At 41.7% G+C, this 121,896-nt stretch overlaps 1 protein-coding gene and 1 non-coding gene across 6 annotated transcripts; one reads left to right on the top strand and one right to left on the bottom strand.

Annotated features, from left to right (window-relative positions):
• The first annotated feature begins 10,815 nt into the window (after positions 1–10,815).
• nek3 (NIMA related kinase 3) lies at positions 10,816–55,475 on the top strand. Of its 5 annotated transcripts, XR_003293847.1 has the most exons (15): positions 10,816–11,200; positions 11,301–11,394; positions 11,478–11,575; positions 11,756–11,839; positions 19,629–19,696; positions 19,783–19,869; positions 19,952–20,006; positions 26,377–26,577; positions 29,789–29,897; positions 30,027–30,197; positions 30,472–30,606; positions 31,414–31,495; positions 31,586–31,656; positions 34,614–34,760; positions 34,926–36,058. XR_003293847.1 is itself a non-coding variant. In XM_026282685.1 (14 exons), the coding sequence occupies exons 1-13, from the start codon at positions 11,084–11,086 to the stop codon at positions 31,644–31,646; spliced, it is 1,362 nt and encodes a 453-aa protein (XP_026138470.1). In that variant the 5' UTR covers positions 10,816–11,083; the 3' UTR covers positions 31,647–31,656; positions 55,350–55,475. The 5 variants fall into 5 exon arrangements, 3 of the variants coding, with proteins under 3 accessions (XP_026138470.1, XP_026138468.1, XP_026138471.1); XR_003293848.1 differs by having other exon boundaries at positions 30,472–30,614; positions 34,614–36,059; XM_026282685.1 differs by lacking the exons at positions 34,614–34,760; positions 34,926–36,058 and adding an exon at positions 55,350–55,475.
• Positions 20,800–20,853, bottom strand: LOC113115596 (U7 small nuclear RNA). The gene has a single exon (XR_003293918.1). It is a non-coding gene; the product is annotated as a U7 small nuclear RNA (small nuclear RNA).
• Positions 55,476–121,896: the final 66,421 nt, after the last annotated feature.

The raw sequence follows: 121,896 nt of genomic DNA, 5'->3' as shown, positions 1-121,896 counted from the left end.
CAGTGTAATCAAATCAGACAATGGAAAATGCTTGGTAAGGCAGTAGAACTGGCAATACTTCGCAAATCATGTTTCGGCCTGGTCATGCTTAAATGGCTGCCAAACAGGAAGTGATAGTAGAAGCAGAGGGAGCGGCACCAGTCAATACTCAGGCGAGGGCTCCCTCTGCTGGCATGGCGTTACAGGATCCCCCCCCCTAGGAGCGCCTCCTGGCGCTCCACGGGGACGTCCCCGTAGTCGGGGTGCTGGACGATCGGGTCTGGCTTGATGGAAATCCTGGATGAGTGATGGATCCAGAATGTCGGAGGCGGCTACCCATGATCTCTCTTCAGGTCCATAGCCCTCCCAGTCCACCAGGTATTGGAGCTGACCCCCTCTGCGTCTTGAGTCCAGCAATTCCTTCACCTTGTATGCAGGTGATCCATTTATGTCCAGTGGTGGCGGTGGCTCTTGGTTCTCAGCATTGGGGTCAGCATCCGGATGGACCGGTTTGAGGAGCGAGACATGGAAGGATGGGGAGATACGGTAGTTAACGGGAAGTTGAAGCTGGTATGTGACCTCATTAATCTGTTTTATTATTTTGAAAGGTCCAACATACCTTGGGCTGAGTTTTCTGCTAGGTAGCCGCAGTTTGAGGTCTCTTGTAGAAAGCCAGACCCGTTGTCCTGGTTGGTAGGGAGGGTGTGGGCGACGTCGTCTGTTAGCCTGGAATTCTTGGGTTCTGACGGCTCTCTGTAGACGAACATGAGCACTGTCCCACACCCTCTCACTACGTCTGATCCAGTCATCAACTGCAGGTACTGTTGAGGGTTCACCAGACCACGGAAACAAGGGGGGTTGGTATCCCAAGATGCATTGGAAAGGGGTCAAGCCAGTGGAGGAGTGGGTCAGGGAGTTTTGGGCATACTCAGCCCATGGAAGAAATTCTGCCCATCGGTTCTGTTCACGGCTGCAATATGTTCTGAGATACCTGCCAATTTCCTGGTTCAACCTCTCCACTTGGCCGTTTGATTGTGGATGGTATCCTGATGTAAGGCTTATGTTGATGTCAAGTTGTTTACAAAAAGCTTTCCAAACCTGAGAGGTAAACTGAGGTCCTCTATCCGACACAATATCCTCAGGTAAGCCATAAACTCTGAAGACATGGTGAAATAGGGCTTGAGCCGTTTCCATGGCAGTGGGAAGACTTTTGAGAGGGATCAGACGGCAGGCTTTAGAGAAGCGATCAATGATTACTAGTATGGTGGTGAAACCAGTGGAGAGAGGCAGGTCTGTTACAAAGTCTATGGACAAGTGGGACCAAGGACGCTGTGGAATGGGTAACGGTTGAAGGAGGCCAGAGGGTAGTTCTTTGGGTGTCTTGGATTGAGCGCAGATTTGACAGGACTTGACATAGGTTACCACATCCTTGGTCATTGAAGGCCACCAGAAAGAGTTCTGTAGCAGATGGAGAGTGCGTGAAATTCCAGGATGTCCTGAGCTCAAAGTGGTGTGAACCCATTGCATAACTCGGAGACGCAAACCTTGAGGCACAAAGCACTTATTCAGGGGACAATTTGCGGGTGGTGGTTCTTGTTGATGGGCCCGCTGGATCTCTTCCATAATGTCCCAGGTTACTGGAGCAATGATAACAGATGGTGGAAGGATAGATTCAGGTGTGATATTGTCTACGCGAGGATCGTGACATCTAGATAGAGCATCAGCCTTACTGTTTTTGCTGCCAGGTCTGTAGGTGACTGTAAACTGGAAACGGGTGAAGAATAAAGACCAACGGGCTTGACGTGGATTCAGGCGTTTGGCACTCTTGACATATTCCAGGTTTTTGTGGTCGGTGATTACTTGGAATGGGTGGACTGCTCCCTCAAGCCAGTGTCTCCATTCTTCAATAGCTGCTTTCATGGACAACAGTTCTTTATTGCCTACATCATAGTTGCACTCAGCAGAAGTCAATTTCCTTGAGATGAATGCACAGGGGTAGAGCTTGCCAGGCTGACCATGACGTTGAGAAAGGACGGCTCCAATTCCACAATCAGATGCATCCACTTCTAACACAAAAGGTAGATTAGGATCAGGGTGCTTGAGGATTGGGGCCGTTGTGAAACTATACTTGAGTTTGGTGAATGCCTGGATAGCTTCCTGAGTCCATTTAAGTTTGGATGGTTTGCCTTTTAACAGTGATGTTAGGGGGGATGCAATCAGACTGTAATTACGAATGAACCGCCGGTAAAAGTTTGCAAAACCAAGGAAACGTTGTAGTTCCTTGACTGTAGTGGGTTGTGGCCAGTCGGTGACTGCTCTGACCTTGGAGTTATCCATCTCCACACCCTGGTAACTGATGTTGTACCCAAGAAAGGACGTTTGCTTGACATGAAACTCACATTTCTCTGCCTTGATGTATAGTTGATTATCCAGCAGGCGGGAGAGTAATGTCTTGACATGTTGGATGTGTTCAGATTCTGTCTTGGAGTAAATCAGTATGTCATCTATGTATGCTATCACATATTGGTTCAAGAGATCTCTGAATATTTCATTGATAAAAGATTGGAAGACTGCTGGGGCATTAGCAAGTCCATACGGCATGACCAAATACTCATAGTGCCCCCTAGTGGTGAGGAAGGCAGTTTTCCATTCATCACCTTCACGAATGCGGATCAAGTTGTACGCACTTCTGAGGTCCAGCTTCGTGTAAACCCTTGCTTCATGTAGTTGTTCCAGTGCAGATGGAACCAGTGGAAGGGGGTAACGGAACTTGATAGTTACATTATTTAGCCCTCTGTAGTCTATGCATGGCCGTAAGCCTCCATCTTTCTTTTCTACAAAGAAAAACCCTGCAGCCGCTGGAGAGGTGGAGGGACGGATAAATCCAGAATTCATGGCTTCTTCAATATATTCTTCCATGGCTTGAGTCTCGTTACGTGACAAAGGGTAAACCTTGCTCTTAGGAGGCATGGCATTGGGCAACAAATCAATAGCACAGTCCCATGGTCGGTGAGGTGGTAACTGTGTGGCTTTGATTTTACTGAAAACTTCAGAGAATTCTTTGTAACAGGATGGAATTTTAGTATTTTGAGTGGTGTTTGGGCTTTCAATAGTGGTCGTTAAACAGGGCTTGATTATGGTGGAGTGCATACACTGGTTTTGGCAGAATTCAGACCAATGGGTTAACTCACCATGATGCCAGGAAAAAACTGGGTCATGAACAGCTAACCAGGGGTATCCAAGGATAATATCATATCTTGGGGAGTCAATGACATAGAATGAGATGGCCTCTTGATGGAAAAGTCCAACACGGAGTTGTAGTGGTTGTGTTTGGTGGTTGATGCCATCTCCTATGAGGGTGTTGTTAACAGCACTAATCTTGATGGATGGCACACAGGGTTGCGTGGGAAGGTTGAACTTGCTAATGATGTCCTTGTGGATGAGATTTAGGGCAGCTCCAGAATCGATTAGCGCTGTTAAATCAATGGAAGTACTTTCAGTAGATAGTCGAACTGGAAAAGTCAATGATTTGGTAGGAAGGAGAGAAAATTGTTCAACACTCACCCGGGTGTTTTTCCGGGCTTTGTATGGACATGTTATGCTGTGGTGGCCTGTTTCACCACAGTAGTAGCACAGATTGAGTTGACGTCGTCGATTTCTCTCCTCTTCCGTGAGTCTTGAAAAACCCAGTTGCATGGGCTCCTGGCTAAGCATTGACATGGGTTGGGGAACATGGGAAAGCTGGGGTGTGACTGTAGCACTGGAGTGTGATATCTTCCTCTTGGGAGCATTCCTCATAAGATTATCGATCTTGATAGCAAGAGTGATATATTCATTCAAAGAACAGCTTTCCCCTTTGCAGGCCAGTTCAGTTTGTAGGTCGAGGTTCAGACTTTGTCGAAACACAGCCTTTAATGAGACATCATTCCAGCCACTTTGTGCAGCGAGGGTTCTAAACTCAATAGCATAATCTGCAGCGGTGCGATTGTCTTGAGATAGATTAAGCAATTGTGTGGAAATATCTTTGCCCCCAGCGGGATATTCAAACACATCTCGTAATTGTTGAATAAAATAGGAATAAGAGGAACGAAACAAATGATCCATCTCCCAGACTGCTGCAGCCCAATCGATTGCTTTACCAGAGAGCAGTGACATTAGAAAAGCACATTTCTTTTCACCTGAGTGAAACTGTTCTTCCTGGTTAGCAAAAAAAATATCCACTTGACGAATAAAACCCCGGCATTGTTCAGCTGAACCGTCAAACTTCTCTGGCATAGCCAGTCTTACCGTCTGTGGTGTTGGAGAGGGAAGTGATCGTATATAATGGGTTAGGTGTTCATTTGCAGCCTGAAGTTTGTTGAGTTGATCCTGGTAATTCTTGAGCATTTCACCTTGATAAACAAAAGCAGCTTGTAGCTGGGAAACTTCCGCTGGATTCATAGGAGGCGAAGTATTCTGTAATGACGCTGAAGCCGAAGCTGTGTTAGAATCCATTTGCAGAAGTTTATTTAAAAAACAGTTCAACCATCCAAATCGTGAAGCAGAAATCAGAGTCGAGGTCACAGGCAAAGGGGTCAAAATCATAGAAAACAATCCAACCAGCAAACAAGCAAAAGGGGCAATCCAAAGGCAAAAATCCAGAGAAACAGGCAAAAAGTCAAACACAGTGTAATCAAATCAGACAATGGAAAATGCTTGGTAAGGCAGTAGAACTGGCAATACTTCGCAAATCATGTTTCGGCCTGGTCATGCTTAAATGGCTGCCAAACAGGAAGTGATAGTAGAAGCAGAGGGAGCGGCACCAGTCAATACTCAGGCGAGGGCTCCCTCTGCTGGCGTGGCGTTACAAAATCTCTCAAGATCTGATTAAACAACCCCACAAACAGCATCACCAGCTCCACTTATTAATAACCAGACTGACTTTATTTCTGTCAGATGTCTACAGAAGATCTTATTGAGAATGAACTAAGGTTTAGATGTTGATTTATTGTTTCATTTGAAGTAACCATGTTAGAGATCAGTGTTTGCTTTAGTTGGGCTCTTGACCCTTGATTTCTGTCTTAGTCTTTTCTCTGGCTGTTATAACCATAACCATAACCATAGCTCACAAATACTTGCATGGATTTAAATGAAACTCAGTACACTTATAGATCTCATTGAGCTGAACAACTTTTGCACTCTATGTCATAGGCTCCGCCCAACAGGAAGTAAGCTATGCAGGGCTGTTCAAAAAAAGCATGCTCTGGAATTTGAAATACTCCTCTGAGGACTTTCAACCGTTTGATTCGAAACTCGGTGAACATGATCTCAAGACATTGGGGATGAAAAATTGCCAGGGGATTTTTGATATCTCGAACGGTTTGCCCGTGGCGTGGCGTTGAAATTAGTGCAAAAAAATTGAAACAGGAAATGCCTAATAACATCCACATACATTACCTGAGTTTGATCACACTTCATCGGTTTGTTCGATGTATGATACCGATCGTATATATGTGAATATTAAGAGTTAACGTTATAGCGCCACCAACTGGCAGCAAGAATTGAGTCATTTTCAAAATGCTTTGAATTTAGCATCTAATTTTTACTCGATTTGCTTCAAACTTCATCAGAATATTGACAAAACATGACCGATGTAAATCTGTTGTGGGGATATTGATATCTTATATATTGTTGCCATGGCAACGTGTCAAACTTGAATATTTTGTTATGGTGATTTTGAGGCAGACAACAAGCTCAGATTTACATTAAAATCAGAACACATATCAGTATTAATGATATCTAGACAATGGCAAAAGCTTTTAAAAGGACGTGAAGGAGGTACTCTATAGCGCCACCTTTTGTCAAAAGTGGTGGGGGTTAGTTTTAGCTACAGACACCAAACTTGGTACATAAATTGTTCTTTTCAAGATGGACAATTTTCTAATTCACAGTCATAAGCTACGACCAACAGGAAGTCAGCTATTTTGATTTGAATATGTATTTTTGGGCTTATTTCGGCTGTGAATGAATGCATACTCCTCACAAGGGAAATGAACTATACAAACCAAACTTTGTCTACATGTTGAAAAAACATTGAGGAACTTAAATTGCAAATGGATTTTGGATAGCTTGAACGGTTTTGCCGTGGTGATTTTTTGAAATAACATTAAAAAGGGAAACATTAATTGTCTAGTATTTTTAAATTGCAGCTTCCAAACATTTCAAAACCATTTTTCATTCTGAGAACATGCGATTCTGAGGAAATATGCATAGTTTCACGACTTTACAACACTGTATGATTAAAATAACATTATAAAACTGTCAGACATCTGATCTCACTCTCTGGCATTCTCTCTGTGTGAGGGAAAGGAGGGGGAGGGGGAGGGGTGCTTGAGGGCCTGCCTGACAGAGAGAGAGAGAGAGAGAGAGAGAGAGAGAGAGAGAGAGAGAGAGAGAGAGAGAGTTAACATCTCTTTAATCACCAGAAAAAACAGCAATTGTGTGTTGTTGATTTTTTTTTTCATCATTAAGAGAGCTTAAGAAATCTCTCTATCATTTTCTGTCAGTTTTGGGGACGAAAAAAAAAAACCTAGTACAATTTGTAGGGCTCAGACAAAATTATTTTATATGTTAATTTTAATTATGTTAATTGCAAAATAAAAAAAGATTTTAAAAATACATACACGTTGACTTGTATATTTTTTTTTTATTCTGATAATAATTTTAAACTAATTTGATACTGACCTATGACAGACATTCTGTGACATGACATGACATGACCTGAATTTACACAATCTTGCTGATTTAACAGTAAAACAGTTCAGCTCACAGATAAAGACTAAGCTGTAATGCTGGCAAAAATATTTTACAAATGCTTATAGATCAATAAAATAGTTAAAAATGCTTTTTCACAAAGTGCATAATAATAAGGCATGTTGATATTCTGATGACATTTTTTTTCCAAGCACATTTTACCAATTTCAAATCACATCAATCTTAATAAATACTATAGATTTGGTATTTCATGATTTATGAGTGATATATATAATTGTCCTCGAAGGCTGGAAGTGAAAAGCTCATATTCAGGAGTGCTGAATTTTTAGGCATGTCTTCTTGTCATGAATTGGTCATAGAGCTCATTGTAGCAATGCTTTAGGTGTTGAAATAGATTTGTTATACATTATACAGGTTCACTGTTTGCAGAGTGTATACAGTATGTGTATGTGGTGCAGACGCAGCAGCAAGAGCATGTTATTGTAAGGCAAAAACACATTAAAATAATGCGCGAGCATGAATCTCTCTGCTTGCATGCACATTTCCTTTACTTTGTCACAAAACGCATCCTCTGATACATGCTGCTTTTGCTCGGAGAGCGTGCGCGCACTTAAAACCCGTTTCCTCTGCTCAAACTGTGTCCTCTGCGCTCACAACTCTCTCTATGCTCATGCGCTAGATATTCATTCTTTTCACACCTTTCTACTTCTAACCTTTTCTGTTCACATCTTTTACCATGTGCAGTGTGAATGCTCTGATCCATTAACATGGGCTCTGAAAAAAATATGCACTACAGATAGAGCTTGTGAACCTGGCCTTGCATAGGAATATGCACAGTCTGTCCTGTTCTCGTGCTCCATTTAGGAACGCTTCATTTGGACTGATTCAGATAGAGCAACACCAAACGTGCAGTGTGTAATACCTATCCTGGCCACCACCAGATGGAGATATAGGATTACTTTTAAATAATTGTTTTAGAAACGTGTATACAGTATTTAAATCATTTATAAAAATCTTTCAAAGTAAAATAATATGTATTTTAAAAAGCTAATGAATTGTACTGGTAATATAGTTTTATATAATAATTTCAGAAATGTTTACAGATCAATAAAAGTATTTTTAAAAATGGTTATAGATCATGAAAAGTGTTTTGAAACAATTTATAATAAGCCCTCTTTGGTTTACATTAGTTAATGCATTAACTAACATGAACTAACAATGAACAATCTATTTTTCAGATCATTTATTAATCTTTTTTTTATGTTAGTTATTCCTATCATTAAAAATATTATTGTTTATGTTATTTCACAGTACATAAACTAATCTTAAAATAAAAATGTAATTAAATTTTTTTATTAATAATGTATTAAAATATTTTAACTAAGCTTTAATTAACATTTATATAAACACTTATATTGAAAGAGACTGAAATGGAAGTAATTTTTACTTTTAAAAACTGCTTGTAAGACACAGTTAACAAATGCAGTGAGCAGATGAAAGGACAGAACAACAAAGATATATAGTGCCCCCTATTGGCAACAGGAAGTGTCATATTTTACGCTGCAACAAACTACTCCTAGAAATTTTTTGACATTGATGTCTTTTTTGTGGTCAGTCTATCATGTGTTTTTGTTGAAGGTCGTGTCCATGGCGCCATGACAAAATTGATGTCTCGCCATAGGAAGATAAGTTGTTGTAACTCAGGCATAAAATATTCAAATTCTTCGGATTCTTCCCCCAAACTTCAAATGTTCGATAAGAGTCTTGACCTGAACACATCTGAAGGAAAAATATTCCATTATAATGATAGCGCCACCTGCTGGCAAAAGGAAGATTGGCACATATAAATGACTTTGGTATATTCTGCTTATATTTCCGACTTTAATTGCATATTTCTCGCCATTCGCCTTTTTTACTAAAGCAGCCTGCTGGCTGTGAGCCCGGGGGCGAGGGCCCGATCATCGCTGCCTGCAGCTTTAATTAAGATTTGTTTTTCTAATTAATGTAATATGCATCTTCCTCTTCACAATACCCCATAGCTTTTTTATGGGGTATTGTGAAGAGGAAGATGCAATATGCCAGACCCAACAATGCAGAAGAGCTGAAGGCCACTATCAGAGCAACCTGAGCAGTGCCACAGACTGATCGACTCCATGTCACACCGCGTTGCTGCAGTAATTCAGGCAAAAGGAGCCCCGACTAAGTATTGAGTGCTACATGCTCATACTTTTCATGTTCATACTTTTCAGCTGGCCAAGATTTCTGAAAATCCTTTCCTTGTATTGGTCTTAAGTAATATTCTATTTTTCTGAGATACTCAATTTGGGATTTCCTTAGTTGTTAGTTATAATCATCAAAATGAAATGAAATAAACATTTGAAATATATCAGTGTGTGTATAATCAATGAATATAATATTGAGTGAATGGATTTAGTGAAATAAAGCAATTTTTTCATGATATTCTAAATATATGACCAACATCTGTATTTGTAAAATATAAATTAAGTCATTTAAATAATTTAATGTTTGTATATTCAAAGCTTTATTTTTAAAACATTAACCTCATAAAAATTGTATCATGAAATGCATTAATGCTACCTCTGTGTCTTGTTAAAAAAAAAAGCCTAAATATTTATTAATGGCATTTGTGCTGTGCCATTATATGCCATGAAAAGATGAGTTGTTGATTCTTCCTGATTGTGGCCTATTATTTTAATTACATTTATTGATTAATAAAAAAAATGTAATAAAAGTTTAGCGATCAAAAATTTTGGCAATTTTTTTTTTTTTTTTTTTATAGCTTTGAGTCAAATATTGCCTTATTATGGGAAGGTTAATTTTTGTCATTGAGCAGATGTGTACCTATTTTATTTATTTTTTAAATATGACCACAAGTATTCATGAAAAGAAATGTTATCTTGTAGAGTCCTTAAAAATGTAATGTTACATTTTAAAAACTAACTGCAAACATTTATGCAAATTATAAACTATTAAATATATAAATCATGCGATACTGTACCATTGAACACTGAAGTGTTTTGAGGGCTAAGCTAATGAGGCCAATGAAATACAAATACTAATCATCCTCATTTTTTTATTAAATCATTCTTTCATTTCACTAATGTATATTTATTATTATTATTATTATTAATGATAATAAACACAATTTGTCATTAATAATGCTTACATTATAAGATGTGCAAATTCAAATGCAGCATATATTTAATAACTGCAGTTGCCCGATATCCAATAACATTTTCAAGACGATATGAAATACGTTTAATGTTATTACAGAATATATAGGCTAGAGTTTTAGTATTAAATACATCCGAAAGGTCATCTAAAATTACCATTATTACCCCATCACCCCCAACCCCCAGTGAATTTTGGTCATTCCCACTAGTACAAACAAGAGTAATTCTGATATGTTTCAAGAAAATTTCAAGTATCTGCTGTCAAGCGATCCTAGGATTATGCCTCATCAGAGTCTGAACCAAGAGGTTTAAAAGTGGTTTTGGTATGGCGATTTCTGAGTGTGGGGGCGCTGGTTAGAGGGGTAATCCAGTGCCAAAATGCAAACACTTGATTAGAAGTATGCAGATAAAATGTACTTTTTAGGACACTAAGTACTCTCTATTACGTATAATAAGCACCACCAACAACTGCACGAACTGTTTATATCAAACTTTACTACATACTTTTTCTGCCATCTAGTGAATAAACGTGGGCACAGTCATGGCAGAACCATTGCATAGGCAATGCAATACATCCAGAGGGAGCTTTCTGCTTCAGAAACAGAATCATTCATTTTCAAGGCGCTTTTAAATATCAGGACGGATTAATTAATTAATTAGTTATTTAATTAAATAAAATCTGTACACGATAGAATGTGTATGCGTTGAAATATACAGGTATATATAAATATATATAAAGTAATCATAGACATCTAATTGGACCATTCCGACCAGCGCTGATACAAATAGCACAGCACTTGATGCTATATTTGTCTAGCATTCGAAAATGTGTTTGGCACTGCGGTCCACGCTACACAGGTCAAAGGCGTCATCACTACGTCATATAACAATACGGAAGTAAAACTATCGCTTTATACCTGATTCAAAGTAATGGTAATACTTGGGAGGCCTATCTCCTGCCCCGAGCAAATACGTCCTTTATCTAGTTTTGCACTGGTTAAAACTATTTCGAAAATACAGAAATATATCGCCATTCAGTTGTCTGGTGTTCTGTATCTCGACCAGGTGAATAACTATAATTTGTTTCGCAGTGCTGCGCTAGAAAAGAAGAAAAACGTTTAAGCATTTAACGTTATTCTGTGTCTTTACTCGCTATTATGGATCAATATTCATTAGTGAAAGTTATTGGCCAAGGGTCTTTCGGTCGAGCTCTTTTGGTTCAGCCAATAAACGGAGAGCAAAATTATGTTATGAAGGAAATACGACTGCCAAAGGTAATGAAAGCTCAGCATTTTTTATTTATTTATTTTATATTACAGTCTATATTGATAATACTTTTAAAATGCATGAAAGAGTTCCTGTATTTATTCATAGGATGATTCTGGGATAAGAAACAGCAGAAGAGAAGCTGTGCTTCTGTCCAGAATGAAGCATTCAAACGTTGTGGCATTCATAGACTCATTTGAAGGTGTGTCAGGGTGTTTTATATGCTGTAAATGACAAATTTCATTAGATCAAAAGTCAGGAACATAATGGACCCTCTCTTTTCAGCTGATGGTCATCTGTACATTGTAATGGAGTTCTGCAGTGGTGGAGATCTTCTTTTAAAGATACGGCAGCAAAAAAATGTTCTGTTCACTGAGGATGTGGTATGACAAATATGACGGCCTGTTCTCAAAATAATTCTTAACATTTTTAAATATCATATCTTATTTTTGTAATGAGTACTTACATAAACTTGATAGTAAGTTTGGGATATCAAGAATAAGGAGTTATTATGTTGGGTTATTTTTTTGCAGTTTTTAAGGAGTGTCATTTCTTTGTTGTAGATCCTGAAGTGGTTTGCACAGATGTGTCTAGGCACCAAGCACATTCACGACAAGAGAGTACTTCACAGGGATTTAAAATCAAAGGTACTTGTTTTTGTGTTTGGTCACTTTATAAAAAAAAAAAATATATATATATATATATATATATATATATATATATATATATATATATATTTGTTATTTATGTTGCAGAGGAAACATTAGGTTGTAAAAATCAGGCCTGGTTCTACGGGGGTGTTAAGCAAAGTGTTGTGCTAGTTACTAAGAAATAGTAACTAGTTACAGTAACTAGTAACTACAGTAACTCAAAAAGTAACTCAATTACTTTGTTGATTACTCACACCAAAAAGTAATGCATTACTGTTAAAAGTAACTTTTTAGTTACTTTTTTAAAGAACATTCTTTAATGTTCCCATTAATGCCCTTTTATGCATTATGGTCTATACAAACAAACATACAATCCAAAGAAAAACATACAATGCGTGGCAACTGTGTTGCAATCCGTCCCCTCATTTTATAAACCGTGCTCATGAATTCTTAAACCGTTCCATCGGTTAAAAATTTTTCAATCAATGCGCTCAGAGAATTGAATCCGTACCCATGAATTCATTAACCGTGCGCACGCTTTCGCAATCCCATCCCTCGGATTTGTAAACTCACGGCTTTGTGGCTCCGTCCCCATTGTAATGTTTGCTCACTGGCTAAACTATATTACAGATGTAATTACTGGAACCGACACGGAGCTTTCTTCACTGTGTGCTTTTATTAGCCTTACTTTCTCTAATCTCGCGGGATGCGAGATTTGCCCGAGGGCTACGGTGTCACTTTTAGGACATACAGTATTAGTCAGGATGTTACATCTCCCTTCTCAAGAAAAAAAACTAAATAAATGGCATTACCCAAGCACACACAACATTAATACTGCGAACATAACAATTGTGCTAAATGGACATATAAACGGTCTGACAAATACAGTCTGTAGGTTAGCGTCATTGCTGTGATGTAAACAGGTACCAGGTAGCAGTTAAATGACATACGACATGTGCACCAATAAGTCATTAGTTTTAAGTCAGAAATAATGTTTTAATTTCCCATGTTATTCAAGTAACTTAAAGGTGAAATAGTTGTGTAAGAAAAACAGAACAGGCAGTTAAACTGATTGCACAGTGTTTCAGAAGTAGTATGCAAGTAACAGGTATTAATAAAACATGAAAACACCTTTCTCTTGTTTCCTTTTTTTTTTTTTTTTTTTTTTTTTTTTTTTTACAAGAGACAACAACAACAACAGCTGAAGTGCAACTTTACAATATTCAGATTTTTTTTTTTTTTTTTTTTTTTTTAGGGCAGCGATCTGCCTGCACCCTTTACATTATAGGTCAAGGATTTGTCTTGGCCTGGAGATGCGGCCAAACCTTGTTGTGTAATTGGGCTTTTGTTGGTTAGTTGGTTGTGGATGGTCCGCAGGTTCGGGGTGTGGTGGCTGTGTGTTATTGGTGTGTGTGTCTGCATGCTGTGTGTCTTTGGTGTCTTGAGCATCTCTGCTGTCACGGAGGTGCCAACGGTTGCACCGTAGAGTCTGTCCATCTTCTGTCTGGATGCATGTTGTGTTACCGCTGCAGGTCTCCAGGAGCCATCTTCCTGACGGAAACGAATGGGTGTGCCGGCAGGTAGGTGAGGCAGTGGCCTGGTGCCTCTGTTGAAGTATGCTTGTTGGCGGTGTTGACATGCCTTTCGTCTGTTTTGGACAGCTCTTTGAGATGCTACCTGTGGCTTCAGATGCCTACTGGTCGCTGGGAGTATGGAACGCAGTCGTCGGCTCATCAGAAGCTGGGCCGGTGACTGAAGGTTGTCAACTGGAGTGTTCCTGTACTCCAGCAGAGCGAGGTAGGGGTCTGTGTTTCCAGCTTTTGCTTTGTCCAGGATGTGCTTTGCTGTCTGGACGGTCTTTTCAGCAAGGCCGTTGCTCTGTGGGTGACGTGGACTTGTGGTGGTGTGGGTGAAGTCCCATGCATTTGTGAAGCGGCGGAACTCCTCAGAGCTGTAGCATGGTCCGTTTTCACTGATGACTGTCTCTGCGATGCCGTGACGAGCGAACGCTGACTTAAATTTGGCAATTACTGCAAGTGAAGTGGTATTTGTGAGCTGCTCCATTTCAAAGAATCTACTGTAGTAGTCTACAATGAAGTTTTGAGTGTTCCACGTGAAGAGGTCTGTGCCTACCACTTGCCATGGTCTCTCCGGTATGTCATGGGACCAGAGTGGTTCTTTGGGGTTAGCATCACGTCGTTCCTGGCATATACTGATTCGGATTCATTGGATTCTACAATCACTCTCTGGCCGTACATGTATTCGTGAAAACGCTTACAGCCAAATAAAACTGCATAAAGTTCCTTCTCTATCTGAGTAAAATTCACTTAGGTGCTGTTGAGTGACTTGGAAGCATAAGCAATGGGTTTTTCGTCCTGAAGCATGACAGCGCCGAGGCCACATTTTGAGGCGTCTACTTGGAGTCTCAGTTCTTTTTGTGGGTCGAAGTATGCGAGCAAAGGGTGGTCTGTTATCAATTTTTTCGTCTGCGTGAATGCTTTGTCATGGTTTTTGTCCCATAAAAATTCACTGTCCTGCTTCAGCAGTTGTCGTAGTGGTGCGTTTATCTCGGAGAGGCGTGGTGCGAATCAGGCCAGGTAGTTAACCATCCCAAGAATGGTTTCTAACTCTCCTCTACTTGTGGGTGGTTGCATGTCTTTTATCACTTTCACCTTCGCTGGGTCTGGCTTGACACCTTCTCGCAAGAGCGTGTGGCCAAAGTAGCTGACCTCTGATACACATATTTGGCATTTATCAGGATTTAACCTTACTCCTCTTTCTCTTGTGCGTTTCAGCATGGCCCTGAGGTTGTTGTCGTGTTCAAGCTTTGTCTTGCCGAAAACGAGTATGTCGTCGATGATGGCAGCTACACCTATGAGGCCTCTCATATGTCTCGACGACGCGCCTTTGGAATTCGTCTTGAGCTGAATTGATTCCGAATGGCAGCCTCAGGAACCTGTATCTGTCAAATGGGGTGTTAAATGTTGTTAATAGGGATCACATTGTACTCAGCTTTATGGCCCAATAGCCTGATCTGGCATAGAGGACACTGAAGAACTTCGCTCCGGCGAGCTTTGTGGTGACATCCTCTAAAGTCGGTAAGGGGTAGTGTGGCCTTTTAATCGCCTTGTTGAGGTCTCTGGGGTCCAGGCAGACCCTCAGCTTGCCAGTCTGGGGTTTTTCTACAACAACAAGAGCATTAACCCATTCTGTGGGCTCTGTCACTTTGCAAATTACTTGGCTCTCTTCCATCTTGTCGAGCTCTTTTTTCAGTCTGCTCGCAGAGCGATCGGTACTCTTCATGGTGGGTAAACTACTGGTGCGGCGTGTGGGTCAACATGGAGGTTGCACTCCCCTGGAAACTCTCCTATGCCCTGGAATATGTCTGTGTATTCTTTAAGGAGGCGGTTTTCTATCGGTGCATGGTTTCGCTTCTTCCTCGGCCACTGTAAGTATCAGCTTGATTAAATTAAGGTCTAAGCTAGCTCTCATCCCTAGGATGGGGGGTGCTTTGGTGTCCACTATGTAGAATTCAAGCACAATGGAGGTGTTTTTATACTTGCACTTTAGATGACAGGTGCCTTTCACTTTCAGGAACTCACTGCCATATCCTGAGATTTTTTGAGTGGTTGGTTTTATGGCAGTGCAGGGTTTCCCATACATTCATTAATTTGTGGCGGCCCGCCACAATATCAACGCTGACCGCCACGGATTGATTAAGATTTTAAAACTATTTAATATGGGTACAATTGTATTTTATTGTAGATCTGCGTGCTGCTTGCTCCCTCCCTCTCAAACTGACAACGGAGGCACGCGCGACTAGCCCCTCCTTTTCGAATACGATCTGAATCAAAACATGAGCATGCGTTAGTTAGAGGATGGATTGTTGCCGATGCTTAATGCTTATTTTTTTTCTAAATATCGATAAACAAAATGAAATGACGGCGTTTCCATTAACCGATGTTATGCGACTAAAACGTCATTTTTTTTCCTCTCGCGAAGTTTGTGAGTTTGAGTGTGTGTGTGTGTATATTATTATAGGTGCACCCTAGTGATTCAGGACAAGCTAAAAACACGGTTTGGAAAATGGATTCATGGTGTACTGGCTCATTGTATACATTTTTCTACATTTCGAACACAAACAAAGTTACGGACCGCAGCTCTGATTGGTTGATTTCTTACCGGGAGCGGTCCGTAACTGCAAATGGCAACAGGACCACTGGGAGGAGCCAGAGGAGCTTGATTTTTTTCACAGATTATCTGTCTCATATTCTACTGTCAGGACATAATGACAGGTTTAACAAATATGTAAAAAAATATATATTTACAAAAGTTACCTACTGCAGCTTTAAGGTATCTGACACTAAGTGTTGGCAATGGAAATGTGTACTTGTCAAAAAAAAAAAAAAATATATATATATATATTTAACTTAATCCCCCCCCGGTCCCCAAACACCACACCACCACAAATAGAATCTAATTCTGTGGGAAACACTGCAGTGTCTCTGAACAGTCTTTCAAATATCTTTACTGGAATTGCATTGGTTTGTGCGCCAGTGTCCCGATTTCAATATCAGCATAAGCTTGTTCGTTACATTTTCCTGTGTTTTCACTTTTGAGTCCGTCAATAAAAAGTTCTACCTGCTCATCTTCAGTGTCTTCATCCATCGTGTGAATCACTTTTCTCGTGTGGTTGTTTGTATGTAGTTTTGACTTACAGGCCTTTGCAAAGTGATTGAATTTTTTGCATTTCATGCATTGCTTGCCTTTAGCTGGACAGGCGCCGTCTTTGGTCGTGTGCAGGCCGCCGCATCTATCACATTCTCTTTGTGCAGTGGCAGGCTCTTGGCCTTGCTTTGTGACTCGTGAGCGCTGATCTGTGTCCCTGTCTACGGGCTATGGCTTGTACAGCGTCGAAATTCGTGGGCACGATTTGTTAAACCGAGGGAACAGTTTATGAATTTGTGTGTAGCCTACAGTTTATGAACTGACAGGACGGATTGCAAAACCATCGCCACGGAATGTTTTTTTTTTCTCCTAGAGGTGACGTGCGGGGCTCCGTAAATTCGAACCAGAAAGACACAGCTCACATTTGACAAAAAGGTTTTTGTCTTTATGTTCAACTAAAGTTAAATAATGAGCATAATGAGAAACTTGTGTTGCTCTTGCATCGACTCACCATGACTGCCGCCGCACATACTTGAATAAACGGAAACACGCCCACAGTGCGTCTTGTGTTTACAGTGGTTGGCATCCACCAAACCTACAATGCATCGCTGCTGCAAACAGGTTAAGCTAAGCTTCCCTTCAGCCAAAATTTATTAATTAATTAAAGTAACGGACAATGCACCATGTGGTAACGGTAAAGGAGTTAATTTATTTAAAAAGTAATGCGTTACTGTCAAAAATAACTGCGTTACAGTAATGCGTTATTAATAACGCGTTACTGCCCAACACTGGCTAAGCACCTTCAAAAGAAATCAAAAGCACCCTCAGTTAAAGTTGTATTTTATTGCAGATTTGGCAAACTATCCAGTGCGTCATAGTTGGAGTTCTGGAGATCAATTTCTATTTAAATATGTTTTTGTAGCATTGAGCAATGTAGCTAATCACAGTCATATCTGATGCTCCAGAAGGAAACAAGATGCAATAATTTGAAGATCGAGGTAAATTGTACTTAATTTGTGTACCGGGAAACATACAAGTATCTTCTGTTGCTTACGAAGGGCAGAACTAAATGGTAAAAAAATTATATTTCAACAAAATAAGACAAATTTGGCCATCTTCATCGTGTTCAAAAGTTTTCACCCCCCAGCTCTTAATGCATTTTGTTTCCTCCTGGAGCATCAGTGAATATTTGAATCTTTTTAAATAGTTGTGTTTGAGTCCCTCAAATGCCCTCAGTGTGATAAGATGTAACTCAAAACCATAAAGTCACTGCTTGAAAGGGTTCAAATATGCAAAGATGCTGGAAAACTGAAGAATCTGCAGGACCTTAAAGATTTTTCTGAAGAACGCTGCTCAGTTTAACTGTTCAGAACAAACAAGGGACTCATGCACAACCATCACAAACCAGAAAGACAGTCAAGGATCATCAGGTAACAGAACACGGTACTAAGAACCAAGGGTTCCCAAACTTTTGAGTGGGGTTATTTTAATAATTTCAGCTTTTTTTTTTTTTGTCTTGTGGACTAAATGTTAATATCCTTTATGTACAATATCTTACTTAGGACAGTACTAAATAAAATATAACATGCATTTAGTATGATCTCTCTTATTTTTTTTAAAATTACTTGGATTTTCACAGTTTCTGCAAAGGGTGCCTAAACTTTCGAGCCCCACTGTGTGTGTGTGTGTGTGTGTGTGTGTGTGTGTGTGTGTGTGTGTGTGTGTGTGTGTGTGTGTGTGTGTGTGTGTGTGTGTGTGTGTGTGTGTGTGTGTGTGTGTGTGTGTGTGTATATATATATATATATATATATATATATATATATATATATATATATATATATATATATATATATATATATATATATATATATATATATATATATATTATTATTATTATTATTATTATTATTATTATTATTATTATATTTTTTTTTTTTTTTTTTTTTTTTTTTGAGCTGTCAAACAATTTATCTCAATTAATCACATCCAAATTAAGTTTTTGTTTGCATTATATATGTGTGTGTCTACTGTTTATATTTATTTTTTATATATAAATACAATACAAGTTGTGTATATATATTTAAATTGTAAATATATTTATTTTTAAATTGAAATAATAAATATACACAGTACACATATATTACGTAAACAAAAACGTATTTTGCATGCGATTAAACTTGATTAATCATTTGCCAGCGATAAAGATAGAGCATCCTCTGTGATTTGATTCTGGAGCTGGCCTGGTAAGAAGGGAAGCCCAAAGTTATTGTTTGCACATTTTTCAGCCCAAATATTCTGCCCTTCAAAGTCAAGCTAAAACTATACCAACCAACCAATGATGAAGGGGTTCAGGAGGAAATTGTGATGAACACATTTTTTATTCATTAGATACAAAAAAATAAATATATATATATAGGATAAATTATGATTTTATTATCATATTGTTTCATAATGTCATTGTGGCCTTTGTTTTGGCTGTGGAAGCATGGTTGCAGGCCTTGTCCTGAACATTTTCCTGTTTATTTTTCCCATTTATTTAGACAAATAACTGACCAACAAAAATGCATTAAAATTAAGATACAAATCATACCAAACGAAATCCGTTCCAAAGAAAAGAATTCTTCAAACAAAACATATGAAGTGGTCAAAAAATGATGTCTGACCCACTTCCCTTCTGTACTGCCTTATGATTTATCTCCCCTTATCTCCCCTTATGACATTTACAATTTTCTTAATTGGAAAATTTAACTAAACAAAACACAAACCAATGATATGTAAACATAAATAATATTAAACAAAAAAACACTTTTTTAAATGGCTACAGCATTTATACATTAAAATTACTTTTCAATTATGTGATTTAATTTCTAACTTTTATTGTTTAATTAATTTCTTAGGGCATAAAATAAAAATTTAAGTGTGATACAACTGTCCTGGTATATGAACAGTTACAAGACCTGATACCAGATTTTGGATATCAGTCCACCACACCATCACCATTTGATTGCCTTCGAAGTAGAAAGTTGTCACAAGTAGAAGCACCATCCTGGAACTTCTTGTGAATTAATGAAAGATTTTATTTCATGCAGTGCTGGTTTCCTTCTCATTTTCATTACAGAATATTTTCTTGACAGACAGTGGAACTGTGAAGTTGGGGGATTTTGGTTCAGCATGTTCTCTTAACAGGTATTCGGCATTTTTTCCTCTTTTTGTGTATAAAATTCTCTGCACAAATATAATAATTTGAGTAATTTTATATGTATTTCTGCAAGCGCAAAAGCATACGCTCAGACCTATGTGGGTACTCCGTATTATGTGTCTCCAGAAATATGGGACAACAAACCTTACAATAATAAAAGGTACAGTTTTGTGGATATTACAGCAATTCCCTCAGCTTTACATTTCAGGTTACATTTGTACTAAAATTCTTGTATATTACAGTGACGTCTGGTCTCTTGGCTGTGTCTTGTATGAACTTTGCACACTCCAACATCCGGTATTTTCCTCTTAATATACTGAATTGTATAGCAACAGTGGTTTTTACATCAAACAATGTAAAATGTTAGGCTAATGATTAGGGGTGTGATGAGACACTTATCCCACGAGACGAGACACAAGACCTTTCATGAGAATTAGACAAGATTTTTAGACTTTTTTAATGAAATCCTCAGTGATTAACTATATTGGGGAAAATAGTATTTTATTTAACTGAAAAACACAAAATGCAAAAAAATGTAGGTGCGTTTTGAAATCAACTTGTACTTTATGAAATTAAACATCTATTTTAATAAATTTCATGCAGTAATAAACAACATGTAAACACTGCAGAAGGTTTAGCCACAAACTCAACTGACAGGCAAGTGATTGCACAAAATTCTAAATAGTATAAATACAAATAAATGATAAACAACACAAATATCGCTTTAAAGTGAAGGAGAACCAGTCAGTCAAATTTATTATTTAGTAAACTGATTTCCATTTCAGTATATTAAATATTTTTTTTTTCTGTTTAATTGTTCTGTATTATTTTTTTCTCTGTTTTTATTTATAATTTTTTACTAAATTTAACTTCTTTTTAATAGTTAAATTACATTTATTCATTTAGCTGACGCTTTTATCCAAAGCGACTTACAATTGCTATATATATGTCAGAGGTCGCACGTCTCTGGAGCAACTAGGGGTTAAGTGTCTTCCTCAGGGACACATTGGTGTCACACAGTGGATTCGAACCCGGGTCTCTCACACCAATGGCATCTTGTCTTATCCACTGTGCCAACACCACCCTAAGAAGAGGTTTCCCTTTAAAGGAAACCTACTGGACAAATACTAAAGAGCAAATATCTAAAAATTACATTTTATTAATTAAAAAGTATGTCTAATTAATTAATCATGAAACGTATAAATTTTCACATCAATTTATTAAAAGTTTAACAAAAATTACGTATTTAGGGCCCTAGGAAATATTTTAGTTTTTCTCACTATATTATTTATATTTTTATTCTTACCAAATTCTGTGTTTTAGCATGTCTTATTATTTGAATGTATAAACAACTTAATTTATTAATATATATTTTTTAAGTAGCCAATAATTTTTTTTCCACATACATTGTTTATTTTTCTGTATTTACTGTACATTTGTTGGTTATCAGATGAAGGCATAAAACATTCATTTCATTTATTTTTTAATTATTGAAAATTAAGCTAACTTTATTTTTGGCAAAAAAGGGAGTTTACTATTCAAATTAAAACATGGAAGAAGCAGAACAGTTCTGGTATTGTTGTTCATGTGTTTACGTTCTCATTTAGTGAGACAGCAAACACTGAAATCACCATGAGCGTCAGGCGCACTTCTACTGGGAAATGAAACCATGCATCTGCACCTTTCATTAACAGAGACACGCAGAACATATCGAGTACATATTTAAATCGACTTTTGTGGCTTTATATTTACAGATGCATATCGTGATTTTATTTAAGTGTAATGACCTACTTTTGATTAATTACAGAAGTTTGACAAATTAAGTGACATTCCAGATTAAACTTTGAATTCTATTTTTATGACTACCGTATTTTCTGAACTATAAGTCACACTTTTTTTCCTAGTTTGGCTGGTCCTGCGACTTATAGTCATGTGCGACTTATTTATCAAAATTAATATTACATGAACCGAGAGGAATGAACCAAGAGAAAACATTACCGTCTACAGCCGCCAAAGTGCGCTCTATGCTGCTCAGTGCTCCTGTAGTCTACACTAAGCAGCATATAGGGCCCTCTCGCGGCTGTAGACGGTAATGTTTTTTCTTGGTGCTTGGTACTAAATAAATGCGACTTATAGTCTAGTGTGACTTATATATGTTTTTTTCCTCATCATGATGTATTTTTGGACTGATGTGACTTATACTCAGGTGCGTCTAGGTTACGTATGTAAACCTGGTTCCCTGAAGGAGAGAAGGGAGTCGTTACATCAGAAAGAGGCTGATGAATGGTGTTCTCGCCCGAGAGCCCTATCACCTTCGAGTGGTAACAAAACGAGCCAATGGTACACAGAGTACCTTGGTCTGCGGAATTTGCATTGCAAGCTCCGCCCCAGTGTGTGGGTATGTAAGGAGCAGCGTGAGCAACTCGCACTCAAGTCTTCGCTGGGGAGCCGAGCCTAGTGACCTGGCCGTTCAGTGGAACAGTTATGTGGCAAAGGGATGTAACGTCTCCGTCCCCTCCTTCAGGGAACAAGGGTTACATATGTAACCTAGACGTCCCTTTCAGTCGGTCATGTTCTACGTTACATCAGAAAGAGACTGGCGAATGTGGTCCCTTACAAAACCCCACATGGCTGTCTTCCAGTGGCCCTTGTGAGTGATGGCAACCTGTCGTGAGGCCAGCACGAGTGAGGGCCTACAGCTGAGACAAAATACACTGTGCTGCATATTCCAGCTGGACATATGCTAGCAGGCTGCCTGCTTGTAGGAGGACTTACAAAGGCAGGTATCAACTGAAAGCTGGTGATACACATGAACTCTGAGGTTCCAGCCCGCAGGGTGGAAGTTTCAACGACAGAGCTGGCAAGGTGGTTGTCAAGGGAAAGACACATGCCATGAAGAGACTCACTGTGGAAATACACACGTGGGATTGCCATAAAAGGGGAATCACACCACATGGAGGCACCTAGTCCCACACAGGGCTGACTGATAGGGCATGCACGCAAGTGTTGGACATCAACAGTGCTCGAGGAACCTAGGGTTTGAACTGAGGAACTCACCTGAGAGGAATAGCGCAACCATTCCAGTCCGTGGAGTGGAATTGTGCAGCAAGTAGATTGTAGGGGTGCTCCGATCACGATCGGCCGATCGTTATGCGCATCTCGTCAGTAAAGCCGGTTTTCTAATCAGCGGTTAATTCCATCAGGTGCGTGATTTCACATAGAGCAGCTGTTACTACACAGAGCCATTGTTAACTGAGAAGATGCGCCAAAAAACGCTGAAAATTAACGTGATATGCGCATCCTCTCTATTAACAACGGCTCTGTGTAGTAACAGCTGCTCTATGTGAAATCAGCACCTGATGGAATTAACCGCTGATTAGAAAACCGGCTTTACTGACGAGATGCGCATAACGATCGGCCGATCGTGATCGGAGCACCCCTAGTAGATTGACACCAAGCAGGTCCTTATTGGCCCGAAGGGGCGAGTACCCAGGAGGACATGGGCTCTACACGGAGATTATAAAATCTCGTAAATGTGTTAGGTGTAGCCCAGCCCGCAGCTCTACAGATAACAAAGAGCTGGACTGAGGTCCTAAGGCACTGAGTTCTGTCCATGTAAGTGCGAAGCGCACGTACTGGACAGAGCAGTGCCAGGGCTGGGTCTGCCTCATCCAGGGGCAGCGCTTGCAAGTTCACCACCTGACCTCTAAAGGGAGTGGTGGGAACTTTGGGCATGTATCCAGGCTGGGGTCTCAAAATAATGTGAGAGTTGGCCGGCCCAAATTCCAGGCATGCTCCATCCACTGAAAATGCCTGCAGATCCCCGACCCTATTCACCGAAGCCAAAGCCGTTAGCGCTACTGAGAGCAAGGGTTCGAATAGAGCCCTCTGCAGTAGCGATAGAACCACTGCGAGGTCCCAAGAGGGAACTTGCTGAGGGTGAGGTGGATTGAGCTTCCTGGCCCCTCTCAGGAACCTGGTGATCAGATCATGCTTCCCAAGAGACTTACCATCAACAGAGTCATGGCGAGCCAAAATGGTGGCCACATAGACCTTCAGACCTTCACATAGACAAAGAGGTTCCACTTCAAAGCAAAGGCGTGTCTGGTAGACAAGGCTCTAGCTGAAGTGATGGTAGTTACCACCTGAGGTGGCAAGGTACCTAAACCTTCCGTGACCCATCCAGAACCCACACATGTAGGTTCCAAGACATGGGTGCCAGAGGGTGACCGTCTCTGAGAAGGAAGGTCTTTGGAATTGGCCAGGGAGGGGCTGTTGCGAGGAGTACAAGTTCGAGGAACCAGGTTGGACTGGGCCAGAAAGGCACAACGATGAGGACCTGCTCCTTGTCCTCCCTGATCTTGCACAACGTCTGTGCAAGAAGGCTCACTGGGGGAAAAGCATACTTACACAGGCCCAACTGCCAACTGTGCGTAAGAGCGTCCGTGCCAAGGGTGCCCTCGGTCAGGGAGTAAAACAGCTGGCAGTGGGAATTTTCTGGAGAGGCAAACGGGTCTACCTGAGCGTTTCCGAAGTGTTCCCAAATCAGCTGAACCGACTGGGGGAGTGAATGGCACGAAGAGACCTCAGATGCTTCTGACTCCACAAGAGGAGATGTGAGCAAGTTGCGACATGCGGTTGGAGCATAGACTTCCCCTGACAGTTGATGTACGCTATGGTCACAGTGTTGTCCGTATGGACCAGAACGGTACGGACCAAGCCGTACTGCTAGCAACTCAAGGCAATTTACGTGCCACTGAAGACAGGGTCCTGTCCAGGAACCTGATGCAGCATGCCCCTTGCACATGGCACCCCAGCCCATGGCAGAGGCATCTGTTGACACCACAACATGTCTGGACATCTGCGGCTGGGGTGAAGGCTGCTGTTGTGCCCGAGCCAGAGTGGAGGAGACCACGGGGGCGCCCTCGCAACAAGCAGGCTGAAGTGGCTGCGCCGACGACAGTGTGGAGGTAGCAGCAGGCAGCCGGGGCAGGATGTGTTTGATGGCCTCAGACTGCGTCTAGGTGGCAAAGAACTGCTGCGCATAATTCTGCACCACATCAACGCAAGGCGGAGGTGCTCTAAGGACAAGGTTGCATTGCAACAGAATGCTCCACTTGGGGAATCCCAGCATAGCGCTTAGCCGCTCTGCAATGAAGGGCAGTGAAGGCAGAGGAAGCACCAGAATTGATTCGGGCAGTTAAAGGTGCCTTCCATGAACTGGTAACTTCCTGGTGCACTTCTGGAAAGAAAGGAACCAGCGGGGGTGCTCGGTACAGGGTGGAGGATTCCACTCAAGTCCAATGCTCTCAGCTGCCTGGGAAAGCATGGCTGTCAGCTCGGGATCAGACTCTGGCAATGCTGGCACTCCTGTGGGCACTGATCATTTGGATCAGCAGCTGAATCCTCACCTCCTGAGAACTCAAGCCCGCCTTGTAATGCGGCGATTGACATTAGATCTTCCTCCCAAGCCCAGAATGAGAAACTCGTTTTTGGCATTTTGAGGGGGGTGTGGCCCGAGGAGGCTGACTCATCGGGGAAGCCCACACGGTAACCCTCAGATCATCCTGGCCACCAGCCGAAGTAGCCCTCTTATGAGAAGAGGAGCTAGAATGGGGTGTGGCAGAGGGGAACTCTATACCTTTTAAGGTATCGAGCCTCAATCTTAAACACTGAGATGGTCATGTCCCTGCAATGAGAACATGAGTCATCCACGAACGCAGTCTCAAAGTGCTGAAAGCCCAGACACGACACAGCGATCACGAGGAGCTATATATCCACTGCACCCAGAAACACAAGGGCGAAATGACATCTTTAAAAATATGCATATTCAACCCGTTTACTCTTTTAGTGAGAGAAAAAAGCTCTTTCAGTGGTGCTGAAGCGCTCAGGGGAACGCGGGAGCTGAATGAAGGAAGCCCAGACAAACCGCTAAATCGCACTGTCACATCAACACCAGCTGACTCGCTTGTAAACACTCCAGTGAAAGCAGCAAGCGATGTGCTTGGCTCTGAAGCGAAAGCTTGAGTGCGAGTTGCTCACGCTGCTCCTTATATACCTGCACACTGGGGCAGAGCTTGCGATGCAAATTCCACAGACCAAGGTGCTCTGTGTACCATTGGCTCTTTTTGTTACCACTCGAAAGTGAGTGGGCTCTCGGGCAAGAACCCCATTCGTCAGTCTCTTTCTGATGTAACGTGGAACATGACTGACTGAAAGGGAACATATCTTACATACCACCACTGATGAAAGGGCCAGTGTAATGGAAATATATTTGAAAGGACTGGGTGATATTCACATTCTCGCGAGACCAGTCAGATCTTGTGAGATCTCGTGCCACTTTTCACACCCCTACTAATACATGGAGCAACTTTTTTTTTTTTCCAGGCAACTTTTTTTTAGCAATGTTGTTTGGACACTTTCCCATTGAGAATTGGTAACAAATTTCTATATGGATACTGTAGATTGGTCATTGGCCCTGTATCTCACCTGGTTGCCTGTTGATGGCAACACTGTCCAAAGTTGCCGGCAACATTGCCCAAAAGGTTGCCCCGTGTATAATCATCACCATTTGAGTTGCACTGCCAATTACTATGTGTTTTGGATGTTAAGGACACCTGTCCTTACATTTCCTGTCTTCTTTTACTATCAACGTTCCCTTCATTAGTTTCAGTCAAGTAGCTGGAAGAGCCTGATCTTGAAGGTGTGTCGTGGGACATATGCACCTTTACCCAGTCACTTCTCCTATGAGCTCCACTACCTCATCAAAAACATGTTCAAGACTAACCCTAAAGACAGACCCTCAGTACACACAATCCTTAGCTCTCACCGTGTGTCTCGACTGCTGCATAAACACCTGGTACCAGAGGTACATCAGCTCATTCTTTAATTAAATTATATAAAAAAACATATTCTTAACCAGCTGCATCAATTATTTAATGGAGTGATACAGAAGGATCATGAAAACAGAATAATTCAGATTTACTTTAGAAAAAAAAACATACTGCACTGCTATAATTAATGTTTTACATCAAATAAAAGTCATGTAGTGCAGCCAAAAGGCAAAAATATGAAAGGGAAAGAGTATAAATTAGGAAATCATGAAGAGGACTGCCATGACTGGGTGTCAAAGTCAATATGTCTCTTTAAATATGTGACCCTCTCTGTGAAATCCAGGCTAAAGTCTCAAATCTAATGAGATAACAAGCATCAAAGTTAATTTGACATGGTCTTTTTCAGTTATAAAGATATAAATGTTAGATATTCACAGAATGTTCTTTACCTTATGAAGGATAATTTTATATAGAAAACAGTAAATCACAAAAAAAAGACTAGCTGGGTTTTGTTACGATCGATCACAGGAAACGATACATCCAGAAGCAGTGTGTTTAATGGGTAATCCAAAATCAGTATCCAAACAGGCAAGAGGTCATAACCATATAATCAGTCCAGAAACAAAACAAACAAGAAACTAGGAACTAGAAAACACGAGGGAACATGAGAAAACCAGGTGATGGGAAAACAAGGACTCTATGACACAGACATAAAACAGACCAGTTTATATAGACAGGATAACGAAGGAAGTGGAGACCACTGAATGCAATAACAGGTGTGCAATTAACCGTGATGAAGGGACAAAGCTATGTGGGAAATGTAGTGCCTGAGGTGGGGTGACTATGGGGAAGTGAGACCACTAGTGGACACCCAGGGAAACACAGACCAGACACCGTGACATTACCCTCTCCTCTACGGAGCAACTACCAGATGCTCCATCGAACACAAAACAAACCAGGAGGGAGGTGGACTGGTGGAGGATAAGGGGGAGGGACGGAGGGCCAGGTCCATAGCAGGAAACAGAGACAGGAAGTGAAAAAAAAAACAACCACAAGGAAACCAGGAGGGAGGTGAACCGGCAGAGGACCAGGGGGAGGGATGGAGGGCCTCGGGAAACCGAGACAGGAAGTGAAAAAACAAAACAACAACCACAAGGAGACCAGGAAGGAGGAGGACCGGCAGAGGAAAAGGGGGAGGGATGGAGGGCCAGGTTACTAGAGGGAAACAGAGAGAAAACAAAAAACAAAACAACAACAAAACAAGAAGGCCAGGAGGGAACAGAAAGTCCAGGGCCGACAGGGCAGGAATCCAGGGTGGAGCAGGTGGAACTGGAGGTGTGCAGTCAAGACAAAAGCCCACCAGGGCGGCGCAAAAAACCACCACAGCCGTGCGGTCGAGACAGAAGCCCACCAGGGCGGTGCAGAAGACCACCACAGCCCTGCGTCGAGACAGAAGCCCCCCAGGTCGGCGCAGAAGACCACCACAGCCGTGCGGTCAAGACAGAAGCCCCCCAGGTCGGCGCAGAAGACCACCACAGCCGTGCGGTCAAGACAGAAGCCCACCAGTGATGCGAAGAAGACCACCACAGCCGTACGGTCGAGACAGAAGCCCACCGAAGGCTGCGCCGAAGACCACCACGGTGGGCACCACTTGACTGGATTCAGGAAGATCAACTGAGACTTGACTTTTTTCAGAAAGATCAATGGTGACTTGACTCTGCTAATGAAGATCAGTGGTGATTTGACTTTGCTCATGAAGATCAACGGTGACTTGACTGGACTCAGGAAGATCAACGGTGACTTGACTTTGCTCATGAAGATCAACGGTGACTTGGCTTTGCTCATGAAGATCAACGGTGACTTGGCTTTGCTCATGAAGATCATAGGTGACTTGCCTTTGCTCATGAAGATCATCGGTGACTTGACTTTGCCTATGAAGAACACTGGTGTCTTTACTTTGCCCATGAAAAACACTGGTAACTTGGCTTTGCCCATGAAGATCAATGGTGACTTGACTTGACTCCTGAGGTCTAACTGTGGTAGTGCTTAACTCACGAGTATTAATTGTGTCTTGACCTGACTCTGGAGGGTCATCGGGGACCTGACTCGGCTCTGGAGGGTCAATGGGAAGTGGGCAGTGGTGCTGGTCTGGCGTCCATATTGTGCAGTGGCGCTGGGCTGGCGGTCCTCCTGTCTGGAGACACCAGTCTAGAGTCGTCCATCACACCTGGAGAGACAGGTGTGGTTAGGGTATCCCACTGAGACCAATGTCGTAGGTACATTATGAACCGCTCTTTATTTCCCTCTCCAGCACAGGGTTATGCAGACCGGCATTGAAAAAGTATTTCAGGGCCGCATCATTATACCCCATTCCTACCGCCATGGCCCAGAACTTTTGCGCTAAGCCACCAACCTCATTCCCCTCTTGACGGAGGGTGGTTAATCTTAGGAATCTCGCCCTCTGCTCCTCCATACTGGCTGGGGAACGGATATGAAGTCCCACAACGCTGGATCTGGACATGATGGAGTCCTTCTGTAACGATCGATCACAGGAAACGAGAGATCCAGAAGCAGTATGTTTAATGGTTAATCCAAAAATATTGTATCCAAACAGGCAAGAGGTCATTAACCATATAATCAGTCCAGAAACAAAACAAACAAGAAACTAGGAACTAGAAAACATGAGGGAACACGAGAAAACCAGGTGACTGAAAACAAGGACTCCATGACACAGACAGAAAACAGACCGGTTTATATAGACAGGATAACGAAGGAAGTGGAGACCGCTGAGTGCAATAACAGGTGTGCAATTAACCGTAATGAAGGGACAAAGCTATGTGAGAAATGTAGTGCCTGCGGTGGGGTGACTATGGGGAAATGAGACCACTAGTGGACACCCAGGGAAACACAGACCAGACACTGTGACAGGTTTTCACAGACAGAGTCACATATCCAGTCATTTTACCTATTGACAAGACTAAGTTAATTCAGGAAAAATGGCATGTGTTGCAACTTTCCCAAAAATGATAACATTTAAGAACTGGCAATTCAACATAAAATATTTACAGAGAAATATCCAAGAAAAAAATATTTACAAAATATACAAAGAGTATATTTCTAAGAATTAATAGTTAGTTAAACTATGTGACGCTTGTTGTTAGATTTTTATCATGGACTGTCTTATTCGTCACTGACTCTTAAATTATATTATGGTAGGTCTTTATTTCTCTCTGTTTTACTGGACAGAAAAAGGAACTGGTGCAAGAACGAACACACCACTGGAAGAGAGAGGAAGGAGAAAAAGTGGCTATGTTTTTAGGACAGAAGAGTTTAGTGACCACAACTTCCACTGAAGGTCAATAGTTAATTTATCTATTAAACATCACTAGTCCAGATCTGCTACACATTAACTAATTCCTAATTTTAGGTACAACCTGTAGTGAATCAACTGAACTGATCAAGTTATTTGTTCATTTGTGATCAGGAACTTTGCAAGAAGAACAGTCTACTTTTGAAAACAACTGCATTGATGACCCAGCTTCTCGTAAGAGGTGGGCAGTCGGGACTTGCAATACCGTGATGGGGGTCCTAAGAAATGCTGATATCATTTCCACTGGTAGCATGGAAAATGCAGAACAGACTGATCTTATTTCAGGTACTGAAGCACTGATATGTAGAATGGAATTACCCTGATTATTGGATATACAGTATATGTTGGTAGTTGTTTGAGCAACACTTTATAACATAAGTTACATGTACTTACTATAGTATTAACATTAAATCATGCATAATTACATGCAACAACCCAAACCCAAACCCTGATTCTAACCCTAACCCTATAGTAAGTACACGTTGTTAATTAATATTACTCAATATTTAAATGCATAATTAAACTGTAACAAGTTTTGTGTTCTCTTGCTCTGTTATAGAGGCTGAGTATGTGGAGACCCAGGAAAGACGAGTGAGGAAACAGTGGGACAAAGATCCACCTGAGAGACTCCTGAGCATTTTGGAGAAAGTGCAGCTCTGTTATGGCTTTGAGACTTACACTTTACGTAGAGATGGTCAGTCGGTCAGTCTGCACACATCAGATACACAGAGATTTCACATTCAGAACAGCAAAGTTAACAATTTATTATAAGAATTACATAGAAACAGACACCTACCATGATGCATAATCATTCTAACTATTGTATTCCACATTATCATAATATTGTAAATATATATATATATATATATATATATATATATATATTCTTAAAAATTATAAACTTCATATTGTGAACTAATTCCCACTAAACACTTATTTTGGGAAATTGGCATTTAAATCTTATTTTAAAAATCACTTATTTTAAATTTATTTCATTGCTTAATGGCAAAGCTGAATTTTAGCAGCTGAATTTCATCAAGCCTTAACTGTATCTTTTTATCCTTGAGAAATCATTCATACTACGCTGATTCAGCAAGAAATATTTCTAATTATCAATGTTTAAAACCGTTGTGCTGCTTAATATTGTTATGGTTTACCAATACCATAACTGTCATACCTTTTTCTTGCATTATTTGATGAATAGAAGGAACATGATTCCGCTGTGTACACGTTTACACTGATAATAACCACAGCAGAGCAATGTGGAGTAAACCATTTTAAGCCACGTCACTGCAGTAGATACAAAATATCAAAGCAAAATTCAGTTTTTATGAGCGATAACTAATCTATTTATATTTCTTTTTAGATTTATATATCTATATGTTAAAATGTTAGCTGGTAATGTGATCTAATGCTGTCTTCTTTAAAGTAAATGTGTAACACATGTAGTGCTTATACATAATCAATCTGATTATTTTTTCATCATGTTCTTTGATCCCAGAGCATGGAGACAAAGTGGATGGCCCTGAGATGATGATCACAGACTACAGTAGACTGGAGCCACGCTCAGATGATGAAGATACGTGAGTTTCTCTATTTTCCCTCTGTTAGTACATATATCTCCACCAAGGCCATTGTTTAATATAAACCACACATTGCTCTCCTGACTGCAGGGATTTTGAAGAGGAGTGTCCATATGACTGGATAAATGAACTGGAGGAAATGATGAGCTAGAGAAACTTAAGTGAGTTATTGTATGTGTTGTACTTGAACATACCATTTTTTTTGTATTCACTGAGTTTATATATACACATCATTTTATCTAGAGATTGGGTTTAGTTTATTTTGAAGATTAAGACACTTTATGTGTGATTAAACAGGTTCTTTTCATAATTATAAAAAAGAAGCTGGAAAAGTTGAGTGACTAAATAAACAAAACATAAAGAAATGCATATTGAATCTCACTTGTCATAAACAGGACTGGGTCATATTTCACTTGAAAATGAAAAGAAAACAATTAATCATGATTCGCCTAAAAAGACTAGATTTCATTTATGCAAATTATAATTTCTCTCTCTCTCTTTTTAAAATGTTTTATTTTAATTTTTTGGATGTAAACTTTCGATCCACTTCAAATGTTCACAACTGTATACAGTATATGTATAAATGTAATTTTTTATTTACTTTTTTAAACATTTATTTTTGTTTTGTTAAGAAGGTTGAAAAATGTGCTTCCTTGTATTACCGTTAGGTGGACTATAGAATATGCAAATTAAACTCTTGCTGGGAATTTTTTTTGCTCAAAAAAAAGTTGTCGCTTTTTGATTTTAGGTCAACTTTAATGTAAACTTTTGATTCATTTCAAATACATATATAATCATTTTTTTATTTTTATTTTTATTTTTGGTTAAGAAGGTTGCATTACCACTAGGTAGAGTATAGAATGTGCAACTGAAGATTTTGTAAAAACTTTTTTTTAAGTAGTCATTTAATATGGACTTTGTAGTGTTCCAATAAACCATGTTAAAACTATTCTAGTATTATGCATTTATTTTCCAAATTTGTGAAAGCAGCCACTAGTGGTTTCTGGCAGCTGCCAGAGTTCGTAGCAAATGCCACGGTCTTTCTCGCTGTAAAAATTACACTGTTCTGGGTGGCGTTTTAAAAAAAGATGATGCAAAGTTCCCACAAATGTATTATTATTATTATTATGAATATGTCTTATTATTATTATGACACAGTCTTTCTCGCCGTTTCTGCTGTTTCCTCAGTAAAAAAACTACACTGTGTATACTGTATCCTTATAACCTTACTGTTGTCACATTTCCCTGGTTAAATAAACATTACATTAAAAAAAGTCTAAAAAAAAATATAGTTTTTATTTTTACACTATGTAATATTCTGTTTATCAAAACAAATAAATATATTCAAGTTAGTATTTTTACGTTTATTCCAAAATATTAACAAAAGGCAGTAACAATACAAACAATATATTTTATTTGTCAACTGATGTTCAGCTGTTCTTTTCAACTTAACCATATATATATATAAATTTTAATATACATTTGTATTTTTTATTATTTAAAAAAAAAAATTACCATCGTTTTGGTGCCCCGCATGGTGCGGCGCCCCTATGCACCTCATATGGCGCATACCCACTTTTTGCGCCACTGTGTTGGTCCACTGTGTTTTTTGAAAACCAAAGTCACTGCACCCGCTTACCAAGAAGTTTTGGAGCACTTTATGCTTCCTTCTGCTTACAAGCTATTTGTAGATACTGATTTCATTTTCCGGCAGGATTTGGCACCTGCCCACACTGCCAAAAGCACCAAAAACTAATTAAATGACCGTCGTGTTGGTGTGCTTGACTGGCCAGCAAACTCACCAGAGTTGAACCCCATAGATTCTCTATGGGGTATTGTCAAGAGGTAAATGAGAAACAAGAGACCAAAAAAATGCAGATGAGATGAAGGCCACTGTCTAAGAAACCTGGGCTTCCATACCACCTTTTTAAAAAAAAAAAAAATATTGATCTTATGAAGTATTCTAATTTGTAGAGATAGTGAATTATATATATATATATATATATATATATATATATATATATATATATATATATATATATATATATATATATGGCAGTTTAAGTCATTTTAAAGGCTATTAATGGCTTAGGTCTATTTTTATAGCAACAACAACAACAAAAAAAAATTACAGTATATTAATACTTCTTTGTAAATTATTATTTGAAGTAACAAAACCATGCTTAATTTGCAGTAACTATGGCTACAAGAATGACTATTTGTCTTATTGTTAAAACCATGGGTAATTTTCGTAAGGGAACCTGAAAAAAAAAAAAAAAAACTTTCACAGGAATGTGCCTGAAAGTTATAAACGGGCCTTGTTTTTACCTAAATTATTTATAATTTATTTTAATATGTATAAAAAATTTATAAGGTTTGCATTGTAGGTAACACCCAAATGAACACATTACAATTGTTTTATGACTGCAAGTCTTTCTCAATTTTGAGCTCCTCCATTTAACTAGGCATTATAAGGGCTTGAAGTAATGTGCTGAAAATCATGGTCTCTAACAAAGTTCTTGAAAGCACTTCCACAAAACTGTGGGCCATTTCAGTAAAGAGAGCATTGGGACAGTCCCATCGTGCAAACATGTTCTTCAAGCAAGCATGTGTTGTTTCACCCGACAAGTTTTGAAGATGAGCAATGTCAATATATCTTAAAAAATAGTCCACGACTACCAAGTAATGTTGCGTATTCACCTCACAGATATCAGCACCAATTCTCTCCCATGGACAGTCTGGCAGTGGAGTGATTAAAAGTGGCTCCTTCCTTTGGGTAGATCTTCATTCCAGACAATCCTTGTAGCTGTTAACTAGCTGCTGGATTTCCTGACTTAAGCCTGACCACCATACACTACATCTGGCTCTCTCTCTCTACATTTCACAATGCCTTGGTGACCACTGTGCAATCTTTGCAGTATGTCAGACCTCATATTTTGGGGAATTAAGATCCTGTCATCATAAAGCACAAGGTCCTGAAAAATTGACAAGTGATGATGTGCACTGTAGTATAATTTCAAGACTTGAGGGACATTAGCTGCATATCTGGGCCAGCTATCAGTCACATACTGCCTCACCTTTTGTAGCTCAAAATCCATCTCTGTCTCTCTTTTCACAGAGTCCAGGTTTGTGGGAGAAATTGGCCATGTACCACTAACTGCATTCTCATAGGCTTCCACTTCTTGCACTAATTCAGAAACCACTGATGAAATGGTTGGCTGAGGGTGTCGTGAAAGTGTATCGGCGACCACCAGTTTTTTGCCAGGTACATTGTTTTGACAGGATTGTAACTCATCATCCGCAGCAACAGCCTTTGACATCTCAGTGGAACTGAATCAAGATCCTTTGATCAGAGGAATCAGTGGCTTATGGTCGGTTTACAGGATGACACTTTACAATCCATACAAATAACCGTGAGAATTTTTTACAGGACCACACGGCCACCAGGCACTCTTTTTCGATCTGGACGGACCTTTTTTCAGCATCGGTAAGCACCCTGGAACAGTAAGCCACTGGTTTCAGATTTCCATCATGGTCCTGCCTAGGACCTAGGAAGGATGTCATCAATTGTTGGCAGCACAAATTTCTCTCTTTTTACAGCTTTATTCAGTTGTTTCAGATCGACACAAATTGTTATTTTCCCTGTTTTCTTTGGGACGGCCACCATAGGGGCGCACCACTCTGTAGGCTCAGTGATCTCCTCAATAACAATGTGCCATTCTCTCTAGCTCCGCCTTGACTTTTGGAAGCAAGGGCACGGACACCCGTCTTGCAGTGTGCACACTGTATGGTACAGCATCCTCCTTCAGGAAGATTTTAATGGGTTTTGTCTTTACTAATCCCAGTTCAGAAAAATAAATGGGTTGGAGCTCTTCTAGCCTCTTAACTAAACCCATTTCACTTGCTGCGTCACGACCAAGGAGATTGTTTACATAGGGACCAGTCACCACAAATGCTTCAAAAATATACTGCTCATTTTTAAAGGTAGTCTTCGCTCTGAACTGACCTTTGCATTGCAGTGTACCTCCTGGGCTATCAAGTTTCACATTAACTTTAAGTTTTGGCTTGTACTTCAAAACTGAGCAGCTTTTCTCAGAAATGACACTTATGTCAGCGCCTGTGTCAAATTTAAAGTCTATGTCTGTGCCCTGAATTGATAGTGTGACAATCCAAGCTCCACTTTTGTCATCAATGTGTGTTAACTCACCCAGGAAATGTGCTACACTGCTGCCCTCTTGTGGTTTGATGACATCATGGACTTCTCGGGTTCTAAAAACCAGGGGCGGACTGGAGCAGGGACTTTTCCCAGTGGGCCGCTAGCCAATGTGGGCCGGTGTCCTGACATTTTATCCTACCCAGTCAGATTTTCCTACCTGGGTTTAATGCGCACGCACATATCAATATCGCGTCCTCTGTCTCATGCTAAACAACGATATTTAATGTATCTGCAGTACTGTAAGGGTAGGTTTAGGGTTGGGGTAGGTGTAAACTTTAATAAAAACGCAATTTAATTGGTAGAAAATAATATTTATTGTTGGTTTCCTGTAGCTGTATTCCTTCTAGCTACAACCGCGAATATAACACATAATTACTGTATTTGCAGTACTGTAAGGGTATGATTAGGGTTGTGGTAGGTGTAGACGTTAATAAACCATAACTTTACAGTAACATTTTTTCGTTGTGGAATTGTAATACCCACTGTTTTAGTGGGAGGTAGGAAAATCTGACAGCGTAGGACAAATCGACAGAACACCGGCCCATAAATATATATATTTTTTTTTTATGACGGAAATCATAGTATTACATCTCTTTTCTATGCAAATGGATGAGTGAGTCGATTGCACGGCCAACAAGGAGTGTGTTTTGTTTGCGTGTGAGTGTTTTGCCCTCCCTCCCTGTTTAGTTTGGTCTACTCCATTGCTTATCTTGAAAAACGTCTAAGGTTACGTATATAACCCTGGTTCCTCGAAGGAACGAGACGCTGCGTCGAGAACGATTGGGGAACGCGTCCAGCGTGACGTCTCTGAATAATATGTATAATCAGTCCAAAAGAAGGGCGAGACGTCATAGGCGGGTGACATCAGAGACCAGGAAGCATAAAAGCAGGAGAGGCACAGCCGGCCCCAGCCTCAAAGGATGAAGCAAGCGCCAGCCAGAGATGCCGGAAGTGTGGCACTGCGACGCAGCGTCTCGTTCCTTCGAGGAACCAGGGTTACATATGTAACCTTAGACGTTCCTCTTCAGGAACTCGAGCTGCGTCGAGAACGATTGGGGAACGAGAATGCCCACGCCGCCAGACTTACAAATCTCTGCCAGTGTGGGAAACTGCACAGCTAGGACGAGAGAACAGAGGGGCCTGGAGCGGCTCGTAAATCTAGACCGTAAAATCTTACGAAGGTCAAGGGCGTGGACCACCCCGCAGCCTCGCAGATGTCACGCATAGAGACACCTGCTAGGAAGGCCTTGGAGGCCGCCACACTTCTAGTGGAGTGAGCCATGACCCCCAGGAGAGGGGAGATCAGAGGACTCGAGGCTTAGGACAGCATCCTGATCACAGCTTAGCATAAGCTTCTTCTGGCCGGAGGCCTCAGCCTCAGCGCACCATGGAGGAAACATGTAACCAGAGGGTTTCTGCTCACTGACTGGCCACCGAGAGGGGCGTGGTAGGCCACCATGGCCGCCGCGTAGACCTTCACGGTGCAGTGGATCAACCCTGCGGAGAGCCTGCTGGAACTCCAGCACTGTACCATCCGGGCAGTTAACTTGGTCGAGCTGGCGGTCTCCGCACCAAGAAGTGAAAAGCTTCCACTTCAAGGCATACAGTTTCCTCATTGAGGGAGCTCTGGATTGGAGAACAGTCTTACAACCTCGGTTGAGAGACCGGAAGCTAAGAGTTGTGCCTCCTCAGAGACAACACCTACAGCCTCTAAGCTCCATGCGGGGGCGCACCCTCCGCCTGCGAGAGGAGATCTCTCCTGACGGGAACCTCCCATGGAGTGCCATCAAAAAGAGAAATCAGGCCCAGGAACCATACCCGGCCCGTCCAGAACGGGGCTACTAACAGCAGCCGGACTCCGTCCCGGCACACTCTCTCCAGAACTCCCGAGAGCAGAGCAATCGGGGGAAAATTTACAGATGAAGCCTCGGCCATGTCGTGTACCATGGCGTCCAGCCCCAGTGGAGCTGGATGAGTCAGAGGAAGCCAGAGGGGACAGTGCGATGTCTCTCGAGTCGCAAACAGATCCACCCGAGTCTGGCCAACATTTCCAACTCTGCTTCATCACCTCAGTGTGAAGCCGCCATTCCCCGGGCCTCGGCCCCTGCTCAACAGGATGTCTGCTCCCATATTACGATGCCCAGGAATGTGAACTGCTCTGAGCAAGAGGAATTCGTCCTGGGCCCACACAAGGATCTGGTACGCTAGTTGTATAAACGGGGTGAGTGCAGACCTCCTTGGTGGTTGATGTAAGAGACCACCGCTGTGTGGTCGGTGCGCACCAACACATGGTGACCTCTTAGGTCTGGGAGAAAATAACGAAGTGCACGAAGCACGGCCAGCATCTCCAGGCAGTTGATGTGTTGACCGCTGCGCCCTGGAACACCGGCAGGGTTGGCAGATCGATCTCCTGAGGGCACTGGAAGAGACGGACTCCGTGTAATGCGGTGTACACCGCTCTTCCCCAGAGGGGCCTGCCCTCCGAGGTCCTGAGCCGCAGCATCAGGACTATCATAGCTGAAGTCTCCTAAAAACGACGGTCCTCAGACCCGTATCGTCTGTCAGGAAGACTAGACCAGAGCCTGCTCGGGGCAGGACCCCATGAAGTACACTTGGCAGGGGCTCCCACACCGCCATGTGACCTCCTAAGGGAACCAGTCTCGCGAGACTTGCCTCTGGTGCGCCTAGAGCCACTAGCTCGGTGCCTTGAAGCGGTGGACCGGCAGGGGATGACCGTACTAGCTGCTCTAGAGACCTCCGTAGAGGTAGCGAGCCTCTCAGCACCGCTACGTTTCCGGGCGGTAACTGAGAGAAGCGCTCGCCGGAGATCGCTGCGCCCTGGAACAACGGCAGGGTTGGCAGAATGATCTCCTGAGGGCACTGAGGAGAGACGGGCACCGTGTAATGCGGTGTACACCACTCTTCCCCAGAGGGAGCTGGCCCTCAAAACGTCCTAGGTGTCAGGACGTTATGATGAAGGCTATCCAGCGATAACAACAGTCCGTAGAACTGCTTTCCACTAGAAGCCTTCGGCCTGGGTGCGCCACTTTGACTCTAGCGTCTGCGGAGTACAAAAGTGACACCCCCGGCACGTGGGGCTGGAACACTTTGGGACTGCTCCGCCCAGCAGCCCCTGACCGCCTCAACCTCCTCAGAGGAAGAGCGGTACACACGTGTTCTCACAAAAGAAATCACATCCCTACATCTAACTTCACATAGTCAGATAAATATGTCATTTTATTCCTTAGAATTAAATGTAGTCAGCAACCAGACTAGTCAACGTGATCTGGTGTAGAAAAAATCACATAAAAATGAAACCATGTCTTTTTTTTTTTTTTATATATATATTATTTTATGCTACTCAGTCACACAAATAACATAAATCTCCTCAGAGAAATATGGATGCTGCAGCGAGCTGTCTCAGAGGGTGAAGAAACTGCAGCGCTGGTTTCCAAGCCTCGAGAATGAGCTCTAGATCTAGTGAACACGGGTGGAGATAGGACGAGCCGTCTCCAACCCGTTCGCCAGATCATTTGCGATTCCTGCTATCGCGGTCGCCGCCGTGCATCAGCCACAGCGAGACTGCGACCGCAAGATCGCATGCACGGACACACTCCTCAGAGCGTGCCCGGCGAGAGAGCATGCAGCAGCAGCAGCGAGCTGTCTCAGAGGGCGAAAGAACCGCAGTGCTGGTTTCCAGGCCTCGAGCATGAGCTCTAGATCTAGTGAACACGGGCGGAGATAGGACGAACCGTCTCCAACCCATTCGCCAGATCATGTGCGATTCCTGCTATTGCGGTCGCCGCCGTGCATCAGCCACAGCGAGACTGCGACCGCAAGATCGCATGCACGGACACACTCCTCAGAGCGTGCCCGGCGAGAGAGCATGCAGCAGCAGCAGCGAGCTGTCTCAGAGGGCGAAAGAACCGCAGTGCTGGTTTCCAGGCCTCGAGCATGAGCTCTAGATCTAGTGAACACGGGCGGAGATAGGACGAACCGTCTCCAACCCATTCGCCAGATCATGTGCGATTCCTGCTATTGCGGTCGCCGCCGTGCCTCAGCACCAGCGACCGCAGGATCGCATGCACGGACACACTCCTCAGAGCGTGCCCGGCGAGAGCGGAGCGCTTAACAGTGATAAAAAGCACAGTCAGCCCCCCCGAGAGCTGACTGCGCGAGCTCCACTCTTCATTAAGGCTGCTTATGTTAATATTAGGCATAACATGCTTGTGTAACTGGTGCTTGTGTGACTGGCAAGCTCATCGACGCCTATCCACATCAATCTCCTCAGAGAAAGACAGGCAGCGCCGTCGCGCCCTCTCATCGGGGAGAAGTACCGCAAACGCGGGCTTCCGACCACCGAGAGCGGGCGCCGGATCTGGTGGCTAAGAAAGAAGATAGGGGCTTGCCCGTCTTACATTCCTTCAAGCAGATCCGAAAGCGAGTCCCGCGAGCACAACCACCATTTTGCCTCGGCGAAAACGGGACTGGCACCGCGAGAAACGCCAGTGAAAGCTCTCTCCTCAAAGAGAGCCTTCTGAGAGTAAAGCAAAGGCTCGCATCGCAGCCGTCAACTCCCTCGAGAGCTGACACTGCGCGCTTCACTCTCAAGCAGACAACACACGAGCTGCGTGTGTCCCTACCCTTTTTTTGTTTTGTTTTTTGGCAGGGAAAAACACACAGCCTGAGCGCTGCCTGCTCTCGCCCCAAAACTTCTCTTGATTGAAGCTTTGACAATGGAGTTTATCAGTGGACAAACGACACTAAATAAGACTCACAAACAAATAGCGGCTGACACACACACAGAGCGCTTGCTGAAGACACAAGGCTGGGGCCTGCTGTGCCTCTCCTGCTTTTATGCTTCCTGGTCTCTGACGTCACCCGCCTATGACGTCTCGCCCTTCTTTTGGACTGATTATACATATTATTCAGAGACGTCACGCTGGGCGCGTTCCCCAATCGTTCTCGACGCAGCTCGAGTTCCTGAAGAGGAACGCCCCCTTTCACGTCGTCTAATATTTACAGAGAGAGAGAGACAGATTTATCCGGTACAGCTAATTTCTCTGAGCAGCAGGCCACTGTATACGTTCACTTAAAACATAACCGACTGTATTTACGAGAATACTTGCAGAGATAATTATTTTGAGATAATTGTATGTGTATGTGTTCATTTCAGAGGTTACGATACGCGAAAGATGAATTAATTCTGTGTACGAGCATTGTCTGAAACGCTGCTCTCAGTGCGTGCTTTGAACAAGTGCACGCAAGCTTCGAACGTGCACGAATTGTTTAAAACACTCGAATCGGCAAGATTTAGAAACAAGTGCAAACGATCAACTACGATCTGTTGCATCCCTTCAAGCCAGTGAACAACGCGAATCGAGTTAAGAGTTTTACATCCCTTTTCAAGATAGCCCATCGGGCAGGACGGCAAAATATTTTGGAGCTCGATTGGAAAACAATAGGCCCGGGACGTCGGGCTCGTGATTTTTCCGAACCTTGCAGCTCAGATCTATCCAGTTTGAGAATCATTGTTTTCCACACTGGTTTTGTGCAACAAAATAAATGAATATTTTAAAAGATTTACTCAAAAGAATAATCTGTACACGAATCTAACCATGAACTTGTATTACCGAGCCAAAGATGATCTATTTTTGAACATCTCGAATAAATAAAGACTTCAAGTTCATCTGTAAAGCACATAAAGCTATCGTTTGAGTTTATAAACTTCTATTTCATGCATGATTCGTATGGATCTGTTAATTCATTTGTATAGTGCTTTTTACAATACAAATCGTTACAAAGCAACTTTACAGAAAATTGTTTCTACAATATTTAGTAATAGCTAATTAGTGGTGACTGTCAGTTTGTGCACATATGACAGGATTTTTAGACAATTTTTGTTAGTTCTATTTGTTGATTCAGGGTTAGCATCATCTCTTCTCAGGTGTTCTGGATCCAGACTGGAGCTTGTGTAAATCCTAGTTACATCCGTGGCAAAACATAGAAACAAATAGAGACATCATTAGCATAGCTGCTGATCCAACAAAGTAAAATTAATTAGTTTATCCCAAGCTAAAGAATAAGAATGTACTTTTGTTTGTTAACAGATTTAAAGAAAATTGTTTCTACAATATTTAGTAGTAGCTTATAAGTGGTGACTGTGATGACTGAAAAACATTAATACAAAACGTAGTCAGCCAAACGATTAACATTATTAACAGCAATTATTTTTCTTTATGTTAACTGAATGCAAAGTGTGAGTTCTAGGAGAATGTTTGTGTCGTGATGATGAGCATGTTTCGCTCACTAGGAGTCGACAAATGAACAGTGGCTGCAAGCAGGTTTTTTTTTTTTTTGTCTGTTTGTTTGTTTCAATGGAGGATCAGTTGCCCTATTGGTTAAAATCCCCAAACTGTATACTTAAATATTCAATTAATAAATACATTATATCAAAACAGGTGCAGATGCGTCATGATGTGGTGGGCTGCTGTGGACTGGGCCACTTTTTTGTCCCAGTCCGCCCCTGCTACAAACTGCAGCGAAATGACACTTTTTCCTGCATTTGCGACACTCAGCACCTTTTGCTGGACACATTTCACCTTTCCCATGATTTCTGCCACATCTTTTACATCTCCAATCAGAAACATGCTCTGATCTGGTTCCAATTCGATCCACGGTGCTGTCTACCTCTTTCACTTTGGTGGAATTTTTCCCTGGCACTGGCCACCTCGCTGATTTGAGCACTGACGCTGGCATTCTGTTCACATGTCCACGTGTCCACGGACCTGTTCAGACTGCCTCACAAACTCTGTGGCATTTCTGAGTGTCAATTCGGGTATTAATTCGAGCTTTTCTGACAGATTTCTGTCCTGAATCCTGATCATGAGCCTGTTGCGAATACTCTCCTCTTTAGCAGCACCAAAGTCACACATGTTTGCTAACTCGTGGAGGCTACGAATATATTCTTCGGCCATTTCACCTGGCTTTTGAGCCCTTGTGTGAAATCATACATGCTCGTGAATAGCATTACCTTTTGGTACAAAGTAGTCATCAAGCTTCCTGATCAAAGGTTCTTAGTCCTCTCTTTCTTCTTCCCCGAACGTAAATGTCTGATACACTTGTTCAGCTTATTTTTCCAGTGAATAAAGCAGTGTACAGACCTGTACTTCAGCCTCTTCTTCGTCAGGTTTAGTGGCTATCCTGTAGCGGCAAAATCTCTAACGCTATTCTGGCCATCGTTCGGGGTGACCGAAATCAAAACTGTCCGGAGGCAAACACTTTGCCATGGTGTTAACAGCGCTCCACTTCTGACACCATATGATGTTTCAATAAAGCAACTTGGTTTCCTCAAAGTCTGATCTTTATTAACATCTAACTTTTTGACTGAACATTCAAGCACAATGTGGCTACTTTTAGAAACTGGCAGACTAGAGTTCTTCTTAATAGCTGCAACTCAACTCTTAGAAAACACTAGGTCGCCACCTAATGGATTAAAGACGCATTACCTATAGCAACATTAAACTGTTTTATATCACATAGATGACCTAACTAGTCTTCTAACACGTTACAATCCATCACGCTCCCTAAGGTCACAAAACGCTGGACTTTTGGTAGTTCCTAGGATAGCAAAGTCCACTAAAGGAGGTACAGCTTTTTCACATTTGGCTCCCAAACTCCGGAATAGCCTTCCTGATAATGTTCGCGGTTCAGACACACTCTCTCTGTTTAAATCTGGATTAAAAACACATCTCTTTTACCAAGCATTCAAGTATTGCATCTCATAAATTGTGACTGCAGTTGCATCTGATCAAATGCACATTCTTATTCTTTAGCTTGGGCTAAACTAATAAATTTTACTTTGTTAGAACTGCAGATACAGTAATGATGTCTCTCTTTGTTTCTATGTTTTGCCACGGGTAACTAAGATTTACACAAGCTCCAGTCTGGAGCCAGAACACCTGAGAAGAGATGATGCTGACCCCCTCAGAGGACTCCAGATGATGCTAACCCTGAATCAACAAACAGAACTAACAAATATTGCTACAAGCGTGATTGCATCATATAATAATTGCTATTAATCGTTTGGCTAACTACGTCTTGTATTCATGTTTTTCAGAAAAATCCTGTCATATGCACATAAACTGACAGTCACCACTTATAAGCTACTACTAAATATTGTAGAAACATAATTTTCTTTAAAGTTGCTTCGTAATGAGTTGTATGATAAAAAGCGCTATACAAATAAACTTAAAGGGCTGTAATGCAATTTTTAATAGTTTTAAATTGTTTTTAGTTTGTATTATCTTTAAATGTAAAGTCATAGTTAAATAAATGTACTCAAGATATGCTTTTCTTTTTACTTTAAATGTGACTTGAAGTAATTCAAAAGTAATTAGATTACATAACTTTCATATTGTGGTACTTGGATTACATTAATGAATACTTTTTTAATTAAGTAATTTGAAAATATAACTGAATACATTTTAAAAGTACTGTAACCCTCCCAACCCTGTCTGTTTGAGTACATTGTGTTGTCGTGGTGGATTTACGGAAACCTCATGCATCAGTCAAGGTCCCTGGACCCAAGGGATTGCTACAATGACATTTACTCACTTGAACAAGCTTCTTTCTTCTATTGAAAATAAAACTTCTTTTAAAGAATGTGGGTAACCAGACAGTTTCTGTTCTTCAGTTACTTCCATAGTATATTATTTATTAATGCCTACTATCAAAATCACTACTATTTGATTACCCACATTCTTCAAAATATATTTTTCTATGTTTAACACAATAAATAAATTAATACAGGTTTGGGAAAACATAAGTGACTAAATAATGACAGAAATTACATTTTTGGGTAACCGTTCCTTTAATGACAAGCAGCAGTATGTTTCTAACTGTCACTTTAAGAGCTGCATGCATCTAATATACAAGCAGATATTTTCTCTTAACTGTTTACATTCAGTTTAGAAATAACCAATTGTGTATATGTAATCCTTCTGTATTTTTGACAGTATTAGCTCAATCAGATGCAAAACATAACTTAGTCCATAACTTAGCTTTTGACAGGCTTTTCAGTGTGTGCGTTCTTCAGGTTTACGTGCTCCGAGAAAGCACCTGTCAGAAAAGCACGCAAACAAAATGTTTAACTGACAAGGGTTTAAAGCACATGCAAATAATTAATTTTTGTGATTGCGTATAAATGCGATTGTAGTGTCCTTTATCCTCTACTGTTGAGTTACCATTTTATGTGAACGTCTGTCGCATTGTATTTTGAGTATTTTGAGATAGAGGCGTGCTGTAGCACAATAATATTTTTTCAAGTATTTTTTCACATTTATAATAAGAATAAATAACTCTTTAACACAGAGAAAAGTGTTGATATTAGTTGAGAAATAAAAGTTTAAACTAGTTGAAAACGAAATATGTTTACATCCTGGTTAATTAAAAAAAATGTGCTAAGGGCTCACATAAATTGAATGCTGCCACACTCTTGCCAAGACCGAGGACAAAGTCATTTTGCAGTTTTGCCAGCTCTGCTTGATTTACGAGTGGTTTCTGGCTGACTGTTGAGGCACTTGGTGTGCAGATAAATGCCCCCAATTGTGTTGTTAAGGAAATGCTGGGCCAGTGTTGAAGCCTTATCTGAAAGCAACATGGGGTGCCTCAGGGACCAAGTGTAAGCCCTCTAACCATTTTTAATTTTCCTCATTTACCTCAGTCAATGCTTAATGTCTTATGAGAGACGAAGATAAACATAAGGATGTGTAGCACAAGAACTGTTAAGACGATAGTAACCCATACACTCATTCTGAAAGACCCCTGTCTCTGATAATGTGGTTTTGGGCAGCTAAGATGTTAAATAAAAGTAATATTTGTTACAGTAGATAGTACTGTTCAATAAATAGTACCGGTCTTTTTTATTTTTATTTTTTCATTCAATTGCAATGGATGCAGCTTTTGGCTTCCACAGTACTTGGGTGGGAAAATTATATTTAGTCTCATTTAGATTTTGAGTTACAGTAAAACAGACAATATATAGCTGACAAATTATCCAATAAGACTGTCCTCATCTCTGAAAATAAATAACACAAACTATATCCCAGATAGCAACATATTATCTGGGCCAAAAGCAGGCCATAGCAATGCCACATGTCAGCAAAGAGCAAAGAAATAAACCACAATGGACCTGAGCCACAAAATCTTCTTATATTATTTATAGAGTCCTCTCAGCTCATCTAAGCCTATTAACAAGAAAATTCACTGAAGGAAAGAAAAGAACAGGAAAAAAACAACTACAGACAAATAGAAACTCAACAAAAACAACAATTGACCGCAGCAACAGCCTTGGATAAATTCAGCTGAAAATAAAATAAATTAAATCTCTGAAGATCTAAGCAGAGGGAGATTAAACATCTCCACAAACAGCCTTACCAGCTTTACTAACCAGACTGACTTGATTACTCTTAGAGGTCTAGAGAAGATATTATAGGAAGTATTATTAACAGAAGTTTAAATCGAATGTTTGTTTCATAATGGTGATAATCCCCACAATGGTGATTCCTGTTTGCATTAGTTGGGCTCTTAAACTTATTAAAAAACAGTTGTCTGTGCTTGCTGTTGTGTTCATTAAACACACTTGCAGTAACAAATGATGACAAAATGAGATCGAATGATGATAGTCAGCTACTGATTGTTCTACAATTATGGTTAAATAAATTGATTCACCTGTGTCATTTTACTCTAAAGATTGCATTATACCAATAATACATTTGCTAGGGATAGGTAGATCGACACCTAGTGTTGACACATTTTTAGTTTTTGACACACTAGTAGTGCTTTGAAACATTGTTCCGAAACATTGCATGAAATGAGGCCGTCACTGACCTGTGAAAACGAAGCTTCATTACCTTAATGACATGTCACCCTAGGCTCAAATACAAAGCATGTTGATTGCGCAATCCATTAAGTCCAGTGTTATAGTTATATCAGTCGGCATGCCTACATGTATGTAGTGTTTTACATGGTGTATCGTTGTTAATTATATTACTACTATTACAGAATGACGTGAATATCTGTTGACTGGATGAATATTAAAACACCTTGCGAGCTCAACCACTAGCTGTTCCCAAAAATAGCAAAAAAAAAAAGGATACTTCCTTAACCACAAATATTTTTGCTGCTTGTAAACTGCATCCTCTATTGTCAACAGCTCACATTGGCAAGAAAAAAATATTTTTGCAAAATATATTATATAATATAATATATTATTTTCTCGAAACTTTTTAAACACAAATCCAAATACTCAAAACTAAGTTCACGAAACCTCTGACTCTTCCATCTAAATAACAAAACCATTTCAGTTGGACTCAAAATCAAATGCTGCTCTCAGATCACACACACATGAGTCAATGAAATACACAGAGCATTACAGAAAAGTTATATTGTATTGCGTAAACAATTTTCAATTCTGTAAAAAAGTAATTGTAACTGAATAAAATGAATATATTGTATAGGCCTACTGTATGTATATTGCAAGAATAGTATTGTACTGAATATTGAATATTACTGAATGTTGGTATATATTCAGCACTTGGATACTGCAAAAATACTGCAGTCTAACTGCAAAGGCCAAAAAGGTCAAATCAAACTCTAAATGAGTAGTATGTTAAAGTACACTCAAGTACTGTAAGTTTAAATTGTAAAATCAGGGTCAACTACTTGTGCTCTCTGAACTTGCTCATATTTTGTACAGTTGATTTGATCACATAATTTTAAACAAGTATGAACAATTTTGAATTATTGTGTATAAATGATGCAACTGTGTTTTAATTGTGTTTAACTTTTCCCGATTGTTTAAAATTTTGTAGCACAAATGCATTGTGATAAGTGAAAGAGAATGTGTTTAGAGTTTTGCAAAAGAGTGCATGAGATTTGCAAATAGAGCCTAACTGCCTGAACGTGTTTAAGGTTTAGCAGATAGAGTGCTTTATTTAACAAATAAAGTTTAATAACTGGAATAACTGCATTTGTATTTGTGTATTTATGTTTCTTAACAATGTGCATTTATGTGTTCTTTTATAAGGAAGACAAAAATGGTGCAATGAAAAATGACAGGTATAATTTATTAGTGTAATGAACATTCTATTTATGTGAAAAGACTTGAAAAGTTTGATGCAAGTAAAAATGAAAATGTAGTCTTTATTGTCATTGTATTGTGCGAAATACAATAAAATAGACAATTAATCCTTACTGCGCCATCTAGAGATTTATGTCAGAACTTTGGATTGACATTTGTGCTTTTAAATGCCATTTATCACACTGCAAAACTATATAAACTGATTAGCCACAACATTAAAAACACCTGCCTAATATTGTGTAGGTCCCGCTTGTGCTGCCAAAACAGCCCTGATAGATCAAGGCTTCAACACCGTGTCCTTAAATATCTGGCACTAGACATTAGCAGCAGATTCTGTAAGTTTAAAGTCCTGCAAATTGCGAGGTGGTGTATCCATTGATTACATTTATTATTTAGTCCAAAACATACCATACCGTAGATACTCAATTGGAAGAGAAACAATCTTTAGGTGAGTAGTACTGTACATGTCAAAGTAACATCCACATGAATTCAATATTACCAAGATCATAACACTGTCCCCTGTCAGTCTGCCTTCTTTTTTCAACCTGTTTCTCTCTCTTTTCAAGGTAAATGGCAAACTCACAAACAGATCCATCCATCTGATCTAATGTGAATCATCATTCCAGGCAATCTTTTTCCTTTGCTCCATGGTTTAGCTCTGATGCTCATGTGCCCATTGTAGGCACTTTCATTGGTGGACAGAGGTCATCATGGGCACTATGACCAGTCTGCAGCTGTACAGCCCCATACACAGCAAACTATGATGCCCTTTGTGTTTTGATACAATTGCGTTTTTCAGCAATTTGAGCTAGAATGTGTTTAGTATAACTCTTGCTGGGAATTATACCTTCTGTTGTTTTTTGGGGCTCATTTTAAAATGAATGCAAAGAGAAGCTACAGGATATCCTTTAGCATGTGTTTAGAATAACACATTCTAAAGGATATCCTGTAGCTTCTCTTTGCATTTTTTTTTTTTTTTTACTTCTTCAAAGCAATAGTTTAAAGCGATGGTTCTGTCATCATGTACTCACTTTAAAATTAGCCAGAAAACAACAGAATGTATCATTCCCATATGAAAATTAATGGGGAATATAAAAAGCATGACGAAGGTATAATAAAAGTGATCTATTGTGATCTTTTGGGCCTCATATTCAGAACCTTTATGAGAAAATTAAAGTTGAAACTCATGGGCCTTTTTTTAGAGTCAAGTATTGTCTTTCTTTTGCAGCAAGGAAGAGATTGGTAGCAGCTACATTTTTGGCAGTGTTGGATTATTGTGATATTATATATATATATATATATATATACAGTATGCAGGCACCTAAGCAGTGTTTACAGGCATTGGACTCAGTTTATCATGGAGCATTAAGGTTAATCAGATTTTCAAAAGCCCTTAGTCATCATTGTTTATTGTACTCTCGGGTTGGAAGGCCGGGGATGGCTTAAGTAATGGTACTTATTTATATATAAAATCATTGAGCGAGATTCGCTGCCTCTTTAACCTGATCCTGCATGAGAGCAACCAAGTGGGACACAATCACAATTATCGCCTTGCCGGACTTTGGCATCCCCAGTTTCTCGATGAAGATCGGTAACAGTTGATAAATTAAACTTTTCCCAAAACCTGTCGCGATTAGGGCCACAACATCACCTCCATTCAAAATGTAAAACAAACACTCTGTGAATAGCGTCCCATTTCTCCATGCTGCTGTCGTTTCCAATTTCCCTAACCTAAACTACGATCTTACATTCAGCTCTTAGCGTCTACATCATGGTTCTCAGCACGCCCCCTGTTCGTTGATTGGCCGGCTGTTTTGAGGCTGGAGGAAAAATGGGAGATAGGTCGCTATTTCATACTGAGTACAGAAGCAAAATGAAATTGAGCATTAGTACGAAGTCTGACGTAGTCAGGCTAGCATTTATGTAGATCGGAGATGCATTCTCTTCAAAAACAAACGTAATCCACTGCATCTTCAGAGGCTCAGATTTTGGAAGTAAATGATGACTGCTATGTTAATTTTTACATTAATATAGTTCATTAAGTCATTCTTGTCTACATCTGCTCCAGCGTCAAAACAATGGTGGTGTCACAATTATCAGCTGAAGTGCCCATGAACTCCAGAAGAGGGCACTCCACTCTGGACTTTTGTATTTGGTGTCCTGTTCTTAGGGCTACTCACAGCCAGGTGTTCCCCATGATCACTCCCCTATATAAACTGTGTCTTGACTCTCTAGCTGTGTCCTAAAGTTGAGTGTGCACACTTCGGAGACCAGGTTTCCAAATTGCACAAAGGGCCCTCCGAAGTGGCTGAGATTCTCTGCCTTTGCTGGATTTCCTAATTCCGCCACCTGGTGTTCCCGATTAGCGCTCTGTCGCATAACAACGGTGCTAGAGGAGCACTGACGAGAGGATAATCCTGCCAGGATAAGTGGAGCCAGAACTGCTCTGTTGTTGTTTTGCATTGTTTTTATGTTTTACGTCAAAGTGGAGCAGGTGATTGTCACGGTTGGTAAACTGTGGCCTCGGGTTTTGCACTGTGGGTAGAGTTGTGCGTGTTATGCGTCAGCACTGATTGTTTCATGTGGGCGTCTCCGCTAATTGTTCATGATCACCAGCTGCCACTCATTATCCTTCCATATATATTGCCCTGTCTGGCGTCTTGTGTTTGTCAGAGCGTTGTTTGTCGATCTCAGTGTATCTCATGTTCTTCCGTTCTTTTTTTTGTTATTCTCGTCGTTGGATTGTCCTGTCTCCGGAACCCCGTCCACTCCACCTCATCCCTGGACCTCCCCACTCACCTTCACGGCTCTTCCCCCGCAGTTCCTGTGTCACACTCTCCTGGTGCCAACGCACCATCGCACCTCGGATAACCCTTGAAGCTCTGCCTCTTACTGGACTTCGCTCTTACCGTCAAGATTCCCAGTACCACCTGTCTTCGTGTTCATTGTTTGTGTTATTATTCATTAAATGTTCTAAACTCGCACTTGCTTTCTCACCTTCTTGAACAATCGTTACAGTGATGTACATCAGACTCAGCCATGAGCGAGGCCACGTAAATTATACTGCTAGCACACATACGTCTAGAAGATGTCTGTTAAAGATCTCTTGATCTGGGGGGCGCACGTGTGCAGATCATGGAGTAGTTGTATTTTTCTGAGCTCTCCGCTGACAATACATGTTTAATATTTTTGTAATTTAAGTACACTTAATCCACTTCACAATCGATAATAACTTATGGAGAGTTAACTATAGTCAGTTTTTTTTGAGTATTTAGTGAGATTTAAGTGCGTAAGGATGATTTTTGTCATTTCGCTGACTCATTCTGTTGCAAAATGGCGTCTAAAAGATCTTCAAAAATTGTTGCAACTAAGGAGGACGCCAATCCAGGTGACTCTGTCTCACAGGGAAATGTGAATGCAATACTTGCTGCAATCGGTGCCCAAGGGGATGATTTGAAAAAGCTGATAGAGGACAAGATGACAGCATTGAGTGCTCGCTTGGATATGTTGGATGCTGCGCTGGTTAACCTGCAGTCAGAACAGGCAGGCGTTAAACAAAAAATGGTGGAGAGAGAATGTGCTATGAACAGTACCGATTTACACCTCGGAGAGGTGGAAAAGGTGTGTAAAGACTTGCGTGCGGAAAACAAATCTCTCTGGGCTAAGCTGAACGATTTGGAAGGACGTTCTCGAAGGCTGAATCTCAAATTAGTGGGGATAAGCGAAGGTGAGGAGCGGGGGCGCCCTTCGGTGTTCATCTCTGACTTGATTACCGAACTTTTCGGCCGAGACAACTTCCCCAAACCTGTGAAGATTGACCGAGCTCATCGGGTGCTATTACCCAAGCTATCTGAAGGCCAGAGTCCTCGCACCATTATCGCACGGATCCACAATGATCGGGATAAAGACTTAATCCTTCGTCTGAGCCGGGATAAATTTCCGCTGGAATATAAAGGAAAGCGGATTCATATCTTCCCTGATTATACACCGGAGGTGACCGCGCGGCGTCGTGGGTTTAGTTCGATCATGAAAGCTCTGCGGGAGGCTGGGTTGAAATGGTCTCTGCGTTTTCCGGCAAAATTGATGGTGCATTACAATGGTCGCAAGCTTTTTTTCGAATCTTTTTATTTTTTTCTCCTTCTACTCGCATGTTTTTCATCATTTCTGCTCTTTTTTTTGGCTAAGGTAAGCTTAGTCTTAGTCTTGCACTCTTGTTGTCTCCGAGATGATGGGGAATACTCGCTGCTTCGGTTAATGGGGCAGATGTGGGGAGTTCGTGAGTTCTTTATTTTTTTTGTTGCACCAGATCATGTTTATTCTTGCTGTGGTTGCTAGTGCTACTGATTTTGTGTTTGCTATGTTTTTTGAAGATATTGAATGACTGACACTGGTCTTAATAATAAAAGTAATGATGGAGTGAATATTACATTTGTTAGTTGGAATGTAAGAGGAATGGGGGCACCCGATTAAGAGGGGGAAAGTGTTTGCACATTTAAAGTCATTGTCGGCTGACATTATTTTTCTTCAGGAAATGCATATTAGACCCAATGAACAGATGCGGCTTAGGGCAAATTGGATTTCACAAGTTTTAAAAGCAACTTTTTCCTCTAAAGCTAGAGGTGTGGCTATACTTTTTAGGAAATCAATTCCTTTTCGATTGCACTCTGTGGTGTCTGACCCTGCAGGAAGATATATTATTGTATCTGAGATCATTAATAATTTCCCGATTACATGTGTTCATGTGTATGGGCCAGATATAGATGATCCTGTTTTTTTTAGGAAATTATTCAGGCTCATTCCAGATACTAACTTAACCAATTGGATAATTGCTGGAGACTTTAATTGTTATTTGGATCCTCATCTCGATCATCACTTCGCACAAGTTCCTCCTCCTATTCAATCTGTAGGCGTTTTAAATAATTCGATAAAATCCATGAATCTTGTGGATATATGGAGGTTACTTAACCTGACTGCGCGTGATTATTCTTTTTTTTTCTCAGGTTCATAAATCCTATACACACATTGATTACTTTATAATTGATACTAAACTTATTGAGGGGGTGACTCAGTCAAAATATCACAATATTCTCATTTCTGATCATAGCCCTATTTCTATGGTTTTGAAAACTTCGCTACCAAAGGTACAGTATTGTTGGCGCTTCAATCTTTCTGAGTGTTTAAGTCAATTTTTGGAGACCAATGATAAGGGGGATGTTTCAGACTCTTGTCTGTGGGAAACCTGTAAAGTAGTGTTAAGAGGTCATATTATTGCATATGAATCTTCGTTGAGGAGGGAGAAGCGTCGACGTTTGTCTGAGATAGAATCCATACTTCCATCTTTAGAACAAACATTTCGTTCTTCTAAGGCTCAGAGTGACCTTAATGCTATTCTCAAGTTGAAATATGAATATAACTCTATTTTGAGTGATCAGGTTTCTAATTTGTTAATAAAACTTAAACAAAAACAATTTGAATTGGGAGACAAGGCAGATAAGCTTCTTGCTGCGCAATTAAGGGGTGTACAGGCTAGTAGGGCCATTTATCAAATAAAATCTCAGAATGGTACTTTATTAACACATCGTAAAGAAATTAATAATCGTTTTGTTGAATTCTACAAGCATCTTTATTCTTCCAGCTGTTCTGAGCTGAGCACTACAGGGCATCAATTTCTTGATTTGGTGGACTTTCCAAAACTTAATGAATTAGAGGAACCGTTTACTCTCTGTGAAATTTTGGAGGCAATTAACTCCTTCTCTAATGGGAAAGCCACAGGTCCTGATGGGTTTGGTGTGGAATTCTATAAGGCTAATGCAAACGCAGTTGCTCCTTTGTTGCTTAGAATGGCAAATAATTCGATTGAAAATAAAAAAAATTCCTGATTCTTTTTATGAGGCACATATATGCCTTTTGAAGAAATAAGGTAGAGATGCTACAGAGCCCACTAGTTACAGGCCAATAAGTCTTCTCAATTGCGATCAAAAATTGATTACCAAAATTTTGGCCACGCGTTTGAATAAACATGTGGCCTCGTTAATTCACTCAGACCAAACTGGCTTTGTCCCAGGAAGATTTTCTTTTTTTAATTCTCGTCGCCTGCTAAATATTTTGTATAGTAATCAGAGTCAGAGGTCCAAGGCGGCTGTTCTTTCGTGGACGCCGAAAAGGCCTAGGCTTTGGTGAGAATTTTAAACTATTGATAAAAATGCTTTATTCTTCCCCCAAGTCTGCAATACTTACTAATTCGGATAGGTCTGCTTTCTTTCCTCTTCAGCATGGTACACGACAGGGCTGTTGTTTAAGCCCACTGTTGTTTGATTTAGCTTTAGAACTTCTGGCCATCAATCTTCGCAATCATTGTGAGATTAGGGGTATATCATGTGGTCGTGCTGAGGTTAAGCTGTCCTTATATGCAGATGATCTGCTTTTATATTTGAGTGATCCTTCTTCTGCTTTGCCACTTTTAATGGAATCACTAGAGGTTTTTGGATCTTTTTTCTGGTTATTCTGTTAATTGGGAAAAGAGTGTATTCATGCCCCTGGGTCAGGGGCTGGATGCTCAGTTTTTGAAGTCATTACCCTTTAGAATAACAGAGGATCACTTTACTTATTTAGGATTAGTCATTCCCAAAAACTGTATTTCACTGAAGCCGTAAACAAGCTAAAAATCTCTATAGATAAATGGAGGGTTCTTCCGTTATCTTTAATTGGTCGGGTCAATGCCATTAAAATGGTCTCTCTACTTCACTTTATCTATCCATTTCAGAATTTACCTATATATCTGCCACATTATTTTTTTAAACAATTACATTCTGTCATTTTGCCATTCATTTGGGGCTTTAAAGCACATAGAATTTCTAAGGGCCATTTGCAGAAGCCGAAAGAGTTGGGTGGTTTAGCGCTACCTGTTTTCCGTCATTATTATTGGGCTGCTAATGCCAGGACTATGATGTTCTGGCAGATTAGCAATCAAGCTGCCGATTATTTGATGGATACACATCCAAAGTGGCTGTATATTGAGGCTCGGTCAGTTGTTGTTAGCTTCCTAGCTTCTATTCTTTTTTCTAATCCTGTATCTTTAAGGAAGTTACAATGTAATAATTTTGTTGTGCTCAGTTCCATTAGAATTTTAAAACAAATGAAGATGGTGTTGAACATCACATGTCCTTCCGTGCGCCTGTTCATTTGCAATAATCAAAATTTTCTGCCTGGCCTGTCTAATAAAGTATTTTCATTGTGGAGAGGCAAAGGACTAACCACGGTCAAGGACTTTTATGTAAATGGAAAATTTGCCACTTTTGAATACTTGTATAAAACCTTTCATCTTTCCCAATCACATTTTTTCCGATGTTTAGAGGTGCGTCACTACATAAAACATATTTTTAATGAGATTCAGGATTTGCCTCAGGATCATGATATGTATGATCTTTTGGGTCAACCTCCTATGGACAAACATTTGGTGACACGGTTTGTTTCTTTGTTTGTTTCTCATTTTGCAGTGTCTTCGGGATCACCTCAGAGTAGCATGGGAAAATGATACCGGAATTAAAATCTCAATAGAGATTTGGGAAGAGGGACTGAAACGAATACATACTGTCACGGGGTAAAGAATCACTCAACAAGAGGTATGTGAAATCAAAAGCCCCGGAGGGTGGATTTATTGTCACAGTGATGCCTGGTGAAAGGTGCTGCTCCGCTATCTGGTGGCCGGCGCTTCCCATGTGCTCTTCTGTGCCAGTTAAGGTGAAAGTGGGTGTCCAAACGTGCTCCAAAGTGGCTGGGCTGTCGGTCACTCGCTGCTTTCTGTAAAGTGAAGAGAGAGGGATTAGACCAGCACTGCATTCGGTTCAAGAACCTCTTCTGAGTGTAACATGTGCTCCTTTTAAATGTGCTGGCTGATGGGGAGCAGCTGTGACCGATCAGCCGGTGACGAGGTCGTGCAGGTGTTTTGCTTTGGTTTCCAGGGTGATGCTGATTCCTCTGGGAGTGCTCGTCACATCCCCCCCCCCCCAAGCGTCGTTCTAGTCCTGCGAAGACATGTAGAAAGTAGGGGTGAAATTAGGGGAGGGTGGGGAATGACCCCTGACAGACCTGAATAAGCTGTCCAGATCCGGGAGAGGCCATCGGCGTTCGCGTTGGCGGCCCCAGCTCGATGGCGGACTTCGAAGTGGAAGTCCTGGAGCGCTAGGAACCAGCGAGTCACCCTGGCATTGGTGTCCTTGGCGCGGGCCATCCACTGTAGGGGCGCTTGGTCGGTTACCAGGGTGAACTTGCGGCCCAGGAGGTAGTACCGGATTCCAGTACTGCCCACCTGATGGCCAGGGCTTCCTTCTCCACGGCGGCGTATTTCCTCTCGGCGGGGGACAGCTTCCTGCTGATGTAGATGATCGGATGCTCCTCACCTTCCTGAATTTGGGAGAGGACCGCTCCTAGTCCTGTGTCGGAAGCATCCGTCTGCAGCAGGAAGGGGCAGCTAAAGTCCGGGGCGCGGTGTACCGGCGAGGACGTGAGTGCTGCTTTCACCTGTGAGAAGGCTTCTTCCGCCGACGGGGTCCAGCATACTTTCTCCTGCTGCCCCTTCCTGGTCAGGTCTGTCAGGGGGGCGGCTAAAGAGGAGAAGTTGGGGATAAATAATGGTAATAACCCGCCAACCCCAAGAAGGCTCGTACCTGGGTCTTTGTCTCGGGTCTTGGGGCGGCGTGGATGGCCTCAACTTTCTTTTCTTGCGGCCGGATAAGTCCTCGGCCGACTTGGTAGCCCAGGTACTTGGCCTCAGAGAGGGCTAGGTGGCATTTTCGGGGGTTGGCGGTAAGTCCAGCCCGCCGGAGCTCCGAGAGCACCATCCGCAGACGATCCAGATGTTCGTCCCACGCCTCGGAGTGGACCACGACGTCATCCAGGTAGGCGGCCGCGTAAGCTTGGTGAGGCCGCAGGAGGATGTACATCATCCGCTGGAACGTCGGGGGGGCCCCATGTTGCCCGAAGGGAAGGGTCCAGTATTGCCAGTGGCCACTGGGGGTGGAGAAGGCGGTTTTCGGCTTGGCGGCCTCGGAGAGCGGTACCTGCCAATAGCCCTTGGTGAGGTCTAGGGTGCTGATATACCGGGCCCTTCCTAGCCGGTCCAGCAGTTCGTCCACCCAAGGCATGGGGTACCCGTCGAATTCGGAGACTTCGTTCAGGCGGCGGAAGTCATTACAAAAGCGGAGGGTGCCATCCGGCTTTGGGACCATCACAATGGGGCTGGACCACGGACTCCGGGATGGTTCTATTACCCCCAACTTTAGCATCTGTTGGACCTCTTCCTCAATAGCCTGCCGACGAGCCTCCGGGACTCGGTAGGGCCGTTGCCTAACGACGACTCCTGGGGGCGTCCGGATGTGATGTTGAAGCACGTTGGTCTGCCCGGGCTGAGAGAAGAACACATCCTGGAACTGACTGACCAGGTGCTGCAGCTCTGTCTTCTGGGCAGCCGAAAGGTGGGGGTTGACATCCACAACCACGACCGAGTAGGGTCACTTCCAGGAGGCCAGAAATTTGCAGGCGGAGCTGGGGACCAGGACCATGACGCGGTCTCCCGGTTGGAACTCCCATGGTTGGGCTGCCCGGTCGTAATGACGTTGCTGCGCTTGTTGGGCCCTGGTGAGGTGTTCCCGGACTAACGGCATCACTCGGTAGATCCGTTCCCTCATTTGTCGGACATGTTCGATGACGGTACGATGCGGGGCCGGCTGCTGCTCCCACGCTTCCCGGGCCACGTCCAAGAGGCCTTGGGGTTGACGGCCAAACAGGAGCTCGAAGGGGGTGAAGCCAGTTGAGGCCTGGGGAATTTCGCGGATCCCAAAGAGCACGTAGGGGATCATGAGGTCCCAATCCCGCTTGTCCTCCGCCGCCACACGTCTGAGCATTTGCTTGAGGGTCTGGTTAAATCTCTCTACGAGGCCATCAGTTTGGGGGTGATAAACAGTGGTCCTCAACTGCTTAACCCGCAGCAGCCGGCAGAGGTCAGCCATTAGCCGGGACATGAAGGGGGTTCCCTGGTCAGTCAGGATCTCCAAGGTGAGGCCGACTCGGCTGGCCAGCAGAAACAGCTCCTGGGCGATGGACTTTGCGGTGGCCTTCCGCAGGGGGACTGCTTCTGGGTACCGGGTGGCATAGTCGACGATGACCAGGATGTGCTCATGCCCTCGGGCAGACTTCGGCAACGGCCCCACTATGTCCATTCCAATCCGCTCGAAGGGCACCTCGATGATAGGCAGCGGGATGAGTGGGCTGGGGGGAGGAGTCCGGGGCGACGTGGCCTGACAGGTCGGGCAGGCTTGGCAGAATCGCTTTACCTCAGCGTCCAGGCCCGGCCAATGGAAGCAGTCGCGGATGCTTTGAGCAGTATTGGCTGCCGCGAGCTGTCCTGCCATGGGGTGGGAATGGGCCAGCTCTAGAATGGTCTTGGCTCGAGGCACAACTAGTAACTTTTTCTCCTCCCCCCTACGCTGGGCGACACAATACAGCAGGCCATTCTCTACGACAAAATGTGGGAGAGGGTGGGGCCGGGGTAGGACGTCCTCTCCATCCACGACTCGCACCTGGCTCCAACAGTGCTTGAGTCGGTCGTCCTCCCGCTGTTCCTTGGCGAAAGAGCCCCCTCCAGCGGCCTGTTGGTAGACATCATAAAACAGATTAATAGATTGGGAGGGAGCCTCACCTTCTCTCCCACTGTCGGAGACGAGCAGGACCATCGGCGGCGGGGTCCAGACGGCCGCCTCGGTCTTCGACGGTTCCCCTAGGGGCTGGAAGGCTGAGTAGCAGTGGACAGCAGCTTCTCGAAGCCGGGGCAATCCCTTCCAAGCAGTACGGCCAACGGCAGGTGCCTTGGGGGGACGAAATGACCATCTCACGGGCCGGTACTTGGCGAGTGTCTCCGTGCACACAGGTAATCGGTAGGAAGTTTTTTCGGCCGCTTCGAGGGGCGCACAGCCGCGACTGGATGAGGGTGACCGCACTGCCTGAGTCCAACAGGGCCCGGAACCGTCTTCCATCCACCTTCACGTCTGCTTCAGGGGCTCCCGCCGGCACCCGTTGGTGAAGGATGCAGCCTGCCAGCCAGGCTCGCGGAGGCGACGGTGGTTCGGCACTTGGCATGGGCTCATCTCGCGGTGGGGGAACTGTCGGCCTGCTGACTGGTTGCACGGTGCCTTCGAGCGGGCGTCGCTCCTGGACCACCCTCCAGGGGAATGGCGGCAGCGGCTGAGTTTGGCTGCCTGGGCACGGCTGGCACCCGAGGCTTGTATTCCCACTCGTGGAACGGCTGGGCGGCACTTACAGGGGAGAGGCCCAGCCTCGCCAGGATCTCTCGCTTAACTTCGACGTAACTGTCGGCACTCGTCAGGGGGAGTGAGAAGTAAGCCCTCTGTGCTTCACCGGTGAGTAGGGGTGCCAGCGCACGTGCCCACTCGTCCTCTGGCCATCCCTCTCGGTGGGCAGTGTTTTCGAAAACCTGAAGGAAGGCTTCCACATCGTCATCGGCTGTCATCTTAGGTAACAGACGGGTGGCTTGTGCCCGAGGCTCAGGTAGTGGAACGCTCTGGGCCGCGGCCGCCCGGACGGCGGCGAGTTCATCCGTTCTGCCCAGGCGAGTGGCGAGGTGTTCCGCTATTTGCTGCTGGCGGATGCTAACTTCAGCGAGGCGTTGTAAGACGTCCTCCATCGCGGGGACGCGTGTGCCGCCTTCCGTGGTGCTGCTGACAGAAACAGGAAAAAAATTAGGAGTTGGGGCGGTGATCTTGTCGGTGATTCCTCACTGTATTGCCCGCATTCTCCACCACTGTCACGGGGTGAAGAATCACTCGACAAGAGGTATGTGAAATCAAAAGCCCCGGAGGGTGGATTTATTGTCACAGTGATGCCTGGTGAAAGGTGCTGCTCCGCTATCTGGTGGCCGGTGCTTCCCGTGTGCTCTTCTGTGCCAGTTAAGGTGAAAGTGAGTGTCCAAACGTGCTCCAAAGTGGCTGGGCTGTCGGTCACTCGCTGCTTTCTGTAAAGTGAAGAGAGAGGGATTAGACCAGTGTTGCATTCGGTTCAAGAACCTCTTCTGAGTGTCATATGTGCTCCTTTTAAATGTGCTGGCTGATGGGGAGCAGCTGTGACCAATCAGCTGGTGATGAGGTCGTGCAGGTGTTTTGCTTTGGTTTCCAGGGCGACGCTGATTCCTCTGGGAGTGCTCGTCACAATACCTGCTCTATTAATTCTAGATTACAATTTACACAGTTTAAAGTATTGCATAGGTTACACTATACCAAAACTAAACTCAATAAATTTTACACTTCAATTTCCCCATTATGTGATAGATCCAAGAGCACAGATGGCACACATGCCCATTCTTTTTGGTTTTGCCCTGAGATTTCTGAGTTTTGGAAGAATGTTTTTCAGTGGTATTCAAATGTTTTTGGAGAAGATATTAGCCCAGATCTTGAATTAGCTTTGCTTGGATGTTCTGATTCAGCATTAACACATTCTCAGCAATTGTCTCTTATGTTTGGTATGGTGGTAGTGAAAAGGGTGATTTTGATGGATTGGAAGTCCACTTCACCGCCCAGTTTTCATAAATGGCTGGCGGAGATGGTTGCCGCTCTCAAGCTCGAAAGGATCCGTTTTTCCAAGATTGATGCTTCTAAAAAATGTGATACCCCTTCCTTAGGTATCTTTATAAGGGTTGAATTGATAGCTCATTGTTCTATTCCTTCACTCCATCTTTAATCTTAATGTTTTGTATATGTTTGATTAGTTATGTCATTGTTTACGGTGTATATTTTTCATCGTATCTTGTAAAGTCCGCCCACTGGTCCATTGACGGTAGCCAATGGTCCGGTAGAAGGATTCTTGCGCGTTGCTGTCTTTCCTTTCATATAACGCAATGATATCAGATTAAATACATTTTTCTTACATGTTTACCTCTTTTATTCATCTGACTCCAAAAATGAAAAGGGTTAGAAGAGATGTTTGATATATATTAAATTTAGGTGTATGTTTGACAATCCTGTTTTACTTTCACATTTATTTCACTCGTTCATTAGGAATCTATGTCGCTCAGGGTGCCCCACAACGGCCGTTCTTGCGTGTGCCCCATGATCACAAACTCGCCAGTCTCAACAGTAGTCAGAGGTTATGACTAATACTATTTAATAGGTTACCCATACTTACCATATTTTAAATAGTATTTCCGTTTAGTCCCCTCAGCTACCCATGTACAACTTAGTTAAAGCTCAAAACAATAATCAGCGGTTCTGCTAGCACTATCTGTCTAGCACCCCCCCCCCCCCCCCGACAGTCATATAACTCGTACAACTTGATTAAAGCTCTAACAATAATCAGTGGTTTATGCTAGCACTACCTGTCTAGCCCCCAACAATTATATAACTCCGTACAACTTAATTAAAGCTGAGACAATAACCAGCGGTTATGACCAGTACTTTTACTAGCCCCCCATAGTTAATGCAACGGAGTACAACTTAACTAAAGCCAAGCGGTCTAGCCAGAAATCTAAAACCTCACCTGATGTGCCCTATGCTCCATCTAGTCTGAGTTCTAGTATGCACTTAACCCTGGACGCAGATTTGCGGAAACATAGCCTTCACTTAATCTACTTGAGAAAATAATTTCAGGACAACCAGAATAAAATCAAACATAACAATTTATTAATCAGGTAATCAAAGTAATAATTCAAAATCCAATTCAAACAATATAAAAAACACTAATCAATCACAAATAAACATTCAATAATACCAAGATGAGAGAATCTAAAAGTTACCTGATAATTCAGAGCTACGCACAGCAGTTATGCGGGATATCTGTTTAGCTCTTTGTCACCTTCCCTTATATATCCACCAGGACCCCAGAATTGCCAAATGGCATTTATTGCAGGGGTTTAGCATATTACCCTTTGAAGATTAGTTTCTTTGGTTTCTATGGGAGGCTGTATTTACATACAGGAGGTCATTTGTGTGAAAAACCTGGGAGTAGTCTGTTTATAATGTTTGTGGTTACCTGTTCTATTGTTAAGAGAATGAGACCCCTTTTACCAGACACACAGAGACCTTTTGTAAAACATGAGACACGAATTATTGCATTGTTATAAACTGAATAAGAAAGGTAGTTTCAGTGTTTCCTGTTTGGAGGGAGTGGGCAAAAGGAGTGAAATGTTTATGCATATGGTGTGGGCCATTTGTCTGTCCCTCTCAGTTGGGTGTGTTGCTTTAGACTTGTGAGACAGGATCTAGGTGTTGGTTCTCATAAAAGTTCCTTGCTGTGATCTTTTATCTGATCCAGTCAAAACGGCATCAATAACCTTACAATCTGGTGCCTGTTCGTGGGGGGTAGGTGGGGTGGTTTCTCTGTTTGTTTGTTTTTTTTGTGTAAAGTATATATATATATTTATTTATTTATTTTTATTTATTTTTATTTATTTATTTATTTATTTATTTTTAAAAAAATTTATATATTTTGCGAGAGATTGAACTTATGTTCATTTAAAAAAAAAAAAAGATATCTTGATCTGGAAAGCATCTGCTGTCTAAGCGCTCAGAAGGAGTGAGATGGGTAAAGTCCACTTGCATGGGTTCAGGTGCTGGAGGAGAAGCAATGGGAATCGAGGACGGAGGACTGACAGCGGTAGATGGATTGTCACAGGCAGATAAGCGTTGTGAAACTCGAATGGTCTTTTGAATGAGGTTCTCAATTCCCATGGAGTCATCATAAACTACCAGTAGCTGACGGATGTTCGGATTAAGGCCGTGGCGGAAAGCGGTAATCAGGACCGACTCGTTCCAGCCACAGGATGCCGCCAGGGTGCGAAACTGGAGGGCATACGTGCTGACAGAGGAGTTTCCTTGACGGAGATTGTAAAGCTGATCATGAACTGAGAGATCTGAAACTGCCTGGCCAAAGACTTCCTTAAAATGAGATATGAAACCTGACAGGGACTTTAACACTGGGGAATCTGAATTCCGAAGAGATTGTGCCCACTGCCAGAGAGTAGAGAAATAATAAAGGCCACCCGGACGGAATCATCGGTAAACTGATGCACTTGCATTTGGAAATATAGTGAAACCTGAAGCAAAAAACCACTGCAATCCTCCACCTCACCACTGAACGGTGCTCGTCGGGCCATGGGACTCGCAGAGGCAGCCGGCAATGTAGCGGGTGTTTGCGGAAGTTGGTGTTGGCGTGCAGAGTGAAGGATTGCTTCGGGGATGGTGGAAGGGTTGTCCGGTAAAGATGAGAGGATTGACTGGCGCACTGCTCACACTAGTTCGGCAAACGGTTCTTGAGATGGATTCCCCCCAGGCTCTGTAGGATTCTGCATCTTTGGTCTGATCTTCTGTCACAGATGAGACAGGAGGCAGACAGGATGGTCAGTTTGAGAGTTTCACAGGAAGTGGGATCACCGAAGGAGGACTGAAGGCAGAAGAAGACTGACCGATCTTTGAGGGTTCTCAGAAGATTCGCGGATTCTCAGGTGAGTGTCGAGATAGAGTCTGTAAGCCATGTAATGACGAGATCAGACGGAGACTGAAGGTTGAGAGTGGGTATATAAGGGTGAGCAGTGATGAAGGATAGCAGGTGACGGTGATGGGGATGACGAGCGAGTGGGTGGAGGGAGTGATGATGATGGTGTTGATGGTGGAATCCTGACACTAGAACACTGTCTAAGACTTGATGGCTGCTACGTCAATTCTTCTTCATCAGTTAGGAACCTAGGTGTGCTATTTGATCACAATCTTTCCTTAGAAAGCCACGTTTTTAGCATTTGTAAAACTGCATTTTTCCATCTCAAAAATATATCTAAATTACGGCCTGTGCTCTCAATGTCAAATGCAGAAATGTTAATCCATGCATTTATGACCTCAAGGTTAGATTATTGTAATACTTTATTGGGTGGTTTTTCTGCACGCTTAGTAAACAAACTACAGCTAGTCCAAAATGCATCAGCAAGAGTTCTTACTAGAACCAGGAAGTATGACCATATTAGCCCAGTCCTGTCAACACTGCACTGGCTCCCTATCAAACATCATATAGATTTTAAAATATTGCTTATTACTTATAAAGCCCTGAATGGTTTAGCACCTCAGTATTTGAATGAGCTCCTTTTACATTATAATCCTCTACGTCCGCTACGTTCTCAAAACTCAGGCAATTTGATAATACCTAGAATATCAAAATCAACTGTGGGCGGCAGATCCTTTTCCTATTTGGCGCCTAAACTCTAGAATAACCTACCTAACATTGTTCGGGAGGATGACACACTCTTGCAGTTTAAATCTAGATTAAAGACCCATCTCTTTAACCTGGCTTACACATAACATACTAATATGCTTTTAATATCCAAATCCGTTAAAGGATTTTTAGGCTGCATTAATTAGGTAAACCATAACCGGAAACACTTCCCATAATACCCTATGTACTTGCTACATCATTAGAAGAATGGCATCTATGCTAATATTTGTATGTTTCCTCTCTTATTCCGAGGTCACTGTAGCCACCAGATCCAGTCTTTATCCAGATCAGAGGGTCACTGCAGTCACCCGGATCCAGTATGTATCCAGACCAGATGGTGGATCAGCACCTAGAAAGGACCTCTACTGCCCTGAAAGACAACGGAGACCAGGACAACTAGAGCCCCAAATACAGATCACCTGTAAAGACCTTGTCTCAGAGGACCACCAGGACAAGACCACAGGAAACAGATGATTCTTCTGCACAATCTGACTTTGCTGCAGCCTGGAATTGAACTACTGGTTTCGTCTGGTCAGAGGAGAACTGGCCCCCCAACTGAACCGGGTTTCTCCCAAGGTTTTTTTCTCCATTCTGTCACCGATGGAGTTTCGGATCCTTGCCGCTGTCACCTCTGGCTTGCTTAGTTGGGGTCACTTCATCTACAACGATATCGTTAACTTGATTGCAAATAACTATTTAACTGAACAGAGATGACATCACTGAATTCCATGATGAACTGCCTTTAACTATCATTTTGCATTATTGACACACTGTTTTCCTTATGAATGTTGTTCAGTTGCTTTGATGCAATGTATTTTGTTTAAAGCGCTATATAAATAAAGGTGACTTGACTTGGCTCATGAAGATCAACTCTGATTTGACAACTCACAGAGGTTAATGGTGACTTACTTGGCTCATGAAGATCATTGATGATTCGACTTGGCTCATGAAGATCATTGGTTACTTGACTTGGCTCATGAAGATCGTTGATGATTTGACTTGGCTCATGAAGATCGTTGATGATTTGACTTGGCTCATGAAGATCGTTGGTGACTCGACTTGGCTCATGAAGATCATTGGTGACTCGACTTGGCTCATGAAGATCATTGGTGACTTGATTTGACTCTGGATGGTCATCAGTGACCTGACTAGACTCTGGGAAATCAATAGGGACCTGATCAATGGTGACCTGACTTGACTCATGAAGTTTAAATGTTGTTTTACTTGACTCTTGGGTGTTAGTGGTGACTTGACTCTGGAAAGTCGCCGGGAACCTGACTTGACTCTGGATGAATGAGGTGCAGGTGTGGCAAGGTGATTGTGATGCAGTGACTCATGGGGAATGTAGTTCAGGTGTGGTGCAACATTATGAGAGGTGGTAGTGTCCAAGTGATCAACTGGTGGTTGATGGGTGGAATGGTCCTGAGTGGAGTGCCCTCTACTGAAGTTCATTGGCACTCCATCTAATGATCATGACAAGGAGGTTGTAAAAGAGTGCTAAGGGAATTATTCAAATGAATATAATAATTAATTAATTACATAAATGTACCTCAATTCCAGTCCTTGTGACCCCCAGCTCTGCACATTTAGTATGTTTTTCTGATGGCTTCAGACATTTGTTCTATTTAAACGTAAGTGCCTTGTGAAGTGGACATCATGGGATATTCCGCCATGATTCCATTTTGAAGTGAACGTTACTGTAGGCTATATGTTCTATTCAAAGTGCTATGAAGTGTGTGAGAGTATGTGAGCAGGACAGTGTGATTTTGTCTGGAGCTGTGAGCAGACTTTTTTAAAGTTGGAGTGTTGAGGTTTTCAATCACTCTGAAAAGTCACGAGCTAAAATAATGTCAACTCACACATAAAACATAATTAGGGACGAGTGTGCGAGGTTAAAGTATGTTGTTGTAAATTGTACAGTTTGTTAATCTCAGCTCAAAACTAATGTGCTGCTACATTGCTGCAGATGGACGGAGCACACAAGCTTGCACATAATGTAGCCTAGAGATCACACGCATAAATTTAGGAATGAAGAAAAACTGAAAAGTTACAGCATATTCTTTTTGTTTCTGAAGTAAGTACCCTCAGTCTTGCCATAGTAGAGAGATACTTTTTTGAGAGCAGTCAATTAATCATTTAATATGGACTTTGGCTAATTGTAGTGTTCCAATAAACCTATTCCGTAACACTTTAGAATACTGTTTCTTACTTACTACATAACTAATAAGGAATAATTGAAGAACTAACAGTTAATTATTAATTAATACTTAACTCACTACTGTTAACTACTAAGGAAGATATGTTAATTAATTAGTATGAAATACAGTTTTATGGTTGTGTTAAGTAACAGTTAGCTAATCAATAACTAATGAATTCTCTCATACACTAAAAAATGTTGGGTTAAAAATAACCCAACCTGTAACCCAACTATGGGTTGGTATGGCACCTTCCCATCTGTGGGTTATTTCAACCCAACCCATTGGGTTAAAATCCTGTTGGGTTAAAAGTTACCCAACAGTTGAGTTAAGTGCCCTTGAGCAAGGCACAAAATACCCAGTAGCTTTTTTTTTTCTTCAAAATATATTTTTGGAACGATTTGTATTGTACAACATTTGTCTTATACAAAATAAATAAAGGTGACTTGACTAAACAGGGCACTGTAATTTTAAGTTTTTCTTTTACTTACAGGTTGAATGTCAATGAAGGACCGCTTCATTTCCGTGTATGATGTGCACACCATTTTTCCATTTGTGTGGTATGGTGCAGATGGCAGGAAGGGTTTTAAAGACAATTTCTGCACGAAGGCCTTTAAAAGACAAAAGTACAGAGAAAGCACAACTTAAAAAAAGAAAACTAAGCTTACAGTTTAAATTGTTACAGTCTTTGTGGGGATCTGCTATCATCTGCACTAAGAGACAGACTAAACCAGTTTTCACTCCCTCCAGAATTTGTGGCAATATTTGCGGTTAATGTGAGTAAATTTTATCACGTTTACCCTTTACCTGATTTGGACTTGCAGGGAGGAACAAAAGTACACTGTAAATGAAAGGAAGCTTTGTTGGACGGAATGCGGCGTGCAGCAATACACTTATTTCACCACATTTGTCTTTTTTTTATAATTTTTGATAGTCATAGGTCTAAGTAAAATTGAAAACTTTTGTATCATTAATTTAAATAGGTTACTTACCTTGAAATGTTTAAATTAACATGGAGAAATTCTATTGTTGCAATTTTTCCTTCACAAAATTCCATTGCCTAAAACATAAGTATAAACACATTTAGTACAACACATTTAAAAAACATGACAATCAATCTAACTTCATAAGAGAAATTGCTGTGTTACAAGGTGTTCTAATAGATGCATAACAATATTCAATATGAATAAACCATAAAAACACTTTTACTGTACAATTAATTAGTGCTGGTGTACTAAGACACTGAAAGAGCGGATTGCCTCGCAACTGCGCGCTTTTCTTTCGTCTGGGTTTTGAACTTTTATAACAGAAAATTTCAGGTTCATTCAAACGATTCTTGCGGAATCTGTTGTCTGTCTCATGACTGATGTGTGTGAGCTCAGCTCGCTCAAGCAGCTTCTTTCACTGTTCCGATCCGATAAATGGTCCATGCGGCTTTTCTAGCTTAATTCTAATGATTTCGTCAAACTTTCACATTTCACCAGACCCTTTTATTAACTTTAAGTAAAATTTGTCTAAAAGTTTTGCAGCTGATCTTTTAATGTATTTATGCTGGCGAACAAACAGGAATAGCATTCATTTACAATCGATCTGATTCTCTGGGGGAAACAAACGGACTAAAGGGAATAAAAACTTTTTTAACGTATAAAAAAAGAACAATTAACGTATCAGACACATTACTTAATGTTATAACAGTTATATACGTCATACGATTATATTAACAGGTACTTACCTTTCATAATCAGGCAGGCTGCCACTGATGTCCGCGCTGAGTCTCTAACTGGACTGTTACAATTTGAACGGATTGAAGCGGGAAATATATTTAACCCAACAGTTGGGTTATAACTAAAAATAACCCAACGACGAAAAAAAAATGACACACAAATTTTTAAGATAACACAACACATCAACCCAATATGTGTAATCCAACGTTTAGGTTAAAAAAACAACCCAACGTTTCTTACTGTGTACCTACTGAAGAACTACTATTAATTATCTACTAGTTAGGGTTCAAGAAAAATAACTATGAAGTAACTACTAATGAACAGTTATACGCAATTTCATTGAATGAAATAAAAGTTATTAGCATTTGTAGTAGTATAGAAATCCAATATTAATAAATGCAAAACATTTTACAGAGGTTTTGCCTGTGTAGTGAATTGTTTTGTGAGTGTGTTTTGTAAGAAATCAGCTTCCAGTAGCAACCCTACAAAGACTCCAGTGCCTTGCGATAATTACCTTAGTTTTTATATTTTATATATAGTACTGTATGTGTGCCTCATCAGCATATACCACATTACCATTAATACAATTTCTTTATCTAAGGCAAAGCCCAAGGAAAAAGTTAAAATACAGGTAACTAATTAGTAATTAATAAAGAATTATCAAATAATTCTGCAGGACTTATTTCAAACCTGAAACATTACGCCTGTTCTAAAGTGAAAATACTGGGAACCCATTAGTAATTAATAAAGAATTATTAGATAATTCCTCAATAATTACTTAGAACCTGAAACAGTATTCTAAAGTGAAAACATAGGGTACCCCTTAGTAATTAATAAATATTTATCAAATAATTCTTCAGGACTTATTTTGAACCTGAAACATTAGGCCTATTCTAAAGTGAAAATATTGGGAACCCATTAGAAATTAGTAAAGAATTATAACATTATTCCTCAATAATTACTTAGAACCTGAAACAGTATTCTAAAGTGAAAATATAGGGAACCCATTAGTAATTAATAAATAATTATCAAAGAATTCTGCAGGACTTATTTCGAACCTGAAAAACATTAGGGCTATTCTAAAGTTAAAATATTGGGAACCCATTGGTAATTAATAAAGAATTATTATATAATTCCTCAATAATTACTTAGAACCTGAGCAATTTTCTAAAGTGAAAACATAGGGAACCCATTAGTAATTAATAAATAATTATCAAATAGTTCTGCAGGACTTATTTTGAACCTGAAACATTAGGCCTATTCTAAAGTGAAAATATTGGGAACCCATTAGCAATTAATAAAGAATTATCAGATAATTCATATTTTATTCAGTTTTAACATGCATACTGCCCACTTTTAAACTAATTTAACAAACATTTTATAATCAAAATTTAAACATTTAGAAGAAAACAAAATGCATATTTCATCTCCATTATAGGCTAATAAGTGGATTTTAACCAAGTTGCTACTGTAGTAGTACTTTGTACTTGTCCTTTTACTCAGGTAACTTTGAAAATTAACATGGCTAATTATAATTTTACTGGAGTAATGTTTTATTGGGGTATCTGTACTTTTACTCAAGTACTTGATTTGTGGGCCACAGCCTGATTATTATAGTGATTATTTGCGTATGACTTGCGTATGACTGATAATTAATAGTAGTTCTTCAGTAGGTATGACAGAATTCATTAGTTATTGATTAGCTAACTGTTACTTAACACAATCATAAAATTATATTACATACTGATTAGTTAACACATCTTTCTTAGTAGTTAACAGTAGTGAGTTAAGTCTTAATGAATAATCAATCACCTGTTAGTTCTTCAGTAATTCCTTATTAGTTATGTAGTAAGTAAGAAACAGTATTCTAAAGTGTTACCACCTATTCTTCTAGTATTATGCATGTATTTTCATTTAATATAATTTCTGAACAGAACATAGATTTTTCAAGCATAGTGAAACAATTTAGCTGCAGAGCTGTGTTTCTGATCAGTGGAGTGAGGAGCAGGAAATGGTGAACCCGGTTTTGATTTTTTAATGCTTGGAGCGCGAGGGGAAATTGTTGCCACTCCAGTCCAATCCATGTGTGAAGACGCTGCACAGCACAAATATGTGAATGAATGTTCCAAAGTGAGGTAAACTTCAACAGAATAAGGAGCAAGGGACACTGTATAGGAACCATGTCAATGTGAACAGTTCATGCACAGAACTCACTTCTTAACAAACTGATCATCTGAAAAAGTTGTTTGAGTGATTATGCAAACAGAAAGTTATTTTATTTGTTGTTTATTGATTTTTAAATATAAAACATGGTTAAGTGATATATGTGTATGTACTTTTTTAACATCTCCAGCACATTATAACAATACCTTGATAAGACTGATAACCGTGATCATTTTGGTCACTATAATCGTGATAAGAAATTTTCATACCGTTACATCCTTATTTGCAACAATACTTTAATGCTCTGGCAATACAAAGGTACAACATATTTTCCATGCCAATAAAGCATCTAAAAATTGAAAACTGAAACATAGAATCACCAAGAACATTACTAATCTGACCATTTGATTTAAATATTTTAATTTTGTCCTTTCTCTTTCATGCCGTTTTTCAGGAATTCATCAAACAACAGTGTTAAGGCAGAATCATCCTTCAATCACGGTGAGTAATGGCTACTTCTGCTATTGTTGTTTACACTGCTTGCCACATGTACAGTTTAGATCTCTCTGTCAGCAACGAGGGAATCACATGTGATAAATGCAGGGAAATAGTTATGCTGACAGAGAAGGTTTCAGAATTAGAGACACACATCCAAACTTTAGTTGAGCACAGTAAGAATGTGAGGGTTATAGATATGGCTTTGGATGCAACTAGCTCAGGAAGTTCTGTACATTGTTCGGTTTCCGGCTAAAGTGCCTCTGCAGCAGGGCATCTGGGTGACTGCGGAATAGTCATGGGTAAAAACACCACTCTTCCATTCCGATTAAAACATTAAACAGGTTCTCCCCACTCAGTGATGCAGCCACTGAGAAACCTGATGAAAGTGCTCTAGTTACTGGTGATTCTATTATATGGAATGTGGAAATAGAGACACCAGCCACCATAGTCCTCTGTTTAACAAGAGCCAGAATGCCCGACATCTTGGCAAATTTAAAAGTGCTGGCTAATGCTAAGCATAAATTCAGTAAGATTGTTATTCATGCCAGCGCTAATGTTGTTCTTATGATGCTCTACATTAAAGAGGTTTGTGAACTTGCAAGTGCGAGGTCAGACACTGTAATATGCTCTGGTCCCCTCTCTGCTTACCGTTGTGATGAAATTCACAGCAAACTGTCATCACTCAATGGCTGGATGTCTAAGTGGTGCCCGCAGAATAACATATGTTTCATAGACAATTGGACGAGTTAACCCTTGTATATTGTTCAAATTCACTACCCTTTCGTTATGTTCGGGATGAAAACATCCACTCAATTAAACTGCTGTCATCAGATTCATGGTCTGGGGCATGTCAAAAATTAGTAGCAACATTGGCTTTGATGCATTTTAAGTTTTTGTGCAGCATTAGATTACATTTTTTCTCTCCCTCATTTACTGTTCGTGGCTGTTTTTGCCCCATTGCACTTCCATTATAACGGCATTTTTTGATTGCAAAGCTATGACACCATATAATCATGCATTCTTGATTGTTTGTGGTTTTCCCTTTTGGGAAGAGGTACAATTTTTTATTTTTACAGTTGATCACTAGGTGGGACCATTAACCCTTTATATAGGCCTGTGCAAATAAAAAGCTTAGTTTCTGGCTTGTATATAGAGTTATATGGAGTATAACAGCAAATTATAGTGTTTGTGTGTGAGAGAGATTATTGATTGTTGGTGGTTCTCCCTGTTGGGAAGAGGTAACATTTGTTATTTTTACAGATGATCACTAGGTGGGACCATTAACCCTTTAGATAGGCCTGTGCAAAAAAAGCTTTGTTTCTGACTTGTATATGAAGCTATATGGAGTATAACAGCATATTATATTGTGTGTGTTTGTGTGTGTGTGTGTGTGTGTGTGTGTGTGTGTGTGAGAGAGAAAGAGAGAAAGAGAGAAAGAGAGAAAGAGATTGTGTGTGAGAGAGACCTTTGCGCACTTACCTTGATGTATCTGAAAAAAATCCAAATGTGCACCTCAGCTCTCAGAACTACATGGAGTAAACAAAAGTGTATTTATGCACCTGCTGCCTTTTAATGGTGGTGATAAGTATAGACTAAACAAAAGCAAAGTACGTGGATTTAAACACTTGCATGCCATCGTGCTTCATTTAACATTATTCAGAGAAACAAGTGTTAATGATAAATCCCCCGTGATGCTTTTACTGGCTACTATATACAGGCCACCAGGGCACCATGCATAATTTATTAAAGAATTTGCATGTTAGACAGCATGTTACATGTCCCACCAGAGATCACTGTTACACCACAATAAAGGATGCATATCACTCTGTACCACGAGCAGCTTTGGGACGTTCTTATCACTGTCTGATTCATCTTATACCGTCCTCTACAAGCAAAAACTTAAATCTGCTAAACCTGTCTGGTTTGGTTCAGCAACAAAATCAGACATCAGAAGACTACAGAGAACTGATCGGACTGCCGAAAGGATTATGGGTGCTCCTCTGTCCACCCTTCAAGAACTGTATACATCCAGAGTGAGGAAAAGGGCTCAGAAAATCACTCTGGATCCCTCACATCCAAAGTCAACAAATCTATGAACTTTTGCCATCTGGCCGGCGCCTCAGAGCCGCAAATACCAGAACAGCAAGGCACAAGAATAAATTGCAAATTAAAACCTTCTAGTAGATTATCACTCATTAAATGAGTAGATTTAAGGGATGTTATCAGATAACTAACAGATTAGGCTAGGATTGGAGCTGAATAAAGTTAGTAACGAACACCCTATTAATTGTAAAATCTGTTCATCCATAGTGTTTGGAGTTAGAAAAAAAAGAGTATAAACATATTTTTTTGCAGGGTGGGGAAAGTTAGCTAACGTTACATAGCCTATTACATTAGTTCAATATAACGTGTGACAGCGGTGCGTGGAAGTGGTAAAAATGAGGTTATAACGTTTGTTCCTTATTACACGTGTAACAGATATGCAGGTCAGCGATTCATGGGTTAAATTCTGTTTTATAAATTCAGACTGTTGGTACTAAATGCCAGCCTGGCTGGACTTAAATTACTTTACGATACCCATGCGAGCCTCAAAGGATACCTGAAACCCCCCCAAATTCCTTAACACACACACACACACACACACACACAAAAAGAAACCTTTCTTTTTGTTACTTTTTTTTTTGTAAGTCCTTATTAATATGTACTTTGAATGTTTGTGTATTGCATAAAAATGGTTAATCCTGGGTAAATGGTTAAAGTGCTGACTTATAAGTGGAAATGCGTGATTTAATCCTTATACTTTCTCAAAGAGTCATGTTCTGCAACCCCCCACTCCTGACCAGGTCGTAAAGCTTTATGACCCCTGGGCAACAGAACAGGAAATCTAAGCCTTAGGAAAGAATGGTCAAATGTAGTCTAAATGTGTATATATAGTATTGTTTCCTTTTTGTACATTAGATGTTTCCCATATAAATTGGGACTATCTGCAATTTATTATCGTGTGTAAATCTTTAAATGTTTAATTCTACATTTGAATGTCACTTCGTGTTTCTATCAGTTATATATATATATATATATATATATATATATTGTTTGGTGTTTTTCAAATCGTCATGCTTTGACAGACCCACTTATCTAAAGTAAAGTAATGAAAAATGTATTATTCTGGAATTACGAACGTGCTAGAATATCCCTGATGAAATCGGACAAGTCCTAAATCATTAGGGTGGGTTGTTCCCAGAGACAAAGGAACTTTCCCGCCGCTTCAGATCGCGGATGTTCATTGGGTGATTCACGCGAAAAGAGGCGTGAACATCTCAATCTATAAGAGTCGACCGAACAGGGTCCGCCTCTCTCTTCTGCTCTTCTTCTCGTTCTCCGTTCTCGGACACGCTGCTCTCCAACGTTGCTTCCGCGCGGCCGTAGGCCGCGCTCATAGCGCAAACCCCCTCAGCACAGGGGCTGAGAGAAAAAGCCATTTTAATGGCTCCTTTGGAAGCTTTCGCTTTCGTTTCGTTCTTTTCTTTTCTTTACTAAGTTTATTCAACTATTCGCCTCTCCACGCAAGGAAGACGAATTCTGGAACAATGTTTGTTGAACCTTTCAAATACCGCGCGAGGACAGAACAAAGGACCACGTGCTCCACGCTCACGCCAAGCGCAGCGTGCATGCGCGTCACATGGCCTCCGTTTCATGGCACATGGCTGTTTCAACGGGAACAGCGCGTAAAGCTCACAAGCTCGACGCCGATCTCACGCCACTCACATGGGCCACCTTTTGCAAGTATCACTTTCTCTATGGAGATTTAAATGCTGCTTTAAAGTGTTGTTATGATCTGATTTGTTGTTGGCTTCCCAAAAGTTACTGACTATGATTTTCATACCTGAGCTCCTTATGTGATCCCATTCTACTTCTCTCTCTCTCTCTCTCTCTCTCTCTCTTTTATTTGGATTCCGTTATGTCTTGTAAATGTTTATTGTCTGTATTTTCGTACGCATATTTACTCTGTGTGATTTGTAGTTTGATGTATTACTAGTTGAATTATTAAAAACCCATATATAAAATGATTGGCTTGGACTCCACCCCACTCACATTACGAGTCACTGAAATGTTTTGGTCTTTAGCTACAAGCTCTAAATTTAGAAACTAAATTTATCATAAGGATAGGATAATATTTTCATGGCCAGAGAATACTTTACCTTGAATTATAAGGTGTGATAACTTTATTGAAAATTGATAGGTCTACAGTGGTTTGCTGGACATACCACGGTTTGATTTGCAGTAATTTACAGTAAGAGATATCACAATAATTGATATGAAGAATGTAATATTGACATATTAATGAGTAAGTTACAGTGCCCTGTGATTATTTATTGTTATAGGCAATTGAGCTATTTTTCATAATCAATCAAATTTAATGTAACTGTCATCTGAGATATAAATTAATCAAATTCCTGATTAATTATTCAAATTCCCTATATATCATTTGAGTTAATTACTATGTAAAACTCATTGTTGTTACATTATGGTGGAGGAAACGCGGGCATTTCAAACTTCGTTTTGTGAGCAATCAATCTATGTATATGGTTTTTAATAATTTCTGCACGTGCGGTATGAAATTATGTAATGTTACTTGTGAGATAAGTCGCAAGACGCGAACTCACTACTGACTGAGGCAAAAAGCTGGTCAGTCAGCGCGCTAGATATTTGTAGAAACTTAACAGTACAGTCACTGTTATTTTTGATGAAAGTAAACTGCAGTATAATGTTAAAAGTATCCTGTTAAGAAAGACCAAAATCTTTTTACAGTGAAAACATTTTAATATGAATAATTAAAAGATAAAGAAATCTTTTAATAGTTGCAACATGTAAATCTGAACCTGAGCGATGTTCCTCTGATTCAGTTAAAAAGGCCTTGCTTATTGAATTCGTGGTAAACCACAGTAATATTCAAAAATAAAACGATAAAAACTCCTGGTCTAAAATTGGCTTAGCTACCCGATTTTTAAACCTAAAACATTTAAATCATAAGTGCTATTTTGATAAATGTTTATGGGAGTCAACAGTTGGAAAATTCCTGTTTTTATTACAGTTGTGTTTTGGAAGTGAACGGATCCTTCTTCAACCTATGTTAATATAGCACCTCAGAGATTAAAACCTTTGGTTTGTTACTTGTGATTTTTGATGCAGAAAATCAGCCTGACAAACGATCAGATAATTTCTAAGTCATATTGAAATTGTAGTTCCGCTATCTAAACACCAGAGGGAACGTGTGGGTTAGAAATTTCAGGGTACACCCTGCTTTCTGATTCCAGCTTGCATGAGTGCAAAGCTGCCAACATGTGGCCATTTCAGATAATGCGCTCTGATTGCTAATTTATAATCCCCTGTGATGTATATTTGAATTGGATGTCTAAATTCTCGATAATTATTTGCATTTACAGCTTTGCTCGTGCGAATATTATTACAGGGAAACAAAAGAATGTTCTCTGCCTTTGACTGTTTACATTTACTTTGAGTTTGGTTCAAACATGATTTGAATTAAAATGTAATTGTTAATAGTGGAAATCTAGATGTGTCAGGTCAACCACTGATTGACCCACTTAGAAGGTAAGCCATCTAGTGGCAGTCTCCTGTTAAATCGACTAACAGACCTCTGTCTTTTCCATTCTGTTTTGAAATTGCATGTCCACTTTTACCCTCTTTGATTAATCTCACACTGTTTGATTAATTTCATGATCATTAATGATAACTTACAAGCTATCAATGGTTATTATAGGATATTATTCAGATTTTCCTTTTAATTCTTACATGCTTATTTTAAATTTTGATTTAAACCAGTTTTGAATTTTTAATTTGAATTAAGTTTTCTGCTCAGCAGGTTAAAGACAGAGAAGCAGTACTTCCCCCCCCCCTTGTGGTGAAAACCAGCTACTCCTTCTCCCTTGTTTCATTCCTGTTTTTTAATTTGATGTTTATTATTTTTCTTCTCTCTTTTGACTTAGGTTATTTTGATAATTACCATTATTATCATAATTCATTTGTTTTATTATTATTAGGTAAAGCTGTTACCTTTCCTCTCTACATATATAGTTACTCAATTGATGTTAAACAAACCAAACCTTAATTAACTTTAAGTTTCCTTTGTTCATCCTTTGTGTATTTGATTGTAGAACTCCCTTGGTGATTGGACAGTCATCTCAGGTTTCCAGTGAGCAAGGCTGCCCGACCGGTGTTACCGATACTGGCTGCGAGTGAAACTCGGTCCCTCTTGTCTCAAGAGACATCAGCAATTTTGGCACTCCAAAGGTTGTGCTAAAAGTCACAAGCCGGGCTGTCCTGCGACACGCCAGAGTAACAGAGGACCGGGGACACTGCGGTTCAGTGTTTGGGGAGCACCGGGGAGGTTGACCAAGCCACTGGTTCCCACCTGAATGACTTCAATTCAACCAGGTGAACCAAAAATGATAAAACCTATCCACTTATTATAAGCCACAGAATATTAGATATTCCCCCGGATATATTTTCAGTGTTCTGACCCTTTTGCTTCTTTAAGCCACACCATATTTCTAGGTTTCCTACCCAGATAGCCCACTCACCTGTTGGCCCTATCTTAAAACCTAGCAGTAGGCTTAGGCCTCCTTATTCCCACTAACACATTGTGTTTCTATTGTTTTCATCTCATTTCAAGTGTTGTTTCACTTTGATCTTTTCTACCCTCTGTTCTGTTGTGATTTGTTTCTTTCATTTCACATAGAGACAGTATCCTGGGAGCCACCAACGAAGTTAAATAGTAGAGCGACCACCAGCAGCCGGTGTCATCACACGACCCGCTAGGCTACTGCTTGTCAAATCTCCATTTCAGGTCCTTCGTTGACCCAAGTTCATTGGCTACTTAACTGTCTGACTGTTTGCATCAGTCAGCCCCAAAATTCTCAAAAACGGCACAGCCCGTATGAATATAGCTCGTTAAACGTAGAACGAACTTGCATTGGTCTTTTTGTGTGTGTGTGCTGTGCTTCTCTCACCGACAGAGAATCAGGATGTTCCAGGCATCCAGTCCAGCAGTCCACGGGGGCCACCTCTCGACATGGTTGAAAGCAGTGACGACCCCCTTCCTGCCCAAGGACGCCAGTAACCTGCAGCACCCAGAGCAACTAGACACCGAGCTAGATGAACTGATGGCACGCGATCCAAACCAAAGCGACTACTACAGAGAACTCGCCAGGATCTTCGGAAGCCTAGTTCACATTCTCGTCGCCCAGGCACGGCTCAGTGAACGGAGCAACATCGCGGAGGAGGCCTGGAAGGACCAGGCCCCAACCCAGAGTCATCTTGATCAGCTTCTCCTCGAGACCCAGAACCAGCGCGAGAAAGAGGACGACACAGATCCAGAGCTACAGAAAGGAGTTGAAAGACTTCACAATGCCCTACAAGATCTTCGCCTCGACACGGATCAAAGAGAACAGCTGGAGAGAGAAGCCAGAAAAGACCTCACAAAAAAAAAAAAACTCCAGCAAGGTGACGCTCTCCTAAAAAGAGCAGAGACTGAATTGAAAGAAAGAGACTATAAAACCTGGGCCTGCAAAACACACTTGCAAGCGGCCCGAGCTAAATTCAACAAGCTCCAAGATGAACTTGACACTGTTCACACAGAACTGAGACAATCTCACAGATTACAGAGTGGCTGGATCGGAGAAACGCACACCACAAAATTTCTCCCGGGCCGCCACTCCAACCCTTTCAGCCAAGAACCCAGAGCTGGAAAAGGGGGTGTAGTCTCCCTTCTAAGGAAATCACCAGCCAGCTTACAAGAACATCTGTCAATAACGGAGGGAAGAGAACCCTTCCAGAGAACGCATGTCACCAAACCCTGCACTGCTCACAGAGAACTTCACAAGCTAGCCAGAAGCATCTCTACATTCATTCCAGATCCTGCAGGAGGACATGATGTTCATGCTTCTTTACAAGCCATTGACTTTCATTTGCAAACTGTCGCCAATGTGACAGATGTGAACACATTGTACCTGTTAAAAATCACGGCCAGCCGTGATGTGCATTGCTTTCTGGATCGTCAACCAGAGACTGTCAAAGCGTACTACCAGCAACTGCTACAGACTTTGATTCTTGAATTCTCTGATCCAAACTCAGATCATGGGCTCCTTATTGCTATGGACCTCAAACAGGGCCGATTTGAAAACCCACAGACTTTCTGTAGTCAGCTACGAAACACCTACTTCGGAGCATGCAACGAACCAGGTATGGAACAGGATTTCAACTTAAAAACTCTGTTCCTCCCAAACCTACATGCCAGTTGGAGTTTTCATCTCAGAGTCCCAGCGTGTCCCCGTAACAGAACTACACAAGAGTTACGGAACTTAGCCCACAAAGCTTGCACCAAGCAAAAGACTATTTGTGAAAAGACTGTGAAAAACCCCAACGTCTCTGTCTCTGAGCACTGCTTGGAGTTAACCCTAGATGGCGCCCTACAACACCACAGTCACAGACATTTTTACAGAGAGTCAATACCGTTCCAAGCCAGCAGAGGGCAACACAGTGCAGCCACGTCTGAGACAGCAGAGATCCTGAGGGTGCTGAAAGTGCTTCTTCACATGAAAACTCACAAGGAAGATGAGCCAAGCACCCAGAACACTGCCCGTCATCTACAGACCACAGAGCTAACTGTCACAGCACAAGGTGACAGCAACACCCAAGCTCCACAGTCAACACCTGCACACCCTGAACGAGACAGCACCGGTCCTCACGCCAGGTACCACAAACACAAGGTACCAGAAAATGCTGTTTCGACTACCTGCCTTCGCAGCGAGCTACACAAGACCACCACCCACCGATCGTCCCACCTGCCCTAATGCCAACATTCCTGGGCAGCCCTGTCAAAAAGGGGGTGGGTCGAAAAGGAGTCAACAGGGAAGACCTGATCGACACAGGATTAAACCTGACGGTGATCTCATCTTACCTTTTCAAAAGACTCCAATTTGAAGCTAAGAGACAAGATCGAACTCTTACACCTCAAACTTATGAACTGAATGTACAGGTGTACAGACAGGATGACATCCAGTTTGAACAGGTTGTTTCCATTCACCTGACATTCGTTCCGATGAGTCTAATACATCCCATGTATGTCCCACCAATGAACACTCATACATTGCTCATCGACAAAGACCTGCTAGAACACTTTGACCCTTTTCTGAACTTCAAACAGCTAAAAGACTTTGCTCAAGTGCGAGAACCTCTTTCTCTCCAGCCACACAGGTTGCTAGAGCCAGACTGTCAGGTCGCAGAGGTCACGGGAACTCCCACAGAGCCAGACGGTCAGGTCACAGAGGTCACGGGAACCCCAGCAGCCAGCCATGAGTACAACGCCCTAACAACAGGCCCAAGTTCAAGCCTCTGTACCTTAGTCAACAAACAGGGTACGGTGGTACCAGCTTACACCAAAGGGGTCGCTGTTCGGCTCAACCTGCAAGGTGGTCAAACCTTACACCACACGCTGGGTTTCTTCCAATCCTCACCTGAATGTGTGGAACTCGGACTCACACTTGCAAACAAGCATGTCAAACACCAACACCTGTTCCAGCAATGTGATAACATCACAAAAACACACAATGTGATCGTGTACTGGAAGAAGGTAAAAGGACACTCGAAGTTACCAAGTCTAGACGAGGACTTTAAAGATCACACTGACACCCTTGCCAAAACTGGCACACTAAACAACATTCTGTGGTCACTCCCAACCCACCCACCCACATTCAAGGTTGAAGTGATTACACACAGCACAAGAACTTTACTAGCTAAACTGCCTACCTCAGAATCGCTTACGCAGGCTCCGTTGTCTACACAGACCAACATAGCGGACATGCAGGCTTCTGAAACCTTGATAATGACTTTGTTTTACCACCTCTCAGACCCCTCCATCCACCCTGGCAACCAGTCTACAGTCACTGACAACCAAAGCCCCAGACCACTGCATGATACACAAACCATGCTGCGTGCACAGAACAATATTGTGGGTTGTGCACCGTCTGACATCACAATGCCAGGGCGTGTAATGCCACGGAGCAAAAGGGGGATACTGCCAATATATTTCCATGACGCAGCATGTGCTGCACCACGCAGCACCAGAGCCACTGACACAACACTGAGGCAAGCGTCATGCCAGCAGCAAGATGTGGCAAAACATGGGCGAGGGCGAGCTAAACCCAGTCGCCGCCCACGAAGCAAAGAGACTGTCCTGTCCAACCAAAGACAGGCCTTGTTTGTTTCTTTCTCCCCTTTCTCTCTCTCTCTCCCTATTATCTGTACCAGGATGCTGCTGTGGTTTGCCGTGCCGTGCTGTCAGCCAAAGAGAGGACAGCTGCCACCGAGAAAACCGCTGAGACTCCTGACTACCGATGACAGGGCACACTACCCCAGCACTGTAACCGAATACAGCTGTACAAGGTTCCGATGGAGAGAGGACTCCCTCACTCACACTGAGGCCGATGTCAAACACCTGTTCAGCCAACATGAGAAAGTGACGGTTACACAAATGGAGTTAGGTGGACACCACCACCGCTCCAAACAGTTCCCGGGAGCTTTGCTTAGAGCCGCTGCTGCTGCCGCCAGAATGTTTAACATTGTTATGTCCAGTGTCAATGCAGCGAACCAGACTGTAAACTCCTTGAAACCACTGGTTACTGTCTTCCAGAAGAACTTTACCCAGACTCAGCTGTTTACAGCATTAACAACAGCCATGCTGTGGGAGGTTAGCTCCTCCAATGACAGCCTAACCACGAGTAAAACCCCACCGTACATGATATCTTTAAGCCTTGTGTTAACTGTGCTGTCTTACGCCATCACCCTGCCAGCTGACCTGCTACAAATACACCTGGCCAACTCTCTGGATAGCGCCTTCCTACGGCACGTAAACCCCAAACAGAGAGAAGTGAACGTGCTCCTGAACCAACTCATCAGCGAGTCAAGCCAAGTCTACAGACCTAAAGACATTGTCAGTGTCAGGATGTGGAAGAGCAACACCCACACCAAAACACACATTCCAAATGTGGTGGCCTACCACGAAAGCGACACACAGCTGTACCTGGCCCCAAACATGCACATGTGTACTTTAACCAAAAACATTCATTATCTCTGCCTTAGCAAACCCTTCCTCAGACACATCTCTGAAGGAATCTGCGAGCTGCAACCCTGGGTCAGCAATACGCGCTGCCCTGCTGAAGCCAAGCCTCGTACACAAGTCACAGAAACGCAAGCAGAGATTGTGGGTAACAGATGGCTCGTCAACACTCCTGTGCGCTCAGCTATGCTGACCTACGACCAGCATGACACCGCCACCCGTGCCAACCTGCTGGACCAAGTACTGAAAGGTACCACCCAACACATTGACATTACTCCTGTCGATACAGCCCTCCAAGCACTGTCTCGACAGCCCATTCTGAACCAGTCATCTGCGGTCCTAGCCTGGACTGCTGCCGACATTGCACGGTGCATCTCCACCGTCATTGGTCCCACCCTGACTCTTGGCGTGACCTTCATCCTATACAGGATACTCAACGAGATGCAAACCTCTACAGCCAAACTCACGACAACTGTGGCTGGAGGTCTCCGATGGAATCCCCGGAAAAGGGACGCAAAGTCAAAGACAATACCGAACCTCACCAAGCTGAATCCTCAGCTTCAGTAACCACCTGTCATCATGACCCACCTGCTGCATGACCATCACGATTCACCTGTCATCTGCCCATCCTGATGATTGCCGTCCGATGATGTCCACACAGGGACTTCATCTGACGTAAAGGGGGAGATGTAACAGATATGCAGGTCAGCGATTCATGGGTTAAATTCTGTTTTATAAATTCAGACTGTTGGTACTAAATGCCAGCCTGGCTGGACTTAAATTACTTTACGATACCCATGCGAGCCTCAAAGGATACCTGAAACCCCCCCAAATTCCTTAACACACACACACACACACACACACACACAAAAAGAAACCTTTCTTTTTGTTACTTTTTTTTTTGTAAGTCCTTATTAATATGTACTTTGAATGTTTGTGTATTGCATAAAAATGGTTAATCCTGGGTAAATGGTTAAAGTGCTGACTTATAAGTGGAAATGCGTGATTTAATCCTTATACTTTCTCAAAGAGTCATGTTCTGCAACCCCCCACTCCTGACCAGGTCGTAAAGCTTTATGACCCCTGGGCAACAGAACAGGAAATCTAAGCCTTAGGAAAGAATGGTCAAATGTAGTCTAAATGTGTATATATAGTATTGTTTCCTTTTTGTACATTAGATGTTTCCCATATAAATTGGGACTATCTGCAATTTATTATCGTGTGTAAATCTTTAAATGTTTAATTCTACACTTCGTGTTTCTATCAGTTATATATATATATATATATATATATATATATATATATATATATATATATATATATATATATTGTTTGGTGTTTTTCAAATCGTCATGCTTTGACAGACCCACTTATCTAAAGTAAAGTAATGAAAAATGTATTATTCTGGAATTACGAACGTGCTAGAATATCCCTGATGAAATCGGACAAGTCCTAAATCATTAGGGTGGGTTGTTCCCAGAGACAAAGGAACTTTCCCGCCGCTTCAGATCGCGGATGTTCATTGGGTGATTCACGCGAAAAGAGGCGTGAACATCTCAATCTATAAGAGTCGACCGAACAGGGTCCGCCTCTCTCTTCTGCTCTTCTTCTCGTTCTCCGTTCTCGGACACGCTGCTCTCCAACGTTGCTTCCTCATAGCGCAAACCCCCTCAGCACAGGGGCTGAGAGAAAAAGCCATTTTAATGGCTCCTTTGGAAGCTTTCGCTTTCGTTTCGTTCTTTTCTTTTCTTTACTAAGTTTATTCAACTATTCGCCTCTCCACGCAAGGAAGACGAATTCTGGAACAATGTTTGTTGAACCTTTCAAATACCGCGCGAGGACAGAACAAAGGACCACGTGCTCCACGCTCACGCCAAGCGCAGCGTGCATGCGCGTCACATGGCCTCCGTTTCATGGCACATGGCTGTTTCAACGGGAACAGCGCGTAAAGCTCACAAGCTCGACGCCGATCTCACGCCACTCACATGGGCCACCTTTTGCAAGTATCACTTTCTCTATGGAGATTTAAATGCTGCTTTAAAGTGTTGTTATGATCTGATTTGTTGTTGGCTTCCCAAAAGTTACTGACTATGATTTTCATACCTGAGCTCCTTATGTGATCCCATTCTACTTCTCTCTCTCTCTCTCTCTCTCTCTCTTTTATTTGGATTCCGTTATGTCTTGTAAATGTTTATTGTCTGTATTTTCGTACGCATATTTACTCTGTGTGATTTGTAGTTTGATGTATTACTAGTTGAATTATTAAAAACCCATATATAAAATGATTGGCTTGGACTCCACCCCACTCACATTACGAGTCACTGAAATGTTTTGGTCTTTAGCTACAAGCTCTAAATTTAGAAACTAAATTTATCATAAGGATAGGATAATATTTTCATGGCCAGAGAATACTTTTCCTTGAATTATAAGGTGTGATAACTTTATTGAAAATTGATAGGTCTACAGTGGTTTGCTGGACATACCACGGTTTGATTTGCAGTAATTTACAGTAAGAGATATCACAATAATTGATATGAAGAATGTAATATTGACATATTAATGAGTAAGTTACAGTGCCCTGTGATTATTTATTGTTATAGGCAATTGAGCTATTTTTCATAATCAATCAAATTTAATGTAACTGTCATCTGAGATATAAATTAATCAAATTCCTGATTAATTATTCAAATTCCCTATATATCATTTGAGTTAATTACTATGTAAAACTCATTGTTGTTACACACGTATTAAATTCCTTAATAATAAAATGCACCCTATTGATATCAATTAAGAGTGAATTGAGTTTGCAAAAACATGGGTGGAGTGTTTTTAGTCATTGTGATTCATTCAATCAATCAATCAATCACCTTTATTCATATAGTGCTTTAAACAAAATACATTGCGTCAAAGCACTGAACAACATTCATTTGGAAAACAGTGTCTCAATAATGCAAAATGATAGTTAAAGGCAGTTCATCATTGAATTCAGTTATGTCATCTCTGTTCAGTTTAAATAGTGTCTGTGCATTTATTTGCAATCAAGTCAATGATGTCGCTGTAGATGAAGTGACCCCAACTAAGCAAGCCAGAGGAGACAGCGGCAAGGAACTGAAACTCCATCGGTGACAGAATGGAGAAAAAAAACCTTGGGAGAAACCAGGCTCAGTTAGGGGGCCAGTTCTCCTCTGACCAGACGAAACCAGTAGTTCAATTCCAGGCTGCAGCAAAGTCAGATTGTGCAGAAGAATCATCTGTTTCCTGTGGTCTTGTCCTGGTGGTCCTTTGAGACAAGGTCTTTACAGGGGATCTGTATCTGGGGCTCTAGTTGTCCTGGTCTCCGCTGTCTTTCAGGGCAGTAGAGGTCCTTTCTAGGTGCTGAACCACCATCTGGTCTGGATACGTACTGGATATGGGTGACTGCAGTGACCCTCTGATCTGGATACAGACTGGATCTGGTGGCCACGGTGACCTCGGAACAAGAGAGAAACAGACAAATATTAGCGTAGATGCCATTCTTCTAATGATGTAGAAAGTACGGTGTTATGTGAAGTGTTTCCGGTTCCGGTTTACCTAATTAATGCAGCCTAAAAATCCTTTAACGGATTTGGATATTAAAAGCATATTAGTATGTTATGTGTATGCCAGGTTAAAGAGATGGGTCTTTAATCTAGATTTAAACTGCAAGAGTGTGTCTGCCTCCCGAACAATGTTAGGTAGGTTATTCCAGAGTTTAGGTGCCAAATAGGAAAAGGATCTGCCGCCCGCAGTTGATTTTGATATTCTAGGTATTATCAAATTGCCTGAGTTTTGAGAACGTAGCGGACGTAGAGGAGTATAATGTAAAAGGAGCTCATTCAATTACTGAGGTGCTAAACCATTCAGGGCTTTATAAGTAATAAGCAATATTTTTAAATCTATACGATGTTTGATAGGGAGCCAGTGCAGTGTGGACAGGACCGGGCTAATATGGTCATACTTCCTGGTTCTAGTAAGAACTCTTGCTGCTGCATTTTGGACTAGCTGTAGTTTGTTTACCAAGCGTGCAGAACAACCACCCAATAAAGCTAGCGTCGCATCCAGCTTCACCTCTGTCTGTACTGTGGGAGCGACAATCATCTCATCTGCTCCTGTCCTGTTCGACCTCAACGTTCTGCGGTAAGCTCCATTCAGATCCCTCCTAAAGTGGAATCTTTAAACCGTACCATGGTTCATCTGTTAACCCCGCATATCTGTGTCTCAGCGCAAGCCCTCCTCGACTCCGGTTCAGCGGGGAACTTCATTTCAACCCAGCTCCTCCAAAAACTGAACGTCCGCAAGCACCGCAGCCTTCAAGAACTCAGAGTTCAAACCATCCAAGGAAAGCCGCTGGGTCGAGGTCGAATCAGTCATGTCTCTCCCACATTAACGCTATCGACCTGCTACCTGGAGCCACTCTACCTAAAGGCCGTATCTACCCTCTCTCCATCCCGGAACAGAAGGCCATGGAGGAGTATGTGAAAGAAGCCCTTCAGCAGCAGTTCATCCGTCCATCGGTTTCACCTGCTGCTTCCAGCTGCTTTTTCGTGGCTAAGAAGGATGGAGGCTTGAGACCGTGTATTGATTACCGCCATCTCAACTCCCAAACGGTCAAATTTCGTTACCCCCTTCCTCTGGTCCCAGCAGCCCTGGAACAACTGCGTGGGGCCCGTATATTCTCCAAGTTGGATCTGCGCAGCGCATACAACTTAATCCGTATCCGTCAGGTGACGAGTGGAAGACTGCTTTCGTCACCCCTTCCGGCCACTATGAGTACAGGGTAATGCCTTTCGGCCTATCCAACACCCCTGCAGACTTTCAAAATTATATGAATGAAGTGTTCCGAGAGTACCTCAATAGATTTGTTGTAGTTTACTTGGATGATATCCTCATCTACTCATCATCACTTCCTGAACACAGACGCCATGTCACTCTGGTCCTGCAGAAATTGAGAGCCCATCAGTTGTTCCTGAAATTGGAGAAATGTGAATTTCACACCACGTCGGTACAGTTTTTGGGCTATATCATAGATCAGCATGGAGTGCAAATGGACCAGAGGAAGGTGGATACCATCCGGAACTGGCCGCAGCCCACTACAGTGAAAGAGCTTCAAAGATTCCTCGGATTTGCCAACTTTTATAGAAGATTCATCCATAACTACAGCATTATCAGTGTTCCTCTGACCTCCTCTTTGAAGGGCCAGACCAAGTCTCTATCCTTCTCCTCCGAAGCCATCCAAGCCTTCCAACAACTAAAAGACGCCTTTTCAACTGCTCCCGTCCTCGCCCATCCTAATCCAGATCTGCCATTTGTCGTCGAGGTTGATGCGTCTTCTACTGGAGTAGGAGCAGTCCTCTCCCAGCGGCAGGGTGAAACCTCCTGACTCCATCCATGTGCCTTCTTCTCCAAGAAGCTGTCCCCGGCGGAGCGAAACTATGACATCGGAAATCGGGAACTGCTTGCAATCAAGCTTGCCTTGGAAGAGTGGAGGCATTGGCTGGAGGGAGCCAATCACCAATTTCAAGTAATCACCGATCATTGTAATCTGGAATACCTCAAAGAAGCCAAGAGGCTCAATCCTCGTCAGGCCCGCTGGGCTCTCTTCTTTACCCGTTTTGATTTCGTTGTTACCTACCGACCCGGCTGTAAGAATGGAAAAGCTGACGCTCTCTCTCACCTCCATCATTCCTCGTCTGAGGAGCACCGCCCTGAACCCATTCTCCCTCCAGCCATGTTCGCCTGTCCAATCCTCTGGGACATAGACGATCAGATATCCCAGGAAAACGTCTCCATCCCGCTCCGCCGGGAGGTCCAGAGGGGCTCATCTTTGTACCTCAACAATTCCGCACCGCCCTTCTGGTCTCTGCTCATACAGCTTCGGGCTCTGGACATCCAGGTAGCAGGCGTGGCCTCTTGCATCTCAGTCAACGGTACTGGTGGCCATTTATCTCCCAAGATGTCTCCCGGTTTGTCCAAGGGTGCTCAGTCTGCGCCATCACTAATACTCCCAGAAAACTCCCGGAGGGTAAACTCATACCTCTTCCTATACCCCGTCGTCTGTGGTCTCATCTTGGGATAGACTTCATGACTGACCTTCCTAAATCTAATAACTTCACCTGTATTCTAGTAGCAGTGGATCGGTTCTCGAAGGCTTGCAAGCTGATCCCCTAACCAGGACTCCCTACCGCCTTTTAGACCGCTGAGGCTTTGTTCCATCATGTTTTCAGAAATTTTGGAATTCCCGAAGATATAGTATCGGATAGAGGTCCGCAGTTCATATCTCGAGTATGGCAAGCCTTCTTCCGACTACTTGGGGTGACTGTCTCTCCTCAGGATACCACCCTCAGACGAACGGCCAGACTGAGCGGAAGATCCAGGAGATAGGACGGTACCTCAGGTCATATTGCCACCAGTACCAGGACAGCTGGAACCGCTACCTCCCCTGGGCTGAATACGCCCAGAATTCTCTCAGGCAATCCACCACCGGGCTCACTCCATTTCAATGAATCCTGGGTTTTCAACCTCCTCTGTTCCCTTGGTCTGGGGAGCCCTCGGAGGTTCCAGCCGTTGACTATTGGTTCCATCAGAGCGAGAGGGTATGGGACTCAGCTCACGTTCACCTCCAACAGGCAGTGCGAAGGCACAAGACCCAAGCCGATCGTCGACGGACAGACCCTCCCCAGTACCAACCGGGGCAGAAGGTGTGGCTTTCAACCCGTGACATCCGCCTTCGCCTGCCCTGCCGTAAGCTGAGTCTTCGATACATCGGACCATTTACCGTGCAGAGGCAGCTGAATGAAGTCACTCACAGGCTCAACCTTCCACCTCATTACAAGTTTTCACCTTCATTTCACATCTCCTTGTTAAAACCTTTCATTGATCCTGTCACTTCTCCTCCCTCAGATCCAGGACCTAGGGACTTACCTCCTCCTCCCGTTCCAGTAGAAGAGGAGCCTATCTACCATGTCCGCACCATCATGGATTCGCGGCGACGAGGCCCCCGTCTGGAATATCTAGTAGACTGGGAGGATTATGGCCCCGAGGAACGCTCATGGGTACCCCGCGAAGACATACTGGACCCAACCCTCCTCACCCAGTGTCATGCAGACCATCCTGATCGTCCTGCCCCCAGAGGTCGTGGTAGGCCTCGCCGTCACCAATGCCCCTCTTCTCAAGCGTCAAGAGCTGCCTCGGGAGGGGGGGTACTGTCAGGATTCCACCATCAACACCATCATCATCACCTTTATTTTATATAGTGCTTTAAACAAAATACATTGCGTCAAAGCACTGAACAACATTCATTTGGAAAACAGTGTCTCAATAATGCAAAATGATAGTTAAAGGCAGTTCATCATTGAATTCAGTTTTGTCATCTCTGTTCAGTTGAAATAGTATCTGTTTTTATTTGCAATCAAGTCAATGATATCGCTGTAGATGAAGTGACCCCAACTAAGCAAGCCAGAGGCGACAGTGGCAAGGAACCGAAACTCCATCGGTGACAGAATGGAGAAAAAAACCTTGGGAGAAACCAGGCTCAGTTGGGGGGTCAGTTCTCCTCTGACCAGACGAAAACCAGTAGTTCAATTCCAGGCTGCAGCAAAGTCAGATTGTGCAGAAGAATCATCCGTTTCCTGTGGTCTTGTCCTGGTGCTCCTCTGAGACAAGGTCTTTACAGGGGATCTGTATCTGGGGCTCTAGTTGTCCTGGTCTCCGCTGTCTTTCAGGGCAGTAGAGGTCCTTTCTAGGTGCTGATCCACCATCTGGTCTGGATACATACTGGATCCGGGTGACTGCAGTGACCCTCTGATCTGGACACAGACTGGATCTCGTGGCCACGGTGACCTCGGAACAAGAGAGAAACAGACAAATATTAGCGTAGATGCCATTCTTCTAATGATGTAGAAAGTACGGTGTTATGTGAAGTGTTTCCGGTTCCGGTTTACCTAATTAATGCAGCCTAAAAATCTTTTAACGGATTTGGATATTAAAAGCATATTAGTATGTTATGTGTATGCCAGGTTAAAGAGATGGGTCTTTAATCTAGATTTAAACTGCAAGAGTGTGTCTGCCTCCCGAACAATGTTAGGTAGGTTATTCCAGAGTTTAGGCGCCAAATAGGAAAAGGATCTGCCGCCCGCAGTTGATTTTGATATTCTAGGTATTATCAAATTGCCTGAGTTTTGAGAACGTAGCGGACGTAGAGGAGTATAATGTAAAAGGAGCTCATTCAAATACTGAGGTGCTAAACCATTCAGGGCTTTATAAGTAATAAGCAATATTTTAAAATCTATACGATGTTTGATAGGGAGCCAGTGCAGTGTGGACAGGACCGGGCTAATATGGTCATACTTCCTGGTTCTAGTAAGAACTCTTGCTGCTGCATTTTGGACTAGCTGTAGTTTGTTTACCAGAACAACCACCCAATAAAGCATTACAATAGTCTAACCTTGAAGTCATAAATGCATGGATTAACATTTCTGCATTTGACATTGAGAGCATAGGCCGTAATTTAGATATATTTTTGAGATGGAAAAATGCAGTTTTACAAATGCTAGAAACGTGGCTTTCTAAGGAAAGATTGCGATCAAGTAGCACACCTAGGTTCCTAACTGATGACGAAGAATTGACAGAGCAACCATCAAGTCTTAGACAGTGTTCTAGTTTATTATAAGCAGAGTTTTTAGGCCCTATGATTAACACCTCTGTTTTTTCTGAATTTAGCAGTAAGAAATTACTCGTCATCCAATTTTTTATATCGACTATGCATTCTACGCGAATCATCACTCCCTCCACCCACTCACTCGTCATCCCCTGAATATTAATTGTCATCACCTGCATCTCTTCATCCTCATCACCGTCACCTGCTATCCTTCATCACTGCTCACCCTTACAGTATTGTTCAAAATAATAGCAGTACAATGTGACTAACCAGAATAATCAAGGTTTTTCGTATATTTTTTTATTGCTACGTGGCAAACAAGTTACCAGTAGGTTCAGTAGATTCTCAGAAAACAAATGAGACCCAGCATTCATGATATGCACGCTCTTAAGGCTGTGCAATTGGGCAATTAGTTGAATTAGTTGAAAGGGGTGTGTTCAAAAAAATAGCAGTGTGGCATTCAATCACTGAGGTCATCAATTTTGTGAAGAAACAGGTGTGAATCAGGTGGCCCCTATTTAAGGATGAAGCCAACACTTGTTGAACATGCATTTGAAAGCTGAGGAAAATGGGTCGTTCAAGACATTGTTCAGAAGAACAGCGTACTTTGATTAAAAAGTTGATTAGAGAGGGGAAAACCTATAAAGAGGTGCAAAAAATGATAGGCTGTTCGGCTAAAATGATCTCCAATGCCTTAAAATGGAGAGCAAAACCAGAGAGACGTGGAAGAAAATGGAAGACAACCATCAAAATGGATAGAAGAATAACCAGAATGGCAAAGGCTCAGCCAATGATCACCTCCAGGATGATCAAAGACAGTCTGGAGTTACCTGTAAGTACTGTGACAGTTAGAAGACGTCTGTGTGAAGCTAATCTATTTTCAAGAATCCCCCGCAAAGTCCCTCTGTTAAAAAAAAGGCATGTGCAGAAGAGGTTACAATTTGCCAAAGAACACATCAACTGGCCTAAAGAGAAATGGAGGAACATTTTGTGGACTGATGAGAGTAAAATTGTTCTTTTTGGGTCCAAGGGCCACAGGCAGTTTGTGAGACGACCCCCAAACTCTGAATTCAAGCCACAGTACACAGTGAAGACAGTGAGGCATGGAGGTGCAAGCATCATGATATGGGCATGTTTCTCCTACTATGGTGTTGGTCCTATTTATCGCATACCAGGGATCATGGATCAGTTTGCATATGTTAAAATACTTGAAGAGGTCATGTTGCCCTATGCTGAAGAGGACATGCCCTTGAAATGGTTGTTTCAACAAGACAATGACCCAAAACACACTAGTAAACGGGCAAAGTCTTGGTTCCAAACCAACAAAATTAATGTTATGGAGTGGCCAGCCCAATCTCCAGACCTTAATCCAATTGAGAACTTGTGGGGTGATATCAAAAATGCTGTTTCTGAAGCAAAACCAAGAAATGTGAATGAATTGTGGAATGTTGTTAAAGAATCATGGAGTGGAATAACAGCTGAGAGGTGCCACAAGTTGGTTGACTCCATGCCACACAGATGTCAAGCAGTTTTAAAAAACTGTGGTCATACAACTAAATATTAGTTTAGTGATTCACAGGATTGCTAAATCCCAGAAAAAAAAAATGTTTGTACAAAATAGTTTTGAGTTTGTACAGTCAAAGGTAGACACTGCTATTTTTTTGAACACACCCCTTTCAACTAATTGCCCAATTGCACAGCCTTAAGAGCGTGCATATCATGAATGCTGGGTCTTGTTTGTTTTCTGACAATCTACTGAACCTACTGGTAACTTGTTTGCCACGTAGCAATAAAAAATATACTAAAAACCTTGATTATTCTGGTTAGTCACATTGTACTGCTATTATTTTGAACAATACTGTATATACCCACTCTCAACCTTCACTCTCCGTCTGATCTCGTCATTACATGGCTTACAGACTCTATCTCGACACTCACCTGAGAATCCGCGAATCTTCTGAGAACCCTCAAAGATCGGTCAGTCTTCTTCTGCCTTCAGTCCTCCTTCGGTGATCCCACTTCCTGTGATCAGAGATCGTTCAGTTAAGTCGATATTGGTCCATACTCGCTCTCACTCTGATATTCCCGTCTGGTTCGGAGCATTCTGTGAATAAAACTCTCAAACTGACCATCCTAGTGACATCTAGGTTATTACAAGCAGAGTTTTTAGGTCCTATAATTAACCCCTTCTGTTTTTTCAGAATTTAGCAGTAAGAAATTACTCGTCATCCAGTTTATTATATCGACTATGCATTCCATTAGTTTTTCAAATTGGTGTGTTTCACCAGGCCGCGAAGAAATATCGCTGAGTATCATCAGCATTACAGTGAAAGCTAACACCATGTTTCCTGATGATATCTCCCAAGGGTAACATATAAAACGTGAAGAGTAGCGGCCCTAGTACTGAGCCTTGAGGTACTCCATACTGCACTTGTGATCGATATGATACATCTTCATTCACTGCTACGAACTGATGGCAGTCATATAAGTACGATTCAAACCATACTAATGCACTTCCATTAATGCCAACAAAGTGTTCAAGTCTATGCAAAAGAATGCCGTGGTCAATTGTGTCAAACGCAGCACTAAGATCCAATAAAACTAATAGAGAGATAAACCCACTGTCATGGTGCAGGGTGCCATCTCAGCTTCCCCTGTGGTCTGTGTTGTCCTGTCTGTTCATTAGCTCGTGGTCTGGGCAATCAGCGCTAATCATGGTGGGGTTGTGCAGATCACGAGCTGATTCTTCCCCACCTGTCGCTCATTCCCCCACTCCCTTTAATATGTCTCTGCTTTTCTGTCTGTGGTCGTGAGTAGATTGTTTTGTCTTTGCCTATGTTTTGCACTGTTTCTCAGTATCAGTCTCACCCTCTGTTCTTGTGCCAAAGGATCCGTAATTCGGAGATCCGGCAGCGCGAGTGGTCCGCAGTGTGCCGGCCAGCTCGGAGATCTGTGTGCGCCAGAGCTTTTCGTTATTGTTTATGTTATTTTGTGTTTTGTGGCGAGAATAAAGATTCTCCTTTTCTAACTCTGCATCTGAGTCCTCTGTCCAGTACGAACCCTGTGACAGAATCTACTCACCAAGGATGGATTCAGCAGAGGAAACGGAGCTGCGCCGAGCTCTTCAGCAGCAGGGCTCTCTTCTGGGTCGACAGCAGGAGGAAATTGCAGCTTCTCGTCGCGCCTACTCGGAGATCGCTCTCCAGCTCAACCGGCTAGCCAAACGGCTTGACCAGCTGCAGGCCAGCCCCTCAGCTGCCCCGTCTGTTCCGGATGCCCCGTCTGTCCCAACTGCTCCTCGCCACGCGGAACCGCGACTCAGTCCACCTGCTCCATACTCGGGTGAGCCCTACTCATGTTGATCATTTCTGTCCCAGTGTTCGCTGACTTTCACTCTCCAGCCTTCCTGTTTCCCCACGGAGCAATCCCGGGTGGCGTTCATCAACAAAACTGCCCCCTGGCTTGGATGGGCTTATCGATCTCGCCATTCGGGTCGATGACCGGATTACTCTCCGTTTTCGGCACCGTAGAGAGGGGATTCCCCATGAACACGTCACTGCGGTTCCGTATACTGCAGCATGTGACACGATGTCTCAACGCCACATCCTCCTGGAGGAGAAGCCCATGCAGATTGGGAGAGCACGGCTGACAATAGGAGAGGGACGCCATCGCCTGGATAATCAGCTCTGTCTGTACTGCGGTGAGGCGGGTCACGTGGTAGCGGCGTGCCCTGTGGCAGGTCGGCGCTTTTCACGCAAGGGAGAGCGCATGGTGAGCGTCACTACAACTCGACTGCCACCTTTTGGCCGTTCAGAGTTCCAAGCTTCAGTACAGTTTGGGGGAGCTGTTTTACAGGTTTCAGCATTGATTGACTCTGTAGCGGAGGGCGACTTCATGGATTCCAGACTGGCAGCTCGTCTGGGGATTTCGGCTGTTGCACTGGCCGAACCTATTTCTGCCAGGACACTTTGTGGCACCCATCTCACTAATATCACTCACACCACTCAGTTTGTCACATTAACCTTGTCGGGTAATCATGCTGAGGAGATTAGATTTCACCTCATTCACTCGCCCACCGCTCCAGTGGTGTTGGGTCATACCTGGTTGGTTAAACATAACCCTCATATTGATTGGGCCCGTAGTTCTATTTTGGCTTGGATCCCTTTTTGTTTAGCTCAGTGTTTGGGTGCTGCTTTTCCCCCTGTCTTGTCTCATTCTGTGTTGCAGGAGGAGCTGACTAACTTGGTGGATGTACCGGATGCTTACCATGATTTGAGAGCGGTTTTCGGTAGGTCCCGAGCTTCATCTCTGCCTCCACACCGCCCGTACGACTGTGCGATTGACCTGCTTCCTGGCACTTCTCCACCTAGGGGGTGCCTTTACTCTCTGTCGGGTCCGGAGCGGGAGGCCATGGAGAGGTATATACATGATTCTCTGGTAGCAGGCATTATCCGTCCCTCATCCTCTCCAGCCGGGGCGGGGTTCTTCTTCGTGGAGAAGAAGGATGGTTCGCTGCGCCCCTGTATTGACTATCGGGGGTTGAATGACATCACGGTAAAGAATCATTATCCTTTGCCGTTGATGTCATCGGCCTTCGAGCTCCTTCAGGGGGCAACCATCTTTACGAAGTTGGACCTACGCAGTGCTTATCACTTGGTTCGGATTAGGGAGGGGGACGATTGGAAGACCGCCTTTAACACCTACACAGGGCACTTTGAGTACTTAGTTATGCCGTTTGGGCTGGTCTTTCAGGCACTCATCAACGACGTGCTCCGAGACATGGTCGATCGGTTTGTTTTTGTTTAAATCGACGACATCCTTATTTTTTCCCAGAATGAGCGCGATCATGTCCAGCACGTCAGACGAGTGCTTCAGCGGCTGCTGGAGAATCGTTTATTTGTTAAGTTGGAGAAGTGTGAGTTTCACGCACGGTCGGTTCGTTCCTGGGTTTTACTCTCTCGCCTGAAGGTATCCGAATGGATCTCGCCAAGGTAAAGGCAGTTGCTGATTGGCCCAACCCAGATTGTCATAGAGCGGTCCAGCGCTTTCTGGGGTTTGCCAATTTTTACAGGCAGTTCATTCGGAATTTTAGCCAAATCGCCCTTCCTCTGACTGATCTCACCTCCACAAAGAGACGATTCTGTTGGTCGTCGCAGGCCCAAGCTGCGTTTGAGAACCTTAACTGTCGATTTGTTTCGGCCCCCATTTTAACGACCCCTGACCCATCTCGTCAGGTCATTGTGGAGGTGGATGCGTCGGAGATGGGGGTGGGGGCAGTTTTGTCTCAAAGATCAACTTCGGACGAGAAAATACATCCCTGCGCCTTTTTTTTCTCATCGTTTAACCCCCACGGAACGGAACTATGACATTGGGAATAGGGAGTTACTAGCTGTCAAGCTGGCACTAGAGGAGTGGCATCACTGGTTAGAGGGAGCGCGATTTCCGTTTATCGTTTGGACTGATCATAAGAATCTTGAGTACATTCGCACCGCCAGGAGAATCAATTCTAGGCAGGCTCGCTGGGCATTATTTTTCTGACGTTTCAGATTTACCATTTCTTATCGCCCAGGCTCTAAGAATGGTAAACCTGACGCGCTGTCGTGGGTTTTTGAGGCTGAGCAAGTCCCACCCTCCCGGTGGCCATTTTGCATCCCGAACGGGTTGTGGCTGCGGTCACCTGGGGGGTGGAGTCCAAGGTCCGCGCGGCACAACGCCATGCTTCTGTTCCCACTGGATATCCAGAGGGTCTGCTCTTTGTACCTGAGTCAGTCCGAACTAGCGTGCGACACGCCGTGACACCTATGATCAGATGATAAAAGCAGATCATGTGTAACTATAAGGAGAGCAGTCTCAGTACTTTAATATGTCCTAATCTTGACTGGAAATTCTCATATATACCATTTTTCTCTAAGAAGGAATATAATTGTGAGGATACCAACTTTTATAGTATCTTGGACAGAAAAGGGAGATTCGATATTGGTCTATAATTAACTAGTTATTTGGGATCAAGTTGAGGTTTTTTGATGAGAGGCTTAATAACAGCCAGTTTGAAGGTTTTGGGTACATATCCTAATGACACTGAGGAATTAATAATAGTCAGAAGAGGATCTATGACTTCTGGAAGCACCTATTTTAGGAGCTTAGATGGTATAGGGTCTAACATACATGTTGCTGGTTTAGATGATTTAACAAGTTCTTCCTCTCCTATAGTAGATTTTAGAAGTAAAGAAGCTCATAAAGTCATTACTGCTGTGGTGTTGGGAAATGTCAACACTTGTTGGGGCTTTATTTTTCGTTAATTTAGCCACTGTATTGAATAAATACTTGGGGTTATGTTTGTTTTCTTCTAAAAGAGAAGAAAAGTAATCGAATCTAGGAGTTTTTAATGCTTTTCTGTTGGATAGGTTACTTTCCTGCCAAGCAATACGAAATACCTCTAGTTTTGTTTTCCTCCAGCTGCGCTCCATTTTTCGGGCTGCTCTCTTTAAGGTGTGAGTATGTGCATTATACCATGGTGTCAAACTGTTTTCCTTAACCTTCCTTAAGTGTAAAGGAGCAACTGTATTTAAAGTGCTAGAAAAGAGAGAGTCCATAGTTTCTGTTACATCATCAAGTTGTTCTGAGGTTCTGGATATGCTAAGGAATTTGGATAAATCCGGAAGATAACTTAAAAAGCAGTCTTTTGTGGTAGAAGTGATGGTTCTTCGATACTTGTAACAAGAAGTAGAATTGACAATTTTGGCTATATGAAGTTTGCACAAAACTAAGTAATGATCTGAGATATCATCACTTGGCTGCATAATTTCAACACTATCAACATCAATTCCATGTGACAGTATTAAATCTAGAGTATTATTTCGACAATGAGTAGGTCCTGAAACGTGTTGTCTAACCCCAATTCAGAAGTTCAGAGTGTCTATAAATGCTGATCCCAATGCATCTTTTTCGTTACCAACATGGATATTAAAATACCAATATGGTGCCCTGGTGGCCTGTATACAGTAGCCAGTACAAACATTACAGGGGATTTATCATTAACATTTGTTTATCTGGATAATGTTATATGAAGCACCATTACTTCAAACGGGTTATACTTGAAGCCTGCCCTCTGAGAAATCCTGAAAACGTTGTTATAAACTCAAGCAAAACCTCCCCCTTTGCCTTTTAGACGTGGATCATGTTTATAACAGTAATCTTGGGGGGTGGACTCATTTAAAATAATGTTATCATCAGGTTTTAGCCAGGTTTCTGTCAAACAGAGCACATCTATATTATGATTAGTGATCATATTATTTACAAAAAGTGTTTTCGTAGAAAGGGATCTGATATTCAATAAGCCAAGCTTTATCATTTGTTTATCCATATTGCATCTGTTTTTTATTTGTTGAACCTCAATGAAATTGTTGATCTTAACTTGGTTTGGATGTTTTTTGTATTGCCTCACTGTCACCCAGTTGCCCTGCTGTGGGGGCTCTGTTGCCGGAACTGGACAATGTACAGGAATCCCTGAGCTAGACGCATCCAAAGCCGTATTCTAGAGCCCTAACATTCTTACTGTCCTCAATTAAAGTTTGGATGCATGTCTCTAATTCTGAAATCTTCTCTGTCAGCCTAAATATTTCCCTGCATTTATCACATGTGAATCCCTCATCTGCGACAGGGATAGATAAACTGTACATGTGGCAAGAGGTGCAAACAACAATAGCAGGAGAAGCCATTACTCACCGTGCTTGATGAAATATTCTTACTGTGGTTGTTTGATGAACTTGTGAAAAACTGGAGCGAGAGAGAGGAGAAAAGAAAACAGTGATAGGTTTGAATGAAAACGCTAATGACAAGATAACGCATGCTACCGCTTAAGTCAAGTCAAGTCACCAACGATCTTCATGAGCCAAGTCAAGTCATCAACGATCTTCATGAGCCAAGTCAAGTCGCTAACGATCTTCATGGGCCAAGTTAAGTCACCAACGAACTTAATGAGCCAAGTCAAGTCACCAATGATCTTCATGAGCCAAGTCGAATCATCAATTATCTTCATGAGCCAAGTCAAGTCACCATTAACCTCTGTGAGTTAAGTCAAATCACAGTTGATCTTCATGAGCCAAGTCAAATCACCAATGATTTTCATGAGCCAAGTCAAGTCACCAACGATCTTCATGAGCCAAGTCAAGTCACCAACGATCTTCATGAGCCAAGTCAAGTCATCAACGATCTTCCTGAGCCAAGTCAAGTCACCAATAATCTTCATGAGCCAAGTCAAGTCACCATTAACCTCCCTGAGTTAAGCCAAATCACAGTTGATCTTCATGAGCGAAGTCAAGTCACCAATGATCTTCATGAGCAAAGTCAAGTCACAGTTAAACTTCATGAACTAAGTCAAGTCACCACGAGTTTACCAGAGCCTCGCCACGTCTCAGCCGAACTTCCAGATCTCTCATCCTATCCTGTGATGGCCATAGAGGCCATCCACCAAGTCACTGTCTGTCCTGTCACGGCCACGGAGGCCATCAATGAACTCAACACCCACCCAGTCATGGCCACGGAGGCCAGCTACCGTCTCATCACGGCCACGAAGGCCGTTAATAACCTGTTTATGTTCTCGGTTTCAGTCCAACCTGAGCAGATTTGCTCTCCTGTGCCATCGACTCCGCTGTGGTGGTCCTCTGCTCCACCCTGGTGGGCTTCTGTCTCGTCTGCTCGGATGTGGTGGTCCTCTGCTTCGCTCTGGTGGGCTTCCGACTCGATGGCACCGCACATGGCTGCTTCAGTGCTTGGTTCTCCATATTTTTCCGGATTTACAGACGTTTTACTGAACATATTTATCGTAGGAGCAGCAGCGCTGATCAAATGCTTCAGGACACGCAGATGGGGAAAGTGAGCGGGAGCGTTCATCAGACTTAGTAAGCGCAGATTTTGAACGCCGTTGCCTAGCATCCATCTGGCAAATCTCCTCTCTCTACCCAACAAAATGGACAAACTCCTTCTGCTCTCTCAGAAAAATAAGGATTTCTCACACTCTCCTGCTCTGTGTTTCACGGAAATCTGGCTGAATGACGCCATACAGTGCGCTCCATCTGCCGGGCTTTCAGCTGTTTATAGTGGATCGGGCAGGACATGCTTTTACATCAATGAACTGTGGTGTACAGATGTAACTGTGTTAAAGAAGATGTGCTGTCCTGATCTAGAAATGCAGTTTCTCAAGTGCAAGCCGTTCTATTCGCCGCGGGAATTTTACTCGTTAATTCTGGTGAGTGTTTACATTCCTCCACAAGCGCACCTGAGCTCAGCTTTACAGAAACTCGCTGATCAGGTCACAGAGACAGAACAACAACACCCGGACTCTGTTTTAATCATTCTTGGGGACTTTAATAAAGCCAATCTCTCCCGTGAACTGCCAAAATACAGACAGCATGTTACATGTCGAACCAGAGACAGTAATATATTGGATCACTGTTAAACCACAATAAAGGATGCATATCACTCTGTTCAACGAGCAGCTTTGGGACGTTCTGATCACTGTCTGGTGAATCTTATACTGACCTACAAGCAGAAACTTTAATCTGCTAAACCTGTAGTAAAGACTGTGAAGAGATGGACCAGCGAAACAGAGCAGGATTTACAATCTTGTTTTGACCTCACTGATTGGAGTGTTTTTGAAGCTGCTACCACCGATCTGGATGAACTCACAGAGATTGTAACATCCTATATTAGTTTCTGTGAGGATCATTAGATGGAGTGCCCATGAACTTCAGTAGAGGGCACTCCACTCAGGATCATTCCACCCATCAACCACCAGATGTCACATGGACACTAGCACCTCTCATACTGTTGCACCACACCCGAACTACATTGCCCATGAGTCACTGCATCACAATCACCTTGCCACACCTGCACTTCTTTCATCAGTCAATTTCCTTGCCACACCTGCACCTCATTTGCACACACATAAAAGCAGCACAATCACTCTCACTCACTGCGAAGTCTTGTTCAGCCAGTCTGACATTTCCGAGTGTTTTTCCCTGTGTTTGTTATTCCTTTGTTTGACCTTTGGACTGTGTATTCCGACTCTGATCCTCCGCTGCCTGTCCCGATCTCTGCTTGTTTCTGGTTGTGATTCTGAATATCCCTGACACACCTGACACCATTCCTGATCTCTGCCTGTCTGACCATTCTGTTTAATAAATGCTGTACATGGATCCGAACGCCTCTGACTCCTCGTTACACTCCCAGCTTTTCTGCCCTGTTTTGAGACACAAACTACAATGAACTCCTCACTTCTCTTTATTACTACATCTGTTTTACAAAAAAATAAATAAATAAATAAAATTCTCGCACTACTGTCTGTACATCCAGATTACTGAATGATCCAATTACACACTAGAATATTTGCACTATTTTAATGTAATAATGAGTTTTGTACAGCTTAACGTATCACCTATACATATTTCATTTGTAAATTATATTCATATGTTCATAGTTTTTGCTTGTAGTGTACATACACTTATTACGTAATCCATCTGTATAGAATATTTATAGTACTATCTGTATATCATTGTGATATTTTAAAAATTAGTAAATTATGTCCATAGTACTGCCTTAAATGTATAATTTTTGTACATTTGTAACATTGTAAATACTGTATAAACTCTACTTCAGTGTTAATTTCGTTAATGAAGACGACAACAAAAAAATACTTGTTAATGAACACTTTCAGTGACTAAGTCAAAATGTTGACGAGCTTAAACTAATATCTGATGATAAAAACTATGATGAAATTTATGCCACGTCCTTGTTAATAAGACGAGATGGGACTATAATGTTATTTTAGGACTACCGGACATTCAACATACATCCTATGGGCTACTGTCTTGTCCTTAAAAATGTGCGTCCCTGTCATTGGCTTATCAGATAATGTGCATTTGCATATCTATTCTCAGTATGGCAGCCGCAGTGGATGGACAGGCTAACAAAATGCAAATAAGCGTTCAGAAAAAATAGGGCATTTCGCACTGCTTTTGTTCCAGAACTAAATGTACAGTACTAATTTACTGGGACGATTTTGTGCAAACTATTTGCCAGTACCATTTAAAGGGTTGCATTCGCACTGACAGTGTGTACAAGGACGTGATGAAAGCCACTCGACAGCGATGTCATATGTGCAATGGCTCGAATGTAGCCGAATGTATTAATTTTAGCTCTAGAGTTAGGTCCCAAGAGGGTTTACGGGGGGCCAGGAAGGATTTAACCTCCTGGCCCATCTAATCTTCCCTAAAGATTTCTCATTCACGGGGTCATGGTATGCAGCATTAATATGAGTAAGAGTTTGTGTTTTTTTTAGGCCTGGAGAGTTGCGATTCTCTCTAGATGCCTAAGTCCGCAGATTATACAGCGTCACAGCAAGTTGCCATAGAGACAGCCTTGGTCAGGTCCTAGAAAGAGTCAACAACAATCAGCAGATGTCTGTGGGAAACGGGTTGAGGATCGCAGAGCGTCTCATTGCCATGCTTTCCAAGGGGAATATTTGTTATCCAGCCAAGGCCAAGCTGGGAGTGGAGCCAAAAAAAGATAAGATACCATTTGTTTTGGTCTAGTAGCTGCATCCCAATTTAACGGTCACTAAGATTGTATTTTTTGGTCTCCAAATCCTCCAATTTCCTTTCCAAAGCCGTGAGCTTCACCGTGATGTTATCCATATTACGGTTAATAGTCTCAGTCTCAATGCTGACCGCTCTGCCCACTGCTTCAATCATGACGGGCAGCCTTGTGAGGCTTTGGACAGCTGTTCCCATCTTCTGAAATTTCCGATAACCTAGGGCAAAGCCTAATCCAATCAGCAGAAGACCTATTATCATGGTTCCGAATAGGTAGATGTCTTCAATATCCTTCACGGAAAGAGCCGCCAGACACACGACCCATCCATGTTTCAGTTTAGGAAAGCAGTGCAGAGAGAGTCTGTCAAAGTAGACGAGACAAGAGACAGGCGAAGCAGAGAAGGCAGGGGAGAAGAGGAAAGAAATGCGACCGCCTCCGTTGAGAGCTCTTTGAAGAGGGCCCAGCGTGTTCGTGTGTCGCTCCACTGGATTGGAGGAGCAAGAGGAGCAGTAATCCCCAGAGGGTTGGTTCCCTGCGGGGTATGCAACATTTATTACATTCAAACCGCCCACGCTACTGTCGGAAATGGATCTCGCCTGTACAGCAGAATGAGCCCCAGATTGCAGCAGAGGCAACGATCTCCCGAAGGTAGTGGGGCCTGGTTCACGGGTCTGAGATGGTCATCTTCCCCCAATGGGAACATGACGCATCCATGAGTTTATTTGGTTCTCGAAAAAGGCAATCTGGTACCAAAATTGTACCTAGTTCCGGCTCATTTTCTCATAAGCTTAATTGATTTGGTCTAAAGAGAGAAGAATTCTTGACTATGTTTGTTTGAAGACTACATATAAAATAGCTACCAAAATAAATGTTGGTTCCCTTTCAGTCGGTCACTCTCTACGTCATCCGAGTCTTCAGTGAAAACAGGGCATGTATTGAATTTGCTGCATTATTATACTTGTGCTGTCATCAGCAACAGCTGGATGCAATAAATGCATGCCAATGTGCATTGGCTTGTTTAGATTACACTCAAAGTAGATTGGTCTATCGAAGTGATACCCCAATTTGTCACTCACCAGTGTGATGTCTCCATTCCCCCCTTCAGGGAACGAGGACTACCATACGTAACAGAGACGTCACTGCAGCTTGACTAAAATGAATGACTAAAAGTTGACAAAAAGCAATGACTTTTTGTCGACTAAAACTATGATTGACTCAAATGACTAAAATGTGACTAAAACTATTAAGCATTTTTGTCTCAAGATAAAGACTGACTAAATAAAAAATGCCTTTCAAAATTAACAATGCTGTACTTACTGTTCATTGCAATTCTGGTTAGATGCTAACTGCATTTCGTTGCATTGTACCTTACATGTGCAATGACAAAAAAGTTGAATCTAATTGAATAATCTAATGGTCACGATCGTGGCCTCACGTGTCTGGGCATTAAACATGCTGAGAAGGCTTTTGTGGATGATTCATGTTCCCACTGTGGGAAGATGATCATCTCGGAGTTGCAAACCAGGCTTCACTATTTCTAGGAGGGTGGAGTTCCATGACCTCTGCCACAATCTAAGACTCGTTTTTGTGGCTGCCAGGTGAGAGCTACTATCAAACTCCTCAGGAAAACAACCCTTGAGGGCCCACCACTTCTACAGCAACTCCGTTCCAGTTGGGCAGCCCGTGGAATGCACTGGGCCCTCTTCAAAGAACATTCCAATGAGGCCCTTCCCAATGACTGGATATTGACCATTGCATCAGAAGGAGAGCTCTCGAGGAAGATTTGGCTGTGTTGCCGCCCTCCAGGATGGTGACAATGTCTGAATCGGATCCAGAGATGACAGCTATGCTTTCCCAGGCCAATGAGAAGCTGGGGCTTGAGTGGAAACCTCCACCGCATCTCAAGGTTGATTGGATGATTGTTTTCTAGTGGTGGCCCGCGCTGGTTCTCAGTGACCCCCCCCCCCTTTTTTTTACCCAGAAGTACATGAGGAGCTCACCAGGTCATGGAAGGCACCTTTTACTGCCAGAAACCGGCCAGCTTGTTCCTCATCCCTCACCACCCCAAATGAATATTGTTCAGTTGCTTTGACGCAATGTATTTTGTTTAAAGCGCTATATAAATAAAGGTGACTTTGACTTTGATCAAATGGGTATTCAGCGATCCCCCCGTTTAAGCAGTCAGAAGCAATGCAATTGTGTCCTAAGTCCGCCTCCTCCTGGGAACCTGCTTTTGTTCCCCTCAGAGAGTAGAGTGTGTCCTCAATTATCTCAACGGTTGGCTTATACTAGCACAGTCTCAGGATCAGTTGTGTGAGCACAAGGACCCGGTGCTCTGGCACCTCAGCCTGTTGGGTTTTCAGGTCAACTGGGAAAAGAGCAAACTCTCCCCGATGCAGAGGATCTTCAATGCCTCCACCATTGGCTGGTTGGCCACGTACAATGGGGATGCAGTGTAAGGGGTATGGACTGGCCCCCATCTGCAGTGGCATATTAATTGCCTAAAATTGTTAGCAGTACGCCTTGCTTCAGACTGTCTCAAAGGGTGCTTACGAAGCAAACATGTGCTGGTCCGAACGGTAAGGTGGTCTGCACTCCTGTCGCATTTCACAACTTGCCTGCCACCTCCTCCTTTGAAGTTGGAAGGTTCTGAAGTCACTTCATGCCATTCACATTCCAAGGCTGCTCAACCATGCACCCGATGAGATGTCTCAGGTTACGCTCCAGAGACCTCTCACTTCCAGTTACACCCTTACAGAGAGAACACTCAGCATGGACACACTGGAACACAGCTTGACACATGCATTTCCGCCAGTGAGCCTTCTCGCACAGACATTGTGCAAGGTCAGTAAGGACAAGGTCCATGACTTGCATGGTTTAAATCATACTTCTATGATCATCATCAATTTGTAGCAGTGACTGAAGAGTTATCATATTGATCACAAGTGCAGTATGGAGTACCTCAAGGCTTAGTACTAGGGCCGTTACTCGTACCACTTTACATGTTACCCTTGGGAGATACCATCAGGAAACACAGTATTAGCTTTCACTGTTATGCTGATGGATGATACTCAGCTCTATATTTCTTCGCGGCCCGGCAAAACATACAAATTTGAAAAACTAACGGAATGCACAATCGATGTAAAAAACTGGATGACGAGTAATTTCTTATTGCTAAATTCAGAAAAAACAGGTGTTAATCATAGGACCCTATAACTTATATGCATGTAATAACCTAGAACACTGTCTAAGACTTGATGGCTACTCTGTCAATTCTTCGTCATCAGTTAGGAACCTAGGTGTGCTATTTGATAGCAATATTTCCTTAGAAAGCCACGTTTCTAGCATTTGTAAAACTGCATTTTTCCATCTCAAAAATATATCTAAATTATGGCCTATACTCTCAATGTCAAATGCAGAAATGATAAACAATGCATTTATGACCTCAAGGCTAGACTATTGTAATGCTTTATTGGGTGGTTGTTCTGCATGCTTAATAAACAAACTACATTTAGTCCAAAATGCAGCAGCAATAGTTCTTACTAGAATCAGGTATTATGACCATATGAGCATGGTCCTGTCAACACTCCACTGGCTCCCTATCAAACATCGTATAGATTTTTAAATCTTGCTTATTACTTATAAACCCTGAATGGTTTGGCACCTCAGTATTTAAATGAGCTTTAGTTACATTATAATCCTCCACGTCCACTACGTTCTCAAAACTCAAAGGCAATTTGATATGACCTAGAATATCAAAATCAACTCCGGGTGGCAGATCCTTTTCCTATTTGGCGCCTAAACTCTGGAATAACCTACCTAACATTGTTCAAGAGGCAGACACACTCTGGCAGTTAAAATCTAGATTAAAGACCGATCTCTTTAACCTGGCTTACAGATAAAATACTAATATGCTTCTAATATCCAAATCCATTAAAGGATTTTTAGGCTGCATTAATTTGGTAAACCAGAACCGGGAACACTTCCCATAACACCTGATGTACTTGCTACTTCATTAGAAGAATGGTATCTACGTTAATATTAGTCTGTTTCTCTATTATTCCCAAGGTCACTATAGCCACCAGATCCAGTCTGTATCCAGATCAGAGGGTCACTGAAGTCACCCGGATCCAGTACATATCCAGACCAGATGGTGGATCATCACCTAGAAAGGACATCTACAACCCTGAAAGACAGCAAAGACCAGGACAACTAGAGCCAAAGATACAGATACAGTCTTTCCCCTGTAAATACCTTGTCTCAGACGACCACCAGGACAAGCCCACAGGAAACAGATGATTGTTCTGCACAATCTGACTTTTCTGCAGCGTGGAAAATTAACTGCTGGTTTCATCTGGTCAGAAGAGAACTTTCCCCACAACTGAGCCTGGGTTCTCCCAAGTTTTTTTTCTCCATTCTGTCACCGATGGAGTTTTGTTGCCTCTGGCTTGCTTAGTTGGGGTCACTTCATTTACAGCGATATCGTTGATTGCAGATAATTGCACAGCTACTATTTAAACTGAACTGAGATGATGACATCACTGAATTCAATGATGAACTGCCTTTAACTGTCATTTTGCATTACTGACACACTGTTTTCCTAATTAATGTTGTTCAGTTGATTAAACGCAATGTTTTTTTGTTTAAAGCGCTATGTAAATTAAGTTTACTTTACTTTACTTGACTTGCTTGTGGCACTGTATTGGTTCACTCAGACCTGGTTCCCCGAACTAGTTCTACTCACGACAGCCCTTCCCTGCCGGATTCCTCTGAGGAAGCATCTACTGACTCAGAGATGGAACACCTTATGGCACCCGCGTCCAGACCTCTGGAAACTTCATGTCTGGCCCTGGATGGGATGCAGAGGTTCTAGGTGATCTATCCCAAGAGGTAGTTGACACTATCACTTCAGCGATAGCACCATCTACGAGACATGCTTATGCCTTGAAATGTAGCCTGTTTGTTGAGTGGCTTTCTTTTAGTCGAGAAGACCCTCTGAAATGCCTGATCAGGGTCGTGACTTCCTTTTTGCAGCATGTGCTGGAGAGAAGGCTGTCTCCCTATATCCTCAAAGTCCAGGTTGCTGTGATTGCTGCGTATCATGATCCCGTAGAAGGGAATTCAGTGGCTAAGCATGATATGGTAATCAAGTTCCTTAGATGGTCCAGGAGATTAAATCCTTACACAATCTTGGGACCTGTCTCTAGTGCTTAAATCACTACAGCAGGGCCCAATTTAGCCTTTGCACTCAGTCGAGCTAAAGTTTCCTTCATTAAAAACTCTGCACCTACTTGCACTGGCCTCCATCAAGAGGGTGGGGAACCTGCATGCGTTTCCGGTCAACGATTCATGCCCATGTTATACTCAAGTATAAGTAAAGATATCTTACCAGAAAATGAGAAGTTAAAGTCACCATTTAGAATATTACTTGAGTAAAAGTCTTAAAGTATGTGGTATTTATTGTACTTAAGTACGAAAGGTATTTTAAATCTTAAATGTACTTAAGTATTGAAAGTAAAAGTACAAGTAAATACAAAATGGAAAAGAAGCAAATATATATGTGAAAATGTTCACACATGGCATGAGTAGAAATATTGTGTTCAGTTTTAACTATTTCTTCCATTTTGTATTTATGGGTAAGAATAAGAAGCACTTACTCCAGTTGTAACATTCCATAGTTCTGTTACTATGGTTTTAGTAGGTTTTAATACAACTCTTGTCTTCTAGAACCCTAATGCTGCGTTCCCACCTAAATTACCCACAACAGGAAGATTTTACACCCAGACCTGTTGCTTTCTGCATTTCCACTATAGTCTAAAGTACCATGAAGATCAGGCAAATAGTCTAGTGAGGTAGATCTGCGCGTATTGCTCTCTGAATTCAGGGCCGTGGTTCTTCTGCTTCAATGACATGCCAGGGGGTGGTCTGGGAATTCCAGCTGAAGTGGATAGCTGTTGCTAAGATGCGTTTCAACTTGTTCAGTGTTTTTTTTTTTTTTTTTTTTTTTTTTTAGGAGGATCAGAGGGATGGTAAAATAAAATAAACTACTCAAAGTGAATGTAAATTGGACAATTGCTGAGACATCTGGTGGATCCTTTACATTGTTAAGCCTAGATAATATACTTGATGAAGTTAAAGTGTTATGGTATGAGATTGTTAATGGCAACAAGAATAATCTATGGCAAAGATCAGAGAGTGAAGGGGATTCCACAGAATCAGTAGTTGTGGCAAAAAAGTTCCTGTCACTAGCATCACGTGGCGACAAGGAGCTCTCAGCACCGGGCCCTGAGACAAGAACAAATACTTCCTCCACATATCCAAAGCACGTAGGTAGCGCTGCATGACCTTTGGAAAGCAAAGTGGGTTTCCCCTCAGGGAGAACCCCTTGGTCTTGAGCCACCACTGTAGGGGTCTCATGTACAGCAGGCCAATAGTATTCACGTTGGACGCAGCTACAATCTGACCCAGCAATCTCCGTGACTGCTTGACAGTGAGTGAAAGTCAAAGTCACCTTTATTTATATAGCGCTTTAAACAAAATACATTGCGTCAAAGCAACTGAACAACATTCATTAAGAAAACAGTGTGTCAACAATGCAAAATGATAGTTAAAGGCAGTTCTTTATTGAATTCAGTTATGTCATCTCTGTTCAGTTAAATAGTGTCTGTGCATTTATTTGCAATCAAGTCAACGATATCGCTGTAGATGAAGTGACCCCAACTAAGCAAGCCAGAGGCGACACTGGCAAGGAACCGAAACTCCATCGGTGACAGAATGGAGAAAAAAACCTTGGGAGAAACCAGGCTCAGTTGGGGGGCCAGTTCTCCTCTGACCAGACAAAACCAGTAGTTCAATTCCAGGCTGCAGCAAAGTCAGATTGTGCAGAAGAATGATCTGTTTCTGGTGGTCTTGTCCTGGTAGTCCTCTGAGACAAGGTCTTTACAGGGGATCTGTATCTGGGGCTCTAGTTGTCCTGGTCTCCGCTGTCTTTCAGGGCAATAGAGGTCCTTTCTAGGTGCTGATCCACCATCTGTTCTGGATACGTACTGGATCCGGGTGACTGCAGTGACCCTCTGATCTGGATACAGAGCTGGATCTGGTGGCCAAGGTGACCTCGGAACAAGAGAGAAATAAACAAATACTAGCGTAGATGCCATTCTCCTAATGTTGTAGCTAGTACATAGGATGTTATGGGAAGTGTTTCCGGTTCCGATTTACCAAATTAATGCAGCCTAAAAATCTTTCAACGGATTTTGTTTTTAAAAGCCTGTTCGTATGTTATGTGTAAGCCAGGTTAAAGAAATGGGTCTTTAATCCAGATTTAAACTGCAAAAGTGTGTCTGCCTCCCGAACAATGTTAGGTAGGTTATTCCAGAGTTTAGGCGCCAAATAGGAAAAGGATCTGCAGCCCGCAGTTGATTTTTATATTCTAGGTATTATCAAACTGCCTGAGTTTTGAGAACGTAGCGGACGTAGAGGTTTATAATGTAAAAGGAGCTCATTCAAATACTGAGGTGCTAAACCATTCAGGGCTTTTTAAGTAATAAGCAATATTTTAAAATCGATACGATGTTTGATAGGGAGCCAGTGCAGTGTTGACAGGACCGGCCTAATTTGGTCATACTTCCTGGTTCTAGTAAGAACTCTTGCTGCTGCATTTTGGACTAGCTGTAGTTTGTTTACTAAGCATGCAGAACAATCACCCAATAAAGCATTACAATAATCTAATCTTGAGGTCATAAATGCATGGATTAACATTTCTGCATTCGACATTGAGAGCATAGGCCGTAATTTAGATATATTTTTGAGATGGAAAAATGCAGTTTTACAAATGCTAGAGACGTGGCTTTCTAAGGAAAGATTGCGATCAAATAGCACACCTAGGTTCCTAACTGATGACGAAGAATTGACAGAGAAACCATCAAGTCTTAGAAAGTGTTCTAGGTTATTACAAGCAGAGTTTTTAGGTATTATAATTAACACCTCTGTTTTTTTTTCAGAATTTAGCAGTAAGAAATTACTCGTCATCCAGTTTTTTATATCGACTATGCATTCCATTAGTTTTTCAAATTGGTGTGTTTCACCGGGCGGCGAAGAAATATAGAGCTGAGTATCATCAGCATAACAGTGAAAGCTAACACCATGTTTCCTGATGATATCTCCCAAGGGTAAAGTATAAAGCGTGAAGAGTACTAGTACTGAGCCTTGAGAAACTGCACACTGCACTCGTGATCGATATGATACCTCTTCATTCACTGCTACGAACTGATGGCAGTCATATAAGTACGATTTAAACCATGCTAATGCACTTCCACTGATCCCAACAAAGTGTTCAAGTCTATGCAAAAGAATGTTGTGGTCAATTGTGTCAAACGCAGCACTGAGATCCAATAAAACTAATAGAGAGATAAACCCATGATTGGATGATAAGAGCAGATAATTTGTAACTCTAAGAAGAGCAGTCTCAGTACTATGATACGGTCTAAATCCTGACTGGAAATCCTCACATATACCATTTTTCTTTAAGAAGGAATATAATTGTGAAGAATACACCTTTTCTAGTATCTTGGACAGAAAAGGGAGATTCGAGATTGGTCTATTAACTAGTTCTTTAGGGTCAAGTTGTGGTTTTTTGATGAGAGGCTTAATAACAGCCCGTTTGAAAGTTTTGGGGACATATCCTAATGACAATGAGGAATTAATAATAGTCAGAAGAGGATCTATAACTTCTGGAAGCACCTCTTTCAGGAGCTTAGATGGTATAGGGTCTAACATACATGTTGGTTTAGATGATTTAACAAGTTTATACAATTAAATCTCCTATAGTAGAGAATGAGTGGAACTGTTCCTCAGGGGGTCTATAGTGCACTGTCTGATGTGATACTGTAGCTGACGGCTGAATGGTTGCAATTTTATCTCTAATAGTATCGATTTTAGAAGTAAAGTAGTTCATAAAGTCATTACTGCTGTGGTGTTGGGAAATGTCAACACTTGTTGAGGCTTTATTTTTCGTTAATTTAGCCACTGTATTGAATAAATACCTGGGGTTATGTTTGTTTTCTTCTAAAAGAGAACAAAAGTAATCGGATCTAGCAGTTTTTAATGCTTTTCTGTAGGATATGTTACTTTCCCGCCAAGCAATACAAAATACCTCTAGTTTTGTTTTCCTCCAGCTGTGTCAATTTTTCGGACTGCTCTCTTTAGGGTGCGAGTATGCTCATTATACTATGGTGTCAAACTGTTTTCCTTAACCTTCCTTAAGCGTAAAGGAGCAACTTTATTTAAAGTGCTAAAAAAGAGAGAGTCCATAGTTTCTGTTACATCATCATGTTGTTCTGAGGTTTTGGATATGCTAAGGAATTTGGATACATCAGGAAGATAACTTAAAAAGCAGTCTTTTGTGGTAGAAGTGATGGTTCTTCCATACTTGTAACAAGAAGTAGAATTTACAATTTTGGCTATATGAAGTTTGCACAGAACTAAATAATGATCTGAGATATCATCACTTGGCTGAATAATTTCAACACTATCAACATCAATTCCATGTGACAGTATTAAATCTAGAGTATGATTTAGACAATGAGTAGGTCCTGAAACATGTTGTCTAACATCAATAGAGTTCAGAATGTCTATAAATGCTGATTCCAATGCATCTTTTTCATTATCAACATGGATATTAAAATCACCAACTATTAAAACTTTATCTGCAGCCAGAACTAACTCGGATGTAAAATCATCAAACTCTTTAATAAAGTCTGTATGTTGCCCTGGTGGCCTGTATACAGTAGCCAGTACAATCATAACAGGGGACGTATCATTAACATTTGTTTCTCTGGATAATGTTAAATGAAGCACCATTACTTCAAACAAGTTATACTTGAAGCCTGCCCTCTGAGAAATCCTGAAAACATTGTTATAAATTGAAGCAACACCTCCACCTTTGCCATTTAGACACGGCTCATGTTTATAACAGTGATCTTGGGGGGTGGACTCATTTAAAATAATGTAATCATCGGGTTTTACCCAGGCTTCTGTCAAGCAGAGTACATCTATATCATGATCGGTGATCATATTATTTACAAAAAGTGTTTTCGTAGAAAGGGATCTGATATTCAATAAGCCAAGCTTTATCATTTGTTTATCCAAATTGCTTCTGTTTTTTATTTGTTGAACCTCAATTAAATTGTTAATCTTAACTTGGTTCGGATGTTTTTTGTATTTTCTAGTTCGGGGAACAGTCACAGTCTCTATAGTGTGATATCTAGGTAAAAGAGTCTCTATGTGCTGAGAATTAACCAGTAAGTGAGTGACCAGCCTTCTCTCACTCTCGCGACTGCAGTGAGCATCGACTCAATCCGAGCAGGTGACATACGCACCTGTATCGTGGTCGAAACCCATACCATGCCCAGATAAGTGGTTCTCTGTACTGGAGAAAGCACACTTTTCTTGGTGTTAAGTCTTATCACCAGCTCTTTCATGTGAGCGAGATCTTTCATGTCATCTGCTCAGATGTGTACACCACTCTTCCCCAGAGGGAGCTGGCCCTCAAAACGCCCTAGGCCTTAGGCGTCAGGGCGTTATGATGAAGGCTATCCAGCGAAAACAACGGTCCATAGAACTGCTTTCCACTAGAAGCCTTCGGCCTGGGAGCGCTACTCTGACTCTAGTGTCTGCAGAGTACAAAATAGACACCCCAGGCATGAGGGGCTGGAACACGTTTGGGACTGCTCCGCCCAGCAGCCCCTGACCGCCTCTACCTATTCAGAGGAAGAGCAGTACACACGTGTTCTCACACAAGAAATTACATCCCTAGAGTCCCTGTAAATCTAATTACACATAGTCAGATAAATATGTCATTTTATTCCTTAGAATTAAATGTAGTCAACAACCAGACTAGTCAACACGGTCTGGTTTAGAAAAAACTCAGAGCTCGCTGCAGCATTCATATTTCTCTGAGGAGATTGATGTTGTTTGTGTGACTGAGTTGCATAAAATAATATATATATATATATATATATATATATATATATATATATATATATATATATATATATATATATGTATATATATATATATATATATATATATATATATACAGCGCGGGTTTCCAAGCCTCGAGAACGAGCTCTAGATCTAGTGAACACAGGTGGAGATAGGACGAGCCGTCTCCAACCCGTTCGCCAGATCATGTGCGATTTCCGCTATTGCTCCTCGGAGCGTGCCTAGCGAGAGCGGAGTGCTTAACAGCAAAAAAAGCACAATCAGCCCCCCGAGAGCAGACTGCACGAGCTCCACTCTTCATTAATGCTGCTTATTATAATATTAGGCATAATATGCTTGTGTAACTGGTGCTTGTGCAACTGGCGAGCTCAATTTCCTCAGAGAAAGACAGGCAGTGCGTCAGTCCCTCTCATCGGGGAGGAAGTACTAAACGCAGGCTTCCGAACCCCCGAGAGCGGGCGCCGGATCTGGTGGCTAAGAAAGAAGATAGGGACTTGCCCGTCTTACATTCCTTCCAGCAGATCCGAAAGCGAATCCCGCGAGCACAACCACTGCTCCGCCTCGGCGAAAGCGGGGCTGGCACCGCGAGAAATGCCACTGAAAGCTCTCTCCTCAAAGAGAGCGTTCTGAGAGTGAAGCAAAGGCTCACATCGCAGCCGTCAACTTGAAATAAGTGAAACATTACAAGTATCTAGGAATATGGCTAGATGCCAAACTTACATGACAAACTTACAAACTTACTAAATATCACATTGAATATATTGAAACAAAGTGTAAAATGTTTTAAGTTGTGTTCCTCCATGGCTGCTTCCTGTTCCAGAGGTAAATATAGATTTATTAGCGGGAAAAGGTGAGCATCACACAAAGCAAAGTTTTACTTAAGCCTCCTTAAGTTATTTAAATACTTCATATAATGGATATTTGAAAATATTTACAGATGGCTCTAAAGAACCCAAAGATCATTGTGGTATTGATATTTTTATTCCAGAATTGGAAAAAAGACATGGGTGTAGAGTGAGTGATCATTTATCAGTATATTCAATAGAAATGACTGCAATAATAAGTGCCCTTAGGTGGGTTGAAGAGACTAAACCTCTTAGATCAGTTATATGTACTGACTCTATGGTAGTATTACAAAGTTTTATAACAGATAATGCTATTGCTATACGTGAAGATTTGGTATTAAAAGTAAAGCATCTTCTTTTAAATATTTTAAGCCTTGAAATAACGGGGTAGTTCTTTTGGAATCCAGGCCATTATGAAATTGATGGCAATTAAATTGCTGACAAGCTAGCTAAAAAAGCTCTGGAATTAGACCAAGTAGAAATTCACATTCCATTGGGTAAAGGAGATTCTAAAGCTTTAATTAATTCACAGATTATACTAAGATGGCAAGATGAATGGGATTCAGGGAGTAATGCCAGACACTATCATAGGAACCAGAACTGTGTTGGAGGGAAAAGAATCACATCATTGGGTCTTAATAGGCACGAAGAAGGTATTATAACTAGACTTAATTCCACTTTATCATTAATAGGTAAAAGTATGAATTTATTATTTAATGTGTCAGTTACCAACGTCCTGTTTACACACTCCTGTGTAGTAGTCCAGTAGGTTGTGGTATATATCGTAAAGATATGATCCGCCATTAATTAGAAGAAGAAGAGAAGTCCTTGCACATTTCTCAATACAATGTACACACATTTTGGACTTGTATCCTCGGTAGTTCGGATTTTGCGCATTTGACTCAGTAGTTGATTTTAGTGATTTTAACTATCATTTTGCATTATTGAGACACTGTTTTCCAAATGAATGTTGTTCAGTGCTTTGACGCAATGTATTTTGTTTAAAGCACTGTATAAATAAAGGTGATTGATTGAGTAGTGAGATGTCCGTGACTATGCAAATCCGGTTATTCTGCAAACAGCAGCTTGCTTGATTATATCAGCCAACTTGCCTTGGCTACTGCAATTTTCCTCACTGTATATTTACAATAAAACGAAATAGGATATCAAATACCACTGCCTCCTTTCGTTTTCATTTAAACATAATAATAGCCGCAGAAATGAACTTTGTTCAGGGAAATATGAATATATACAGCCATTACAGTTAAACAAAATATTATATCAATTGCCTCATTTTAACATATAGACGTATTGAATACAGACCAAAGATTAGCAGTTAGATTTTCCCAAAACTAATTAGATTTTATGTTTAACCACTAATGAGACATCAGAGCCAGTGGCAAATGTCAGGACAAACCGAGTTGAGACTGCTTTAGACGGATACATGAGCACTGAGCTCCCGCTAATAACATGGAGCTGACCGTCTCCGAAATCGGCGAAACACATTTTTAAATAGGTGCTGTCTTTATAAATATACTGTAAAGTTTTAAACAACTACATTCATGCCTGAAATACTTTTAAAATTACATTTCATGCCACAATAACAAGAATATTTTGAAAATGATCAAAATAAATGGTGGTTGTAATCACAATGCTGCATGAACCCAAGCATTTAGCAGGTTTAGTGCCCAAGTCCCGCCCCTGAAAGTTTCAGAACTTTGAAAAAGTATTACCTTGCCAGCAGGGACGTTCTGAAGGGCATTTCTTTACACTGAACTTTTTTTAGATCCTGGTTCCTGCCAACACACCGAGTACCCGCCGAAAGTCCCTAGTTCCTGGGTAAAGTTCCAGCATTGGAAATGCGGCGTAAGTTACTCTTCTCCTCTAGCTAAAATCCCGCCGAGGTAGTAGAGAAAAGTGGGGAAGAAACTGTTCTTGTGCCTGACTGGTATTTGCGGATCTGAAGCACCGGCCAGATGGCAAAAGTTCAAAGATGGGTTAACTTGGATGTGAGGCATCCAGAGTAATTTTCTGAGCCCTTTTCCTCATTCTGGATGTATACAGTTCTTGAAGGGTGGGCAGGGGAGTACCAATTATCCTTTCAACAGTCCGAACCGTTCTCTGTAGTCTTCTGATGTCTGATTTTGTAGCTGAACCAAACCAGACAGTTATTGAAGTGCACAGTACAGACTCAAATACTGCTGTGTAGAACTGTTTCAGCAGCTCCTGTGGCAGGTTAAACTTCCTCAGCTGGCGAAGGAAGTACAACCTTTGTTGGGCTTTTTTAACAGTGGAGTCAATGTGATTGTCCCACTTCAGGTCCTTAGAGATACTACTTCTGTCCTCTAGGGACCCTAAGTTGCTCTTCTCCTCTAACTTAAATCCCGGTGAAGTTGTAGAGGAAAGAGAGATCCATTTGGTGAAGTAGAAGCATGGTTTTCTCTTCCAGTATTCAATGCAGTAGAGTACAGATTGAGAAATGTGTTTGAAGCTCAATCATGTAAGTGATTTTATCTTTATTTAAATCTGGTATTTCTCTGACTAAAATACTGTATTCATGTATTGTAATTTTGTCTATCATGTTTTCTCTGTGTAATATATTTTTTTTTAGCAAGCTAACACACATTTTTATACATTCTATTTAGAAGGACTCTTTAGTATTGGTAGTTAATTACTACTAATATATACAATGGGGATGTGAGGAGCATTTGCACTGTGACACTACTACACAGAAACTATAGTGGAACCTTTAGGAATATTTATTACTCGACAACTAAAGCTTTTGTTGGGAAGCACATGGTGGATGGTTATTGGGTTGGATTATTGTTTGATGCTCATTAAACAAGACATCATCAACATCTTTATCATTGTCATCGTCCTCTATGTTGAGTTCAAGTGACATTCAATGGTCATATAAGGTGTTTCATTCCAAAATTCACTTTGGTTTGCTACAATGTTTGCCTCTATGCTTACTGATTTTTGTTGATACCACTTTCAAGTCTTCTGTAAATGCTGATTTACTTAGCTTTATTTTTCCTTGTCTGTTGTTTGTGCCCATTCTTAATATTCAATAATAATCTGGTATAACTATTCTATCTGTGTTGATACAAAGTTTATTTCTTATCTCGGTTGACATTTGATTGAACAGTATTGAACAGTGACAGAAAGTGAATGTTAATGAGTGAGTCATTGAGATTCCACCGATTCATTCAAATGGCCGATTTATTCAGAAACAAAGCATTTGACCCGATTAGACCATGTTATTGAGTAAATCACTGAATCATTTATTCAACCTACTATTTTGAAAATCTAGTTTCCTTCAATAAGTAAACACTGTCCATTGCTCAGAGACAAAACAGTGCTGTGATCTTTGTCTGGAACTATTTTCGTTAGAAAAAATTGAGCAAAAACAAGCAATATTATGTCTAAAATTTGTCACTTATTGCTTTAAGGTGAGGATAGCACCTTTACTTACTTCTTGGTTCTAGTAAGTACTCTTGATGCTGCATTTTGGACTAGCTGTAGTTTGTTTACTAAGCATGCAGAACCACCACCCAATAAAGCATTACAATAATCTAAACTTGAGGTCATAAATGCATGGATTAACATTCCTGCGTTTGAAATTGAGAGAATAGGCTGTAATTTAGATATATTTTTGAGATGGAAAAATGCAGTTTTACAAATGCTAGAAACGTGGCTGGAAAAATTGCGAACAAATAGCACACCTAGGTTCCTAACTGATGACGAAGAATTGACAGAGCAGCCATCAAGTCTTAGACAGTGTTCTAGGTTATTACATGCAGAGTTTTTAGGTCCTATAATTAACACCTCTGTTTTTTCAGAATTTAGCAGTAAGAAATTAGTCGTCATCCAGTTTTTTTATATTGACTATGCATTCCATTAGTTTTTCAAATTGGTGTGTTTCACCGGAATGCGAAGAAATGTAGAGCTGAGTATCATCAGCATAAGAGTGAAAGTTAACACCATGTTTCCTGATGATGTCTCCCAAGGGTAACATATAGAGCGTGAAGAGTAGCGGCCCTAGTACTGAGCCTTGAGAAACTCCATACTGCACTTGTGATCGATATGATACCTCTTCATTCACTGCTACGAATTGATGGCGGTCATATACAGTATTGTTCAAAATAATAGCAGTACAATGTGACTAACCAGAATAATCAAGGTTTTTCGTATATTTTTTTATTGCTACGTGGCAAACAAGTTACCAGTAGGTTCAGTAGATTCTCAGAAAACAAACAAGACCCAGCATTCATGATATGCACGCTCTTAAGGCTGTGCAATTGGGCAATTAGTTGAAAGGGGTGTGTTCAAAAAAATAGCAGTGTGGCATTCAATCACTGAGGTCATCAATTTTGTGAAGAAACAGGTGTGAATCAGGTGGCCCCTATTTAAGGATGAAGCCAACACTTGTTGAACATGCATTTGAAAGCTGAGGAAAATGGGTCGTTCAAGACATTGTTCAGAAGAACAGCGTACTTTGATTAAAAAGTTGATTAGAGAGGGGAAAACCTATAAAGAGGTGCAAAAAATGATAGGCTGTTCAGCTAAAATGATCTCCAATGCCATAAAATGGAGAGCAAAACCAGAGAGACGTGGAAGAAAACGGAAGACAACCATCAAAATGGATAGAAGAATAACCAGAATGGCAAAGGCTCAGCCAATGATCACCTCCAGGATGATCAAAGACAGTCTGGAGTTACCTGTAAGTACTGTGACAGTTAGAAGACGTCTGTGTGAAGCTAATCTATTTTCAAGAATCCCCCGCAAAGTCCCTCTGTTAAAAAAAAGGCATGTGCAGAAGAGGTTACAATTTGCCAAAGAACACATCAACTGGCCTAAAGAGAAATGGAGGAACATTTTGTGGACTGATGAGAGTAAAATTGTTCTTTTTGGGTCCAAGGGCCACAGGCAGTTTGTGAGACGACCCCCAAACTCTGAATTCAAGCCACAGTACACAGTGAAGACAGTGAAGCATGGAGGTGCAAGCATCATGATATGGGCATGTTTCTCCTACTATGGTGTTGGGCCTATTTATCGCATACCAGGGATCATGGATCAGTTTGCATATGTTAAAATACTTGAAGAGGTCATGTTGCCCTATGCTGAAGAGGACATGCCCTTGAAATGGTTGTTTCAACAAGACAATGACCCAAAACACACTAGTAAACGGGCAAAGTCTTGGTTCCAAACCAACAAAATTAATGTTATGGAGTGGCCAGCCCAATCTCCAGACCTTAATCCAATTGAGAACTTGTGGGGTGATATCAAAAATGCTGTTTCTGAAGCAAAACCAAGAAATGTGAATGAATTGTGGAATGTTGTTAAAGAATCATGGAGTGTAATAACAGCTGAGAGGTGCCACAAGTTGGTTGACTCCATGCCACACAGATGTCAAGCAGTTTTAAAAAACTGTGGTCATACAACTAAATATTAGTTTAGTGATTCACAGGATTGCTAAATCCCAGAAAAAAAAAATGTTTGTACAAAATAGTTTTGAGTTTGTACAGTCAAAGGTAGACACTGCTATTTTTTTGAACACACCCCTTTCAACTAATTGCCCAATTGCACAGCCTTAAGAGCGTGCATATCATGAATGCTGGGTCTTGTTTGTTTTCTGAGAATCTACTGAACCTACTGGTAACTTGTTTGCCACGTAGCAATAAAAAATATACTAAAAACCTTGATTATTCTGGTTAGTCACATTGTACTGCTATTATTTTGAACAATACTGTAAGTACTATTTAAACCATGCTAGTGAACTTCCATTCATGCCAACAAAGTGTTCAAGTCTATGCAAAAGAATGTTGTGGTCAGTTGTGTCAAACGCAGCACTAAGATCCAATAGAACTAATAGAGAGATACAACAATGATCAGATGATAAGAGCAGGATAAGGAGGTTAAGGAGGAACTCAATCGCAGACAGGATGCACAATACACAGGATTTATTATAGACAAAAAGGGGAAAACAAATGTGGACAATGACTAGGGCAAAGACAAGATGATTTAACAATACTAGAAACAAACAATAAACAAAAGACTCTTCAAACAAGAACTCTAACTACAGGTAAACACTCACGGGTAATACAACGATTCTTCAAAGTGAGACAATGTGTAGCAATGAACCACACAGGACAGTGAACACAAGGGGATAGAAATAGGGAGACTAATCATAACATAACAGGTGAAACAGGTACAGCAATGAGGAATTAACTAGGATAACAAGGGGGCGGGGCAAGGAAACGAGACAACACAAGCACATGGCCCAAAGACAAGACAAAACATGATCTCAAGTCTGTCATGATCCTGCCTCAAGACTAGAGAAAAATCAAGGACACGAGGGCAGAATCATGACAGGGAAGGCAGTCTCTAAGCAGAGGATGGCCCACTGGATTTTGGATGCCATAACCCTGGCTTATCAGGCACAGGATGTGCCCTGCCCATTCAGGTTGCGAGCTCACCTAACTAGAAGTGTTGCAAATAGAAGAAAGAAACAAAATGAAAGAAAAAAGAAAGAAAGAAAGAAAGAAAGAAAGAGAAATAAGAGAGAGAGAAGAGAGAGAGAGAGAGAGAGAGAGAAATCTATTAAATTACTCATTCTCATGTTGTTCCAAACCTGACTGACTTTCTTTACTGGAAAATAAGTGTGTGTGTGTGTGTGTGTGTGCTCACTCTGAATTGTTGAATTATTAAACATTTAATGTCCTGAATTTATTATGTTTTCATCCAAGCATGTTTACAAGGGGTGGGTGGGTGAGTAACAGTCAATGGACTTCTCTGAAGACACGTGGAGCAAAATAACATGATTTAGCTCTGTAATCCAGGTAAAGAAAATGGCTAAAACTTTTTAACAGATTTGTTCTTGTTTATAAGATTATATGATCACTGTAAAATGTCACCCATGCTTGAGATCAACATGAAATTATTTTTAGTGAAATTATTGATATGCTTCCTCTAAATCTGACAACATCTAATCAGGTCTTGTATGTACAACTGCTTTTATTATTTCGGCTTTGATCAATCAGTTGGAAAATGAATGCAAGGAGAACTTTGTGTTTTAAGCTCAGTCTTGTTCATACACGTCTTTGAGGACCTTCAGACAAGGTGTCATCTGTGTGAACTAATGTTACTCACTCTGAAATCCTTCCCATAAACCCTCACCCTGTAGTTACATGGAAATTCCTACTTTAACTTCCTGTATTCCCGTAGTTCACTGCAGTTCATAGATTCTTGGATTTTGCATTTCCATAAACTGTCGACTACATTAATTCAATATCACCAGGTTATAATTTACTTACACTGCTTATCACGCCAGATGGTTGATTACCAATGTTGTGAAACATTTCGGGTTTAAGAGAAATGGAACGAACTCTAGGGTTTTTTTCCATAGGGTGGATTTATGTTTTGAACATTAATGAATGACATAAGAGCCAGTATGGGCAGGTTAGTCGAGGTGGGGCACCTGAGAGCACATGATGCAGCAATCAATCATCTTTGTCAGAATGGCTTTAGGATCATCTTTTTTCAAGATCAATGATGGGGTTGATTTTTACTGGTGTTCACCATCTTTGTAGGGAATTTCTACAGTGCCTAAAGAGAATTGTATGATAATTGACATTGACTTACACTTAATAATTTAAACTAAACACTGTCCAAAGCTCTTAATTTATTAATAATTAATTAATAATTAATAATTATACACATCAAGAAAAACTGAACTATACAGCAAAATACTACTGCATACTTTATAAATGAAGATATAGATATATTAAACACAGGTCAAGAATACAAAAAGTCAGATTAAACATAAATAAATAAAATAAACCAATGTAAGGTGTTATAAATATTGATATTGTATGACTACATCAGATATTTTTGTGTGATCACAGGCTGAAAATTAAAACATGACATAAACCATGAATTCTGTCCTAGTAAA

This window comes from Carassius auratus, chromosome 15 (genome assembly GCF_003368295.1).
Source record: "Carassius auratus strain Wakin chromosome 15, ASM336829v1, whole genome shotgun sequence".
Taxonomy (NCBI): Eukaryota; Metazoa; Chordata; class Actinopteri; order Cypriniformes; family Cyprinidae; genus Carassius; species Carassius auratus.
Note: the sequence above shows the minus strand (reverse complement) of the source record. Positions and strands in the feature narration are given on the sequence as shown.

Excerpts from the sequence above, each read along its gene's own strand:
- nek3 (XM_026282685.1), top strand. The coding sequence starts at position 11,084 with ATGGATCAATATTCATTAGTGAAAGTTATTGGCCAAGGGTCTTTCGGT. Across the intron at positions 30,198-30,471 it reads ACAGACTGATCTTATTTCAG|AGGCTGAGTATGTGGAGACC; the intron begins GTACTGAAGCAC and ends GCTCTGTTATAG. Across the intron at positions 31,496-31,585 it reads CGCTCAGATGATGAAGATAC|GGATTTTGAAGAGGAGTGTC; the intron begins GTGAGTTTCTCT and ends TCCTGACTGCAG.